The sequence below is a fragment of the Musa acuminata genome, chromosome BXJ2-8 (assembly GCF_036884655.1).
Source record: "Musa acuminata AAA Group cultivar baxijiao chromosome BXJ2-8, Cavendish_Baxijiao_AAA, whole genome shotgun sequence".
NCBI classification, from domain to species: domain Eukaryota; kingdom Viridiplantae; phylum Streptophyta; class Magnoliopsida; order Zingiberales; family Musaceae; genus Musa; species Musa acuminata.
Window position 1 is genome coordinate 13,296,483 of NC_088345.1, and position 135,834 is coordinate 13,432,316.

General features: G+C 42.9%; 5 protein-coding genes and 2 non-coding genes across 15 annotated transcripts; 1 reads left to right on the forward strand and 6 right to left on the reverse strand.

Moving 5' to 3' along the window:
* Window positions 1-18,502: 18,502 nt before the first annotated feature.
* LOC135619265 (non-specific phospholipase C4-like) lies at window positions 18,503-21,430 on the reverse strand. Its single transcript, XM_065121116.1, has 4 exons — window positions 20,676-21,430; window positions 19,268-19,674; window positions 18,966-19,136; window positions 18,503-18,882 (listed from the first exon to the last, which is right to left on the reverse strand). Exons 1-4 carry the CDS (start codon window positions 21,326-21,328, stop codon window positions 18,539-18,541), a joined length of 1,575 nt encoding a protein of 524 aa, XP_064977188.1. The 5' UTR covers window positions 21,329-21,430; the 3' UTR covers window positions 18,503-18,538.
* Window positions 21,431-26,995: 5,565 nt separating this feature from the next.
* LOC135619266 (uncharacterized) lies at window positions 26,996-28,866 on the reverse strand. Its single transcript, XM_065121117.1, has 4 exons — window positions 28,494-28,866; window positions 28,190-28,384; window positions 27,702-27,917; window positions 26,996-27,599 (listed from the first exon to the last, which is right to left on the reverse strand). The coding sequence occupies exons 1-4, from the start codon at window positions 28,746-28,748 to the stop codon at window positions 27,378-27,380; spliced, it is 888 nt and encodes a 295-aa protein (XP_064977189.1). The 5' UTR covers window positions 28,749-28,866; the 3' UTR covers window positions 26,996-27,377.
* An 18,606-nt stretch (window positions 28,867-47,472) lies between these two features.
* On the reverse strand, window positions 47,473-77,986 carry LOC135583667 (uncharacterized). 9 transcript variants are annotated; one of them, XM_065121122.1, is made up of 22 exons: window positions 77,785-77,985; window positions 77,543-77,636; window positions 77,370-77,427; window positions 76,187-76,361; window positions 76,023-76,098; window positions 75,859-75,936; window positions 75,700-75,759; window positions 75,512-75,616; window positions 73,134-73,244; window positions 72,007-72,045; window positions 56,371-56,481; window positions 56,124-56,290; window positions 53,877-54,001; window positions 53,662-53,780; window positions 53,501-53,543; window positions 53,307-53,398; window positions 51,748-51,796; window positions 49,579-49,649; window positions 48,697-48,813; window positions 48,491-48,606; window positions 48,342-48,387; window positions 47,473-47,747 (listed from the first exon to the last, which is right to left on the reverse strand). In XM_065121122.1, the coding sequence occupies exons 4-22, from the start codon at window positions 76,342-76,344 to the stop codon at window positions 47,715-47,717; spliced, it is 1,716 nt and encodes a 571-aa protein (XP_064977194.1). In that variant the 5' UTR covers window positions 76,345-76,361; window positions 77,370-77,427; window positions 77,543-77,636; window positions 77,785-77,985; the 3' UTR covers window positions 47,473-47,714. The 9 variants fall into 9 exon arrangements, with proteins under 9 accessions (XP_064977194.1, XP_064977190.1, XP_064977195.1 ...); XM_065121118.1 differs by having other exon boundaries at window positions 56,368-56,481; window positions 77,785-77,984; XM_065121123.1 differs by having other exon boundaries at window positions 47,473-47,757; window positions 56,368-56,481; window positions 77,785-77,984.
* LOC135621335 (U2 spliceosomal RNA) lies at window positions 51,214-51,414 on the reverse strand. Its single transcript, XR_010490503.1, has one exon. It is a non-coding gene; the product is annotated as a U2 spliceosomal RNA (small nuclear RNA).
* A 2,188-nt stretch (window positions 77,987-80,174) lies between the features above and the next one.
* LOC135619267 (transcription factor MYC2-like) lies at window positions 80,175-82,727 on the reverse strand. The gene has a single exon (XM_065121128.1). The coding sequence runs from the start codon at window positions 82,465-82,467 to the stop codon at window positions 80,341-80,343; it is 2,127 nt and encodes a 708-aa protein (XP_064977200.1). The 5' UTR covers window positions 82,468-82,727; the 3' UTR covers window positions 80,175-80,340.
* A 1,394-nt stretch (window positions 82,728-84,121) lies between these two features.
* On the forward strand, window positions 84,122-84,206 carry TRNAM-CAU (transfer RNA methionine (anticodon CAU)). Its single transcript is given in 2 exon segments — window positions 84,122-84,159; window positions 84,171-84,206. It is a non-coding gene; the product is annotated as a tRNA-Met (tRNA).
* A 24,480-nt stretch (window positions 84,207-108,686) lies between these two features.
* On the reverse strand, window positions 108,687-109,085 carry LOC135620368 (uncharacterized). The gene has a single exon (XM_065123300.1). It carries the CDS (start codon window positions 109,083-109,085, stop codon window positions 108,687-108,689), a length of 399 nt encoding a protein of 132 aa, XP_064979372.1.
* Between the last annotated feature and the right edge of the window lie 26,749 nt (window positions 109,086-135,834).

Sequence of the window (135,834 nt, forward strand, 5' to 3'; positions counted from 1 at the left end):
ATTTCCTTTCTTCCTATCACGAAGAATCTTCATGTCAAATATTTGTTTTACCAATCCCAAGTCTTTCAAGGTAAAAGACTTATCTCTCTTTTAAGCTTTTTAATTTTACTAGCATCATGACCAACAATTAACATATCATCAACATATAGTAAGAAAATAATGAAATCATCATATGAAAATTTCTTTGTAAACATACAATGATCAGATGTGGTTCTTTTATACCCTTGGCTCATTATAAAGGAATCAAATGTTGAATCTCGGATTTTGATGATGAAGTCAATTGTAAATTATTTGATCTAATCTATATGTTGAGAAAAGTGTGTAGAATTAACTACGATAGTAGTGAGACATAAAGCAAGGTTTGTGCCGAAGTCAAGATCAAGATCTCATTGAGAGTTCGAGAGTTTGACGGAAGTCCGGACATTCGTCGGAAGTTCTACCGGAACCAACCGAGAAGTCTAGGAGCTTGCCAAACAAGCTCGTCAGAACTCGCCAAGAAGATCGTCGTAAAGTCCAGGAGCTTGCCAGGAGTCTGTCGGAACATTGCCGAGAGTTCGTCGGATGTTCGCCGGAAGTACGCCGGAAGCTCATCGGAAGAGCAATTGACGCACCGGAACAAGCAACACTGTAATCATGTCTTAGTTAACGTAGTTAGAGCATAAATTAAGTTAGGATTGGGAGGTAATCCCACTAACTTAATTAGGAACCAATTGGGCCCTTAATAGGGCTGAATTGGGCCGAATTGAGCACCCAATTAAACCCTTAAAAATATGGTCAGCGGTGGCACCGCTTGGAAGGCAGTGCCCCTAGATTTCTGGGTGGGGGTATTGCCCAGACTGGGTAGTGGTACCGCCGCTGTTCGACAGTGGTACTACTCAGAGTCAGATCAGCGACGGTAGTACCGCCCAATAACGGCGGTGGTATCGCCAGTACCCCAGATTTCGGGAATGTGACATTTTTTTGCTCCAATTTTGAAGCCATTGGGGCCTATAAAAATCCCACCCTTTTTTGCATGAAAGGGCATGAAAGTGTTGGCTTAATTTTAAAGTCTTGAGTCATAAAAGTGTTGTAAAAGTTAGAGTTCTCCTCCTTCATCTCTTAGCCTTGTAACTATCCAAGAAAGAGGAGTGAGCCTTGTAAGGGTTATCTCCTAAACTTGGGAAAAAAAGAAAACGCTGTAAAGAGGTGTTCGGTCTTCACCTATTGAAGGAAGGCATTTAGTGGATGCCGATGACCTCGTCGGAGGAGGAATTTGAAAGTGGACGTAGGTCACATTGACCGAACCACTCTAAAACTCGGTTTACATTTACTTTAAGCGATCTACTTTTATAACAAACTGCCTCTCCTCCTTACCATGCTTTTACTATACCTACATACGCTTTCAAGTAAATATCTTCCGAGATCGGCTTTAATCGTATGAAGACTTTACGAAACTGACGCTTTTCATTTGTGTAATTTATATTATTACAAATCTCCTTAATTTTCTTTTGCACTTTTAGGAAAACTTTCAAGTTCAAATTCTCTTCAAAATAGATTGAATCAAAACCATTTTCGTCATAATCGGTTTTAATCGAAACAAGTCTTTTGAAATCGCAAAAGTTTTCCACTGCACTAATTCACCCCTCTCTTAGTGCCGCTCTTGATCATAACAATTGGTATTAGAGCAAGGTTCACTCTCATTTGGTTTTAAATCCAAGAGAGATGACATTTACCGGCAACCTAGAGGGTCATTCAATTACACGTCCGCCCATGTTCAATGGGACAGATTACACATATTGGAAGATTAGAATGAGAATCTTCCTAATTTCAATGGATTTTAAATTATAAAATATTATAGAAAATAGATTTCAAAAGTCTTCTCTTCCAATGAACTATTGGAATGAATTGGAGAAAAAGACTTTCGCTTTAAACGCAAAGTTTATGAATGTCTTATTTTGTGCCTTAGATAAAAACGAGTTTAATCGTGTGTCCATTTGTGAAACGATATTTGATATTTAGCACACACTTGAAGTGACTCATGAAGGCAATAGTAGAGTGAAGGAGCCAAAAATCAATCTTTTAGTGCATACTTATGAATTGTTTCGAATGAAACCGAGTGAGACCATTGGAGACATGTACACCCGATTTACGAATATCGTCAATGGTCTAAAAGGACTTGGTAAAAATTTCTCAGATTTTAAGCTTGTTAATAAAATTTTAAGATCCCTTCCAAAGAGTTGGAACCCTAAAGTCACGGCCATTCAAGAGGCCAAAGACCTAAATAATTTTCCTCTCGAAAAACTAATTGGGTTACTAATGACCTATGAGATAACTTGTAAAGCTCATGAAGAGCTTGAGGACACCCTTCCAAAAAATAGGAAGGATATAACACTAAAAACTCAAGAAGACCACTTGAAAGAAAACTCAAGAGATGAGGACCTTGATGAAGACTTGATACTCTTAACAAGGAAATTCAAAAAATTCATTAAAAGGAACAAATTTAAAAAATGATACTAAAAATAAATTTGAACCCAAGAAAGATCAAGTAATATGCTACGAATGCAAGAAGCCAAGACATTACAAGAGCGAATGTCCCATAGTCAAGAAGAGGCAACTAAAGAATAAGGCTCTTAAAACAACATTGGATGACTCAAGTGCATTCGAAGAGGAGGGGCCTATCATTACTGAGCAAGTTGCTCACTATGCACTAATGGCTATTGGAGATGAGGTAACAAGTTCATTAGATGTAAATTTATCTTTCGATTAGCTTTTAAATACATTTCATGAATTATTTGATGAATGTAGAACATTGAGTAAAAAATATAACTCTTTAAAAAAGGAACATGCTTATCTTATTAGTGATTTTGATAGATTAAAACTTGAGCACAATGATAATCTAGCTTCATGTACGAAATGTGATGAATTAAAATTACTTCAAAAAGAAAACTTGCTACTTAAGAAAACCTTAGAAAAGTTTGAGGTTGGTAGCAAATGCTTGAACATGATCCTTGCCAACAATGATCACGTTCATAGAAAAGGCGGAATCGGATTTGTGAGTAGCTCTCACCAAAATCTAACCACCTTTGTTAAAGGCCCTACTTTGCATGTTTCACCCTGAAAGAAATATAACTTTTGTTACAAATTTGGGTATGTAGCTTATCATTGTCCATTTAAGAAATGTAGTCCACACAAATTGATTTGGGTTCCTAAAAGAACCTCAAATGACTCAGTGCAATATGATAAGCTATGTAGATCGATTTTTGAGGCACCCAAGGTCAAATGGATACCTAAAAATCATCCTTTTTTGTATAAATATTTATCATCACGAGCTAGAGGCAAGAGATGATACCTTGATAGTGGATGCTCAAGGCATATGACCAGAGATCCATCTCAATTCTCTAAGCTCACTAGCATAGACGAAGGATATGTCACCTTCGGAGATAACAAGAAGGATAAAATCATTGGCAAAGGAACCATAGGTAACAAATTCATCTTTTCTATTAAAGATGTGTTGTTAGTCGATAGCTTAAAGCATAACCTTTTGAGCATTGGTCAATTGTGTGATAAAGGATACATCATTAAATTTGAATCTAATGCTTGCATTATTGAAAAATCACACAAAAATACATCTATGATTACACTAAAACAAAATAACGTATATACTATTGACATTAATGATCTTTATAATGAAATGTGTTTTTCGGTTTTGAATAACGATGCTTGACTTTGGCATAGGAGATTAGGTCATGCTAGCATGAAACTAATCACTCAAATTTCATCTAAAGAACTTGTAAGAGGAATTTCTCATATCAAGTTCGTTAAAAATAATATGTGTGATGCATGTTAACTAAGAAAACAAATAAAAGATAGCTTCAAACCTAAGAACCAAATAAGCACCTCTAGACCTTTGCAATTGATCCATATGAACTTGTTCGGACCAATTGCTATATCAAGCCTAGGAGGTAGCAAATACGCATTTGTCATCGTGGATGATTATAGTAGACACACATGGACTTATTTTTTGGATACAAAAGTGAATGCTTTAGAGAATTCTCTAAGTTTTGTAAACTTATTCAAAATGAAAATGGTTTTATGATTTCGTCAATTCGAAGTCGGTGGTGAATTTCAAAACCGTGATTTCCAAGAATTTTGTGAATACAACCACAACTTCTTTACTCTAAGAAATCCTCAACAAAATGGAGTAGTAGAAAGAAAGAATAGAAACTTACAAGAAATGACAAGAACCATGTTGAATAAACATAACCTACTCAAATATTTTTGGGCCGAAGCCGTAAACACGATATGCTATGTCATGAATAGAATTCTAGTAAGACCTTTACTCACCATAACTCCTTATGAGTTGTGGAACAATAAAAAAACTCAATGTTTCATATTTTAAAGTTTTTGGGTGTAAGTGTTTTATCTTAAATGAAAAAGATGCTTTAGGAAAATTTGATGCTAAATCTGATGAAGAAAATTTTCTTGGCTATTCTTCTATTTCTTAAGTATTTCGTATCTTTAATAAAAGAATTTTGATTATAGAAGAATCTATTCATGTTGTTTTTAATGAAGTTTCCAAAGTTAAGAAAAATGATTTCAATGATGATGTTAATTTTGATGTTTTGAATTTAAATGAAACTCTTTCTCCATCTAGCAACTTGGATGTATCTACTTCTGAAACAATATTACCCAAGGATTAGAAGTATGTAGATACTCATCCTAAGGAGTTAATCATAGGAGACATTTAAAGGGGTTCAAACTTGTTCCTCTCTTAAGAATTTTTGTGTAAACGTTGCTTTTCTCTCCCAAATTGAACCTAAATGCATTGACAATGCATTGAAAAATGATTCATGGGTCATCGCAATGCAAGATGAGTTAAATCAATTTAAGAGAAATGAGGTGTGGAAGCTTGTCACTAGGCTAAATGACCATTTAGTTATTGGTACTAAATGAGTCTTTAGAAACAAGCAAGATGAATTTGATATCGTGGTTAGAAATAATGCTAGATTAGTGGCCAAAGGTTTCAACCAAGAAGAAGTGATCAATTATGAAGAGATAATCACTCTTGTGGCACGATTAGAAGTCATAAGGATGCTCCTTGCCTATGCTAATAGTAATACTTTTAAGTTATTTCAAATGGATGTTAAAAGTACTTTTCTTAATGGCTTTATTTTCGAAGAAGTTTATGTTGAACAACCTCCCGGATTTGAGAATGATAATTTCCCTAATTATGTGTTTAAATTGACTAAAGCTCTCTATAGATTGAAACAAGCCCCAAGAGCTTGGTATGAGAGACTTAGCTCATTTCTTATTGAAAATAATTTTTTGAAAGGCAAGGTCGATACTACATTGTTTATCAAAAATTTTGAGAATAATTTTTTTATTGTTCAAATTTATGTTGATGATATTATTTTGAATTCCACGAATGAATCTCTATGTGAGTCATTTGCTAAAAGTATGAGTCTTGAATTTGAAATGAGTTAAATGAAAGAATTAATTTTCTTTTTAGGCTTACAAATCAAACAACTAAGTAATAATATTTTTCTTAGTCAAACAAAATATGCTTTAGATTTGCTAAAAAGGTTTAATATGGATAGCTCAAAGGCTATCAACACTCCTATGAGCACCTCCACTAAGTTAGACATTAATGAAAGTGGAGAAAGCTTTGATCAAAAAGCTTATAGGGGTATAATAGAAAGTTTACTATATCTCACCGCAACTAGACCGGATATCATGTTTAGTGTAGGACTTTGTGCTAGGTTTCAATCTAATCCTAAGATATCTCATCTTAAAACAGTTAAGAGAATACTTAGATATCTTAAAGGAACCATAAATCTAAGATTATGGTATCCAAAATCCGAGAACTTTGAGCTAATTGCTTGTGCTGATGCAAATTTTGCAGGATATAGATTAGATAGAAAAAGCATATCCGGAACATGTCAATTTTTAGGACACACTTGTTTCTTGGTCTTCCAAGAAACAAAATTCGGTTGCACTATCTACAACCAAAGCCGAGTTCATTGCAGGTAGTGCATGTTGTGCACAAGTTGTGTGGATTAAAAACAACACTTTAGAAGATTATAAGATTCATCTTAAAAACATTCGCATAAAATGTGATAACATAAGTGTAATATGTTTAATAAAAAATCTCATTCAACACTCTAGAACTAAACATATTGATATTATGCATCACTTTACATGAGATAATGTTAATAATCATGATGTAATCTTAGGGTTTATTGATACGAAACATCAATTAGTCGGTATTTTTACAAAACCTTTAAGTGAAGAACAATTTGATTTTATTAGAAGAGAATTAAGAATGTTAATTTGTCTGAATGCATGAATTTGTCAAATTTTATTTTCGAACTTTCTTGTTTCTTTGGATCACTCACTTAAATCTTCTCCTCTTATGAAGCTGAAAATTGTTTACCTTTGTAAACTTAAAATGTTGTTTACTTTGATGTTGAAATTGTGTTTTGATGCTAAAAATTTCTATGATGATTATGATCTCTATTAAATATTGAGAAGTTTTAATCATACATGATGCAATATCGGATTCTTAATTTTTGAGTGCTACAAGCACTAATGATATTACCTCATACAAGTAGTGATGAAAGGCTACGATGAAACATTTTATAAATGCATGAAGTGTTTATACATATCTTGATGTTTGATTCATGGAAGTCATTGATAAATGAAAGCATGTGTGTGATAATTTTCGTAGGGATTTGATTTCATATGGATATCTCGATCCTTTTCATGAATCTCTTCTCTTTGTCAAAATGAAAGCATGTTTTAACGAAAACTTATTTTTGACTTGATTCAAATCATTTCACAAATTTAGTTCTTAATGGATTCCCTCCTTACATTCTTTCCTCTTCTTCATGCAAAATGTGATGACAAAGAGGGAGAAGTTGTTGGAATCTATCGTTTAAATGTTGATAACATCTAATGATGATAACTTTTGAGTGTGAAACTTGCTTAATTCTTTTTTACCACACTTGCATTGTTGAATTGTTCTCCTTTTTGTTGATGAGAAAGGGGGAGAAATAATACCAAAATGTGGTAAATTGATGACAAATATATGGAATGTATTTCATCATATATACTTGAAATGTTTGCTTGATAAATTTCTTTCATTATGATAAGATATCTAGAGCTTAACTTGCTATTTTGTAATTGATATCTTACCATAGAATAATGAATTGTTATCTTTGTCATATTTCATATTTGAAATATCATACTTGAAAATGGATGTCATACCTTGACATCATTTTGATAAATACTTGGCATTGTATTTTGAAAATGATAGATCATGATAGGAATCATGATGTGCATATTGATAAGTTTCATTAACTTATCTTATCAAATTATTTCTATTAGAAAAAAATCGGCACTAGCGCGCGGGGGGGGGGGGGGGGGGGGTTAATTAGTGCAGCGGTAAAAACGTCGGTTCTAGAAAAATTCTTTTCGTACGATAAAATTGATTTCAGAAAAATAGCTTGAAAGCGTACAAAAGAGCATAGTGGATGTAAAACAAGTAAGTAAGTAAAGTGGTTTGCAGTTAAAGTAAATTGCTCAAGACGATTTAAACTACATCCGCTCCGTCGATTCCTCTTTCGTCGAGGCCACCGGCATCCACTATTGATCTTCTTTCAATAGGCAAAGACCAACCACCTTTTACACCCCTCTTCTCCTTTTCACAAGTTTAGGAGACAACCTTTACAAGCATTCACTCCTCTTAAACAGAATTCTATACTTAAACTAGAGGAGGGGATTTCTCAAGTGATTGCAACAGTGTTTATTCACTTTTAAACTCTCTGTTCTTGTATATATTAACCAGGGATGAGAGGGGTATTTATAGGCCTCAAGTTGAATCAAACTTGGAGCCTAAAAATATCTCATCTCGGGTTTCCTTGGATCGAACGGTACCATCGCCTGTGCTGGGCGGTACCACCGCTAGTGTCAGTCTGACACTGATATTGCACTAGTGGTACCACCGCCTGGGAGGCTGTGCTGGGCGGTACCACCGCTTGACACAATCTCAGAGACTATGCCACGATGGTGCCACCTCTTGGGTCACTATTTGGACCTTTTCATTGGGCCCAATACAGTTTTTACATGGGCCCAACTAGCCCCTAATTGGGTTGGCCCAATTCCAATCCCAATTATGTGCTAACTACGAATTCTAAGACATTTCCTAAGCTAAACAAGTCTGTAAGTCTAGTTTCTTCCAGCGAGCTTCCGACGATCTCTCGGCAATGTTCCAGCGAACTCTTGGCAAGCTCCTAGACTTCACGATGATTTTCTTGCCCGAAGCCTTCTATCGATATGTCGATCGATCCTCCGGCTCAACGTCTATCTTCTGACATGTTCCACCAACCCAACATGATTCTTCCTGCTTTAATTGTCTCATCCTAATCGAAGCATCTTGCGTCACTAAAAACGCAGATCAAATCATAAACACTTATCAATTGGTTTCATCATCAAAATATGATATTCAATAATTTCTTGAATTCAAGAATGTCTTTTCTCAAGTATGACATATAGATAGGGGGAGTTAAGGTTAACTCTGTCATCAATTAATTGTCATCATAAAAAAGGAGGAGATTGTTGAATCTCGGATTTTAATGATGAAGTCAATTATAAATTGTTTAATCTAATCTATATGTTGAGAAAAGTGTGCAGGATTAACTACAATAGCAGTGAGACATAAAGCATGGTTTGTGCCGAAGTCAAGATCGAGATCTCATTGGGAGTTTGAGAGTTCAACGGAAGTCCGGACATTCATCGGAAGTTCTATCGGAACCAATCGAGAAGTCCAGAAGCTTGCCAAAGAAGCTCGTCGGAACTTGCCAAGAAGATCGTCGTAAAGTCTAGGAGCTTGCTAGGAGTCCGCCGGAACATTGCCGAGAGTTCGTCGAATGTTCGCCAAAAGTACGTTGGAAGCTCATTAGAAGAGCAATTGACGCACTAGAACAAGTAATCATGTCTTAGTTATCATAGTTAAAGCATAATTTAAGTTAGAATTAGGAGGTAATCCCACTAACTTAATTAGGGGCCAACAGGGCCCTTAACATGGCTGAATTGGGCCGAATTGAGCACCCAATTCAACCCCTAAAAACATGGCTGGCGGTGGCACCGCTTGGAAGGCAATGCCCCTGGATTTCTAGGCGATGGTACCGCCCCTATTCGACGATGGTATTGCCTAGAGTCAAATCAATGACGGTAGTACCGCCCAATAACGACGATGGTACCGCTAGTACCCCGGATTCCAGGGATGTGACACTTTTTTACTCCAATTTTGAAGCCATTGGGGCCTATAAAAACTCCACCCTTTTCTGCATGAAAGGGCACGAAAGTATCGGCTTAGTCTTGAAAGTCTTGAGTTATACAAATATTGTAAAATTTAGAGTTCTCCTTCTTCATCTCTTAGCCTTGTAACCATCCACGAAAGAGGAGTGAGACTTGTAACGGTTATCTCCTAAACCCGGGAAAAGGAGAAAGTACTATAAAGAGGTGTTCGGTCTTCATCTATTGAAGGAAGGCTTTTAGTGGACGCTGGTGACCTCGTCAGAGGAGGAATCCAAAAGTGGATGTAGGTCACATTGACCAAACCACTCTAAAACTCGGTTTGCATTTACTTTGAGCAATTTACTTTTATAGCAAACTGCCTCTCCTCCTTACTGTGCTTTTACTACGCCTATATATGCTTTCAAGTAAACACCTTCCGAGATCGGCTTTAATCATACGAAGACTTTACGAAACTGACGCTTTTCATTTGTGCAATTTACATTACTACAAATCTCCTTAATCTTCTCTTGCACTTTTACAAAAGCTTTCAAGTTTAAATTCTCTCCGAAATGGATTGAATCGAAACCATTTTCGTTGAAATCGGTTTTAATCGAAACAAGTCTTTTGAAATCGTGAAAGTTTTCTACTGCACTAATTCACCCCCCCCCCCTCTTAGTGCCGCTCTTGATCCTAACATCAAACTTCTTGTATCACTATCTAGGTGCTTGTTTATGTTTTTCTTAAGCTTACACACCATATTTTCTTTTCCCTTGACTTTGAAACCTTCTGGTTGCTCCATGTAAATTTCTTCTTCTAAGTCACCATGAAGAAATATTATTTTCATATCAAGTTGCTCAACTTCTAAATTTAAGCGGGCAGTCAAACCAAGAACAACTTAGATAGAGAACATTTTCACCACATGAGAAAATATTTCTTCAAAGTCAATACATTTCTTTTGACCGAACCCTTTCACAACTAGTCATGCCTTGTATCTTTGTTGTGAACTATTATTTTCAGTCTTTAATTGGTAAACTCATTTGTTCTTGAGTGCTTTCTTCTCTTTATGTAACTTTACCAAGTCATAGGTATAGTTATAAAGCAAGAATCTCATTTCTTCTTGCATGGCTTTAATCCACTCATTCTTATGCTCATGTAGAATAGCTTCTTGGTAAGTTTCTAGCTCTCCTCCATCAGTTAGCATAACATACTCATGTGGAGGATATCTGGTAGATGATTATCGCTCTCTTGTGGATCTTTTTAATGAAATTTCAACTGATGGTGGAGGTTCTTGTTCAGTTGGTTCAACATCATCAATTGTAGGAGCATCATCATTGATATTCTCATCACAATCTTCTTGTTCATCTTCCCCATGATCATCATGAACTACAAGTGAAAGAACTGGACTCAAACTCTAAAGAATATAAACAGAGATTTTTGGCTTCTCAACATTATCACCATCATCAAATAATTAGTCTTTAAGAAACACAACATCTCTGCTTCTAATAATCTTCTTGTTCACTGGATCCCATAATCTATACTCAAACTCTTCATAACCATATCCCAAGAAGATATATGTTTTTGCCTTATTATCAAGCTTTGACCTCTCATATTTGAGAATATGAACAAATGCTTTACACCTAAAGACTCTCAAGTGATTATAAGATATATCTTTTCTTTTTCATACTCTCTCTAGAACATCACCTTTCAGAGAAACTAATGGGAAAAGATTTATCAAATCAACTGTAGTTCTCATGGCCTCTCTCCAAAATGACTTAAATCACTTAGCGTAAGAAAGTATACACCTAATCCTTTCTTTAATAGTTATGTTCATCTTTTCTGCAACACTGTTTTGCTGAGGAGTTTTAGGAATTGTTTTCTCAAGCCTGATACCATGGAACATGTAATAATTCTCAAAAGGACCCATGTACTCACCACAATTATCTGCTCGAATATACTTTAGCTTTCTGTCAATTTCTCTTTCAACACTAATATGAAACTCTTTGAAAACATTGAGTACCTAGTTTTTAGATTTCAAAGCAAAAGCTCAAGCATAAGCTCAAACTTTTCTAGAATGATAAGTAATGAAAGTAACAAAATAAAGAGCACATCCAAGAGTTTTAGTTTGCATAGTATAAATATCAGTATGAATCAAATCAATAACATTTGATCTTCTAGATGATGGATATGTATGAAAGGCAACTCTATGTGTTTTTCCAACTAAACAATGATCACAAGATTTAAGAGATGTATCTTACAACTCTGGTAAAAACTACTTTCTGACAAGAGTTTGAAGTCCCTTCTCATTGATATGACTAAACCTCTTATGCCAAAGATCTATACTTTCACCATTCTAAATTGCATTAATCTCTCATTTATGTAGCTTAGCTTCCAGGACATAAAAAGAGTTAAGCTTTTTTCCTCTCACCACAATTAGAGAACCTCTAGTGAGTTTTCATTTGCTTTCACCAAAATAGTGTGTAAATCCCTCATCGTCAAGTTTGCCTGTAGATATCCAATTAAGATGAATATCTAGAACATGTCTAACATTTTTTAGTATCAGTTTGCTCTAAATACTAGTCTCTAAACAAATATCTCTAATACCCACAATCTTAGATGTATCATTGTTTTCCATTTTGACATTACCAAAATCACCAACAGTGTAAGATATAGAGAAATCATCATGAGAAGTAACATGAAACGAAGCACTAGAATCAATTACCTAGTTACTGTCCCGAGCTGCAAGATTGACACAACTGTCATCACAAATAATAATCATATCAAATTTAACAAAAATTGTATTGGTCTCTTTCTCTTTTTTTTTTTATTCATTCTGTTCTCGCTTTCAAAACCTACACTCTTTCTTCACGTGACCTAGTATGTTACAGTATAAACATTTGATATCTCTTCTAGACTTGGATCTTCCACTATAACCATGTGGATTTCTACTATGACTTCTTCCACTTCTTTTTTATTTTTCAGTAACAAATGCACCAGAAAAAGATTCTCCATGTTCTTCTTTTGGCATCTTCATTAAGAAAATTATCTTTAACTATATCTATAGTTAAGAGTCCAATCTAGCGCGGAGTTACAAATTGTCACCACATACGTTTCCCAACTTTTTGGTAAAAAACTGAGAAATAATAATCCTTGCATCTTATCATATATATTCATTTTCATAGCAATCAGTTTATTTGTAAAACTCCGAAATAGGCTTATATGCTCAACAATATTACCAACATTTTTAACTTCAAATTTACAAGTCTATTTCTCACTATCTTTTTCACAAAGAGATTTTCTAACCTTTGCCAAACAACATCAGCTCTGGTTCCATCAGAAATATACTCATGCAAATTTATATTCATCCATCTTCTAATATAATTTAAGTCAAAACCAACAAAGTTTAGCTACTCGATCTAGCAAAAGCCTAAAAAAAACCTTAACTTTTTCTCTCGTTTTCTCTCTATGTTTCTTCATCGCGTCGTCACGTCTCCATCGTTTCCCCTTTTTTTTTTAAATAAATTAGATTTGGGCTCAAATACCCAAATCATCTCGTCCAAGCCGGCTGGACCCAACACCCCATGATGTCGTTAGTGAGTGAATTTATAGTGAATTTGTAATCTGATTAAACGATGGTTTCTTCTTCTAATTACCGTAAGTTGGCTCTCCATACAAACCGTAAAGGATTTGAAGTCATTATAAGCTGGAGCTCCGATGATTGCCATGAAAATGGAAATTCGAAGGCAACGAGTCACTTTTTGGGATCTCTGGCGACCAGCTTGGTCAAAACAAGAACGGTTAAATGTTGGCACTCGACAACGGGACCTCATCGGAGAAGCAAATTTTAATTGGATCCAAAAGGCCTGCTTACCGCGTAGAAGCGACTCAGATGAGAAACGTGTGTGAAACCATTGCATCATACAGCCTCCCCTACCCCATCCTTGACCTTATCCAAAAAGAAGCTACTGGCTGCTTTTGTTTTGACATGATCGACCATCATACGGAGAGCAGCACCGATGGCCAACCTTTCCCTTCTCCTCCCACACCTAAAACAGACGACATCACCACGATCGGTTAATCTACCATATGAAAGGTCCAAGAGGAGGAGGAGGAGGAGGAGGAGCATAATTTTGTGAGACAATTAATAGGAGGAGGAGCAGCGTGAAGAGGGCTTTGGAACCCACAAGAAAGCATCTCAAAGCCAAAAGCTTCAGCTCTTTGGTAAGGGTCGTGATCATTGGCACAAAGGGACCCAACCTAAACAGAAAACCCAGGAGGTACCGATAAGGATCTGAAATGACGCTCAAACAACGCCCATGAATCATCCTTCTGAAGAGACTCCGGGAAAAAAAAAGAATCTAAGCATATTTCTAAAAATCGAATGGAACCAAAGCAAGAAATTCTTCGTATGAAGCAGATATGAAGTAGGCAAGAAGTCCGAAACGTAAGTTTTATTAAAGTAAAAAAAAACTGACTACAAGACCAGATAAGCTACAGCCCCAAACTAAACCCCTAAGTTATTACAATGCTATGGGAGGCTTCGGCGCTGTCGTCAAAAGGGACCTCGTCTGGCATGTCGACGATCAGGTCTTCGGGGTAGGAGGCGAAGGAGTTTTCCTCGACCTCCAAGTTGGGGTGGCGTACCTTGAAACGAGCCAGGGCAATCCGGTACCCATATTCATAGGTAACCTACCTCGACCGGACCAGATCGAGCTGAAAACCCGAGGACTCTTTGTAGTCCTCGATCAGCTTCCTGTCTTTCCCCGGCCGTTGACTCATCTCGGCGGCCAAGGCATCGGAAGCCCCCTTCACCTCAGCGCGAGCCTCCTCTAGCTTTCGAGCTAGGCCCGCCGCCACATCCCGAGCCAGACGAGCCTCGGTTCGAGTCACCCTTAGGAGTGACCGGAGCTCGTCATTCTGGTCCTTGGTCGCCTTCGCCTCTGATGTGAGGCGCACCGACTCTGCCTCTAGCTTCGAGGCGCACTGCTCGGCCGCCCTCGAGGCAGAGGAGAGGCGTGACACCTCCGCCTCCAAATCGGAAGCTTGCTGCTCGGCCGCAGCGACTGCCTCTGGAGCCGCCCCTGCGCGGACCTCCTCAAGCTACCGACGTAGCTCGGCATTGCAGTCGCTCAAAACGCCGAGGGCCCGGCCCGCATCGCGGACGCGATCCATCAACATTGTGGTATAGTGATGGTTCTGTAAAAGAGAAAAAGTCAAATGCTTACCCACAGTAATGACTTAGCAGACTTTCCCAACAAAACATCGGAGGGCACGGTGTAAAGATCCGGAGCCATGTCGGGATGAAGCCCGTCTCATGCGAAGGAGGCCGCGGCCTCCCCATCAGCCCACACCCGGGTCCCGCGGGTCAAGCCCGCCCACCGGGCGAGCAATGGGTCGAAGGGTTGGCCCGCCCACCCGAGCTTGATAGGGCTCATCCTGCGCTCCCGTAGGGAGGCGACACAGGTCGCGGATAGAGGGTTCCTGAGGCGCCTTCCCTGCCACCTCGTTGCTCGGGCTGGCCCCGCCTCGACTAGGGCCCCGTCGTCGATCGCGGCGGCCCGGTTCGACAACGACCTCCCTAGCCCGAGGTGGAGCCATATCCCCCTTCTGGGGTCCCATCTTCGATTTTTTCCGAGGCCTGCTGGCCTCAAGTTCTACTGGTGCTTCTTTTGTGCCGGCCCCGGGCTCAGCCGTTTGACGCGACGACATGACCGACAAAGAGCACCCCCCGCGCACAGCGACGAGGTTCACCATCTCTGCACGAAAACACCAACATTGGTCAGAACACCAAAAACGATCCTTAGGAAAACCCTAGCATTACCAATTGTGGGCATACCTCGAGGCGCCGGGCTAAGACCCGCCTCGACCAGCCACCACTCGATCATCTCCCGGATAACCCAGGAGGCTGGGAGAATCTCCTTGAGCCGTCGAAGGTCCTTGCGCTCCTCGTCGTTCAGGGATGGAGCGGTGTTGTTAATCACGCGCGCCGCCCACCGAAGCTCAAAGCCCCAGTCCTCCGAACGACAGACAAAAAAGAAACACCCCTTCCATCCCTTATTACTAGAAGGGGCCCTACTAACCCGGAAGCCCGCTCGGGCGGACAAATAGTAGCCCCCGGACCCCTTGGAAAGGCAAAAACAGGAGAGGAAGAGGGACCGGGTCGGGGTAATGCTGGCGTAGTAGCACTCCCCTAGGAACGCCACCAGATAGCGCTAGGAGTTCAATACCATCTGTGACAGGGAAATGCGCCACCACGAAATGCAAGAGGTAATGACGAGATGCAATGGGAGGCATAGCCCGGCCTCGAAGGCATCCAAAGTCAGGGCGAAACCCTTTAGGATAGGGTCGTACGCCCGTTGCCCCGGCTCGGGGGCAGTAAGAATAAACTCCTCTAGGATACCATAATGGCCCCGGAGGTAACCAAGTGATGACTCGTTCACGGTAGAGTCGTGGTCATGCGGCCACATTAAGGCTTCGAGAGCCCTAACCGCTCTCTCGTCGGATGACGAGTTGGGGCTCGACGGTAATATTTTCTCTCCGGCATCATCGGAGGTGGATGGTGAAGAAGACGGGGGCAAGGAAGAAAGGGAAGCCATCCTCAGGAAGGAACAGCAGGATAGCCGATTCAGACGGAGTAACTGGGCGAATGCAAGTAACAAGACGTGCAGGAAGCCAACTACACGCTATTTATAGGCCAAATCCCGCCAAACCGACGACCCTTCCTCTCCTGAAGCACGTTGCGTCAAGCAGACCGAACGTCACTTTGCCATAAATATGGTCTAACGTGGCAGCCAACCAGCGCGCGGTGTGAATGTTGAAGAGCTGATCTTATCGGCCTCGAAAGCCAGCGACTCCCGAAAGTGACGGTCCTTTGGGCTTCCCTAGGAAGTGACCTGGCCTCCCACGCCCACGCATCACTAAGCAATGGGTTGCTAATCAAAACCAAGTTGCTCCTCGGCTACATGTTGACCACTCCTGCGCGGCCTGCCCGCCTGCGCCGTGCTCCTCGGTCGCATGTTGCCCGAGACCACGCCTGCACGGCCTATCCGCCTACGCCGTGCTCCTCGGTTGTATGTTGCTTGAGACCACGCCTGCGCGGCCTGTCCGCCTGCGCCATGCTCCTCGGTCGCATGTTGCCCGAGACCATGCCTGTGCGGCCTATCTACCTACGTCGTGCTCTTCGGCTGAATGTTGTCCGAGACCACGCCTGCGTGGCCTGCCCGCCTGCGCCGTGCTTCTCGGCTGCATGTTGCCCGAAACCACGCCTGCGCGGCCTGTCCACTTACGCCGTGCTCCTCGATTGTATGTTGCCCGAGACCACGCATGTGCGGCCTGTCCGCCTGTGTCGTGCTTCTCGGTTGTATGTTGCCCGAGACCACGCCTGCGTGGCCTGTCCGCCTGCGTCGTGCTCCTCGGCTATATGTTGCCCGAGACCATGCCTATGCGGCCTACCCACCTACACCGTGCTCCTCGGCTGCATGTTGCCCGAGACCACGCCTGCGCGGCCTGCTCGCCTGCGCCGTGCTCCTCGGATGCATGTTGCCCGAGACCACGCCTGCGCGGCCTGCTTGCCTGCGTCGTGCTCATCGGTCGCATGTTGCCCGAGACCACACCTGTGTGGCCTGTCCGCTTGAGCCGGGCTCCTCGGCTCCATGCCACCCGAGACCATTGCCTCTGCGCGACTCGCCCACCTAAGTCGTGCCCCTCGATTACGTGACCACAGCCTCTGCTCGGCCTGACCGACTGAGTTGCGCTCCTCAGCCGCACACTACCCCGGGGACACCATTGCAACCCTCCTTAATTATTAAACTCCACGATCCCCGCACCCCTGGCGACGGACCGGCAAACGCCCGGCAGGGATAGTTTCTCAAAGCCAAAGCCATGCATCGGACTCCCGTTACAGCGACCGACGCATAGCTTCCTTCCGGGGGGGAATATGATGAGGGTAATAATTGCGATAAGACTCACGTGACATCAGCTACACCAGACGACGCATCACGCCTCCGTTGATTTGATGAGGCACCTAGTCAACGTGGACCGGAACGCTTACTAAGGCACATTAACGCCCTATTCAGGTTCCATCCCTCACGCCACGCCATTAGCAACGTCGGACGCTACCAGAAGTACGGTCCTACTCCCCGCGGGCCAGCACATCAGGCAATGGTAATTCTCACTATAAAAACCCTCACGCTCAGAGGGGAAAAGGGAGGGAGAACTTAGCCAAAGAAATCCCCCACGACTATCCACTAACTTGATCGTCGGAGGGGTCGGGTCGAGCTCCCCGACCCGACCTTTGTGCAGGTGCGAAGGCGGAGGTCGTCCACTAAAGGCGCAGGCAGGGGTTCTCTCCCGGTGGAAACGACGACCCCGTCCCGATCGGGCCAACGTAATCAGCCATCTCGACGGTCTCGGGAGATGTCCCAGGGAGATCCCCTATCTTTCGGACCCGAACTAAGCCGCGACGGCCTCGAGGCCACGACTTGAAGTTGTTTACACCAACACCTATGGCCCAAAATGAAAGAAAGGGCGTTACCGTTGACCTTCCTCCGACGCCGGGGGCGACACCTGCGGTGTCGAAGCTTGAGGCGTGGGGCGTTCGATCGGTCCCCTCGGTCCGCCACCGGCGATGGGGCATCCTTCTCCCGCGATCGGTTGGCGACGTGACGCCCTCTCTCCCTTCTACCAATCTCTCCACACTCTCTCCCTTCTATCAATCTCTCCACAAAAGCAGGGCTCTCTCTCTCTCTCTCTCTCTCACTGTCTCCTCTCGAAAAAGAAAGAAAGAAAGTAAGAAAGAAAGAAAGAGCGTTGGTCGTCGCCGTCGCAAAAGAATACGAAGAAAGGCGAGACGGTCGCGTAGGGGATCAAGAAAAGCTTCAGAGTTCCGACGGGCTTTATATTACGCTATTGCCCCCCGGTGTCCTTGTATCGATGCTTTCGAAACAACATATTTGTCCCTGCAAATTTCAAATTAAGTACATATCACAACAAATACATAATTACGCTCCGTTGGTATCCATGGAGAAATCATTGAATTATTGCTACTTTTAAAGTATAAAATTATTGAATGCCTCCTTTTTCTTGCTTTCTTTCACTGATGAGAATAACCAGCGGTTGACAGTAGATCATCACCAAAGGTTATGTCTAGTCGATCCGGATCCACCTGGGAACTTGATTTTAAGTGCACCATAGTGTTCATCAACAAAGAGTTCATTGATACGACGATCCGTCCAGTGAAATCCACTACACTTTGAGATTCAATCTGCTAAGACCGGTTACACAGCAAGCACGACAGCATCTTCTGCAACAAGGATCTCGTGTCTTGCACTGTTGCATCCTTTGCTGGATTCACCACCACGACATGAGTGCCGTCGAACCCGTTGTTCCGGCAATTCTCGCATTCCTCCAAGAAAGTCTTCAGGGCGTTCTGCACGTATTGAGCCCCGTCGGCCACGGTCATGTTCTCCACCAGCTTGTGCGGATAGATGTCCTTGGCGTGATCACCATTAAGGACGGCTCCCAGATGCACCAGCTCCGTCTGGAACTCCGATAATTTCGCAGTCTCGGCAGCTTCCGTCGGTCGAAGCTTCCTAGGCTCCGGCAAGATCTCTTGAATCCATATGTAACTTGAGATACTTGGAAGAGAAAAAAGCATGTCACAACAAGCGGAAGCGAGCTGGTAGCACACGAACCTGGGCAATCTGTTCTCGGGGTTGTCCGGGTGAGGACCGTCTCAAATGTCCCGGCCCATTCGTCTCGCTTGGTCAAGAAATCCTTCAGATTGAAGATCTTCTTCACGGTGGCAGGGATGGAAGAATGCTCGAACTCGGACGTCGGGTGTGGGCCAGACGGGCGGTGAACCACTGCAAGACAACCAAGCAAATATTGCAAAAGCATGGAATGCTCACGGTGGTGGAACGACGGTTTTATATTACAAGCATGGCTTGCTGCAGTCACGTACTAATCGGGTGGCATGTCAATCTTGTTCTCTTACCCGTCCCAGGTTCGATCCACGGCGAGATGAACAGGGTGGGCACACGAACGCCGAGGCGGTCGAACTTGAAGTAGAACGGCTCGGGTCCGACGATGTCATCGGGGCTCGGCACTCGGACCGGGGTGGGGACATGGTCGAAGAAGCCGCCGTGCTCGTCGTAGATGATGACGAACAAGATCTCATTCCACTGAGGGCTCGACCGCAGCGCCTCGTACACCTCCTTCACGAGCTTCTGCCCCTCGGAGACGTCGTGGGAGGGGTGATCGTCGTTCCCCGGCAGGAGTTTCAGGTCGAAGTAGCGCTGCTCGATGACGACGTAGTTGGGCAGCTTCCCTTTCTTGCAGTGTTTCTTGAACTTTAGATCGAAGGGGTGGAAGTCGCCCACATACTTCAACTGCCGAAGGTTCCTGTCGTCATCGACGTCCAATGAATGTCACATGCATGCACGCTCACAGTCGTAGCTGAATCGAACGAGCAATTTACAGGAATGCTAGAGAGGAGGAGATTCATAACAGACTCAGGAATGGTCATCCTGGAGTTGAAGACTGACTGCCTGCCTGCCTTCCCGAGTATACTAGTGAAAGATGAAGCAAGTCATCTAAAACTTGAGATAAGAAGAATATCGGATTTAAATTATTATTATTATTATTTTTAATTTTCCATAAAGGAGAATACTTTTCAATTTTTTACTTCTTGCAAAATTTAGATAAGCTTGTGGTAAAAATGCATAAAAGAAAATGGAAAAATGGATGGATTATTCCGGTTCTATATTTGAAGGAAAAAGAGAATAAATTTAACGTCACAAGTTACCGATAGTCGATGTTTTAAGGGCTCGCTAGTGGGGCATGGCTGAGATGATCATGTTTATCAGTCAATCGGGAGATAAGTATCGCCAATGATGCAAACAAATGCTAAAGAAATGACCTAAACCGCTACGGCGATGCCTAAAACAATGTGCTGCACCGGGGAGACTTTTGGTGAACAATTGGAGAGCAGGCCTAGGAACCGAAGGTAGTAGATGTTGGGTGGCTCATTTGACTTTGTCTTCGCCACGATCTCTGACGACAGAGAGCAGGGAATTGTGGCAACGCTGCCGTCAGAGCCAGATTAGCTCGAGTTTGTTGGGCAACCACGATACTGACACTTCTCATATTGATACATTTTTTAGGAGGAGACGATAACGACGACGGAGTCGGAAAAACAAGACGATGAAGAGGTCGATATAACCAACGTTACATTCGAAGGAAGATTTAATCTTATGCCTTTTTATTTACGGTGATAACATTGATGATGATATCATGCTCTTCATTGTAATCCAACGATGTCATGTCATATATCATCACCCATATATTGCTAATACTGGTTTCCTTTGTCGTTGAAAGAGAGAGAGAGAGAGAGAGAGGCGCACCTGTAGAAGAGAGTGGCCGGCGGATACTGGTAGTAGATGCCGAAGGAGAGGCCGGCCTCATGGAGCGAGTCAAAGATGGTCTTCTGTGGCAGACCGGCCACCAGTTTCTTGGTGTCGTTGCTCGTGAACCCGTGCGACGTCGCCGAGTGAACGAAGAGCCGGTTCGGCTGCGTCGAGGCCGGCATCGAGGCGAACCACCGGTCACAGACGGCGTACTCCCTTACCAGGCTCTCGTAGACCGGCACCGCCTCCGGCTTGAACCCGTTCATCACGATGGACGACATGCCCGGCTTCTCCTTTTCCGCCTGCTGCACGAAGCCGTTCATGGGCGGGGAGTCGATTCCGGGAGGGGTGATGGGGGTGACGCCGGCGGTGAAGGGGACGCCGTAGATCTGCTCGTAGATAGCCTGGATGGAGTGGCCCGGGTCGGGGTCGACGTACACCGATTGGTTGCCGAAGTAGACGAGGGAGGAGTTAGGATCGGAGGCGGAGAGGGGGTTGGAAAGCTCGCGGTCGTTACTGACGCCGTCGATGTCCGGGTTGATGGACTTCATCCAGCCGAGAATGTGGTCGAAGGAGCGGTTCTCCTGGACTAACACCACCACCGTCTTTATCCTGTCCATCTGTGCCGCTGGTGAGATCTCCACAGCCATTTTGCCCGTCTTCTTGTTTCTTCTTCTCTTGAAGTAGAAGAAGAAGAAGAAGAAGGAGAGATGGGTTGGTTGGTGGGATCGAGGGGTTTAGATGGTGATGCCTATATATATATATATAGAGAGAGAGAGAGAGAGAGAGAGAGACCCAGAGATTGCTCGTAGAGAGACAGGAAGGACAGAACGGAGCGGGAGAGAGAGAGAGAGAGAGAGAGGTTTCGTAGACGGAGCGAGAAACATTTTAAAAGCAAAAGAAAGCGACGTAGCAGGCTTAATTTTATACTTATATATAAATGTATGTATATAATAAGTAGGTAAACTGATGGATAAACATTTTGTATTAATTGTTCGGATGGATAAACGTTGGCGAAGTCCGATGACGACCTAACCAACTTCAGCTCAAATCTGATCAGAAACGTAACATTTAAGCTGCAATATTATTCGTCATTTCATGATCAGAAATTTTAATGAAATATATGTTTGTATACAATTACTGGGAGTTGAAAAGTCGTTGTTCGACTTCGTCCTTGCTAATTTTTGAAAACTTCAGAAGTTGAATGATGGTTCCAACGGTGCCTCTAATTAATTCTATGGATCTCCGGCAACAATTAATGCTGGTGTTTCACGAAATCCACCAACCCGGATAAGATAGATAGATAGATAGATAGATAGATAGTAGTATCAGCAACCAGAAAACTTGGAAATATGAATCCAGCAGGAACAATATTGTTGGGAGTAGATGAGAGGTGCCGAGTATGCCCTAATACTAGTCGATTGAGGCCTTGCAGCGACTAGATTCAATCCACATCCACTTGACATCATGTACAAGCCGACATGTTAGTGAAGAAGAAGTGTAATTATTTATTGTTGGTGCCTCTAATTATTGTTGACGCAAGGCTTGTTTAAGACTTGATTCGATTTATATACACAAATCATGAACGTGAGTATTGGCTATTCACCGATCCTGCGAACGAAGCCGGTGCGAGGCTTCACCGGACAAACTTACTGGCTGATGATATTGGTCCTACTCGGTTTGTCTAAGCCCGGCTCGAATACACTTTTTTTTGTCGGATTTGAGACCCAAGTTAGACGCTCAGATTCATTCCGAATCGAGTAGGGTATCTTATCTGTTGTCACTCGAGTATTATTCAATGATGTAGATCGAGTTTTTCTAGAGTTCCGACTTCTATCTCATGAGCTCGAGTTAGAATCGGTTACTTTTTAATTTTGGTTTGGTTTGGTTTGCATTTGAGTCGGGTTCCGGTCCAGATACATGTCTGTCTTCAAAGCAGAGAGAGAGAGAGAGAGAGAGAGAGAGAGGGGAGCTTATGATACGTACCCTTTTAAGCTCGAGGGATACACGTACATTCTCCAACACTATGTTGGACGCGTATATCATGAGCATTTGAAAGCTCACGTTCCATCATCGTAACTTAAAAACTTCAAGAATGCGTCATCTTCTTCCTACGATAATTCTGATACCAGGCTGAGATAAAAACATGTCCTTGAGATCGATCATGCAATTGTGTGGTCGACAAATTTCTTATGGCCCCATGACTATGAGAAGCTACTGGTGACGGCCACAACCACTATGCGGAACGCGCTGCAACACTTGGGGGGATGACACGTGCACATTCACGGTTCACACCGCAGGAATTTTGATCTTATCCTGCAAGTGCATCGTCAAATAGGTTCATAATTATGAGTCCTCAGGTATTAGTGGCACCTTCACAGGTTTTCTGATCACATGGTGTCATGTCCTCAGGTAATTGTGTGTTGATATGATGATCAGTGCCTCAATCCTGCTGTTCTCGACGAGGAAAACAAACATATAGGAGAAGGCTGATGTTACATAATGGTAGGAGGTACCGACAAGGCCTCGAGAGACGAGGCGAAGATACTGTTGGGTCAGCACGAGCTTGGACAATTGGACCTACCCCAAATCACTAATTGAAGGTAGAAAATAAGAGGAAGTGTTTGGCAGAGAAATAGAGAGCTAAAGTAAGATTTTTAAGATTTTTGCTTAACGATCGGTGGCTAAACGTTGTGAGTTTTGATCTAAATTTTATATGAAGAATCCTTGAAATAAGCTCTACAATCCTAACGGTGTTGATCTACATTTTACCCTCTCTGAGGTACTTTCCTATTATACTTACTTTGTGAAACCTAAAATTCTCTTTACGAGGAGATCGATCCTATATGTGATGAAGATATGCTATTCATGAGCCAAGATCTATGATCTTGATGTTATTGTGATCCTCTAGTTATTCTAGAGAAGACTTATTTTAAACTTGTTATCATTACTATTGATAGTGAAAGTTTGAGGTGGACTACGGTCCCTTTAAAAGTGATGTTCTAGAGAGAGTATGGAGAGGAAAAGATATATCTTATAATCACTTAGTCTTTGGGTATAAAGCATTTGTTCATATTCCTAAAGATAAGAGGCCCAAGCTTGATAGTAAAGCAAAAGCATGTATCTTCTTGGGATATAGTCATGAAGAGTTTGGGTACAGATTATGGGATCCAATGAACAAAAAGATTATTAGAAACAGAGATGTTGTGTTCCTTGAAGACCAATTGTTTGATGATGGTGATAATATTAAGAAGTCAGAAACCTCTATTTATATTCCTTGGAGTTTGGGTCCAGTTCCTTCACTTGTAGTTCATGATGATCATGGGGGAGATGAACAAGAAGATTGTGGTGAGAATACCAGTGATGATACACCTACAGTTGATGATGTTGAACCAACTGAACCAGCATCTCCACCACCAGTTGAGATTCTATTGAGAAGATCCCCTAGAGAGCGACAACCATCTACCGGATATCCTCCACGTGAGTATGTTATGCTTACTGACGGGGGAGAGCCAAAAACTTATCAAGAAGCTATTCTACATGAGAATAATAATGAGTGGGTTAAAGCCATGCAAGAAGAGATGAGATCCTTGCTTGAGAACCACACCTATGACTTGGTAAAATTGCCTAAAGAGAAGAAGCTCTCAAGAATAAGTGGGTTTATAAATTGAAGACTGAAAATAATAGCTCATAACAAAGATACAAGGCACGACTAGTTGTGAAATGATTCAGTCAGAAGAAAGGTATTGACTTTGAAGAAATATTTTCTTCAGTTGTGAAAATGTCCTCTATCTGAGTTGTTCTTGGTTTAGCTGCCCGCTTGAATTTAGAAGTTGAGCAACTTGATGTAAAAATAATATTTCTTCATGGTGACTTAGAAGAAAAAATTTACATGGACCAACCAGAAGGTTTCAAAGTCAATGAAAAAGAAAATCTGGTGTGGAAGCTTAAGAAAAGCTTATATGGACTCAAACAGGCACCTAGATAGTGGTATAAGAAGTTTGATTCCTTTATGATGAGCCAAGGGTATGATAGAACCACAACTGATCATTGTGTGTTTATGAAGAAAATTTCAGATGATGATTTTATTATTTTACTGTTATATGTTGATGATTGCTGATTATTGGCCATGATGTTGGAAAAATTGGAAAGCTTAAAAGAAAGCTAAGTAAGTCTTTTGCCATGAAAGACTTGGGATCGGCGAAACAAATACTTGGCATGAAGATTCTTCGTGATAAGAAGAAAAAGAAGATTTGGCTATCTCATGAGACTTACATTTAAAAGGTTCTTAAAAGATTCAACATGAGTAAAGCCAAAGCAGTTTGTTCTCCACTTATAGGTCATTTGAAGCTTAGTTCGAAACAATATCCTACAAGTGAGAAAGAAAAAGAAGAAATGTCCAGAGTGTCTTACTCATCTATAGTAGGCTGTTTGATATATGCTATGGTTTATACTAGGCCAGATATAGCTTATGCAGTTGGAGTTGTCAGTCGATTTCTCTCAAATCCTGGAAAGGAACATTGGACAGTAGTGAAATGGATATTAAGATATCTAAGAGGTACTTCTAGGTTGTGTTTATATTTTGCCAGTGATGAACCTGTGTTAGAAGGTTACATAGATGCAGACATGACAAGTGATACTGATTCCAGGAAGTCTACTTCAGGGTTCTTGATGACATTTGCAGGGGGAGCAGTCTCTTGGCAATCAAAGTTATAGAATTATGTTGCTCTATCAACCATAGAAGCAGAATACATAGCAATTACTGAAGCCTGCAAGGAAGCTTTATGAAGAATTTAACATATCATTCTAGATCCAAGCATATTAATGTGAGATATCACTGGATTCGTGATGTGCTTAAGTTGAAAGAATTACAGTTGGAAAAAGTGCATACCAATGAGAATGTTTCAGATATGTTGACAAAGTCTTTGCCTAAAGAGAAGCTTGAAGCATGTAGGCAAAGAGCGGGCTTGATACAGCCCATCATATGAGCTGGAGGGGGACAATTGAGCCTATTGAGCCCAAATCACTAATTGAAGACAGAAAACAAGAGAAAGGGTTTGGTGTAGCGAGTATCTGTGTAATGAACGTGTGCGACGGCGTGCAGAGAAAAAGAGAGAGAAAGTAAGATTTTTGCTGGACGATCGGTGGCCAAACGTTGTCAGTTTTGGTCCGAATTTTATACGAAGAATCCTTGCAGTAAGCTCTACAACCCTAACGGTGTTGATCTATATTTTACCCTCTCTGAGGTACTTTCCTACTATAACCACTTTGTGAAACATAGAATTCTCTTACGAGGAGATCTTGATGAAGATATGATATTCTTGAGCCAAGATCTATGATCTTGATGTTATTGTGATCCTCTAGTTATTCTAGAGAAGATTTATTATAAACATGTTATCATTACTATTGATAGTGGAAGTTTGAGGTGGACTACGGTCCCGTGGTTTTTGGTTTTTCACATTAAAAGATTCGGTCTTTGATTGATTATTTGCTCTATTATTTATGCGGTACTGGTTGATATTTACATTTAGATAATAAGTTGATATTTTGATGATGAACTCATCTTAATACAAAGAGGGAAAAGAATATTTCGCTTTTAACATATTTTTTTTCCCAACGGACATAACAAGGAAGGCCTCCCACCAACCCTTTGGGTCACCGAGGACAGCGTTCCAAAGTGGTCGAGACATCCGGGTGAGGCTGCTCCAGCTGATCCGTACCTGCACCTTAATGGATCGATCAAGCTCCGGTTGATCGCTGATAATGGACTGCAACCAAGTTGGCCACACCACTTAACAGAGATCTTCCAAAATATACTTTTAATGGACTGCAACCAAGTTGGGCGCACCACTCGGCCGATGGTGTCCACTATCCTCCTCGACATAGGAATAGAAATTAGGTAGAACCTTTTGCCATGTGTTGACGAGGATGGGAATGACGTGTAAAGAAAGAGTGCACGTTTGCCTTGCCTCTGTTATTTGTGTTTTTTTTTCTTCCCTCATTATATTTCGAGGACATATTAGGAAACATCAATCATATGATATTAATAACACACCCAATGGGGTGGTCAGAGAGAGAGAGAAGAGAGATGATGGGACGGAAAAGGCAAATGTGGGACGAAGGCAGCACACGACACGAGGGGGATACATAATAGCCGGGCCTCTCGTGATTCACCCGACAGTTTAGAATCGATCGTCGTGGACCAAAAACATTCCGGCGAAAGCATCATGATGATGATGATGATCGACCTTCTCTCGGTTGCTGTCGTTGCATAAATAAAAGACGATGCCACCACCAACGAACCAACTGCACACACACCAAGAAGCAGACAAGCTCTGCAATTTATTCCACATTCCTATCCTGGACACACACCCATTTCCCCCCTACATCAATGCTCACATTTCCATCCTTCTCCCTCCTAACTAACCATCACAACCATGTACTGCAGCAACGGGAGCCGACTATCCAATCTAAAGCTTCAGCAGTTTACCCTTTTCTTCGATTAGGATGCGATGCAGGTCCATTCTTACTCCGCTTCACCACGAAAAGTTGCAGGTTCTGACATGCATCCTCGTAGCATACCTCTTTCAGAATCTAGTCACCGTGAGCTGCTCACACGAGACTAACTACGTGAATGGATAGCCTTATGCTGTGTATTATTGGTGGTAACTGCTGGTGGTAATACGAGAGATGCATGGCCTACAACTCCATTAGGACGCTTCCAAAGGGAGCCCTGTGGGGAATGCCCTTCCTCCTCTTTGAGCTCCGGTAGCTCGCGACGGCCGGCGGCGGGGTAGAGGGACTGAAGCTCTGCGTCACGTGGCTGGAGCTAGTGTGGGACTCCTCCGAGTCCGATGCCGCCGCCATTTCGTTCTTGTTCGTCGACTTCTTCTCGCCGCGGCCGTTGCGGGTGCCGGCGATCTGAACCAGCATTCCCACAAACGGTTGCTCACAACATCCAGTGACCGAGTCGGAAAGACACGAAAACCAACCGAAATCGACGGAATCGATGAGGAAGCAGACCTTGCAGCCGAGGGAACAGAAGCGGAAAGAGTCGAGGAGTCTGCGCTCGCAGACACTGCAGGTGTTGGTGACGCCCTTGCAGGGCCTCGGCTGGGGACGCTCGTTGAGGAACACCACGCGGGCGCTGTTGATGATGTACGTCTGCACGCCGGTAATGTCCAACACCTTCTGGATCTCGGACACTCTGATCACGTCGTGGTAGGATGACCGACGTATCTGCACCGTCAACCAGAAGCGGTCATCTCACCGGAGGGATCGAAGCCGCCGCCTTTTATCCAACCAGAGGTCGGATCCGTGGGTGGAAGAAGCGTGGAAATCCCCAAAAGGTGCCACCTTTGTGGCGGGAAGGAACAGGGCAGCCGATCCCAACCATCGGAAGGCCGTATACATGGCGGGAGGGAGATGGAACCACTGGAGACGGACTAGAAAAGCTGGCGGTGGCAGGCGAGGCAGCGAAGAAGAGCGGAAGAGGGGGAGAAGAGACGGACCTGGATGGTGCGATGGTCGCAGTGGTAGGCGAGGCAGCGCGAGCAGAGGGCGCCGTTGGTGCAATCGAGACAGTACCTGTTACACTCGCTCTTGGGGGAATCCCCGTGGAGGTTGCAGTGGCCGAAGAACCTCGTCGTCAGCAGCGGCCGCAGCCACCGAGGCCAGCGGCTGTCATCCTCCGGTCCTCCATCTCCCTGTTGACATATCCACCAAAATGAACACCAACAGCCACAATCATTCAATTCTAGCAAAACCAGAGGAGGCAAACAAAAAAAAACAAGCTTTAGAAGAAAGAAACATCACCATGGCTCGTCTGTTCTTGACATTGAGGTCTTGGAAGGGGGGCTCCTGATCGATCGCCAGTATAAACGACAGGAGCTTCCTCTTCTCGGTGTTTCTGCTGGTCTTTCTGATTCCAAAGAAGAGGGTCGTAGAGCAGCAGCATAAATAGAGGCTAAAAGGAGAGGTAGAAAGAAGGCTGGTTAGAAGGCGGCGGCGAGGCCTATTTAGAGAGAGAAGAGAGAGAGAGATGGCGTCCTTATCTGTCGATCCCATCATGTGACACTTTGATTTCCCCAACCCGAAGGAACGCTGTATCACTTGCTTCTGTCCTATGACGATCTGTCCTATTATCCCTCCCTCCCCCTCGAACCACGCCGATTTCTCTCTGTAGTCTTACTTCAACGGACCTTTTGTCTTCTTTCTCCGTAGTTTAGCGGCCATGGATTTAGGTCTAGATTGCTTAAAGCGTATGTTGATCCCACCAATTAATCCAGTGAGACCATGGACGATAGTAGGTAGTCGATTATGACGTCGATCTTTATCAAATAATAATCTACGAGAGAATGAATCCATTATAATCGTAAGCAGATAAAATATAGTCGGGGCATCCAAGAAGAGCCCTATCTCCCCATCCAACCGAGTCGCGCGTCACCATCCCACAAGAGAGCCACGCTTGCCCATTGAAGCCTCCAATCGAGTGGCGCGTGGATGCAACTCCAACTTGACCTACTGCACCAATAAATCAAAGAGAAAAAGAGAAACGAAACCCCACTCATCCACCGACTAACTGCCCGCCTCCCTCTTCGCTTGGACTGCTGTGTGCACCGGTGAAGAAGAAGAAGAAGAAGAAGCTCAATTTGTTGAGAATGCAATAATAATAACTGATTGATTATAGATGGGCAAATTTAGACCCCTGATCAAAGATCTCTCTCTCTCTCTCTCTCTCTCCACTTCACGGAAAACCTCAGCTCAATTACAATAATCACAAGGAGCAGCTCATCTCAGAGAGAGAGAGAGAGAGAGAGAGAGAGAGGTTCCTTTGGCTGGTTGTGTCGTTGAACGCGGAGACAGATATGTGTCTTCTTCGGCGATATCCTGAGACTTTTTCTGGCGAGAAAGATGAAGGAGGAAGTCGGCAAGTGCCCAAACAGGGATTACCACCGGAGGGAGGTGTTAAAACACATTTGCTACAGGTCATGAAGGCGATGTGATTGTCGATGCTCATGAATTTTTAGTTGATAATAAGAAAATGAACAGGTGCCCTGCCTCACCTGATCTCATCGTCGGTCAACCGTCAACCAATCATGAGTTTGAAGAAATAAACGTAAATATTCCTTTTTTTTTTTTTTTGCTTATTCAAAAAACATTCACATCGGCAAAGCTTTGATAGCCATTCCAGCTTCTGTCGAGATATCAATAATAATAATAATAATAATAATAATAATAATAATCATCATCATCATCGATAAGGGTAAAAATGGCGATGTAACACGCCATGACGTCAACCATGCTTGGACAACACATTGCCCGAGGAAGTCAGCATTAACACCTAACTCAGGCTTAGTTCTTCACACCACGCTAACCCCAGGTCAGACGCTATCAGCCTGCCTCCTACAAGCAGCCACATCAGGTAACATCAAAACTCATCTATAAATACCCCAGAGTTCTAAACAAATAGGGGGGAACACAAGCACAACACACTTGGAGGCATCTCTTCCTCCAAAACCCTCTCCACATCGCTAACTTGATCGTCGGAGGGGTCGGGCCAAGCTCCCGGCCTGACCTGTGTGCAAGTCCAAGACAGTGTCGCCTCTTCCCGACGCTGCGGCGGAGCTTTATGCTGACCCGAGCTGCCGACCCGACCCGCCGACCCGAGCCACCGACCCGACCTCCCGACCCGAACCACTCTTCCCGGCGCTGCGGCGGAGCTTTCTCCCGACCCGACCTGCCGACCCGAACCACCATGCTCGGCATTCGGGAGACCCTGAGGGACGGAGCCCGAGATCCCCGACATCCGGACCCCCGAACCGAGTCGCGACGGCCCCGAGGCCACGGCTTAAACAGATGCCCCCCGCATCATTTTGGCGCTAGAGGAAGGGCCCGAATGTCGAGGGATCCTCAGACTAATCCCGACGAACTCCCTACCGAGGGATCGTTCTTAGCAGGGGCGTAGGCCATGCGTCCCTTGCGTGATGGGCCGTTGGCTGACGACCTCCCCGCGACCTCTGAACACTACTGGCGTTCATTCGACAACCCAGATCTGCTTCCGCCCGAGGGCGCTCCAAGCGTCCCCTCGCCGGTGTTATTCGAGGCCTTTCACGACCTCGCTTGTCAAGTCCAAGCTCTGAAGGATATGGTGCAAACCATCATCCCGCTCGTCTCCCAACCGACACCCCCACTTATGACTCAGCCGCTACGGCAACAAGAGCCACCCGCTCAAGCCCACATGACGCTTCTGGAGCCTTCCACTTCTCCTCGGGTCAGACCAACCCCACTCGGGGATCCAGTAAGGACAAACCCGAGCGGCCGCCCGGAGCCCGAGGTATTATCTCCAGAGTCAACGGACTCCCTGCGAGCCCAGCTATGCTTTCTTAGTCAGCGGCTCGACGAACTAGAGAAGGAGTTTCGCAACTCAGAGGGAGAGCTCGGGATGGACACATACTGAGGATCTTCGTTCGCACTAGAGATACGAGATCACGCCGTTCCCCCAAACTTCCAGCTCCCTTCTTTGGACGCATATGACGACTCCACTGACCCGATGGACCATGTCGCCGCTTTCTGTGCCCATTTGGCACTGTACGGAACGTCTGACGCTTTAATGTGCAGGGCGTTTCCCACGACCCTGAGGGGTCCGACCCGTACATGGTACAACGGCCTGAAGATCGGAACGATCACTTCCTTCGGGCAACTCGCCAAGGACTTTGAGCTCCACTTCGCAGCCCATGCCCGGCCGAAGCCCTCCGCGGCACTGCTCCTCGGATTCAAACAAAGAGAGGACGAGCCCCTCTCACATTTCGTGGATCGCTTTGCCACGCAAATCCGGAGCTTACCGGACACTCACCCCTCTCTGTTAGTGCAAGCGTTCATGGTAGGCTTGCGACCTTCCAGATTCTGCTGGTCCCTCGTAGAGCGACCCCCCACCACAGTACCAGATATGCTCCAGCGAGCCAACGGCGGAAGCTTGGGTGACCGCAAGGAAGAGGAGTGACTCTGGGCGACGGGCCCCGTAGCAGCGGTCAAGCACCCGCAGTTGCTATCCAACGTAATCCTCGTGCAAGGAATATAGCCCCTTCCTCAGTCTCTTCCAAGCAAAGGCTCCATGTTTACCTAACCGCCTCTTGGCTCACGGTTAGCTTCGATCTAACCTCCCTCTTTTTTGCATTCGCACGGCTCGGTCGTAGACGACCGAGTCCACCTCAGCGCGGCCTACCCGCCTGAGCAATGTCCCTCGGTCGTAGTCTGCCCGAGTTCACCTCAGAGCGGCCTGCCCGCCTGAGCGGGGTCCCTCGGCCGTAGCCTGCTTGCGCCGAGCTTCTCGGCCATACACTATCGAGTTCACCTCAGCGCGGCCTGCCCGCCTGAGTTGTCTCTCGGCCCGAGCCACTTCCCTCGACCATGCACTGCTCGAGTTCACTTCAGTGCGGCTTGCCCGCTTGAGTTGTCTCTCGGTCCGAGCCACTTCCCTCGGCCATGCATTGCTCGAGTCCACCTCACGCGGTCTGCCCGCCTATGTCGTGCTACTCGATCGCATGACCATCGCGACCACGCCTGCGCGGTCTGTCCGCCTGCATTGTGCTACTCGGCCGCATGACCAACGCGACCACGCCTGCGTGGTCTGTCCACTTGCGTCGTGATCCTCGGTCGCATAATGCCCGAGACCACACTTGCGCAGCCAGCCCTCCTGCGTCGTGCTCTTTGGCCCCATGTTCCTGAGACACACCTACGCGGCCAGCCCGCCTGCGTTGTGCTCCTTGGCTCCATGTTCTCGAGACACGCCTGCACGGTCAACCCGCCTGCGTCGTGCTACTCGGCCGCATGACCAACGCGACCACGCCTGCGCGGTCTGCCCGCCTGCGTCGTGATCCTCGGCCGCATAATGCCCGAGACCACACCTGCGCGGCCAGCCCGCCTGCGTCGTGCTCCTTGGCCCCATGTTCCCGAGACACAACTGCGCGGCCAGCTCGCCTGAATTGCGCTCCTCGGCCGCATAATGCCCGAAACTACACTTGCGCGGTCGGCCCACCTGCGCCATGCTCCTCGGCCGCATAATGCCCGAGGCCACCTCCTTAGCCCCATGTTCCCGAGACACACCTGCGCGGCCAGCCCGCCTGCGTCGTGCTCCTTGGCTCCATGTTCCCGAGACACGCCTGTGCGGCCAAGCCCTCCTGCATCGGGCTCCTCGACCATTCGGCTCCATGTTCCCCGAGACCTCGTCCGCGCGGCCAGCCCGTCTGAAGACAGAAGCTATGCATCGGACTCCTCTTATACAACAACTGACGCATAGCTCCTTTCGGGGGGGGAATATGATAAGGGTAAAAATGGCGATGTAACACGCCATGACGTCAACCATGCCTGGACAACACATTGCCCGAGGAAGTCGGCATTAACACCTAACTCAGGCTTAGTTCTTCACGCCACGCCAACCCCAGGTCAGACGCTATCAGCCTGCCTCTTGCAAGCAGCCACATCAGGTAACATCAAAACTCATCTATAAATACCCTAGAGTTCTAAACGAACAAGGGGAACACAAGCACAATACACTTGGAGGCATCTCTTCCTCCAAAACCCTCTCCACATCGCTAACTTGATCGTCGGAGGGGTCGGGCCGAGCTCCCGGCCTGACCTGTGTGCAGGTCCGAGACGGTGTCGCCTCTTCCTGGTGCTGCGACGGAGCTTTCTGCTGACCCGAGCTGCCGACCCGACCCGCCGACCCGAGCCGCCGACCCGACCTCCCGACCCGAACCACTCTTCCCGGTGCTGCGACGGAGCTTTCTCCCGACCCGACCTCCCGACCCGAACCACCGTGCTCGGCCTTCGGGAGACCCCGAGGGACGGAGCCTGAGATCCCCGACATCCGGACCCCCGAACCGAGCCGCGACGGCCCCGAGGCCACGGCTTAAAGAGATGCCCCCCGCATCGATCATCATCATCATCATCATCATGGAAAAGAGAGAACCCATCACATCACCGCGGAGGACCAAAGCCGACCTCCTCGTGTCATTCTCACGCGTTGTGCCGGTCGCATCACTGGGTGACCGACTCCACCGATCGGCTCGTCATTCCTGGGTTGACGGCAATCAAAAGGTCCGTCGTCCCCCACCGCCACCAGCCACACGCGAAACACCCTTCCTCGACTGCTCCTCCACTCGGATGGTCGGACAGTCGTGCAGCCGGTTATTCCTTCCTGCGGTGAGCTAATCTTCTTCCGCCTGGAACCATAGGAATTAAGGAAAAGGAAAAAGGGGGCGTTGGAAATTGGGTGATTCTGGTCCAACTTCAGGCTGCCGCAACTCGAGTCAATATTCCGTCTTGACTCCTGCAAATAAAAGAAGACCTATGGACTTGACTTCCTTGATGGTCTCGAGGAATCAAGAAACAAATGCAGGTCGGCAGAAAGGATGTGTGGGAGAGATGCAGCAGGTCGATCGGATTTCTTTTACCACAAGAATCAAATTCGAAGAACATGGAGGATTCAGAAATTAATCCTCGGGATTAAAGGAATGCCCCCATTATTTTCTAGATGGTTCTATTTTTTACTTTGAAATTATATTATCTCATATTTTGATTGTTCCGACTCGGATCACACAGCCAACCTTAGATTTCGTCCACATCCGTTGCAAGCTTGGTGTGAGAAGATAATTGGATATGATAAGGGAGTGGTTCAAATAGTTAAAAGTGGTGGGTCTTCTCCTGTGCATAGTAGGCCCAATACTTCAATAACAGTCGAGAATGTGTGTGTGTTAATTGGTATGAGCAATTATACGAAATTATCAAATGTGAGTCCGACATTGATGAGGGTAATAATGGCGACATGATGCGCCACGATGTCAGCCACGCCTGGACAACACTCTGCCCGAGGAAGAGGACAATAATGCCGACTCGATGTGCACGGACGTCACCCGCTCTCAGACAACGACTTCATCGTTGCCTGTCCTTGCACGCTTGGCCGAGGCAGAGAAGGAGGACGACGACCGAGGCTCGCCCATACCCTGCGGCAGTTCGGTTCTCCACGCAACGCCAACGACAATGTCAAACGCCATCAGAGGTACGATCCTGCTCCTACGGGCAGGCACATCAGGTAACACTAAACTTACCTATAAATACCCCCGAGTTCTAAACGAAAAAGGGGGAGCACTTCTTCATACAAAAATCCCCTCTGCATCCACTAACTTGATCGTCGGAGGGGTCGGGCTGAGCTTCCGACCCAACCTGTGTGCAGGTGCAAGAACGGGGTCGCCTCTTCCCGGTGCTGCGGTAAAAGCTTTCCTCTCGACGCGACATCCCGACCGGACCACCGTAATCGGCCACTGAGAGATCTTGAGGGATGCTGCGCGAGATCCCCGTCATTCGGACCCCCAACCAAACCGCGTCGGCCCCGAGGCCACAACATAAAGTTGTTTACACTAACAGATTAGCGCTAGAAGGAGGGCCCGTTCGAATGTAGAGCGATCAGCAGATCCACTCTGACGAACCCGCGGCTGTTGGATTGCCCACGATCAGCACCCCGGGAGAACATCCCCCGCGTGATGAATCCCGAGACGAACGTCCCGCCGCAACGTCGGAACGCTACTGGCAGTTGTTCAACGACCCGGGTTTATCGCCACCTGAACGTGCCCCTGCCGGCCCGTCGCCAGTATCCCTCGAGGCCTTTCACGACCTTGCTCATCAAGTTCGAGCTTTGACGGGCGTGGTGCAACATATCATCCCGCTCGTCTCCCAACCGATGCCCCCGCATATGACCCGGCCTTTGCAATAGCAGGGGATCCCCACCTGGACTCATGCACCACTTTCCGAGCTCCCCACTTCGCCTCAGAACCGAATAGCCCAGCCCGGGAACCGAGAGGCGGAAGATACGGCGAGTCGCCCAGAGCCTGAGGCGCCATCTGTGGACTCGACGAACGCCCTGCGAGCCCAGTTGCGCCTTGTTAGTCAACGACTCGACGAAGTACAGCAGGAGGTTCGCAGGTCAAAGGGAGAGCTCGGGGCGGACAGACACCAAGGGTCCTCATTCGCGCCCGAAATACAAGATCAAGTGATCCCACCGCACTTCCGGCTCCCTTCGTTGGACGCCTATGACGGCGCCACTGACCCAGCGGACCACGTGGCCGCTTTTCGCGCTCAGATGGCGCTATATGGGACTTCTGACGCCTTGATGTGCAGGGCATTTCCAATGACTTTGAGGGGGCCAGCCCGCGCATGGTACAGCAGCCTGAAGACCGGGACCATCACCTCCTTCGATCAGCTCGCCAGAGACTTCGAGCTCAACTTCCTGGCCTACGCCCGACCAAAGTCGTCCGTGGCGCTGCTCCTCGGACTCAACCAACGGGAGGACGAGCCCCTCTCCCATTTTGTGAACCGCTTTACGATGCAAATTCGGGGGCTGTCGGATGCTCACCCCTCTCTGTTAATGCAGGCATTCATGATAGGTCTGCGGCCTTCCAGGTTCTTTTGGTCTCTTGTGGAGCGACCCCCCACTGCGGTACTCGAGATGCTTCAACGAGCAAGCCAGTTCGTCGCCGCAGAGACATGGATGGCCGGGAGGCGCGAAGAGCACAAGAGGGTCAAGTCGGAGCCGCCCCGGCAGCAGCAATCCGCCGCATCACGGCGTAGGTTGGACAAATCCGACCCGCCGACACCGAGGCCCCCTCTCCCCGCCTTGAGCTCGTCCCAAACAGAAATATTTCTCCACATAAGGGAGAAGGGACTACTCAAAGATCCCCACCCGATGAGGAGTCCGCGAGAACTTGCAGGCCGGTCGAAGTACTGCTGCTTCCACCGGCAGCATGGGCATGACACTGAACAATGTTGTGAGTTGAAAAGGCAGATCGAGGAGCTTATTTGTAGAGGGCATCTCAGCCAGTACCTTCGGCCGGATAAGGAACTTTCGCCGTGCCCGGAGGGTCCCATCGAGCGACACATCGACATGATAACTGGTGGCCCCGCATCTAGCGGGGATTCCATAACCGGAAGAAAGGCGTACGCCCGAGCCGCCCTGGTCGAAGCTCCCAGGCACGGGCCCGAGCCCGAGGTCACTTTCCCGGCCGGAGCATCCGAACAATCCGAGCACGACGATGCGCTCGTGATATCGGCCAGGATCGCCAATGCGCAAGTAAGAATGATCATGGTCGATACCAGGAGCTCGGCTGACATACTCTACTTCGACGCCTTCCAAAAGCTCGGCTTGTCCAGAGACAACATGAAGCCGTTGTGCTCGGCGCTCACCGGATTCACCGATGACTCGATCTCACCGCTGGGGGCAATCACTTTGCCCTTGACCCTGGGAGCCCCGCCGAGGTCAAAGACAGTGATGACCACCTTCTTAGTGGTTGACCTCCCCACGACATACAACGCTATTCTCGGCTGGCCGACCCTCAACAAAGTCAGAGTCGTCGTCTCAACTTACTACCAAACTGTAAAGTTCCCGACCCACGCCGGGATCGAAGAAGTCACGGGAAGCCCTCGAGAATCCAGGCGCTGCTACCTGACCGCCGTCTCGTTGCACAAGAAAGCAAGGATCGAACCACCACTGGAGGATCCTCGGGAGACGAAGAAACCAACCCCCCATCCCGAGCCGAGGGGATCCACTGTCGAGTTGCTGCTACTAGAAGGTCGGCCAGATCAGACGGTCAAAATCGGGTCAGAGCTACCCGAGCAGGAACAAAAGCAGCTCGTCGGCTTCCTACATGAAAATGCCGACGTCTTCGCTTGGTCACCATCCGACATGACGGGCGTCGACCTGGAGGTCGCACAACATCACCTCAATATTTCACCCGACGCTCGCCCGGTGAAGCAAAAACCCAGACGACAGGCCCATGATCGGCAGCTCGCCATACGAGAAGTAGTGGATCGACTTTTAGCGGCATGCTTAATAGAAGAAGTCAGATACCCACGATGGCTATCCAATGTAGTCCTCGTCAAGAAACCCAATGAAAGCTGGAGGATGTGCGTTGATTACACTAGTCTCAACAATGCATGCCCAAAAGATTGTTACCCCCTCCCAAAGGTCGACCAGCTGGTCGACGCAATGGCCGGACACGCCCGCCTCTCATTTATGGACGCCTTCTCGGGATACAACCAGATCAGAATGGCGCCCGAAGACCAAGAACATACAACCTTTCTCACTGACCAAGGGGTATACTTTTATAAGGTCATGCCTTTCGGATTGAAAAACGCTGGGCTACGTACCAGAGAACAGTGAACAAGATGTTCGCCCACCAGATTGGGTGAAACATGGAAGTTTACGTAGACGACATGATTGTAAAAAGCCAATAGGCTGGAGCTCACCTTGCCGGTCTGGCCGAGACATTCGCCACGCTGCGCAAGTTCGGCATGCGACTCAACCCCGCGAAGTGTGCCTTCGGCGTCACCTCAGGAAAGTTCCTCGGGTTTATCATACACGAAAGAGGAATCGACGCCGACCCGGAGAAGGTCCAGGCAGTCATCAATATGCAGTCACCTCGGACAATCAAGGACCTGCAACGCCTTAACGGGAGACTCGTCGCCATGTCTCGTTTCCTTGCCCAATCGGGTGATCGCTGCCTCCCCTTCTTCAGGGCCCTGAAGAACCTGAAGAATTTTCAATGGACGACTGAATGCGAGGAAGCCTTCAAACAAATGAAGCAACACTTGGCCAGCCTCCCCCGACTTGCCTCAGTCTCTCCTGGGGAGAAGCTAGGCCTCTACCTGGCTGCCTCCCAGCACACAGTCAGTTCCATTCTGGTCAACGAAAACTCCGGCGAACAGCTTTCGGTCTACTATGTCAGCCACGTCCTGAACGGGCCCGAGGAACGATACCCACCGATTGAGAAACTGACACTCGCGCTCGTTCTGTCATCCCGGAAGCTACGCCCCTACTTCCAGGCTCATCTGGTGGGTCATAACCGACCAACCACTTCGACAGATCTTGTCTAAATTTGATGTTGTAGGACGTCTTCTCAAATGGGCGATGGAGCTCGGCGAGCATGACGTACAATACGTGCCCAGGACCGCTATCAAAGCCCAGTCCATGGCCGACTTCATCGCAGAATTAACCCAGATCTAGGACGTGGATCTCGAGCAACCTCCCGAAGCATGGGTCATGCACGTCGATGGATCGGCCAACTCAAAAGGCGCCGGCGCAGGGCTGGTGCTGCTAGCTCTCGACGGGCGGTCAATCGAGCGTTCCCTCCGCTTCGGGTTCCAAGCCACTAACAACGAGGCGGAATACAAAGCGCTCTTAGCAGGACTCAGGTTGGCCCTCGAGATGCAGGTGGTCACCATACGCGTCCTCACCGACTCGCAGCTGGTAGCCGAGCAACTCAGCGGGGGATACGAGGCTCGGGACCCGATCATGGTGAAGTACCTGGCACAGGTAAAGAACCTGACCGCCAAGTTCCCTTATTTTACATTATCTAAAGTCCCAAGGGGAGAGAACGAGCGAGCCGACGCGCTAGCAAAGCTGGAGTCAAAGGCAGCCCCCGAAGCCTGGCCTGAGGTCGAGGAGCTCCCTGCCCGTGCCATCGAAATCGCAGTTGTGGCCTCGGGCGACGCGCCAATCACATGGGTACAAGAGTTGCTACGCTTCAAGCGGGAAGGGACCCTTCCTCCCGACGAGGCTACGGCTCGGAGCCTGCGTCATACGCATGCGTGGTACTCCGAGGTGAGTGGACGGCTCTATAAGCAGTCCTTCACATACCCCCTCCTACGGTGCTTGGAGCCCGACGAAGCTCGGACGGTTCTGGCTGAGGTCCACGAGGGAGTCTGCGCAGAACACATCGGCGGGCGAACCCTGGCACACAAAATACTTCGCCAAGGTTACTACTGGCCGACCATGTGTTGGGACGCGAAGGCTTATGTACAGCGGTGCAGTTCGTGCCAAGAACACGCCCGCAAGCCCCGGTAGCCCGCGGTCCCGCTCACCCCCATCGATTGCGTGTGGCCATTCGCGCAGTGGGGTTTGGACCTGCTCGGACCTTTCCCGCAAGCCTCGAGACAGCGAAAGTATATCGTTGTGGGTGTGGATTATTTCACAAAGTGGGTCGAGGCCGAACCACTAGCGACGATCACGGAGCGACAAATGGAAAAGTTCGTGTAGAGGAACCTGGTGACTCGGTTTGGCTTGCCCAAAACCATCATTACAGACAATGGGCCTCAGTTCGCCAGTAGAAGGTTCCGGGAATTCTGTGCAAGCCACGGAATCCAGCTGAGGTTCAGCTCGGTGGCTTACCCTCAAACGAACGGGTTAGCAGAGGTAACCAATCGGTCAATTCTAGACGGGCTCAAAAGAAGAGTGACTGCAGCCCAATTGGCTTGGATGGACAAACACCCGAGCGTCTTGTGTGCTAGTCATAGGTGCCCAGCAAGCCAATCACGTGAGTGATGGCACGTGTGACTTGATACAGAATCTTTTTACTTATTATATTTTGGCGTATATCACTTTATAACTATTGCATAAATGCATATATATATATTATGATGTCCTTGGATTTGTGCAATGGGAATCGGATCGTGATGAGATCACGATAATTAGATCGATTCACCTTTAAACACATATCCTAAATAATCCCGGTCATAGGTTACTCGAGAGGGACATCATGATAACCGGATAGACTGGTGTGTTGTATACCCGTCCATATGATGGATGCAGCTGGTCTCATAGTTGCTCGTGTAGGGACACTAGGGATACAGTACAGGTGCTCATTGGAGAATGAGTTCACTGATTGATCCGCTTACGGAATGCTAGATGGTTGATGATGCCTTATTGTCAGACTACGATTCCGTAGTCTTAGTGGTGTATCTGGTCCTTAGACTTGAGACACAAAGGATGTCCTGTATGAGTGCTCCACTCTTTGATACCAGACTTGTAGGTTTGACTATCCCAGATCTAGTACAGCTGGTCATTGGGAGTGGTAGTCGACCTTACGAGGGCTATTTAGTGTCGATAGAGGATCATCCACTCTCGGCGTCATGAGAGGAATATCTCATGTGTTCTTGCTCAGACAAATCCCTGGCCAGGGTCATTCGGGTTGAGAGAGAAAGAGTTCTCCGGGAGAATCCGATTAGAGCGAGACTCGAGAAGAAACCGTATGGGTCTGACAACACCATGCTCGATATACGGTCTCTGGGATATTAGATGGATGAGGGATTATATGTACACGGTAATTGAGGACAGACAGGTCCAATGGATTGGATTCCCTTGTATCGTCTGGGGACTACGGCGTAGTGGCCTAGTACTTCCGTAGTCGATGAGTCAAGTGAATTATTACAGAGATAATAATTCACTGAGTTAGAAGGAGTTCTGACAGGTATGACTCACGGCCAACTCGATATTGGGCCTAGAGGGTCACACACATATGGTAGGGATTGCGATGAGTAGAGATTCGGATATGAGATATCCGACGGAGCCCTTGTCTTATTGGATGCAGATCCAATACCCACTAGGGGAGGACCCATTAGGGTTTGACAGGGGACCTCTATAAATAGGAGGGATTCAGAGCCTCATAGGCTAGAGCCTTTGCTTGCCTTTCCTATTCTCCTATTCCTCTCCACCTCAGAGCATGCTTGGAGTCTTGAGGAGCGTCGTCGCAACCCTGCTGTGTGGATCACCGCTAGAGAGGAGGACGCTTGACCTCCTTCACCCTCTCCTAAGGATCTGCAAGGAAACAAGGATATACGATCTCCCTAGGTAACACAACCTACTTTATACGTAGTTTTAAGTTTCACGGATTTTGCGCACCAATCTTCGTACGACGACGAACATCTCTTTGGGAATCGGGGATTTTGTTTTCTTGTTCTTCCGCTGCGCATGTGATGTCGCCCCCAAGATTTCCCAACATTGTGGTCATTATGCACCACCCCCAAAACCGCGACGGGAGAGTCCCCCTACAGCCTTGCGTTCGGGACCGAAGCTATCCTACCACCCGAGGTAGCTATTCCCACCCTTCGGACAAGAAGCTATGACGAAGGAACCACAAACGAAGGGCTTCGAGCCGGCCTTGACATGCTCGAAGAACGGCATGCCGACGCACACTTGAAGGCCCTCTCTTATAAGAGAGCCGTCGCGAAGGTGTACAACCGGAAGGTACGACCCCGGCCAATTAAGTTAAACGACCTGGTCCTTCGCAAAACCGAAGTTAGCGACCCGACCCGAGAAAGGGGGAAGTTGGCCCCTAAATAGGAAGGACCTTATCGGGTCGTCGAGGTAATCCGACCGGGTACATACCGGCTCGCGACAATGGACGGTTCTTCTTTGCCGAGAACATGGAACGTCTAGAACCTTAAGAAGTTTTTCGTCTAAAACAGAAGCTTGGCAACACACGAGAGAAGAAAAAATTTCTTTTATTTGAAGAAAAACGAGGATTACAAGACTCGACCCCAACTTACAAGACCAACTAGCACCTTAGAAGAAAAAACAAAAACAAAAATACAGGACCCTCTTATTACTATGGGACGTCCAGACGATCGTCAAAGGGGACGTCCTCGGGCATGTCTACCTCCAGATCCTCGGGGTGGGGAGTGAAGGGATCCTCCTCTACCTCGAGGCCGGGGTGACGAGCGCGGAAACGGGATGTGGCGATTCGGTATCCGTATTCAAAGGACACCCGCCCCGTCCGCGTTAGCCCGAGTTCGAACCCCTCGGACTTCTTATACGCCTCAAGGAGCTCCTTATCCTTGATGGGTCGGAGACGGGCCTCCTCCGCCAGCGCTTCCGAGGCCGCCCTCATTTCAGCCTTCGCCTCCTCCAGCTTCTTGCTGAGAGCGCTCGCCTCCGTCTTCGACAGACGGAGCTCGGTCCGCTCCACCCTTATTATTTTCTGGAGCTCCTCGTTTGATTTCCTGGAGGCCTCGAGCTTTGACCTGAGGCGAGCCGCCTCTGCCTCCGAGTCCGTCGCGCGCTTCTCGACGACCGCCACAGCCTCCAGGCCGGCCCCGGCTCGGGCCTCCTCGATCTGGCGGTGGAGCTCGGCGTTGCGGCTGATAAGGCCCCCGATGACCCGGCCGGCGTCACACACCCTGTCCATCAGGGCCATCGCGTAATGAAGGCCCTGCAAAAGGAAAGACGGGTCAGGAAGGTCAGCGTCAGACAAACGACCCCAAACGGGAAGAGAGGAGAAGTACTTACCCAGGTCAAAGATTGGGCAGACTTGCTGAGCAGAGCCTCCGAGGGCAAGGTATACAAATCCCGAGCCATGTCGGGATGAAGCGCGCCTCAGAGGAATGATGCGGAGGAGTCCCCTCTGGCCCACACTTTGTCCCCCCGGGACAGGCCTCCCCAGCGGGCAACCAAGGGGTCGCTGGCCTCCCTGATCGGGATTTCGCCCACCAGCCGTGTTAGGAACGACTCCTCGTCCCCGGCTGGCAGTTGGCACAGGTCACGTACGGAGGGAGGGCGCGAACCCTTCCCAGTCGCCCGCTGACTAGGCCCGGCCTCGCCCCGACGGGGGCCCGCCTCAGCCCCCTTTGAAGGCACCGCCTTCGCCTTCTTCCGAGGGCGCCCGGCCTCGACCTCCAGCGGGGCGTCCTTCGTGCCGGGCTGCAGGTCGGCTGACAGTGCTGGGGGAGGAGCTTGCAACGCCTTGCCCCCCAAAAGCGATCGGAGGTTCACCATTTCTACAAGAGACAAGAAAAATATTAGTACCAGGAATGAGCCGCGCAAATACCCGAACCAAACGTTACTAACGTACCCAGAGGCATCGGACTGATACCCGCCTCAACCAGCCACTGCTTTGTCATGTTTCCGGAGGGTCTGGGACATGGGGAGAATCTCTTTGAGCCTCCCCAAATCTTGGCGCTCTACTTCACCCAAGCATGGGGTGGTGTTGTCGATCGCCCTCGTGGACCACCGAACCCCGAAACCCCCTTTCCACCCTTTATTATTAGAAGCCCCCTCCCCCCCCCCCCCCCCCCCCCCCCCCCCGACTCGAAAGCCCGTCCGGGCAGATAGGAAGTAACCCCCCGAACCCTTGGAGAGGTGATAACAGGAGAAAAAGAGGTTGAGGGTGGGGGTGATATTGGCATAGTGGCATTCCCTCAGGAATGCCACTAGGTAGCGCCAGGAGTTTGGCGCCACCTGAGACGGAGAAATCCGCCAGAAAGATATACAAGACACGATGAGGGGATGAAGGGGAAAGCGCAGACCCGCCTCCAGGGCGTCTAAGGTCAACGCGAAACCCTTCGGGATCGGGTCATACGCCCGCTGTCCCGGTTCAGGGGCACTAAGGATGTGGTCATCCGGGATACTATAGCGCTGCCGGAGTCCCCCCAGCAAAGACCCACTCACGGTGGAGTCATTGTCGTGCGGCCACATCAAGGCCTCCAGGGCCCGCGCCGCTTCCCCATCAAAGGATTCCATGGGGGACGTCGGAGGACGTCCCCCCCAACTACGTGGGAAAGGGAAGAAGGAGAGGAAGAAGAGGGTGACATCTTAACTGACCTCAACTGGAAGGTGCTACAGGGAAAGGGAAGACGACGCAGGAGACGAGGAAGAAGACTGGAAAGGGGACGGCAAGACCTGAAGAGGGAGACTCAGCAGCGAAAGATAAAAGCGAAGCCGGGCGTTCGCTATTTAAAGGAGATATCCCGCCAGAACCAGCGCCCCTTCGCCTCCCGAGAATGGGCGGCAGCCCACCCGCGCACGTGCGTAACCGTCACGTCACGTCAGAAATGCCAAAAGATGCCCCGCCTTAATGAAAGCCTGACGTGGCAACCCCGCTGAAGCGGCAATGCCTTGACGCCTCGATCTCGATGCCCGAAAGCGTGCGGCGAAAGCAACCAGCTCCCCCTCAGAAAAGAAGTCAAATACGGTAGTTTTCGACCCCCGTTGCTGCTAAGTTGGCAAGGAGGGAAAATAGCATAAGCAGCTTCTCGGGCCAGCCCGCCTGCGTCGTGCTCCTCGACCATGTTGCCCAAGACCACGCCTGCGCGGCCAGCCCGCCTGCGTCGTGCTCCTCGGCCGCATGTTGCCCGAGACCACACCTGCGCGGCCAGCCCGCCTGCGTCGTGCTCCTCGACCGCATGTTGCCCGAGACCACACATGCGCGGCCAGCCCGCCTGCATCGTGCTTCTTGGCTCCATGCCCCCCCGAGACCACACCTACGCGGCCAGACCGCCTGCGTCGTGCTCCTCGGCTCCATGCCCCCCGAGACCACACCTGCGCGGCCAGCCCGCCTGCGTCGTGCTCCTCGGCCGCATGTTGCTCGAGACCACACTTGCGTGGCCAGCTCGCCTGCGTCGTGCTCCTCGGCTCCATGCCCCCCGAGACCACACCTGCACGGCCAAACCGCCTGCGTCGTGCACCTCGGCTCCATGCCCCCCAAGACCACACCTGCGCGGCCAGCTCGCCTGCGTCGTGCTCCTCGGCTCCATGCCCCCCGAGACCACACCTGCGCGGCCAGACCGCTTGCGTCGTGCTCCTCGGCTCCATGCCCCCCGAGACCACACCTGCGCGGCCAGCTCGCTTGCGTCGTACTCCTCGGGCGCATGTTGCCCGAGACCACACCTGCGTGGCCAGACCGCCTGCGTCGTGCTCCTCGGCTCCATGCCCCCCGAGACCACACCTGCGCGGCCAGCCCGCCTGCGTCGTGCTCCTCGGTCGCAAGTTGCCCGAGACCACACCTACGCGGCCAGCCCACCTGCGTCGTGCTCCTTGGCCGCATGTTACCCGAGACCACACTTGTGTGGCCAGCCCGCCTGCGTCGTGCTCCTCGGCTCCATGCCCCCCGAGACCACACCTGCATGGCCAGACCGCCTGCGTCGTGCACCTCGGCTCCATGCCCCCCAAGACCACACCTACGCGGCCAGCCCGCCTACGTCGTGCTCCTCGGCTCCATGCCCCCCGAGACCACACCTCCGCGACCAGACCGCTTGCGTCGTGCTCCTCGGCTCCATGCCCCCCGAGACCACACCTGCGCGGTCAGCCCGCCTGCGTCGTGCTCCTCGGCCGCATGTTGCCCGAGACCACACCTGCGCGGCCAAACCGCCTGCGTCGTGCTCCTTGGCTCCATGCCCCCCGAGACCACACCTGCGCGGCCAGACCGCCTGCGTCGTGCTCCTCGGCTCCATGCCCCCCGAGACCACCTCATCGGCGCGTCCCACGCGCCCGAGGCATGCTCCTCGGTCTCATGTCGCTCGAAGGCCACCTCGGCGCGACCTGCCTGCCCGAGACGTGCTTGGCCTCATGTCGCCTGAGACTACCACGATACCGGAGGCTGAAGCCATGCCTCGGACTGCCCCCTTTTTTTACAACAACCGACGCATAGCTCCCTTCGGGGGGGGAATATGATGAGGGTAATAATGGCGACATGACGCGCCACAACGTCAGCCACGCTTGGACGACACTCTGCCCGAGGAAGAGGGCAATAATGCCGACTCGATGTGCGCCGACGTCACCCGCTCTTAGACAACGACTTCATCGTTGTATGATTCTGCACGCTTGGCCGAGGCAGAGGAGGACGACGACCGAGGCTCGCCCATACCCTGCGGCAATTCGGTTCTCCACGCAACGCCAACGACAATGTCAGACGCCATTAGAGGTACGATCCTGCTCCTGTGGGCAGACACATCAGGTAACACTAAACTTACCTATAAATACCCCCGAGTTCTAAACGAAAAAGAGGGAGCACTTCTTCATACAAAAATCTCCTCCGCATCCACTAACTTGATCGTCGGAGGGGTCGGGCCGAGCTTCCGACCTGACCTGTGTGCAGGTGCAAGAACAGGGTCGCCTCTTCCCGGTGCTGCGGCAAAAGTTTTCCTCCCGACGCGACATCCTGACCGGACCGTCGTAATCGACCACTGAGAGATCTCGAGGGACGCTGCGCGAGATCCCCGTCATTCGAACCCTCAACCGAGCCGCGTTGGCCCGAGGCCACGACATAAAGTTGTTTACACTAACATACATGAAGAATCATCACAACCGTCAAGCATCTCAATTAACATCGTTGCACATCGTGCCGACCATGTGAGATACATGACTAATGTGTCGACCTAATGAGACGTTAAAATAATATCGAATTGGTACTGACGTAACATTTAGATCTCCACTTGTCATCTAACTCCTGTTGTGTTTTCACATGCAAAAAAAAAAAAAGAAAAAAAAAGAAGAAAGTAGTAGAACATAATCTCCTTAATGAAAATTTTAAATTTAGCCACATGAAGGATGAAGGATCCTTTGTTTGCTTGTTAGATGCTTTATGATCGGCTTAGGTCTCGGGTCTGTCTGTCGAGCAAAGCTGTTCTGGCTGGAGGGAGGAATGACATAATGGCGTGCGATGAGGCCTTCTCTTACTTAGTGTGACATGTCAACCCTCCTCTTTGCCTCGGAACCCCTTCTTTTGGATGCTTGCTTTGGAAAACGAAAGAGAGAAAAGGCGGAGCACTTTTGCTCTGGGAAGGATAATACCAAATCCTTCATCTCTCTTTCCTCGGAATCTGATTCCATTGCGGTTCCATCAGATTCGGTAATCCGTTCGTTTGTACCCATCGACAACTGCAATTCCAATCAGGGGAACAGATGATCTCTCTCTCTCTCTCTCTTTCGGTAATCCGTTCGTTTGTACCCATCGACAACTGCAATTCCAATCAGGGGAACAGATGATCTCTCTCTCTCTCTCTCTCTCTCTCTCTCTCTCTCTCTTCTTTTACTACAATATACATATTGCATCCAACTTTCTCTCCCATACTTACTACCTCATTGCGATATCAAGATTCATGTTCATTCACAGGAAAAGCAAAACATACAAAAAAAAAAAAAAACACATGTTCAACCATGATTCTTAGTTAGAGAGAAATATCTCAAGTAACAGAACTATAATCAAAAGAATAACTTTAATTTGCTTAAGAACACAACAGATCCATGAAAAAACCATCCTCTCACCGTAATCCTTGCTTGAATTTATGACAACACATGGCAGAAAACTATACACAACCCACATTATTGAAACTCAAAAACAAAAAACACTTTAAAAATAGAGAAAAAAAGAAAAGTTGACCGTACACTTACTTGCCTCTAAACGTTCAAACAAAAAAAAAATTGTACCATATCATCTAGGCCTTGACTTTTCTTTTAGCATCAACAGCCTGCAATAAACTGATTCAAGATCAGCAGGACAGTTGCATGAAAAACAAACGTACCTCAAAAAAATAACAACAACAACAACAACAATGGAGAAAAGAATGATCAATCCTAAAATAGGATATGCCCAAAGTACACACCTCCTAGATTAAAAAAAAAAAAAATTGTAGGAATGCATTGCCAGTTTACTTGGTAGTATGTAGGAATATCACATTTACTTTTCTGGAAATAGTTAACTCATAGTATTCTTTTAACATATTATACTTTTCTGGATTTGTAAGAGATGTGAGAAACGCACCAGTTTAGTTACATTGAAACAGCACACAGATTGGTCATTTAAAATAGTTACTCAAATTAGCACTTAATTGTCAACATGTGCAACTTCAACAGCAATAATAGCACAAACCCTATGCTAGATAAGATATATTGTTCTCAAAGTATATTTTTCATGAAAACTTTTTAGTGAGTTTGCAGTACTATTACATACAAAATTTCAAGCTAAGTGGAACAAAAGAAAGTCTAACTCAACAACATTTACCAGTAGCTGTAATGCATGAAGGAGCATTTACACTAAGAATCTCATCGGCATTAGTATCTACCTTAGACTGGAAGCATCTCATGGTCAACACAATCATATCACGTATCCTGCACAGTAAGTCATATGAAAGAGCAAGCGAAACTAAATATTGTCCACTGAGCATGACAGGAGAAGACAAATTTGAAAACAAGAGCAGCTTGCTTGACTGACCTAACATCATTCTCCAAGTTATATGGCTGACTAGTCCCATCAGTTCTAAGTGGTAGATTAGTTCCATCTGAACAGGTCAACACAAACTGGGTTGTGTACCCAAGTGGAACTTTGATCTGTGAAGTCAATCATGGCAAAGTCACAAAATAGCACTTATGGAAAGGTCTAATAACAGCCAGGCTTACTGCCTGCTACAAAATACTTACTTTTAGCTCGGGTGAATATTTTTCTTCCATTACCACTCTGTCTGTATGTTTGATCATAATCAGATAGGTGGAACGTTTCACGATCAGAACCGCTTGTTCCCAGTCGATAGAATCATTCTATTCAGTAACCATTTACCGGTGACATGTTAGATAAAAGATCCAATATTATCTTGATGCATTTGCATTACAAGGATGTAATGCTCATCTGACTAGGATCCTACGGTCAGGAAGTAGACAACAAATCTGTGACAATTATATCCTCAAGTTACTGTTTACAGAACATTCAGTTTTAGTCAGAAACAAGGATTTAATACTAGTCCATCAAGAATACTGGTTCATTGTTAGACTGGTATAGCATGGTATTATACCTTGGTATACCAATGTAAAAAATTATAAATATGTTCCACAAATCAGGCATTATTTGGCAGGTCTTACTGATCAGTACCAATCAGAATGTTCGTCATGGTTCAGTACTCGAATCCTTGTTCATTGTATACAACCCTCATCTCATGGGAGACATCAAGTGTGATAAATCTGGTCAATATATAAGCATGGACCACTTCATTAGTTAGCAAATGCATTTCTTCTAAATATCTCCTACTGTGGATCATGCAGCGAGTCCAAAATGGTGCCACCTGTCTATACGAGTTCATCCTTTTCTGGATAAAGATTTGTGTCATCCATGGCATGCAGATATAGTATGTTCTTGAGAAACATAACATTTGGAAATGACAGCTAACACTAAAATAACACCAAAATGTACATAACATTTGGAATGTTGAGGAAATTTAAAATCATACATTGAATCTAAATGAAGATGCATAATGCTAGAAAACCATGAGAAAATAGTTTTAAATAAATCAGAGTTGAAATGCCACATACCCATAATTTGACATCAAATATTGCTCTGCCTGCAGAAATATAGGCATCGATCTCATGCTGCATCTCTGGGTCTGTGGAGAATAAATCCGATTTTGATGCCCATATTAACATCAAAAAGTAAATGCTTAAGCAAATTGCAATATGAAAATTAAAAGCCACTTTTAAGTTCAAAACCAGCCCAAACTTCGACAGAAATACAAAGGTAGTATGAATAATGGAAATAAATGGCAGCAGAAGATGAAGGAATTAACATATCCGAATCATAATTGCAAGGTTAACAAATAATTAGTTGGTATTTTGCAGCAGTTGGATTTTCCTCTTCTTTCACAAGTTCATGAATAAAGATGGGAAACACTTCACACTAACTTTGATACACATGCATAGAGAAAGTTATTCACAAGTTATTCATACAACTTGTTTCACAATAAGGAAATTATTTCATCAAATTTTACCATAAAAAAAATTGACAAACAACCTAATACCAGCCTCTTATAGCCCCAAAATGGCAACATTCAAAAACCAAATAACCCTGTTAGAACTGGATATTAGCTCAGGTAGAATCTCTAGAACAAGCCAATAATTGATTAATTGGAACCCGTTTAGTTTTCTAGCATACGGTTTGATTGACGCATACCCATGGCATACTCTTAGCTCCTGATATTGTTATTTCTTAATTATATTTAAAGGTTGATACAATTAGTTATAACTTCATATTTCTGTCTTGCTGAAAATATGCAGAGCACTTTGATGAGATTAATTCATTTGTCTCCATCACTTTCATCATAAATTAAACATCTCTGACACATAATCTTTGAACTTTCCAACACAAAAGTTTTTTCAATTGAAATGATATGATTGATGATTGCAATCTAAGCCAGATGAGTTTTATCAATTTAAACAAGTTCTACAGAACTCATGGCCCAGCTCATTAAAACTTGCTGAGTTCGCAGATGAGTTGGTTTTCAAACAAAATAGTCAGGTTTAAGTTAACTCCATATTACCCAAGCCAATCAAGAATTTTTTTCAATGTTACAAGGGAACCAGCCTCAGCCTACCAACATAGCAAACTTGTTCCCAACTTGATGATCACACACAAAATGTAAACTTCTGCGGGTTTTAAGTTTGAAGGTTTCCATTTTTCCTTTTCGTATATACTGAAAGATACTCTATTCCAATCTAAGCTCAAAGCAAAAAGGTAAGGAGCATAGTCAAAAACGATCTCCCTGTCTGCTTATGCGGAAAGATGCTTCCTTACAAATAAACATAAAATAATTGGTAATTGAATTAAAAAATTGTAATTTTTAGCATAACTACACAAAGAACTAGAATATAACTATTCAAAAGAACAGAAAGTATACATATAACATCAACACCTCGCATGATCCTACTTAAACTAACAAAAGGTAGATTCAATAAATTGACAGAATATGATTTAAAGTATTGTTTTAATTGTGTAATGAGTTAACATAATCAAAGTGCTTTAATAGCTACAAAGCAAATTAGTCATAAATAATGAAGCATAAAAAATATTATTATGAAAGAACATCACGATCAAACATAGAAATGGAATGCCATAAATTAAATATGTCAACTTATGTGAGTCTGATAAGCTGTGAAGATTCTTTTTTTTCTCCTGAGGGGTGCACCGAGCCCTTGCAATAGTGCAATGTAAGGGAAACACACAAGGGCCCCAGTAGCAAGCTACTGTAGTGTAGTGGGCCCTCCCCCACAAGAAATTAATTTAATATGATAGTAGGGCGATGGCCCATGTATTGGATATTAAACTGATAAGAATAGATACTACACTTGTTCTTAGCCAAAAGGACAATAAGGGAATATGAAGATTCTTGAATATAATCTACTACAAATGGAATGTCATAAATTACATGTGTCAACTTATCAGACTCTGATGAGCTACAAAGATTCTTGAATATGATCTATTAAATTAAATGTAATAAAGAAAATAAAAAATACTGAACCCTTTTTGAGGTTATATCTGTGGTTACAGTTATATATTTTATAACTAGAGTTCTCTGCCAAATAAATAATTACTGAATCTTGCAATATCCAATCCTATGATAGAAGAGAGCAAGAGTCATAGGAGAATTTGGATTCTCAATGTCCAGATCATTAACAGGATAGTACTGTTCAAGTGCAACATCTACTCACCACATGTTATTTTGCTATGATTATTGGCAAACTGCCGCACAAGATGACCCTGAAGGAAACAGATGAATCACAATATAATTAACACTTGATACACATAACAATAATATTAAAGTGAACTAAATTAATAAGAATCCATTAGAAGAAAGAATACAGATCACTGAGAATAAAAATAAAATCACAAACCACCACAAATATATTTAGCAAGATAAGAAACATAATTTGGTCACAATGAAATGCTAATCTTTAAAACCAAGCTACATCATGATGAGGTATATAGCTGAGCAAAAGATTGAATTATGATCAAGACGAGCCAGACTTTAGCGCGCACGTGCTCACACACACACATATATATATACATATATATACATATATATATATATGTATATATATATAAAGATGATCTGGAACTGAGTTCAAGATAAGCAAAAATGCTTGATAAGCAGAACTTTAACATGTAAAGCTTGGCTTTGCCTCCCTAACCAAAATGCCCTTTCATGCACAATCTCTCTCTTTGCTATGCAAATATAAATACAGAAGCATTATACCATAGACGCAACACAATCATCCAAAATAGATGTCACTAAAGCAATATGAGAACTAAGCTAGAAAAATAACCATGATTGGATAGAACACCAAAAATCCAACAAATAAAGTCTAACTTAATTAATATGAACTCTCCAGAATGATCTGTATCAACTATCTATAAAACAATTAATTGTTTTAGAAATTCCTTGCAAATGCTTCTAATCTTCCTAAATGGAAAGTTCTAATTTTCATGCATGTAAATTTGTTTGATCAGCTAGGAGCATAATTTAATTTAAGTCAAATGGTTAATCGTCCAGGTAGAGGGAATAAATGTACAGTGGAGCACTAAGGTATATGACACTCGGTTCTACTATTATCTAATGCATGGGAAAGAACGCATATAACTCATTAATTTTAGCCTCCAGGTAATATAAAGCCATAGATCACTTTGAATAGATTGGATAACCAATATAGTTCCATTTGTTGGATCTCAGGTTAAATATTGTGTCCATGGAACCTTCTGCATCAAGCATGATCGTCCTCCCTTGCTATTAGAAATGCTTCCTATTGACAGATTTATGATAAAACAATATGTGAGAAATGCTGAATGAAATTGTGAAAAAAAAAAACATGTAGGATATAGAACATCATATATCTAATACTGATAGTTAGTCCACATTTAACTACCTATTCATATCCAAACATTTCTTTTCTAGGTTACATTTTTCAGAGGCACTAAGTCTGATCTTCAAATGATATTTTTACAGGCTGCTACAGTTGTGAAAATGTTGATGGATATCAGAGAAAAGCAACCACTTTGCACATGCTCTGCTCACAAGTAAAAAACACACAATAAATAGACAGCAAATTTGACAGATTAAACTCAACAGATAGTTATACCATCATCCATGTAACAAGAATACATTGCTAAAAGTAAACTGACATGCTTAAGTTTTGGAGATAACAAATAATGAAAGTCATGGAATTGCTGAAGTGTAGTGATTTATAGCAGGAGTATAGTACAGGCAAGACACCTGACGGCCACTGTCATCAATGGGAGTGCAGTCTACAGCAAGAAAAGTGCCAATATCATCAGCAGTTACCACATATTCTGGAACAGTAGCTCCTGTGGTGATAGATAACAAAGGCAATTATAGATAAACTGAAGCAATATCAAAAATTTTATCATCACTTCATCTAATACAAAAAAAGTCACATTGAACATTACCTTCAATATACTGCCTAGTGCCATTATCAAGTTCACGAATCCACTGGAAAGACAGTTCAGTATAAATCTTATTGAAGATTAATCACAACTGAATGCAAAAACAACAAATGGGCTTGATATCCTATTCAAGAAGAGGAAGAAATAGATCAGAAGTCAAATACCTGAAAGGTGCAAAGAGTAGTACCATTTGTCGGATATCCACAGGCTTGTAACTTACATCCTGGTTGAGCCTCACCATATATCTGAAACCCTTCTATACTTGGCAAGTCAAATTCACCTGCTAACCACAGGTAATATAAAATCACAGTTATCATCAGTTGAGAAGAAAGTCTGCTTTGCACTTCAGTATTCATTGATTCATTCAGCCTTTCACTACCTTCTGAAATAAAGGATCCACGATTTGTCACCATATGCAATTGGGCATCAGTATCTGGTAATCTAATTGTCTCCTCATGAGCATAACCTTCAAAGGAATTTGGAGCACCAGTACCACCAACCTCCCTGCATAATGACTCATAAGTTTGTACAAGAAAGTCTGCAGCCTTGGGGAATCAATTAGATAGGCTTCTCATAGAAATAACAAATGACATATCTATAGAATCTCCAAGTAGCAACAGAGAAGGGACAGATAAACGACAACAGTCTCATGTAACCATCATTTGGAATTTAGATCTCACATGGTGAATTCTTGATACCAATTGGCATAAAAGAGGCATTTTCTCATCTGAGGAACATTTTTTCTCTTTTAACTACTTCTATTTAAGTTATCTATGTTAATCTCCCCTTGAACCTTGTATTGGAATAGACATATCCCTCCATAGCCACACTACAATGTCTTCTTTTCAATGTATCCTAACCAACAATTGATTTTATATCATCTTTTCATAACTTGGGTATGCTGGCAGCCAACTATAACTTACCTTAACAAGCTCCTCAACATTCCTCCCATCAAACATTCATAGACTGTCATCCAGAATTTAGTCTTGACCAATGTAGTGCTGACAGTCTTACATTATATCAGATATCAGAATGGATATCCTTCATTGTCCTCCAATACAGTGATTTAAAAAGCGCTAGACGTCAAAAGGCGCCAAGGTCCAAAAACGCTCGAGGCGCTAGGCGCTCGCTCGAGCGAAGCGAGGCGCTAAAATATAAAAATATATAATATAATTAATAAATATAATTATTTAAAATTTTAAATAAAAATATGCTATTAAATTAAGAAAATATATTAACAGTAGTGAAAATTAATCATTTCAAATAAACTTAATATTAACAGCATATTGTATACTGAGCCTGCTGACTGAGAAACGAGGAAGCAGCGGCGAGCGGCGAGTAATGGTAGTGGCAGCAGTAGCGGTAGCGGGAAAGGGAGTGGGAGCGACGAGCGGCGGGAGGCGCGAGCAGCGACAGAGGCAGCGTTTGCGAGCAGCGACAGCGGCGAGTGGCGACAACGACAGCGGCGAGCAGTGAGATCGGGATCGGGATCGGGATTAGGGGTGGTAGCGGGTTAGGGTTGGGTAAGGGTTATATCGGTTTAGTTGGTTCGATTGAACCAACTAACCAACCGAACCAGACCTAAAATCCTGGTTCGGTCGCCTTGGTTTACCCAGGCGCTCGCCCAAAGCACCCAGCGCCTAGGCTCGGGCGAGCCCCCAGGCGGCGCCTGTTTGAAGCGCGCCGCCTGGGAGATTAGCGAGGCGCTCGGGCCTCGCCTCGCCTCGCCCGAGCGCCTTTTTTAATCACTGCTCCAATACTTCTCATATTTTCAGGAAATGAATAAAGTAAACAACCAAAGAACATTGGAAACATGCTTTTGTTGGCCCCATATTAGGGAAACTTAAAACGTGCATAACGATGTAATAACAATACGTTCAGAGCACACCACACAAGAGGTCAGCATATTAGAAATCCGAATTCATATACCCTACTAGGCTGTGAGTTAGATACAGTAACAAAAACCATTAAATAACTAATGGACTCACATGCAGTGTGACAAAAATACCATTAGAAAACCATAGCTAACCTTGAGTTCTTCCTATGTGAATGAGCTTATTTTAGCCTCTTCCAAAGTGAAAGGTTTCTACTTGTAAATTTCAGGACTGAGTCTTACCATGAAGACCAAATTAAAATATTCAGTTTTTATTATGATTGACAGAGTCAAACCAAGCAAACCAATAATATATCAATCTGCTGGATCAAATACAACCATTGATGCTAAGAATAGGTATGAAATGGTACAGAAGGATAAGTGCTGCATGGTTTATGACAAGAGGTATCTCAGCCTTCAAAATAGTCCAATAAAGGGAGTATAAGCATATTAAACTTGCATTCCTCTTTCAAAGCCAACATGTTAATGTGTGGATCATCTCTACTTGCTTCTATCAGAGTAACGTTATGAGAAAAATGAATGTATATGATAATTAATTAGAACCTAAAATTGGGTCACTGTCTACGCATACTTCTTAGTTCTTACTGGTCCTTAATTTTGCCTTAAAAATTTCCTAGGGTAAAAACATAACTGATGAATCTTGCCAGAAATTTGTCCAGCTATTAATAACTTCATTAAGAAAAAGAACTCAGAGGCACAGTAGGCACCCTTGAAGAAAGATCTTGTACTAACATATGAATATCAGATGGTAAATCCCTTAGCTTCTCATTAACAATATTTGCATCCTTTATATCCATTCTTTCATACTCTTGGGTAGCTCTCAACTGATTAGAAGCAGATTTGCTATGCAGATTCATAGGATATTGATCAGATGGGCGAAGCTCAGGTATCATTGGTTCCTACAAGTAGAATATCACAAATCAGCTTCACAATCTACGAGATGCTAATAAAACTGAGTACTCCAGGCAGATTATACCACATAAGCATGAGGCAATTGTTTTCTTGAAGAACTTGGATGTTGAAGCTTCTTATCAACCACCAGGTTATCAGGTTGATTTCCTAAGAGATGGTTCATATCACCAAAATTACCCTGCAAAAAACCATATGTAAATCAATTGATGGATCTAGAGTAAACAAATAGAACTGGTACTCGTGAGGAAATTCAGCAAGGAAATTATACTTAATCCACTAATTACATAAAAAGGGAATATTTACTTATATGTTGCATGCAGGATGCAATGTGCTGCATGATTGACACATAGCGGGTATTGGCACTGGACATAGGGATGTGCAGTCATGCCTATATACCGTAGTTATCAGAATTCAGAAGCATTATAATCATCAACCCAGCCAACCATTGGCTAACTAGGTCATTTGTTAGGACCAATGGGTCAATCTATATCAATTGGACCATAGGTTTAATAATGTAATAATTATAAATAATATAATATATGTAAAAAGATAACCTTTCTTCTTTCTTTTCCTTTTTCACTACCATCTTTTTTCTCTTCTTGTTCTCCTCCATTTTTTTCTTTTCTTTTCTTTCTTTTTACTTTTTTTCTGTCATCATGTAGCATGTCATTTTCCTCTAATTTTTTTTCTTCTTCTTCTCCTCTTCTCCTTGTTCCTCATCCTTCCCTTCCCCTTAACTCCTCTCCTTAATTTTTTGCCTCTGTCATCCCTTCTGGCTGCAATTCTCAATCTTCTTTGGTGACAAAGGGTCTGAGCATGTGCCCGAGACAGTGGATCTTGGTAATGGTGGGTGTCGGCAACACGGGCCTACGCAGACCGACAATGACTCAAATAGATGGCAAGGTTACTGTGTTACACAACAAAGCAAAATGACCATTGGGAAGAGAATAAGGAGAGAAGCCTTAGGTGAGGCCATGGGCCTTCTCGACAGGCCTGTAGCAAGTGGTTCAGCAAACATGACAGCATTGCATGGCAACATGAAGAAACAGCAACAGGAGGCTTGGGCAAAGATCAGGGGAGGCCATGTGCCTGTGCAAGTGGCTCAGCAAATGGGAAGACGATGCACGGCAACAAGCGATGACAAGTTGGCAGCAACTGGTGGGTTGAGCACAGGTCGGATGAGGTTGCAGACCACCTCGGCAAGGCAGTGGCAAGTGGTTCAGCAAGCATGAATGAAGGATGTGGCTACAAGGGGGTTTAGCAACAGCAGTAAGCCCAAAACATGATAGATATATAAATTCCAACAATATAAGATCTATGCGTCCATACCAGCTATTCAAATGCCAATTGGGTTTTTTATCTGAGATGCAAAGGCTAAAATTTCCAACAAAAAAAGAAAAGAAAAAATAACTATCCTCACAGAAGGAAGAAGCCAGTAAATGAGGTTTCCTTAGTTACCAAAGCACAAGAATCTCCACTCAATCAATCATACATTAGTAATAACAAAGATAGCACTATTCAGAAACTTAAACCCAAGTTGATCTAGAAGTAAATTTTGTTTCCTATGTCAACAGAAATTTGAAACCTGTGTAGCACAAATCTGGCTATCAACTTAAACCTGAGTCTAGCTCGAGTTTAATATACTAAATATAATAAGTCCAGATTGTCTTAGTTTACTCTAAAGATTATGTCAACAGTGGAAGTCCTTGTGAAACATTATAATGGGGCCTTGCTTTCAAATAACAATTATAAGTGTGAGATAGTTAAACTAGACACATGCTGAAACTTTGGATTCAGCTATTACAAACAAGGCATACCTAGACAACATACTACAGCATTACAAATAAACAAAATTTTGGGATTTTTTTTAATACCATAGTTACCAATCAATCCGAGCTGAGCCCATTTGTATTCCAGATTGATACAGTTCACATCTTCTAGTGCCTCTTTGTATAAGTGTTACATTGTCAAACTTGGGTTTACAATGTATCCTACCAAAGAGAACAGAAGAATCTAAAGCTTGATGTTTGCTTACCTTAAATGTAAGCAAACATTTTATCTAGATACAGCTACATAACTGAATATATTGTGTGTTTAAAGTTATTGTTAGGCTTGTTCAATGACTGTCCCAAACAAGCATTTTATCTATCTTCTGTATTATCAGCAAAGGTCACACACTATATTTTTAGCATTACAAATCAGTGATTTAAAAAGCGCTAGGCGCTTAAAGGCGCTAAGGTCCAAAAACGCCCGAGGCGCTAGGCGCTCGCCCGAGCGAAGCGAGATGCTAAAATATAAAAATATAAAAATATAATTAATAAATATAATTATTTAAATAAAAATATGTTATTAAATTAAGAAAATTGGGTATAAAATCATAATAAATAAATAAATCATAATAGTATATATTTTATTTTTAAATAAAAATATTATTAAATAAATAAAAATTAATAGTATTAAAATAAAAATAATATATTAGTAATCTAATAAATAAAAAAACTATTATTAGTATACAATTAGCAGTATATTGTTAATATACTGTCGACAGTATAGTGAGAAGAGTGTGAGAAGACCGAGGCTGCTGAGGCAACGGCAACAGTAGCAAGCGACAGCCGTAGTTGGAGCGGGAGCAGGAGCGGCGAGCGACGGGGACAGCGGGAGTGGGAGCTGGAGCGGGGGCTGCGAGCGGCAGCGGGAGCGGCAACAATAGCGGCGAGCGACGAGCAGCGATTGTGGTAGCGGCGAGCAGTCGGCGAGCAACGATTGTGGCAGCGGCGAGTAGCGATAGTAGCGGCGAGCAGCGACAGCGGAGAAAAAATCTCGACGGTAAAATCGCGAGTGTTAGGGTTAGGGAAGTCGGGGAAATCGCGAAGGGGAGCATGATATTGGTGATTTAGTTGGTTCGATTGAACTAACTAAAGCACCGGAGACCAACCAGACCTAAAAATCTAGTTCGGTCGCCTGGTTTAACCCAGGCGCTCGCCCGAAGCGCCCGACGCCTGGGCTCGGGCGAGAGCCTAGGCGGCGCCTCTTTGAAGTGAGGCACCTAGACATGAAGCGAGGCGCTCGGGCCTCGCCTCGCCTCGCCCGAGCGCCTAAGCGATCGCCCGAGCGCCTATTGAAATCACTGTTACAAATGCTGTTGAATCTCGGATTTTTATGATGAAGTCAATTGTCATTTGTTATCTAATCTATATGTTAAGATAAGTGTGCAGGATTAACTACGATGAAAATAAGATATGCAACAGGAGTTGCGCCGGAGTCAAGATAATGATCACGTTGGGAGTTCGAGAGTTTGACGGAAGTTCGGACAGTCGTCGGAGGTTCTGCGGGAACAAATCCGAGAAGTCCATGAGCTTGCCAAAGAAGCTCGTCGGAACTTGCCAAGTGGATCGTCGCAAGTCCAGGAGTTTTCCGGAAGTCCGCAGGAGCATCACCGAGGGTTCATCGAATGATCGACGGAAGTTCGCCGGAAGAAGCGATTGACGCACCGGAGCAAGTTGCAGTAAATATCTTAGGAAAAATCATAGTTAGCACAATGATTAAGTTGGAAATGGGAGGTGATCCCATTAACTTAATCTTGGGGCAATTGGGCCCCTAAAAAATCCAAATTGGGCCGAATGGATCGACCCATTCGGACCCTGATTTCTGCCATGCGATTGAACCGGCCAAGCCAGGAGGTGGCACCGCCTGGGCTAAGTCTCCGAGCGAGACTGGGCGGTACAACCGCCCCAGCCAGGAGGTGGCACCGCCTGGGATCAGTCTTCGAGCGAGACTGGGCAGTGCAACCTCCCCTGACAGAGGTGGCACCGCCTGGGCTCGGTCTCCGAGCTCTGGCTGAGCGGTGCAACCGCCTCAGTCAGGAGGTGGCACCGCTTGAGCTCGGTCTTCGAGCTCTGGCAGGAGGTGCAACCGCCCCTGACAGGAGGTGGCACCGCCCAGAGGCTCAGTCTTCGAGCTCTGCCAGGCGGTGCAACCGCTCCAGTCAGGAGGTGCAACCGCCAGATCCCGGAATTCCGGGAATTGACAGTTTTGAGCTCCAAATTCAAACTGGGTTGGGGCCTATAAATACCCCACCCATTCAGCACTGAAAGAGCACTGAATATACACCGAAATCCTGATCTTGTTCTGTGATTTTTAGAGCTCAAAATTGTTGTAAAGACCAAAAGTTCTTCTCTCTCTTTTCTTCCAAGTTCTGAGCTTTAAAGAGATGAGAGAAAATTCTGTAAGGGTTGTCTCCTAAGCCCGTCAAAAGGAGTGAAACTGTAAAAGGGTGGTTGGCCTTCGCCTTTTGAAGGAAGGCCTCTAGTTGATGTCGGTGACCTCGTCGGTGGAGGAAGCCAAAAGTGGAGTAGGTCAAGATTGACCGAACCACTCTAAATCTCGGTTTGCATTTACTTTGAGCATATTATCTTTACTGCAAACCTCCTCTAAAGCTTACTGCTTTCTGCACATATACGATCGGGTTTCAAGCTTTGCACTTTCCGAATCGGCGTTTAGACATAAAACAGTTTCATCGTACGATCATCATATTTCTGTTTGCGTTTACGTTTTGATTTCTATCATAACTGCAAACTGCTTTTATATCCTTGCTTAAACTGCATCTCGCTTAATCAAGTGATTTACGAATCAGCATTTAGACGTAAATCAGTATTTTCGTACGAATATCATATTTCAGTTTACGCCTACTATCTGATTAGAATCATAACTGCAAACTGCATTTGTATCTTTGCTGCATCTCGGTTAAACAAAAGTTAAAGTGATTTACGAATCTATTTACCACATGATCCTATTTGGTTAAAGTGAAATTGGATCTCGGTTGTCTAGTCCTTGAACATGATCCTTGCAAACAAGGGTCACGTTCCCAAAAGAAGTGGAATCGGATTTGTGAGAAGTCCTCACCAAAATCCAACCATCTTCATAAAAGGCCCTATCTTACATGTTCGACACCAAGACAAATGCAACTTTTGTTGCAAACTTGGACACAAAACGCATTATTATCCATTCAAGAAAATTAGTCCAAACAAATTAATTTGAGTTCCTAAAGGAACTATGATAAATTCTATGCAACATGATAAACAATGTAGATCTATTTTTGAGGCACCCAAAAGCAAATGGATACCTAAAGATCATCCTTTCTTGTATAAACATAAAACATCTTAAGCTGGGAGCAAGAAATAATATCCTGCTCTTTAGATTCTTGATATTCATGACCCGAGATCCAAAAAGAACTCGCGTTGCTCTCTAGCCTAAATAACAGAAGAGGATTAGAAGGTTAAAATTACAAATGTGATATAGATACAATCCTATTTGATCTCTCAGAATTGGAAACCCATGATTCTCACTTCACATATCCTCTAGATTTTCAAACTCATTGATTTCATCCGTTCGTTACTTTCAAATCCAACTATATCATGAACTTACTAAGTTTGTCATAAACTTACAAGGCTTACCAACCTGAACAATCTGTCACAAACATGTACACGACATTTAGAGTATGCATGTCACAAGATCTATCTTGATCATGCAAAATTTCTTATCTTACAATGAAAATTCTTACGTAATTACATAAGTAAAGTTGATTGCTCTGAATGAAAATTCTTCTCAAGTCAAAAATATTCAAATCAGATCACACTGCTGTCAGAACAAGTGCTCACCGCTTGCAGGCGATGGCACCGCCCCAACTGGAGGTAGCACCTCCGGCTGTCACGTGTTGCAAGCGGTTGCACCGCCCCAGCCAGCGGTGCAACCGCCCGCAATTCTACCTCTTTTTAACCCGAGCTAGGGCCGGCGGTGGAACCGACCCCAACTCACTCCCTTCCCCTCTTTACTCTTCCAAAGCTTCGCCACCTCCATTTCACCCCTCATAGCATCCCAAATACTCCTCATTTTGAAGCAAAAGATCAACAATCTCTCCTTCTATTGAAGATCTCACTAAGGTATTCTCTAAGAACCCCTAAAATTCTGTTTTTGATTCATTTACTCTTGCTCATTATTATCCTCTTAAATAGCAGTAGTTATGGGGTCTAGAAGATCCTCAAGGGACAAAGGGAAGAGGAGATTAGTGGAAGATTTTAATCTTACCATTTTCGATTTAAAATATCATGCTGAAAAGTTTTCCTCTTTCGAACTTAGGAGTAAGGGAAACCATGTAGATTTAAATGAACTAAGAGACTTAAAGACAATCCAATGGTTTGCAAACCTAGATCTACTCCCTATTTTACAAATTAGTGAACCCATCTATCCAAGACTTGTTAGATTATTTTACAACAATATACAAGTAGATGAAGAAGAAAGAATGTCTACCTATCTCCTAGGACAACACATCTCCATTACGGATAAATTCGTTTACAACATGATAGGTATTCCCATAAAAAATAGAGGACTTTACTTTAGAGGATCATGGGATGATGAAACTGTTGGGACAACGTATGTTGAAGCCTTATGAACAATTTTCGCTAATCCCAACTTAGCATTTGTTCCTAAAAGTTGTGAACATCTACTGCCACTAAACACTAAGGTACTTCATCATATCCTAACTAGCATCATTCTCCCTAAACAATACCATCATGATAAAGTAAGCCAATTAGAATTAGGAACTATGTATTGGATCATGAAAGGACATGACATCTGTCTTGGTTATCTTATCTAGCAAAACATATTAGAACTATCTAAGAAAGACATGATGCTTCCATATTGTCACGACCTTAGCTGGTTTTGCCTAAGGCGTGCGGCACCCTCGCGCGTCCGTCCGCAAAGGTCAGCCTCCCTGAAGCCTCCCATTGTCCCTTAGGACCAACAAAAGAGAGAACGGGTTAAAGAGAACGCCTCAATCGGGATCCACAAGCAAACATGTCCGAAAAATACTTCATAGACAATGCAAATTACAAACAGACTTTACAAGCTCTGAATAGTGGCACAACAAAGGGTAAAATGGTCCATTATACACCGAAAAGCTCTCGCACGTGTCCACATGACACAACCTTTATTTACAAGCCTAAAGAGGCCACCAACCCAACTAACATGGGACTATTTAGCCTTCGACCGCCCCTCTACTTGCTGTACAAGGTATGAACATGCCAAGAGACAACGGACAGACATAAGCATTACATCCAACATCTTGTTTAGAAGTTTGTCCGTTACATTCTCCCCCACTTATCCCTTCGACGTCCTCGTCGAAGCCTTTGTGAACACTGCAACTCTTCGCCTTTGCTGAGTCTTCAATCTTCCACTCCAGCTGCAATGCGCCTCCTGGCTCCCAGCTGCTCTCCGCTGCTGTTTTTGAGTAGTCGAACCTTTAATCCGCCATGCTGCTTCAACTCACCAATGACTCTGACTCTGGTGTGGGGTTGGCTGAGTTGTGTTGATCCTTGTTGATTCCTGCGGATCCGCCAAATGAAGGAAAATACCATCCTTACTGCGCTAGTCTCTTAAAAATTCCTCATGCTGCTTGAACTGGGTGGATGCTTGTTGGAGCTTTAACGAGCATCGTCTCGCAAACTTCTGAAGCTTTGGGTCCTTCCTCCACAAAATCTGCTCATTGACTCTTCTTTTAGTTAGTTGTCACATCCAAGTAGATTCGTATCACTTCCGCTTTCGATTGGCATTTCGTTAGGAAATGAAGCGGACAAACTACTCTCAGTAGCACTGATCACCGTTGGTGAGGATTTGACAACTATTGTCTTCCATTGTCTTCGAAGGGTCTTTGAACTTATGCAGAGCTCCTCTGCTGGATAGATAAGAGAACTGGGGTACTCGGTTTCACCCATTCTCTTAAGAATTGAGAAGGCAAAGGTTACTTGACTTCGCCCGCCTCCTCGAGGTTGTACTTCATGCATCAAGCTGGTTACTGGCCTTCGCCTGCTCTTTGCTCACACTTCTGAAGCACTTGAAGTGTTTGCACTCCTTGCGTTGAGTTAGCTACTGTGATTCACCTTCTCAATGCCATTGAACTTCTGGAATGCAGGAAGTTTTCACCCCAACTTGGAGTAATTCTCTGATAGATGAGGTCGCCTCTGGGATTGTACCGTCTTCTCCATCAACCCTGCCGCCTACTCCACTGAGTAGCAAAGGTACAGCACCGCGTACTGCCTGTTTCGTTCCTTGGTCGTGCACTCTTGCATGACCCGAAGTCCTTCACTTACGGCTATCTTGATGAGAAACTTGTTGACACCGGTCTTACGAAGTTTCTTGGCCTCTGCCCTTCAGCCTTGTCTCGGTACTTGGAGATTGCCTCTGTATGCTCCACCTCCTCGGCCCCTTTCACGACCAAGTGCTCTCCCTCCGTGAGAGCAAGGGATCAATGACTTGCACGGAAGTCCCGCCTCTGCGGTACCATGGCGCTGCCATGCCCATGGCCCTACTATCCGTCGCCTCGCCTCTGTATCCCTTTTCTTCACAATCAGTAGAGATGTCTCCGTGGCACTCCTCTGAGTCCACCTCCATTCTAACTGATGCTTGATTTTGGGTAGTTAAGTCCCTCTGGACTCGTCGTCGCTTCCTCGCCCCTTTCGACCCCCTGCTTCAACACCTCTGTGTTCTCCAAGCAGTCCGTTTGGTCGATGGAAAGACAGACTGCAACTCCTATGCATGGCCTCTGCCATCACGTTATAGAGTTTGCACCGATTCTGTTCTCCTTAGCTTCCTTGGTAGCAACGTTCGCTTACTCGACCTTGTCCTCTGACTTGTCGGGCTCCCTTAAGCGAATATGAGCTTTGGAGCAGTCCAACTCTCCAGTTGCTTCGATCATACCTCTGCATGATCCAGTCCCTCCCATGGAACTCACTGGTACTTGCATTCGAACTTTTCCCTTGGTGGAACCCAGCCCCCATATGCTGATGACCAAGGTTTTCATCCGATGCAAAATTCGGTGCACGCCCGGAAGACCCGCCTCTGCAGTACCATGGCCTTCACTCCTTGAATCCATAGCCCTTCCTGCCGTCGTGTTGTTCACCAAAGCGGAGCTCCCAGTAGCTCCCGATCATACCTCCATATGATCTCACCCCTCACGGGACTCATTGTGTGTATCGCATTGCCACGAACTGTTCCACCACGATCCGCTGCACCATGTCGCCTCCTGGTGACATCTCCATTGCATTCTGATCCTTGTGGAATAAACTTGAATTGTGAACCCTCCATGTGTGGCCTCTGCCAATACATCGCAGGGTCCCTTCCACCTTCGATTTTGTTCTCTCCTCTGGCAATCGACCTTCATCCACCCACTCCCGGGTCACACTTAGATGAAGCACCGCTCTAGGACAGTCCGTCGCCTAGTAGCTCTCGAAGTCCACCGACTTCACTGTAATCTGTGCACCATTGTCTGGATCCTAGGCCTCTGCCCCTACCAGCACAATCTCCGCTGCGCACTGCTTCCTTCATAGCAACTCAAATGGCAACACTGTGGCATATTCTTCAAGAGTATCCGCCTCTGCGTCCTCTCGCCCCGTGCTAAGGCCTTCTGAACCCAACTTTGCCTCCGCAAATTGAGTCGCCTTAGTTTCTCCATCAAATGCTTCTTCGAGATAAGGTGCATGTGCCCCGAAGCTCCCTTCGTCTTTGGCACCATGCAAGATGAGTCCGCTCCGTCAGAATGAAGGACCCATGGAACAACATGATCCTACTCTTGCCTCTGCAAGAGTTCATGTCCTTGACCTCTGTCTAAGAAAAGCACTGTGCCTCTGCTCCATGTTTCAACTTCTATGCTGGCTCCCTTCATGCGGCTTGGGTACTTCGCCAAGTTACACCCAAGTTGCTCCGCTCCTCGTTTTTTGCATTTAGTCGATGGTGGCTCTCGCACCCACCATTTCACGGGTCAGCCCTCCCTTGAGTCCGATCTCCACATCGACTCCAAGTGTACCTTCATAAGTTGCTTTAGGTCGCTCCCCCACTTGATCTCACAATGCATCCACCAATGCATTCTCTCAAGCGAGATCATGCGACGACTCCTCGCCGCTTGCTCGGTCCATCGAGCTTCGTGGAGTTGTTGTTTGTTGAGGTACTCCTCCTCAACATGTGAGGTCCATCTCACATGATTCTCCCTCTGGAGAGCCGGGACTTATCCCTCCTGGATAACTACCCCGTTGGAGCAACATCTCTCTTCATTTCGGAGACCACCATCCCCTTTGACTACTCCGATCTGCTGAACAAACTGTGCATTGTTCTGCCTCCTGCAAACGCACTTGCTAGATTGCGACTCCACGTCCATACAGCCCCCGCTGCACCCCTCAAGGCCTAGCAACATGCTGAACTCATTGCACACTTCAGCCTCCTACGGACGTATCCTTCACATGACGAAGAGAAAGTTTCAATGCTCCATGGCGCCGAGTCTCGGTCGCCTTGGGATGGCCACGAACATTCCATCGTCCGCATACAAGCCCATGCATGAGTACCAAATTCTTCGAGTTAGCAATTCCCCTCACCTCTGTGAGCTTTGCATAACTCTTTTGGTCGTTGAGCAACTCATTCCACCTTGGATGGTCTCATTCTTGCCAAGCGCCTCACTTGCCTAGAGCACCATCAAGTATAGTTGTCAACGTTGAGCCGTAGCTCAAACTCAGCCATCCCAACCTTTGTGCGCTCCAAATTCTACCAAGCTTGCCTGTTCTCGTGGTGCCTCTTGCGCGAAGGGTTGGCCATTCCTCTGAATGCCAATCTCAGATGCTCACTCCTCTGAGCGACTCTTTTCCCTACATCTCCATGCCCGTTTTCCCTCAAACGGTCGCGCGTGTGCTGACTGCCCTCAACGCAGCCCCGCTAGGTCCCCCACGTTTGCATGTCAAGAGTTTCTATGAGTGCTTGTCCCGCTCTGATACCATAATGTCATGACCTTAGCTGGTTTTGCCTAAGGCGTGCGGCACCCTCGCGTGTCCGTCCGCAAAGGTCAGCCTCCCCGAAGCCTCCCATTGTCCCTTAGGACCAACAAAAGAGAGAACGGGTTAAAGAGAACGCCTCAATCGGGATCCACAAGCAAACATGTCCGAAAAACACTTCATAGACAATGCAAATTACAAACAGACTTTACAAGCTCTGAATAGTGGCACAACAAAGGGTAAAATGGTCCATTACAGACCGAAAAGCTCTCGCACGTGTCCACATGACACAACCTTTATTTACAAGCCTAAAGAGGCCACCAACCCAACTAACATGGGACTATTTAGCCTTCGGCCGCCCCTCTACTTGCTGTACAAGGCATGAACATGCCAAGAGACAACGGACAGACATAAGCATTACATCCAACATCTTGTTTAGAAGTTTGTCCGTTACAATATGGTGGTATAATCACTAGAATACTGAAAGCCTACGATATTCCAATACCACCGGAAGAAGAAGTAATAAAAGTAGATAGGTTTAGCATAATAAACAAAAATCTACTTCACCGATTAAGATGCGTTTATAGAAACGGTAACTGGGTTAGAATGCCTAGAAGAACCGATCCCCCTCAACCTGAACCAGAACCAGAAACACCAGTCTTTAGGGGTACTCAATCTCCTCCAATCTGTCCCTTTGAGGAAACACATTCATTTGAGCAAGCTACTACATCACCTGTGGAAGATATTGGGATTCGGATGGACCGATTTAAACAAAAATAAGAACGGCTTGAACATCGACAAGATCAAATCCTATCTGAGCTGCAACAAATTCATCGACAATTTGACTCTTTATTTAGGCACTTTAATTTTCCACCCCCTGAATGAGCTTGTATGTGAACACAATCACCTATTGTTATTGTAAACTCTTTATGTTACTCATCACAATGCCCTGTGCCTTGATCTTTGATATGGTTACCTGATGTATTTGTTTGTGAGCAGAGTTACGAACATCACTCGTTGTTTAATCTCGTTACTCACTGTCGGATTTTACATTGAAATTAAATGTTTTGGTTTCCATGATAAATATGATTTGAGAAAATGATATACCAATGCAGTTGATGCGTCATATTGCCATGATATTAGACATCACTTTATACGAAATCATGTTACTAATCATAATGTAATCATAGAGTTCATTGATACTAAACATCAACTAGCTGATATTTTTACAAAACCTCTAAATGAAAAACAATTTGATTTCATAAGAAGAGAATTAGGAATGTTAATGTGTCCGAATACATAAACTAGTTAAAATTATCTTTCGGACTTCATTGAATGATCAAATCACTTGATTGTCATTACATGCCTAAATAACATGTTGAAAATTATATGCATGTTTTGTCTTTATGATTGTATTTGAAAATCAATAGCATAGTCTTGTCCGAATGCATGAAAGTGTTAATTTCATTTTCGGATTCGCTTAACAATTGGTATCCTAACAATCGGATTTTCTCATACACTTATGAAAAATATTTTTCTGAAATGGATTTGATGAAATGATTCCTGCTTATAAATTTCATCTTGAAATATGGATGATAGTGTTTTTACTTACAAAGACTTATTTCACATACATATCTTGATCCTTGTAAAAATGAAGCATGATTTAATCTCTCATCGATTTTAACTTCACTCAAAGTAAAATCACAAATAGCCTTCCTCTTTCATGCAAAAAGATTATAACAAATAAAAAGGAAGAAGTATTCAAAGCAATCTATGTATCATGCTTTCCTTTATATGCTTGGAAAATAACATGTAAAGGCATGAACAACTATAGCACTTATGCTCAAAATTCGCTTATTGTTCTCCTGCTATCACAATTACCATGCTTTTTGTTGATGACAAAGGGGGAGAAATATATGAGTATTAATATCATGCTTGCATCACCAAGAGATATATGAATTGATGCTATGATTGCTATAATTTGCATTATGCCTTGTTTGTATCATGTAATGATATCAAAATCTTACTTCGTAGTTTTACATATTGATATCTTACAATATGATGAATTGCTACTATTACCTTCATTCAAACCTGTTATGTAAAATTTGAAAATGAATGTCAAGCCTTGACATCATCTTCAGAGAGAAACATCATGATGGGAATCATGATGGGAGTATTGATAAGTTTAAATGATTTTAACTTATCAATATGTCTCTTGAATTCAAAGGTTTTGAATTCAAGAATGACTTATCTCAAGTATGGCATATAGACAGGGGGAGTTAAAGTTAACTCCATTATCAATTGATTGTCATCATCAAAAAGGGGGAGATTGTTGAATCTCGGATTTTGATGATGAAGTCAATTGTCATTTGTTATCTAATCTATATGTTGAGATAAGTGTGCAGGATTAACTACGATGAAAATAAGATATGCAACAGGAGTTACGCCGGAGTCAAGACAATGATCACGTTGGGAGTTCGAGAGTTCGACGAAAGTTCGGACAGTCGTCGGAGGTTCTGCGGGAACAAATCCGAGAAGTCCATGAGCTTGCCAAAGAAGCTCGTCGGAACTCGCCAAGTGGATCGTCGCAAGTCCAGGAGTTTTCCGGAAGTCCGCAGGAGCATCACCGAGGGTTCATCGGATGATCGACGGAAGTTCGCTGGAAGCCCACCGGAAGAAGCGATTGACGCACCGGAGCAAGTTGCAGTAAATATCTTAGGAAAAATCATAGTTAGCACAATGATTAAGTTGGAAATGGGAGGTGATCTCATTAACTTAATCTTGGAGCAATTGGGCCCCTGAAAAACCCTAATTGGGTCGAATGGATCGACCCATTCGGACCCTGATTTCTACCAGGCGGTTGAACCGCCCAAGCCAGGAGGTGGCACCGCCTAGGCTAAGTCTCCAAGCGAGACTGGGCGGTGCAACCGCCCCAGCCAGGAGGTGGCACCGCCTGGGCTCAGTCTCCGAGCGAGACTGGGCGGTGCAACCTCCCCTGACAGAGGTGGCACCGCCTGGGCTCGGTCTTCGAGCTCTGGCTGAGCGGTGCAACCGCCTTAGTCAGGAGGTGGCACCGCCTGAGCTTGGTCTTCGAGCTCTGGCAGGAGGTGCAACCGCTCCAGTCAGGAGGTGCAACCACTAGATCCCGGAATTCCGGGAATTGACAGTTTTGAGCTCCAAATTCAAACTGGGTTGGGACCTATAAATACCCCACCCATTCAGCACTGAAAGAGCACTGAATATACACCGAAATCCTGATCTTGTTCTGTGATTTTTAGAGCTCAAAATTTTTGTAAAGGCCAAATTCTGTAAAGAGATGAGAGAAAATTCTGTAAGGGTTGTCTCCTAAACCCGTCAAAAGGAGTGAAACTGTAAAAGGATGATTGGCCTTCGCCTATTGAAGGAAGGCCTCTAGTTGACGTCGGTAACCTCGTCGGTGGAGGAAGCCAAAAGTGGAGTAGGTCAAGATTGACCGAACCACTCTAAATCTCGGTTTGCATTTACTTTTAGCATCAGCATATTATCTTTACTGCAAACCTCCTCTAAAGCTTACTGCCTTCTGCACATATATGATCGGGTTTCAAGCTTTGCACTTTCCGAATCGGCGTTTAGACGTAAAACAGTTTCATCGTACGATCATCATATTTCTGTTTGCGTTTACGTTTTGATTTCTATCATAACTGCAAACTGCCTTTATATCCTTGCTTAAACTGCATCTCGCTTAATCAAGTGATTTACGAATCAGCATTTAGACGTAAATCAGTGTTTTCGTACGAATATTATATTTCAGTTTGCGCCTACTATCTGATTAGAATCATAACTGCAAACTGCATTTGTATCTTTGCTGCATCTCGCTTAAACAAAAGTTAAAGTGATTTACGAATCGGCTTTCTTACCAAAATCACTTTTAACGAACGAACGTAGTTTTTATTTTTCATAGAATGTTTTCCGCTGCACTAATTCACCCCCCCCCCCCCCCTCTTAGTGCTCTTGATCCTACCAAATCCAAGCATAGTTCACAAATATGATGAATCAATCGAAACATCAAGAATAACATGGATTACAAATCTTCACCTTGCATCTCGGGTACCAAATAAAGACCAAAAGGTTCATATTTCAAATGCTGTCTAATAGAAGAATCCTTGTGTTTGCATTTAATGTTTAGGTTCTCCATGCCTGCATGCACACATGCATGTAAAATTTGAAGTTTTGTGCCCACAAGAAGTTTTGGTCCGTTTTAAACAAAAATGATAAGCTTTGGCAAAAAATGTTGACAATTTTAGTCGGTCTAAACTGATTGATTTAATACTAAAAGATCATTTTCAAGATCTTACTCCATACCATTTCTTTTACCAATTTTGCTTTATGGGTGACAAATTGACTGTAAAACATTTTTAGCATTTTAAGTGGGACATAAGCTAACAAAAGTGATATACAATATAACAAATTCCTGTACATCATTGCCAAAGTTTAATGCTTCCTAATTGTAGGTAATAGAGTGCATATTGCCTATGTTCTTTTGTTGTTTGGACATTGACATCAAGTAATCATGCATACTACATTACTACCATTTATATTTCTGGGCTATCAGCCGTCACAATTTTTTGCACTTGCACAAATTGTGATGTATAGGAGCACTGTTTATCAAAATGGGCAGCAAGCTTAAAAAGGCAACTAGGGAGACAAATTTGATCATAAATGCAAAGAACAAATCAAATTTGCATGTAATAACTTCTAGTTTGCTACTAATACAGAAGATTGAAAACATAACCCACGTGAGTTGAACTTGGATGAAACAATTAGTCCACCATAACGGTGTAAGCAGAGAAGAATTCATATTGACAATATTAATATAACCAAGATCATAACCAAGAAGCTGGCAGAAACTGACTTACATAAGATCTAATCTTCCATTGCATATGCTGGTATAATTGCTGAAACAACAAAAACCATCAGTTACACTCAGATAGCTAGTTACATGATTGCTAATTGTACTCAGCATATATGACACAAATGTCACCATAAAACTAGGAAAAGAGTCTAAGCAGCCAACAAGTGAATCAGTTATTAACTCCAGTATTGGTCAAGTACTAGCCTCATGCCAAATAGCAGTACCAAATTAGAAATGCAAAAGAATGGAGAAAAGAAGTCATTCTGATATAGGGTCAGTAAGGCCAAGTTAGTTCGCATGCAAATGCACGGAAAAGACAAAGAAAGTCACAAGTTAAATTTCTTGCGCCCTGGTGCAGCTCTTACATGTAATCAGCATTAAACAGTACTAAATCATTCCAGGCAAAGGGCCTGCACGTGAGCAACACATACCACTCAATCCATCAACAAAACCAACTTGACAGATTTCAGACTGGAAACAAAGACATCGGTTTATGACTGACCAAAGCACGATATCCTGGAACATCTTTAACTAATGATACAGCTCTATCAAACTCAATGAACATCACTAAAAATGTAAAGTATTAACAAGCACAAGCAATGAGAGATTTTAAACAGGTGAAACAGAAAATCTGCTTAAATATACAAGTGATCCTACTTTGATCAGCAGAAGCACAATTTAAGTTCAACATGCCTTAAACATGAAAGGCCCAGGATGGTGTACCCAAACATTGCATGATAATCCTTAATTTTACAACCGAAACAAATATCAACCTAGTTGTTATCAAACTGGATAAGAAAACGGTTATCACCTTCACCGGTGAATTCAGAAGGCAGTATACGCTAATGTTGAAATAGAGAGTACAGCAAGCTCAAATTTCATCTATACCAGCAAAGCCGAAAATATAGAATATAAAATACTGAAGCTGCGAACAGAACATCTACAATTACAAGTCTTAAGAGTACAATAATTTGGGATTCCCTGCACTCTATGTAGACTGAGAAAGGAAAGGTGGTAGCAACAACCATCAAACTGTACCGATTATGCATCCTCAGATAGCAAGAGTAACTAATAACGAAATTGATCAACCACAAGAGCTCTATGTCAAAAGGAGATGTGAAGAACTGCTACCTTTACACAAGAGGAGATTGTAGAAGAAGTGATTGAAGGGGGTCGTATGTCATATTCAGCTAATAGACTTAGCAATGACGAAGTTAGTACATACATCTCATCCTCTACAACCTGAACAAATTGGCAAGAAAACCATATTACAAAGTATACTATGGAGTGCATTTGTTCAAAATTTTTTTAACAAAGCCTAACAAGAGATGAAATTCAAAAGTAGCTGCAAATCATATTGTAAGTACCAGAAAGTCAATATTTTTTTAACAAAGCCTAACAAGAGATGAAAGTCAAAAAGTAGTTGCAATTCATATTGTAAGTACCAGAAAGCAAATAAACTGACTACATGGTTTTGTAAGGTACTGTAGACAAGGTGTTGATCTCCTAAGATGACGCATCACAATTACCCCAGTGCACGACAGGCCGTATAGAATGTACCCGGAAAAAAATAAAGAATCAAGAGTGCTGAGGTTCAAATTTTGATTGTGGTCAGCTCGCATGTTAAACTAAAAAAAAAGGTTTTTAGATAATATATAACCAAATTATTATCAAATTATTGGTCCCTAAGGATCTGTTAGTGTTCACTTCACTTCATAAATGTGGAAAATAATAATATACCAATATAGTTGGCACTAAGGTTAGACTACCTAAATCCCTTTCCTTATGTTCCTTCTCTCTCAGAATTACAAGCTGTATAGCACCTAACAACCAAGTGGATCTAATGTTGGAAAGCAAACTAGCCTAGCCAACATCGTCTTCTTTGGGTCAGTGAACAAAGTGGAATGTCCTAACTATGTGATGATCCAAGCCCAAATGTGAGACATCCTACTTTCATATATCCTAACCTGGAGCCAAACACGCCTAAATATTGGATGTAGCTAAGCTAATTAATAACCATAGTTCACCTGTTTCAGAATTGTAAAACTAGTCAAACAGAACACAAGCCTTAATGGACAACATATGTGAGCTAGTTCATTCATTTTCTGTTTGAGTCCTAAAAACAGTCTAACTGGTCTAAATTGGCAATAAGTTAATGAATCCCAATAATGTTTGCTGATAGAAATATACTTTGGCAGCTACTTGTACCATTAATCTTCTTTCTTTCCCGTCTCCAATTGATTTTAGAATCCATTTTACTCATGACAGCACATAGGCACAGCTTTTAATTGAGTTGCTGAGTAGATATGGAACAATTAGCAGGTCTTTGTCCCAACCAAAACATGCCAAATTTTGGCTTAGCTAAATAAAATGGTCAGCTTTTGCATAGGTGTTCAAAATTTTATTGCTATGTAAACATCTGGTTTCTAACATGACAGTAGATAGTGGAAGTGTTATGAGATTTCAGAGCATTATCCACCAAGCATAATCCCTCTGCAAAGTCCCAGAGGGACATTATTCTTGGACATACTCCAAGGGCAATAATACAATAAGATTCCATTCCGAACAGCAGTAGACACGAATGGAATGTCTTCTTCATTTATAAAATCAGCCCAAAAGTGTATAATTAAGCATAGAAATATTGCACAATGAAAAATACTTAAAAAAGACTAGTTGCAAGATGTGCTTTTATCAAAAGGAAGATAAACTTTGAAAAGCAAAATCTACTCAAAGTAGAAAAAGGCCCTTGTTACTTAAACTTGATGCAGCAATAATAATAGAGCTTTCAAAGACACGTGTACAACAAAAAGCTGAGTCATCTATAAACCTCTACAAACAATCTTCTTCTCTGTTCTCTGATTATCACCATGAGATCTATACAAATCGAAAACCTTCAATTCTTTCAGATATGGCGATTGTGATCGTTTATAAACTACTGCTAGTGGTTGAAGCAAAAAAAACATCAATCTCACATGACAAAAAATTTAAGTTGATTCGGTGCCACCTCCTAATACTTGGTACAGAATTTCCCATCTTTGTTACTTTAGTACCTAATTCATCTGAGAACATGTAAATCTAGAAGAGAGACTAAAAATTCATGCTATGTTTTACCAATTTCACTTCATCTTCTAATATCTCATAGCAAAGTTTCTACTTCATATTTCAAGTGCCTACTTAAAAAACAGTTTGATCAAAGTAATCGGTTTTCAAATGCTTTTGGATTGTCAAACTCAAAGGTTTAGTCACCAGTTAATCTTATAAATGCATGAATGTTAATAACCAGGTACTTTTAAGTGGCTTTCTGCACATATACATTTAAAACATCTTCTCCAACATTAAGCACCAAGTTATAACACATCATTCATATAGCAGTAGCTGATCATAGAACTATGGCATACCATGACAGATACTAAATGCACATAAGATGCCACAAGATAGAAGAACTGAAACATCTGGAAATCATGTTCAACTTCATTTAGAAATACGAGGGAAGTAGATCGAAAGCAAACCTTAAGATTATTGGCCAATCTTAAGTTTTCTTCAAAATAGCTTCTCTTTTTAGTCAATTCTTTCAAGGCACTAGCTATTGCATCATCCTGCTTCTCATCAAGTGCCTATTGCGCGAAAGAATACTTCACAATTTTCAAACAGGAAAATAATTTATAAATTAATGTATATACTCTCAGCGCTTACGTACTATCCGCAATTCACAAAGCTTCCTCTCCAAAATATGCTTCTCATTAAGTAACTGAAGTTCCTAAAAGCCAAAAAGGACCATTTTTATGTAATTAAATTAAGAAGTGCAGCAAAATGATGGTCTAATGAGCATGCATTTAAACTGTTACTATCTTCATACTTTAATGCTAGCGTCAGTGATTTGCTTACGGAGAAGAAGGATCTCTTCTTCCTGAATGTGGGATCTATAGTAAAGTTCCTGAAAATTTTTTGTTATATAAAAATCAGATACATGTGTTGTTTATCAAAGAACATAACCTGCAACAGCTTCCAGGTAGATCTTACCATGATTTCTGGATCCAATATGCGGTTGTTGACTTTGGCTCTTTTGCTGGAACCAGAATCAATTTGAAATTCATGCCTACAGGCAAAAAATATGTTGTATAATAAACGAATTAAAAACATGTTTCTGAACAAAGATCTTGATTAAAAACTCCTTGATTTAGGACCTCATTAAAGAATCAGATGTCCGAGCCGAAAGGCCAACATCACCATTTTCAAGCACATAGCCTGTGTTAGGTGGCCTTGCATCAGCTGCCATAAGTTCACTTGAGAACTGATGATCATTGTTGACTGCATCTGCTTGGGCATAAAATGGAATATGCATATTTCTTGTACTATTGCCTGGCAAACAGTTACTTCCTATCAGCCAGATCATCAAGTATTAGAAAGTTTAAATCCTCGGAGGTGAACAATTAATTAAAATATTAGACACCAACAGAGTAAACAGAGATTTGAATAGAAATGTTACTGTATGTGAAATTGTAGTTATGACCGAAACATATTTTGAGATGGAAACTTTTTCTTCAGAATATTTGTGCTTGCTAAATGGTTATTGATTCTTGTGGCATAGAATAGATTGTTTTTTTCCTTTTCCTTTCAAAAGTATAGGAAAATTTTAGAGGGTTGCTTCTAGTTATGTAAGCTTGAACCGCAACCATTAAGTAGACTTTTCTAGCATTCCAAGAGCCAAGGCAAAGCCCACTCTTGTAATTTTGGTAAATCTGCATGGAGTCTTCTTGGTTTCAGATTGCACTGGGAAAAAGCCTGAACAATGACGTTGATGGCAGCAGGTCATATACATTGGAACCATATCAGTAATAATGTGTTCTTATTCTGGAGTAAAAATGCATGCCAGGTAAAACCTGAAATGTATTATATCATGCTAGAACCTCTCTTTGTGTGTGCCATGATGATTGTGGTCATTAGGTTCTGATGGAAGGAAGTAAGTTCAGCATTTATAACCCATTTCTGAATCCAAGATCAAACTAGTAACTACAAATCAGTCAAGTATCCATTATTTTTTCCATCCAATAAGCAATAAAGGTTGAGCTAATAATATTGAGGATATTTTTCTATGACTCACTGACAAAAAAATGCACACACTAACAATTAAATGACCACTGTATCTGCTGACATCAAATATTATATTACATTTTTCATAGCACAGCAATGATTGAAAGGCGTAAGAAAACCAGCCAGTCAGATAAGCAAGCACGTACAAGTAGTAAGATCGAGAAGAATATATTCGTAATAAAGAAAATGAAACAAACTTAATGTGCACAAGTTCTTTAAAGCATCCCAATTGGTACAGAGAAAGAAGAAAAAAACATTAAAGATTCAGTGTTCTACCGGACCAATGCTTATCGGTTGCCTGATCGCACAAATTGAGCTGCTTGACAGCCCATTCCTGCAGCCAAGAAACGTCAGAAGACCTTCAGATTAGTTAGAGTAACGGTCAACGTAAAATCTTTCTGGCTGCCACCGCGTTGAAGTTTACTAAAGAAACCCCGATCGCAGCACACCTCTAGAATCAAGAACCGAGCTTTCCTCCCGGCCAGAACCGCACGGCCCCGGCGCTCGCTCGATCTTTAAACCGTTCCGACACGAATCCTAACCCTATAGCGAACGAGGTCAGCCAATTGTTTAAATGCCTCATGAATTTACAGGAAACAAGGCGCAACGCGAACCCGAATCATCCAACAGAAAGAAACAAAAGAACCCTAGAAAGGATCCACGGAGTCGCAAGACGATAAAGAAAAAGCACCTGTTTGATGAGATCCCGAAAGGCTCAGAGTACCGGAGACGGAATGAGTTGGGCGATGGGCAGAAGAAAAGAGAGAGAGAGAGAGAGAGACAGAGAGAAGAGAGAGAGAGAGAGAGAGGTGGAGGAGGATTGGGAGGAGGAAAGAGGTAAAAGCAGGGGGGGACGGGATGCGGTCGGTGTTTCGGTGCGTCAAAGTCGTTGGGGTCTGCTGTGGTGCGGAAAAATAATCCTTTAAATAATATTTTGGAGAATTCCACGTTGTCGCTCCGACCCGTCCATGACACAACCGTGGAAGGCATGCCGACTTTATGCTCCCGTCCGGTCCCTATTTGAGATAATTTACGTGATTGATCTGAGAAACTAACGAAGTCGATGGCATTGTGAACTCTATTGATCATCATCACGAAATGTTGCATTTTCCTTGGACAATCTTAAGCTATCGACAATTTATTTTAATTTTTATTTTTGATGAGGCCCGATAGTAATGTGTGAAAAATATGTCCAAACAAAAAATAAACTAAAGCTTAAAAATATACCTTTTATCCATATATATTTTTATGGATGAATTTAAAAAAAAATCTTTGATTTTCATTATTTTTCATTGGACACTACAGTTTTAAAAAATTATTATAAAATGCTCTTAGTAAGATGAAAAAAAAATATTTTATCATCATTTTGCATTGCCTCCATCATTGTCATCATGTCCTTCTTTATGTGAGGGTCATGGGTGACAAGCCCTACGAGGCAAAGAGGGAGAGGCGATGGTTACTACATTCGACGAGAATGAGACTTTTGTCATTGGTCACTTTTGCACACCATTGCACTTCTGCCATGGGTGATGAGCAACTGTTCAAAGAGAAGCAAGGGCGATCAATAACCAATAAACAAGGGTTGGGTAGAAGTAGTGATTGATTGGGGTGAAATGATTATTAAAAAAAATACCGTAGGAAAATTTTTTAAAGTTAGAACATTATATAAAAAAAATTATTTTTGAATGAATTTATCATATTTTTATTTCGATATTTCATAAAACGATAATTGAATTATGACCATCATAAAAAAAATAATTTCATGATTTGAAAGTCCATTTATATTAGAATTTGATATTCTTTCGACTTCAATATTCAAAATTACAAAATTCTGTTTGCACAAAAATAGTGAGTAAATAATAAAAAAATATTAATAAATAAAAATATTTAAAAATAATAAGGAAAAAGTTAAAGAGAAAGCAGCATCAACTTGGACGAGCAATTTCCCTGTAAAACAACAAAAGAAACAAAGATTATCTTCGCAATTTGACATCCGACGACAAAGGGACTGTAAAATAATATTCAGATATGATCTCGCATGTGGTCAATTTTCAGATCGAAATCATACGTTGTTGCAACGAGAGGAGGAAAAGAACTTCACGTACGTTATACACGCATACAAAGACGCGAGTTCACATACATTAAAGAATCAATCCCAAAAAGCTCCTTCAAGGCGTTACGGACCAAACCCGTACGAGTCAAGGACGTTGTCACATCGGTGGCTTCTACAGCTGTCGCGGATTTTGGATACGGTGGCCGTACCCAAACGAAGCCAAAACTTGAACGCATCCCACCAATCATGTACGTCTCCCTCTATGCCATCCTCGCCGTGCCCTCACAAACCCATCTAATGTCCCTATCCCGCTTTGCCATCCTCGCGGTGCCCCCACAAAACCCATCTCGACGTGGGTCCCGTGTGACCCGGCGCTCATCTCCGATTGTCCAGACCCGCATTCGGATAAGGCGGTGGTGCCGCCCCCGTCACGAGACGACGGTCGAGATGTGAGAGTTCAAGAGCACAATTTGGAAGCACGCTTGCGGAAAACCCTCGCCAGATCCAAAATCGCGCCGCACATTAGAGCGTTTGTTTTCGTTTCCGGCCCGGCGCTTCCCTAGTGTCGTAGAAACCCTAATCCCATTTGAAGATGCGACGCTATGAGCGGCCCTTGGTCCCGAGATGGAGGAGTTGTTTCCGGTGGAGCGGCTCTTCTGCCAGGGTGTCTCCCGCACATACGAACATGCCATCGCCTTCCCTGCCGATGCCGATGCCGATGCCGACGCCGTCGACGTCACCGGCCGCCTATCTCACTGCCTTGCTCTCGCCAGATCGGCAGGATCCTTGCGCCTGCATTCGGCGACGGTGAATATTTTCCCAACCCGCACTGGGCCGGCCTATGGGTCTTCTCGATCTCGATTTTTAGCTCAGCTTATGGATGGCAGCCCAAGGCTGATTTCATCAGGCCCACTATCTAGCCCTGTCTTGTTATGCGCGGTGGTAAGCCTTCTTCAAATTTTGTCTCTTTGGCTAATTAATAAGGAAGAAAGAAGAAAGAAGTCAGAGATACTTATGAGAGCAGCAGCAGCAGAAAACGGACCGCATTCTTAGCAATACGACATCTTCGAACCTCCCTGCCAGATGAAGGTACAACATCTAAATATAACGTTACATCAATAAGCGCAATACACAATACAGCATGATCCAAACTTGTCTCCTACGTACAACCAATCATATCCACGTGATCACGGGCTATCTACGGACTGGTGCCTCGGCAGCCAATCGGGAATAGAGAGCAGCATTAAGCTGCTCCTGCGTGTACACTCGGCTCGGCGACATCTTCACCGTCGCCTGCTGGATCATGAGGTCCTTCACCACGGACACGCTCGCGTAGTGTACTTCCACACCAAGCTCTTGCAGTGCTGTCATCAGCCTTGCAGCTGGATGATTCCTTCTTTCACACTGTAATCTTACCATTGCCTCCATTCCCAGTATCTTCACTTCCATCTCCACCCCATGGCACCGGCTCCCGCCGTTCACCATCTGTTCGTGTTGGGCGGTTGGCGATGGCCGCGCACGGCCGGAATCCCGCTGCTTCTCGAGGGCCTCCACCTGTGCTTGTAGCTCCTCCCCGTCGGCTTCCACTGCTTGGAGCTTTGACCGCAGTTCTTCGATGTACGACACGGCGTCGGCGAGGAGGGAAGCTTTGTCCATCTTCGACACGTTTGGGACTACCGCACGGAGAGCGTAGAACCTCTGGTTGAGCTTCTCGCGCCGCTGCCGCTCGGCTTCCACGTGGTTGAGAGGTTCCTCGCGGCCGTTGGCAGGTTTCCGGCCACGCTTCCTCGGCCGCTTCTCCGGCTCCACCACCTGGCTGCTCTCCACCTCCCGCACCGAGGCCACGAGGTCTGACTGATCAGAATCGGCGGCGTCGAGGATCCCGCCCCCGCCACCGCGACCGCCACCGGAAGAATTCCGTTGACAGTTGGGGAGTGGTCTTACCGGAGTCGATGAGAAGGAGAGCATCCCCTCATCGTTGTTGTTGCTCGCTCTGGACGTCGCCCCCGTGGATCTCGTGTTCTTCTTGTCGTCCACCGTGGCGGCAGCGGCGGCTGGGTGGTGGGAGAAGAGGCTGCCGGCGGCAGGGGCTGGCGAGGAATTCCTCTTGCCACCGGCGAAATTTAGGATATTTCCAGACTCCCGCTCGAACGAGTGGGGGCCCACGGAGTCGTTCGAGGCGAATTCGGAGGAGTTGAGATCTTTGGAGAAGAAAGATTGGTTCCGCGGTTTACTGCCGCCGCTCCGATGCTGCTGCTGGTGGTTTTGGGATTTTTGAGTCTGGAACGAAGAGCTAGGGTTTTCGATAAGGTTACTGGAGGTAGCTTTGTTCCCGAATTGGATCTGGGGTTTCGTGACGGACATATCGGCGGTGGTCGAGAGGAACGAGACGGAGTCTTTGATTTCGACCGCGGACGGATCTGTGAGCGAGAGCACGGATGGATCGGTCTCGCCCCGATCGGCAGCGGGAGTCCCCACCGCAGATTGCAGCGCGAGAGAGGATGGTGCGGCGGCGGCTGCCGAGGAGGAGGTGGGTGCATCCGGGGAGTCGAAGTTGAAGAGGACGCGGATCTTGCCCATGATCTCGGGGTTTTCGAAGATGACATCGGTGGAACCGAGCTCGAGGACGCCGGAGCCGACCGGGACGCACACCATGGTTTGGATGCCAAGCAGCTGCGCCTGGTGCGCCCGCTGGCAGGGCGCCGCGGCAAGTCGGGAGTCGCCTGCGACCCAGGAGGGCGCGCCGGCGTAGAGAGCCTGACCGGCAAGACCGGCGCCGTTCACGAAGGAATGGGTCATAGAGACGAGGAAGAACCATTCGGTGTCGGTGACCTCGTCTTCGACGGCCTCGTCCATCCCCGACGATCCGCCGCAGGAGATGAGCGAGTGGAGCTCCCGTAGGACGCGCTTCCGGTACTCCTGTTCCTCGGGGGAGGCGGCGGCCGTGGGCCGCTGCTTCCGCTTGTCCTCCTCGCGGCCCTTATAGTAGCCGTCCCCCCAGACCAGGTAGGAGGCCCCTGTGGCGGCGTCCACCGACGACTGCCAGAAGATGCCGTACGTCCAGCTCTCTCGCGCCCCCTCGATCAGCGTCTGCAACCGTTGCTGGAGCGTCTCCTGGCTGAGGTACGCGGGCGTGGTTGGAGTTTGCGGCGACGCCGCCGGCGGGGCAGGACCACGGACGGCCCTCACGGGATCCAAGGAGGAAGCGGCTGTGGAGGGCGGCGGAGGGGTGGGAGGAGGAGCCCAGGAGAAGCCCTGGAGGTCGGTGGAGGCCATGAAGGCCTCCATCACGGAGGCGTTGTCGTCGGACCAGAGGTTCATCCGCTTCCTGCTCGATCACCGGCGTGGCCGGACTCCTGCGCACGAACTGGATCCCTGGATTCCGGTAAATCCGGGTGAGTCCAGGCTCGGGGGGAGCAGCGATGGGCGGCTTCTAAAAACCTGGAAGCTAGGAGAGGGGCCGTGGACACCGGAAAGAGGGCGCGGCGCAAACAGCGCGGAAGAAACGAGCAGGCAAACGAAGGAAAGAGAGATCGGCGCACGCAAAAGGCGTGGCCCGTTTCGCTTTCAAGGAAAGCGTACTCTGCTGCTTCCGGCTTGTTTCCTTCCGGTAAATATGGCATGGCACAGTCACCGAACCATACCTTCTGTTCCTAATTAGATCGGACGAATTTATGGGAAAATCCCAAACTCCCATTTAATTTTTAAATAGAATTTTAGTATTTCTGATACAAAGAGATCGAAATCTTGTTAAAAACATAATAATTGATGTATAGATTATTTTCAATGTTTCTCACCATAAATCAATAGAAATATCTATTTTTAAATAGACATTGATAAACTGATTTGCTTTGGATTTCGAGTCAATTATAATATTTTTTGTGTGTAGATTTATAATATTTTTACGGAGGCATCAAGAGAGATATAAACAATTTCAAACCGAGAAATTAATAGATCTGTCCAAAGCAAGAGGGGAGTATATTTTAGTTGTCCTATCAGGGGGTCATTTTGGAAATATAAGAGAACTGAGAGGACTGCTGAGGGGGAATATATATATATATATATATATATCGCTGGGTCGCTAATTCAGTAAATCACGGGTCTGCAGCGGCCGGGCAGGAGGCCGAGGACGAATGGCGGAGTCGCAATGAGTGCCAAACGGAGCTCGTAAATGGAATGACAGATGGAGAAAGGGGCGGTAAATATAGGCAAATGTGAACAGATGTAGAGGATGGGTTGAAGCGGCGGCGCCATCGTAGAGGGGTTATTTTATTGCTGCAGTGGGTAGGTGGAAGCGACACGTTGTCGTCGCTGGTTCGATGAGGAAAACGACGCTGTGGTATGGTTTGCTGTTGTGGTCACGCGGGGAGGAAGGAAGCCACTTTCCTTTCCTTCTTTTTTTTTTTTTTATTTATTTTATTCCTTTTTATTATCATTCTAATTTCCTCACGTGGTGGATGAGGGAAGGAATAAATAATCAATCGACGCAACAGGAAGGAAAGTGGCTTACACGAAAGAAAACGTAGGCGATATGCACTTACTTATCTCTGACCGACGTGTATTTATGCTTTTCATAGATGCAGACGATTTGATTGACAAATCACTTTTAGTAGGTGCGCATGAGGCCCCACTTCTTTGTCCTTTTTATTCATTTATTATTTTTTCTCTTAAAATTAGTTGCATGTGGTTGTCTTGACGCATCAGCCGTCGGCAAATGGCGCCGGGCCCATTCTTTCTTCGTCTACTACCGACAGAATCTGCATGAATCAAACAAAATTGTGGGGGCAAACCGCAAGAACGCAGAGAGAGAGAGAGAGAGAGCATGCATCGTTGTTCCCACGGGAATCAGAAACACAAGGCGTCCGACATATGTGCGCCAGCGAGGCGTTAAATGGCAAAAGTCACGACTCACGTGTAATTCACTACGGGTATTAATCTACATTATAGATTATTTCTTTTAATCTAAAAATATAACGGGGTGGTGGCGCAGTTGGTTAGCGCGTAGGTCTCATAGCTTCCGAGTTATCCTGAGGTCGAGAGTTCGAGCCTCTCTCACCCCAATAAAAGTGTTTTTCACCTTTTTGTTTCTGGTCCTGGGAAAAAAATTCATCCTCGAGCCTCTCTCAGCCATTTCGTCGTGGGATGAAGTCTGAATTCATGCTGCTCGTCGCTAGTGTCAGATAAATCTATGTTTTCTAAATTGGTAAAGAAGTATGAAAAGTGTTTTTTGGAGATTTTTCTTCTCCTACATGCCTCCAACTAGCTTTTAATCAGCGGTTGGAAAGAGCATAATTATTATTTTTTTAAATATACTTGTAGTTTTTATAAATTGTAAAATAATCAAAATATCTCTTCTAAATAAATATTTATTTACTTAAAATAATAATTTTATTTGTCGAATCATTTGTCTTTTTTATAATCGATCAATTAGAAAGAGTTTTATTATTATGGAATTGGAATTATCTTTTTATAATCTGAACGTTAGAATTTCCAACGAAAAGAAATTGAGCATAATTTTTTTCGTTTCGGAGATGAATTTGTTGTCACATGAGTGATAGGTCGCATAGCATCGAGATGAAGATTAAAACGGAGTAAATCAAAACAATGAAAGTGCTTCATCAATTAGCATGGGTGGAACAATATACAAACAAATGCGCCGTGGGTGGGTCAACAAAAGAGTGACCTCACGGGATTCTTGGATTTCCTACCTAGGACGTCTCCTGAACGGTGTCTAGGGTGAATCTCCGCTTCTTCCACCATTATTATTTTCTATCTAAAAACTAAAACAAATTAAGCTCAAGATTGATTCTTTATGTCAATATTATCTCTAATAGAAAACTTAATATATTGAAAGCTTTAGACATACCATCTTACATTCCATCCAAAAGTATCGAAAGGAATCTTGCAAGTTCCTAGTATAATATTATTGGGTCCATCTTATTGGTAAGCTTGGACCGAATGATTTGAACATTCAACCTAAATCTGAATTATTTAAAAATAAAAAAAGGACAAACAAATGGAAGGAACGAACTCCGGAAACAATGGCAACGTAGAAAAAAAAAAAAAAAAAAAGGGGGGAGGGGGGGGGACAGAAAAAGAGGAAAGAGAAAAAGCCAGGTTTTAAGATACGATCAAACGGTTTGACATCAGGTTTTTTTTATGTAAAAAATTTGGTATCTCACTTTATTATTGATTCATTGTTGTACTGTTTATATTACTCTGGTTAATATTTACTTTTAGTAATAAGTTAGTATTTTGATAGAAAACACATTTTGATATACAAAAAGGGAAAATAATTATTTTGTTATAATAGTTTTTGTCAATAAGTGGTATCACAGCATCAGATTGTTTGGTGATAGTTTTTCTTATGTGATTGAAATGAAAGAGTCAGATGGTATAATTAAATTAAACTTATCAAATTATTCCACTTGAAGGTGTATGATGAAGATAAGGAATGAAAGATTCAACATAAAAAAGCTATTGTCTATTTTAGAAGATGGATTGATGTAAGTTTGCATCAACATATTTTTAATGAAATTAGAGCTGAAGTTGTTTGGCAAGGTTAGAAAATCTTTTTACGAAAAAGATAGTGGGAAATAGAATTTCTCTCCTTAGAAAACTTGTTAATTTAAAATATAAAAATGGTGGTAATATTGTTGAGCACATAAGCCTATTATAGAGTCTTGCAAATAAGTTTATTGTTGAAATATAGATGATGAGATGCAATAATTATTACTTCTAATGATCTTTTCTTTGCTATTTTGGCTAGAGAGCTTTATGAGTTATTTTGGATCTCTGGTCATAAACCTTAAGTATCCAAAAATAAGATATCATCTCTTGCTCCTAGCTTGTGATGGTATACGTTTCTACAAAAGAGGATAATTTTTAGATACCCATTTGACCTTGGGTGTTTCAAAAATCGATCTACATAGTTTATCATTTTGCATCGAGTCATTTGAGGTTCTTTTAGGAACCTAAATCAATTTATGTGGACTATATTTCTTGAAAGGACATTTGTACGCAACATGTCCAGGTTTGCAATAAAAGTTGCATTTGGTGTAAGGTGATACATGTAAGGTAGAACCTTTAATAAATGTGGTTGGATTTTGATGAGAGTTACTCACAAATATGATTTCGCTTTTCCTATGAACGTAACCCTTGTTGGCAAGGATCATGTTCAAGGACTTGCTACCAACCTCAAACTTCTCTAAGGTTTTCTTAAGTAGCACATTTTCCTTTTGTAGTATTTCTAGTTCATGGTATTTTGTGTAGGAAGCTAAGCTACTTTCATGCTTAATCTTTACTCTATCAAAGTTGCTAATAAGAGAAGTATGTTCCTTTTTTAAAAACTTATATTTTTTACTCAAAATTCTACATTCATCAAATAATTCATGAAAAGCATTTAATAGTGCATAGTGAGCAACTTGCTCGGTGTGGTGGGCTCCTCTTCTTTGGATGCACTTGAGTCGTCCCATATTGCTTTGAGAGCCTTCTTTTTTGGTTGCCTCCTCTTTGCTTGGGGACATTCACTCTTGAAGTGTCTCGACTTCTTATGTATATCACTTGTTCTTTCTTTAGTTCAAATTTATTTTTAGTATCATTTTTGAATTTATTTTTTTTATAATTTTTTTGAATTTTCTTGTTAATAGTGCAAGTCTTCATTAAAGTCCTCATCACTTGAGTTTTCTTTCAAATGGTCTTCTTGTGTTCTTAGTGCTATATCCTTCGTGTTCTTTGGAAGGGTGTCCTCAAGCTCTTCATGAGCTTTTCATGTCATTTCATAGGTCATTAGTGACCCAATTAGTTCTTTAAGAGAAAAATTATTTAGATCTTTGGCCTCTTGAGTAACCGTTACTTTAGGGTCCAACTCTTTGGAAGAGATCTTAAAACTTTATTAACGAGTTCAAAATATGAGAAACCTTTACCAAGTCCTTTTAGACCATTGACGACATCCGTAAATTGGGTGTACATGTCTCCAATGGTCTTACTCGGTTTCATTCGAAATAACTCATAAGAATGAACTAAAAAATTAAATTTTGACTCCTTCACTCTACTAGTACCTTCATGAGTCACTTCGAGTGTGTGTCAAACATCAAAAGTCGTTTCACAAATCGATACTCGATTAAACTCGTTTTTATCTAATGCACAAAATAAGGCATTCATACCATTGGCATTTAAAGTGAAAGTCTTCTTCTCCAACTCATTCCAATCGTTCATTGGAAGAGAAGACTTTTGAAAACCGTTTTCGACAACGTTCCAAAGCTCAAAATCCATTGAAATTAAGAAGAACCTCATTCTAGTCTTCCAATATGTGTAATCTGTACCATTGAATATGGGCGAACGTGTAATTGAATGACCCTCTAGATTGCCAGCAAATACCATCTCTCTTTGGTTTAAAACCAAATGAGAGTGAAACTTACTTTGATACCAATTGTTAGGATTAAAAGCGAGGGGGGGGGGGGGTGAATTAGTGCAGCGGAAAACTTTCACTATTTTAAAAAAACTTATTTCTATTAAAACCGATTCTAACGAGAATGGTTTTAATTCAATCTGTTTCAGAAAGAATTTGAACTTGAAACCTTTCGTGAAAGTGCAAGAGAAGACTAAGGTGATTTGCAGTAATGTAAATTGCACAAATGAAAAGTGTCGGTTTCGTAAAGTCTTCGTATGATTAAAGCTGATCTCGGATGATATTTACGTGAAAACGTATGTAGACGTAGTTAAAACACAGTAAGGAGGAGAGGTAGTTTGCTATAAAAGAAAGTTACTCAAAGTAAATGTAAATCGAGTTTTAGAGTGGTTCGGTCAACATGACCTATATCCACTTTCGGCTTCCTCCTCCGACGAGGTCACTAGCGTCCACTAGAGGCCTTCCTTCAATAGGCGAAGGCCAACCACCTTTTACAACTTTTCTCCTTTTGTCGGGTTTAGGAGACAACCCTTATAAGTCTCACTCCTCTTTCTTAGATGGTTACAAGGCTAAGAGATGAAAGAGGAAAACTTTAACTTTTACAACACTTTAAGGCTCAAGAACTCAAGATTATGCCAATAGGTTTCGTGCCCTTTCATGCAGGAAAGGGTGGGATCTTTATAGGCCCCACTAGCTTTAAAAATGGAGCCTAAAAGTGTCTAATCCCAGATTTTCAGGGTCCTAACTGCTAGTCATAGGTGCCCAGCAAGCCAATCACGTGAGTGATGGCACGTGTGACTTGATACAGAATCTTTTTGCTTATTATATTTTGGCGTATATCACTTTATAACTATTGCATAAATGCATATATATATTGTGATGTCCTTGGATTTGTGCAATGGGAATCGGATCGTGATGAGATCACGATAATGAGATCGATTCACCTTTAAACACATATCCTAAATAATCCCGGTCATAGGTTACTCGAGAGGGACATCGTGATAACCGAATAGACTGGTGTGCTGTATACCCGTCCATATGATGGATGCAGCTGGTCTCATAGCTGCTCATGTAGGGACACTAGGGATACAGTACAAGTGCTCATTGGAGAATGAGTTCACTGATTGATCCGCTTACGGAATGCTGGATGGTTGATGATGCCTTATTGTCAGACAGCGTTTCCGTAGTCCTAGTGGTGTATCTGGTCCTTAGACTTGAGACACCAAGGATGTCCTGTATGAGTGCTCCACTCTTTGATACCAGACTTATAGGTTTGGCTGTCCTAGATCTAGTACAGCTGGTCATTGGGAGTGGTAGTCGACCTTACGAGGGCTATTGAGTGTCGACAAAGGATCATCCACTCTCGGCGTCATGAGAGGAATATCCCATGTGTTCTTTCTCAAACAAATCCCTGGCCAGGGTCATTCGGGTTGAGAGAGAAAGAGTTCTCCGGGAGAATCCGATTAGAGCGAGACTTGAGTAGAAATCGTATGGGTCTGACAGCACCATGCTCGATATACGGTCTCTGGGATATTAGATGGATGAGGGACTATAGGTACATGGTAACTAAGGACAGACAGGTCCAATGGATTGGATTCCCTTGTATCGTCTGGGGACTACGGCGTAGTGGCCTAGTACGTCCGTAGTCGATGAGTCGAGTGAATTATTACAGAGATAATAATTCACTGAGTTAGAAGGAGTTCTGACAGGTATGACTCACGGCCAGCTCGATATTGGGCCTAGAGGGTCACACACATATGGTAGGCATTGCGATGAGTAGAGGTTCGGATATGAGATATCGGACGGAGCCCTTATCTTATTGGATGCAGATCCAATACCCACTAGGGAAGGACCCATTAGGGTTTGACACGAGATCTCTATAAATAGGAGGGATTCACAGCCTCATAGGCTAGAGTCTTTGCTTGCCCTTCCTATTCTCCTCTCCCTCTCCACCTCAGAGTAGGCCTGGAGTTTTGAGGAGCGTCGTCGCAACCCTACTGTGTGGATCACCGCTAGAGAGGAGGACGCTTGACCTCCTTCACCCTCTCCTAAGGATCTGCAAGGAAACAGGGATATACGATCTTCCTAGGTAACACAATCTCTATACGCAGTTTTGTGTTTTGCGGATTTTTTGGGCACCAATCTTCGCACGACGACGAACATCTTTTTGGGAATCGGGGATTTTTGTTTTCTTGTTCTTCCGCTGCGCATATGATGTCGCCCCCCATGATTTCCCAATAGTGGTATCAGAGCCAGGTTGTTCGTGCGAATGATTGGTGTTGAACTGCGTGTGTTGTGTTTAGGAAGAATATTGACGTCAAAATCGTTGACGCAAAAGCGAGGAAGGACAGCAACAGTTGCTGCCCTCGATCTGCATGCCTGCAGCCACCTGCAACGGCAGCCGCAACCGCAGCCAGGCAGCACAGCGCCGGCGCATCCGCAAGCGCTGTGCCTGCAGCAGCCGGCCGGCGGTCTGCCTGTAGAAGGCTTGCTGTTGGCGGGGCTGGCAGCCCACGGGCAAAGGCGCCTACCGCCGCTGCTCCCGCGGGCGAAACCCCCCCCACAAGGGCGGCCGCCCGGCGGTACAGCACCGTCTGCGGAGGCAGCGGCGCCCGAAGGGGGCACCCACCCGTAGCGGCATCACCGCCAGCGGGTGTGCCGCCTGCAGGCGAGGGCAGTGCCCTCGCCCCGCCGCACAGGCCGCCGCCGGCAGGGTGGCGGCGACGGCAGCAGTGAAAAGGGGAAAGGGTATTAGGGTTTTCAGGGCAAAAGATAGTTTTGCCCCTCGGAATTTGAGAAATTTCAGTTTCTGTCTTTTGTCCAAATTATGAAAATACCCTTAGGAATTGAGAAATTCCCTATATGTCCCTAATTTCAGAAAAATATTAATTAATTAAAAGGTTTAGTTGATTATTATTTTTTATTATTATCTAGTAGTCCTACATGATGATGATTATTTATACATGTGATGTATGATGTGTGGACGGATGATCATGGACCGTGTGATGTGTGTACTTGTGATTATTATTATTGAGGTCTGCGAACCTCCATTATATTTCTCGTTTATTGTCGGGCCTGCGTGCCTATGATTAAGTTGTAATCACATGAGGAGGCGCAGCGGGAGCGTGGATGCGATAGCGGGACCCACGAGACGGACGATCGTGATGCATGGAGATGCATCAAGATGTCAACGAAACCGACGAGGACGAGATGGATGATCACAGGGCATGGAGATGCACCATTGCACACATAGATCTTGATGTGAGTGATTAGGCCTACTGGCTCGGGCCTAATCATATTAGGTTGTGGTCCATGATCATCTGGTGTGATTGCTTATACACATACTAGATATGTATATATATTTGCATGCGATGTAGATATATATTAAATATGTATATGTGTGACATGTCATATTAGGAGACCAAATTATAGAAACATCTCTCGATAATATTAAGTCGGTAAACGTGAGGCAATTATATTGATCCACGTGGCCTTCCATCGTTATGAGTAGGAACCGATTCCCGGTGTAGGTTGAGTTGGTCGAGTCCCTTGAGACTCACCTATATCGTGATTCGCTATCTTGCTTACGACATAGAGATGTCACCGGTGACCTGAGGGCATGGTATGCTTGGTCGAGTCCCTCAAGGGTATATCATCAAATCAGACTCATCTTGTAACGAAGGTGTTGACTTAACCGAGCATCATGGTTGGTCGAGTCCCTCGAGGCCATGGTGATTCGGAGGCCGAACAGGATGGGAATCACAAGGAGTTGTGATCGGCAAGAGTTGCCTACCTTTTAGGCTTAGTGTGATTGGTCGAGTCCCTCGAGGTTACACTAAGACGCTGATTGGATCCTGATCCCCACTAGAAGTCTGCCGGAGACTTCCGTTTTACGTGTTGAGGGTGTCGCGTGACTCGTTAGTAAAATAGTGGGAGCATATTAAGATAGAAGTCCATATCTTGATAGTTTATTTCTTGCAAAATCTGCATGTTATTCATTTCTGCTACATCTTTATTTTCAGAAAATGTCGCTTTCAAATCCCTTACGTGGCATACTTGATGTCAACCGCCTCACTGGTCCAAATTATACGGATTGGCTCCGTAACTTGAGAATTGTTCTCACAGCGGAGAAAATCGTGTACGTCCTTGATAAAGTGATGCCTACGCCCGAAGAAGGGGCAAGCGAGGATGAGATCGCTCGCTACGTGAAGTACATTGATGACTCCACTCTTGCTCAGTGCTATATGTTGGGCTCTATGACTCCAGAGTTACAGAGACAACATGAAAAGATGGATGCCAGATCCATTCTCCTACATGTCCGCAAATTGTTTGAGGAACAGGGAAGGACTCAACGATATGAGATATCCAAGAGCCTTTTCCGCGCTAGGATGACTGAGGGGACACCGGTTCAGAACCATGTCCTAAAGATGATTGAGTGGATAGAGAAACTCACAGGTCTAGGAATGGTCCTAGAGGATAACTTGTGTGTGGACATTGTGCTTTAGTCCCTACCAGATTCCTTTTCACAGTTCATAATGAATTTTAATATGAACAAGCTTGAGGTGACTCTCCCAGAGCTCCTCAATATGTTGAGGGAGGTAGAGAGTACTATTAAGAAAGAGAAGCCAGTTCTCTACACTGGTGAGACCAGAAAGAAAAGGAAAGCAGAAAGGTCCCTTAAGAAGGGAAAGGGCAAGGGCAAACAAGGTAAAGCAAAGGTTGCTAAGAAAGACCCAGCAAAGGACAAAGGCCAGTGCTTCCAGTGTGGTAAAGATGGGCATTGGAAGAGAAACTGCAAAGAGTACCTTGCAGAAAGAGCGAAACAAAAGCTTGATGAAGCTTCAGGTACATTCATGATCAGTCTCCATTTGTCAGACTCTTATGATAACACGTGGGTATTGGATACCGGTAGTGCTTATCATATATGCAATTCGTTGCAGGTTCTGGCAAGGCCTAGGAGACTAAAGAGAGGCGAGATGGACCTCAAGATGGGTAATGGAGCAAAAGTTACTGTATTAGCTGTTGGCGAGGTCGCCCTACATCTGCCTAGTGGAGCTTTTATTGCATTAGATGCATGTTATTTTGTTCCTTCTATTATCAAAAACATTATCTCCATTTCATGTTTAACAGTTAGTGGATATAAATTTATTTTTGAGAACAATGGTTGTTCGATATTATTAGATGATAAGATCATCACGAAAGGAACATTGCATAATGGTTTATTTATGTTAGACACCACTCCACATATCATGAATGTAAATGTGTCCAAAAGGAAACGAGATGAGTTGAATAGTGCATACCTGTGGCATTGTAGGCTAGATCACATCCATGAAAGAAGGATTCAAAAGTTGCTAAATGATGGATATCTAGATCCATTCGACTATGTGTCTTATGCAACTTGTGAGCCTTGCATTCGTGGAAAACTGACCAAATCTCCATTTAGTAGAACTGGAGAGAGAGCCAATGAGTTGTTGGAACTCATACATAGTGATGTATGTGGACCCATGTCAACTCATGCCATTGGAGGTTACTCCTACTTCATTACATTTACTGATGATTTCTCAAGGTATGGATATGTGTACTTAATGAAGTACAAGTCCGAGGCCTTTGAGAAATTCAGAGAGTATAAGAATGAGGTGGAGAACCAGATTGGAAAGAGTATCAAAACTCTTCGATCAGATCGAGGAGGTGAATACTTAAGTACAGAGTTTACTCAGTTCCTCAAGAACCATGGGATATTATCCCAATGGACACCTCCTTATACACCTCAGCTCAATGGTGTCTCTGAAAGGAGAAATCGTACATGATTAGATATGGTACGGTCCATGATGAGTTTCGCTGACCTACCCATCTCATTCTGGGGATATGCCCTAGAAACCGCAGCTTACCTTCTGAACAGAGTTCCAACTAAGTCGGTAGTGTCTACACCATATGAGATATGGAAAGGGAAGAAGCCTGATCTTAAGGTTGTTAAGATTTGGGGCTGCCCTGCCCATGTTAGAAGATACAACCCCGATAAGTTAGAATCAAGGACAGAGCGATGCAAATTTGTCGGATACCCCAAGGAAACTTGTGGGTATTATTTCTATCATCTCGAGGACCAAAAGGTCTTTGTAGCTAAGAGAGCAGTGTTCCTTGAGAAGGAACACATTCTTGACGGAGACAGTGGGAGAATGATAGAATTGAGCGAGGTTGGAGAACCAAGCTCAAGCACCACTCTACAGCCCGAGTCTGTTCAGATACCTAATACACAAGTATCAACTTTACGCAGGTCTGATAGAGTATCCCATCCTCCTGAGAGATATGTGGGACATATTAGAGCAGAGGATGTAGAGGATATTGATCCTTAGACCTACGAGGAGGCTATTATGAGTATAGACTCCGGGAAATGGCAAGAAGCCATGAATTCTGAGATGGATTCTATGTACTCCAATAAGGTTTGGAACCTAGTTGATGCGCCCGAAGGTATTGTACCCATCGGTTGCAAGTGGATCTTTAAGAAAAAGATCGGAGTAGATGGAAAGGTAGAGACCTATAAAGCAAGGCTAGTGGCTAAGGGGTATCGTCAAAGACAAGGTGTTGACTACAACGAAACTTTCTCACCCGTAGCAATGCTAAAATCCATCAGAATTCTATTGGCTATTGCAGCACACTATGATTATGAGATCTGGTAGATGGATGTGAAAACCGCATTCCTCAACGGGAACCTCGAGGAGGAGGTGTATATGATGCAACATGAGGGATTCGTGTCCAAGAACTGCCCAGATAAGGTGTGTAGGTTGCTTAGATCCATTTATGGACTAAAGCAAGCTTCCCGAAGTTGGAACATAAGATTTGATGAGGCAATAAGATCTTATGACTTCGTTAAGAACGAAGATGAGCCTTGTGTATACAGAAAGGTAAGTAGGAGCGCTATCACCTTTTTGGTGTTATATGTGGATGACATCCTCATCATTGGGAATGACATAGGAATGCTATCCATAGTAAAGGCTTGGTTATCTAAACACTTCTCCATGAAGGACTTAGGGGAAGCATCCTATATTTTGGGGATTAGAATCTATAGAGATAGATCCAAGAGGATGCTTGGCTTGTCCCAGTCCAGGTACATAGAAACTATTGTCAAAAGATTTGGCATGAAAAATTCCAAGAGAAGTCTCATACCTATGAGACATGGGATATCGCTTTCTACGAGTATGTCCCCAAAGACTCCAGAAGAAAGGGCGAACATGGATATGATACCTTATGCCTCAGCAATAGGGTCTATCATGTATGCCATGCTATGTACTAGGCCTGATATAGCGCATGCTCTGAGTGTCACGAGCAGGTATCAGGCGGATCCAGGCTTGGAGCACTGGAAAGCAGTAAAGTGTATCCTTAAGTACTTGAGAAGGACTAAGGATCTTTTACTAGTATATGAAGGTAATAGCCTTAAGGTTGAAGGCTACACTGACTCAAGTTTTCAGTCTGATGTCGATGATAGCAAGTCAAATTCAGGGTATGTGTACACCTTGAATGGAGGAGCAGTGTGCTGGAAGAGTTCCAAGCAAGATACCACTGCTGACTTGACCATAGAGGCGGAGTACATTGCTGCATCAAATGCAGCAAAGGAGGGAGTCTGGTTGAAGAAGTTCATCACAGATTTGGGAGTCGTGCCGGGTAGCAAGGAGCCGATCTCCCTATATTGTGACAACAACGGGGCAATTGCTCAAGCGAAGGAACCTAGGTCTCATCAGAAATCTAAGCATGTTCTGAGGAGGTTCCACCTTATCAGAGAGATCGTGACCCGAGGAGATGTAGTAGTGGAAAGAGTTTCATCCGAAGATAACATTGTAGATCCACTAACAAAGCCGATGTCTCAGATTGTCTTTGAGCGTCACAGGAGTCTGATGGGGATCAGACACATAGGTGATTGGCTTTAGGTCAAGTGGGAGATTGCTAGTCATAGGTGCCCAGCAAGCCAATCACGTGAGTGATGACACGTGTGACTTGATACAGAATCTTTTTGCTTATTATATTTTGGCGTATATCACTTTATAACTATTGCATAAATGCATATATATATATTGTGATGTCCTTGGATTTGTGCAATGGGAATCGGATCGTGATGAGATCACGATAATGAGATCGATTCACCTTTAAACACATATCCTAAATAATCCCGATCATAGGTTACTCGAGAGGGACATCGTGATAACCGGATAGACTGGTGTGCTGTATACCCGTCCATATGATGGATGCAGCTGGTCTCATAGCTGCTCGTGTAGGGACACTAGGGATACAGTACAGGTGCTCATTGGAGAATGAGTTCACTGATTGATCCGCTTACAGAATGCTGGATGGTTGATGATGCCTTATTGTCAGACAACGATTCCGTAGTCCTAGTGGTGTATCTGATCCTTAGACTTGAGACACCAAGGATGTCCTGTATGAGTGCTCCACTCTTTGATACCAGACTTATAGGTTTGGCTGTCCCAGATCTAGTACAGCTGGTCATTGGGAGTGGTAGTCGACCTTACGAGGGCTATTGAGTGTCGATAGAGGATCATCCACTCTCGGCGTCATGAGAGGAATATCCCATGTGTTCTTGCTCAGACAAATCCCTGGCCAGGGTCATTCGGGTTGAGAGAGAAAGAGTTCTCCGGGAGAATCCGATTAGAGCGAGACTTGAGTAGAAACTGTATGGGTCTGACAGCATCATGCTCGATATACGGTCTCTGGGATATTAGATGGATGGGGGACTATAGGTACATGGTAACTGAGGACAGACAGGTCCAATAGATTGGATTCCCCTGTATCGTCTGGGGACTACGGCGTAGTGGCCTAGTACGTCTGTAGTCGATGAGTCGAGTGAATTATTATAGAGATAATAATTCACTGAGTTAGAAGGAGTTCTGACAGGTATGACTCACGACCAGCTCGATATTGGGCCTAGAGGGTCACACACATATGGTAGGCATTGCGATGAGTAGAGGTTCGTATATGAGATATCCGACGTAGCCCTTGTCTTATTGGATGCAGATCCAATACCCACTAGGGAAGGACCCATTAGGGTTTGACACGGGATCTCTATAAATAGGAGGGATTCACAGCCTCATAGGCTAGAGTCTTTGCTTGCCCTTCCTATTCTCCTCTCCCTCTTCACCTCAGAGTAGGCCTGGAGTTTTGAGGAGCGTCGTCGCAACCCTGCTGTGTGGATCACCGCTAGAGAGGAGGACGCTTGACCTCCTTCGCCCTCTCCTAAGGATCTGCAAGGAAACAAGGATATACGATCTCCCTAGGTAACACAATCTCTATACGCAGTTTTGTGTTTTGCGGATTTTTGTGCACCAATCTTCGCACGACGACGAACATCTTTTTGGGAATCGGGGATTTTTGTTTTCTTGTTCTTCCGCTGCGCATATGATGTCGCCCCCCATGATTTCCCTACACTAACGGTACCACCATCATTACTGGGCAGTACTACTACTTGACATCTAACACTAGGTGATACTACTGCTCAGTCTGGGTGGTACCACCGCCTCATAAAGCTCTAAGACCGAGCTTTGGCGGTACCACCGCTTGACAGGGGCGGTACCACCGTTGATAGCAATAACTGTCAACGGTACTACCGCTTGACAGGGGCAGTACCACCACCCAGAATTCCTAGGAGATCGAGTCTCCCAGGCGGTGCCACCGTCGGCCAGGAATTCAGGGGCTGAATGGGCTGCTCCATTCGGCCCAATTCAGTCATGACAAGGGCCCAGTTGGCCCATAATTAAGTTAGTGGGATTATCTCCCAATCCTAACTTAATTTATACTCTAACTATAATAATTAAGACATGTTTACTGCTTTTCTTGTTCCGGTGCATCAATTGCTCTCCCGGCGAGCTTTCAACGTATTTCAAGCGAACATCCGACGAACTCTCGACAATGCTCCAATGGACTCTCGGCAAGCTCCTGGACTTTGCGATAATCTTCTTGGCGAGTTCTGATGAGCTTCTATGGCAAGCTCCTTGACTTCTCGGTTGGTTCCCGCAGAACTTCCGACGAATGTCCAAACTTCCGACGAACTCTCGAACTCCCAACATGATCTCGATCTTGACTCTATCACAACACCTGCTTTATGTCTTACTACCATCGTAGTTAATCATGTATACTTTTCTCAATATATAGATTAGATCAAATAAATTACAATTGACTTCATCAACAAAATCTAAGATTCAACAAATTTACATCATTTTAGAATATGCAAACTAGCAAGTTTGCTTTTCTTTGTGATATGCAAGCTAGTGTGATTTACTTCTTCTTGAATTATGCAAGCGAGCAAATTTTGGTTCTCTTTTGAGATATGCACACTAGCAATTCTTTCTCCCCCTTAGCCATTGGCAAAAAGAATGGAAGAATACAATATTGAAGTTCATTTCCCTTTACATCAATTTTCATATCATGATAAAGATAAATAATAAAGATAAATTTACATCAATATTTCAATCAGTAAAAATAAAAAATCAAGTCATGAATACCAAAAGACCATATATCATTTTTTAGATTTTTTTTTTTTGTAAATAGAAGGAATGATAGGAAACAATCTTGATTTAAAAAGAAAACTCAAGTCATAAAAATCAAGAAATCAAGATCATGATCCGAAAAATGTATAAGAAGAAATTATACATTTAAAATATTTAACATTCAAGTTAGTACTTTTGTTTGCTTAAATTTAATATTCAAGCTTGTAATTTTCTTACTCCCCTTTGGTCATTGTAAGAAAGAGGAAGAGGGGAATAAGTCTCATCTTTAGTGAATAGCAAAAAGAATCGTAGGAGAACAAAATACAAAAAAAATTTATTCATAATAAATCTCAATTAATAAATATCAAGTGAAAAAATCAAGATTCGTTTAGATGAATCTCTTCTTTAGTGAAAAGGAATATAGAAGAATAAAAGATCTTATTCATATATAAAAAAATTTAAGTTGTCGAGATCATGATTCATATAAAAAATATATCACAAGTTATAATTCTTAGAATTCATAAGAAAAATCATGATTCATAAAAAAATCCTCTTAAATAATACGAGAACACGTAATAGAAAATCTTGGTTTATAAAATATTTCAAGTTATAATTCCGAGGAATCACAATAACGATATAGGTAAAAACTCATTCAAATTTAAATAATCAAAATCATCAAAAATACTTTTAAGAGATTCAAAATGACATAAATAGATTTATTAATCTCTTAGGATTTCTTGTTGAAAAATTTAATATTTTTTTAGGGATAGAGTCATTTTTAAGAAAAATAATGCATTCCGTGATTGATTTCATATATATGCATGCCATTGTTTTCTAAGCCAAAACCATGCATTATCGTTTAAACTTGAAAAGCAAGATTTATCATAAAAATCATCAAGATCAAAAGTGTAACACATAATTCTAAAACATAAGATTTCAAATCATCATTACTTCAAATCATCATGCATAATATAAAATCATTAAGCATGATACGAAACCTTTTTAATATTTTCATTACCTCATTACATCAAGCATGATTCATTAAACATAAGATATTTTCAATCAAAATTATTTTGTTTGTTGTAGTAATGCATTTTTCTTTTTAAAGGAATCTAACTTTTCATGCTTTGTGCTAGGAATTAACATGTAATTGTAATGTTCAAATTTTTAATTTTTTTAAATCACTAGAAAAAGAAGCATGATTTTTTTTATATTTTTTTATTTCTTACTAACTAATTTAAAAATAACTCATAAAAAGCATCAAGTTATTTCATAGTAATGTAAAGAGGTTTTGGGTGAGTCATTTACCTTATCATCGAGAGCCACCAAGGCATAATTCATCACTTTGTCTTTGTTAGTTTGCTTCTCGTCTTCAGAGGTACTTGATTTGTCCGAAGTCACATTGAGTGTCTTCTTCTTCTTTGACAACCTCTTCTTTTTTAAGTTTTGATTCTTATTTTATAAACTTTTTAAACTTTATTGTTAAGAGATTAAGTTCATCATCACTTGAGCTTTCGCTTGAGTGGTCTTTTTTTATTCTAAGTACAAAATCCTTCCTGTTTTTTGGAAAGTTATTCTCAAGTTCATCATATGCCACATAAGTCATTTCATAGGTCATCAAAGACTCGATAAGTTCTTCAAGTGAAAAACTTGTTTAAGTCTTTTGCCTCTTGTATTGTAGTTAGTTTTGAATCCCAATTTTTAGAAAGAGATTATAAAACTTTACTAACAAGTTCAAGATTTGAAAAATATTTGCCAAGAGCTTTTAAACTATTGATAATATTCGTAAAACAAGTGTACATATCAACAATAGTTTCATTTGGCTTCATACGAAATAATTCAAAATCATGTATCAAAAGATTAATTTTTGAATCTTTAACTCTACTAGTGCATTCGTATATGATTTTAAGAGTGCGCCAAATGTCATGCACAGTTTTGCAAATAGAAACACGATTAAATTCATTTTTATCTAAGGAGTAAAATAAAGCATTCATAGCTTTTGCATTTAAAGAAAAAATTTTCTTCTCCAAAGTATTCCATTCATTTATTATATTAAAAGACTTTCGAAAACTATTTTAAATGATATTCAATAAATCAAGATTAAAGTAAGAAAACTCTCATCCAAGTTTTTCAACAAGTGTAGTTCGTCCCATTGAACACAGGGGGATGAATGATAGAGTGACCCTCTTAAAAGCCGAAAAGAGTCATTTCTCTTAGGTGTTAAACCAAACGAGAAAAAAACATAGCTTTGATACTAACTGTTAGGATCGAGTCGGCACTAAGGGGGAGGGGTGGGGTGAATTAGTGCGTATGTAAAAATTATATCGAGTCGAAAATCTTCGTACAATAAAACTGTTAGGAATGAGTCAGCATTGAATTAGTGCAGTAGTAAAAATTATGTCGGTTCGAAAATCTTTGTATGTTAAAACCGATTCCGACGAAAACCATTTCATAAAGATCTTAACTTGAAACACATTCATAAATGTATTGGAAGTAGTAAGCAAGTAAAGTTTTCAGTAAAGATAAATTACTCAAATAGAAATGCAAACCGAGTTTTATAGTGGTTCAGTCGTCGTGACCTACATCCACTCCACCAATTCCTCTTCCGTCGAAGCCACTGACATCCACTATCGATCTTCCTTTCATAGGCGAAGATCAACCTCCTTCTTACACCCCTCTTCTCCTTTTCACAAGTTTAGGATATAACCTTTACAAGCACTCACTCCTCTCTCAAACTATTCTAACACTTAGACTAGAAGAGGAGGATTCTCATAAGAGATTACAACAGCGTTTTTTCCTTTTTAAATTCTCTATGCTTTTATAAGTTAACCAAGGATGAGAGGGGTATTTATAGGCTTCAAGTTGATTCAAATTTGGAGCCTAAAAAGATCTCATCCTAGGTTTCCTAGGTACTAGCGATACCACCGTCGTTCCTGGGCAGTACTACCGCCGCAGGATCTACCATTAAGCGGTACCACTGTTTGACAGGGGCGGTACCATCGTTGGCAGCATTCACTGTCGGCGGTACCACCACCCAGAATTCCTGGGGTGTTGCTCCCCAGGCGGAGCCACCACCGGCCAAGCTTTCAGCACCCTGGTTGGGCCTTGAATCCGGCCCAAACCAGCCCAAGTTTGAGCCCAGTTGGCCCCTAACAGAGTTAATGGGATTACCTCCCAATCCTAACTCTAATTATGTACTAACTATAATTCCTAAGATATATTTTAAGCAAGATAAGTCCGATTTCTTTCGGCGAGCTTCTGACGATCTTCCGGTGAACTTCCGACGATCTCTCGGCAATGTTTCGGTGGACTCCTGGCAAGCTCCTAGACTTCATGATGATCTTCTTGGTGAATTCCGATGAGCTTCTTTGGCAAGCTCCTGGACTTCTCAGTTGGTTATGGCAGAACTTCCGACGAACGTCCGAATTTCCGACGAACTCTCGAACTCCCAACGAAATCGCGTTCTTGATTCCAGAACTTCATTTTGTTTTATGCCTTGCTATCGTAGTTAATCCTGCACATATAAAAACACACTTCGATCTAGACAATTATTACTAAGTATGAATTATGTCGTCCGGCATGTCATTGGTCCATCAACACTTCGTTTGATTCTTTGGTGCATCGTCCTCTCTTGCGACCTATTGCCCAATCGGCCAGTTGACCTCCGCAACTCTGATATCCTTGGTGCAACATATGCTCTTCTTGGCCCAATATCCGAATCCATGGCCCGAAGCCTTCTGTCGATACGTCGACCGATCCTCCGGCCCGACGTCCAATCTTCTAACTTGTTTTCCTCTGGCCCAACATGATTCTTCATGCTTTAACTGTCTCTCCCTAATCGAAGTATCCTACGTCACTAAAAGCGCAGATCAAATCATAAACACTTATCAGTTGGTTTCATCATCAAAATTCGAGATTCAACAAAAACCGTATTAAGGAGTGTTTAACTTTGAAAATGTTCAGCTAAAGTAATAAGTAAAGCAGTTTGCAATAAAGGTAAAAAGCAAAATATAAATACAAACTGATTTATAGTGGTTCGGTCGTCGTAACCTATATCTACTCTCGATTACTCTTTACTCGAGGCCACCGGCTTCCACTACCGATCTTCCTTCAATGGGCGAAGATCAACTATTTTTTTACAACTTTTTTTCCTCTTTTTGATAGGCTTAGGAGAGAACCTTTACAACCTCTCTTTCTTAGACCTCACTTCTCTTTTTAGAAGAATACTAGGAAGAAGGGACTCTAAATCCTAAGAAAGATTACACAATTTTACTCAAGTATACTTTCCCCTTTCAACTCAATTTCTTGCTATTACATGTAGGAATAACTTGGGTATTTATAGACTCCAAATGACTTCAAAAATAGAGCTAAAAAAGGTCTCATCCCGAGTTTCCTGGGTCCTAGCGGTACCACCACCTAACCTAGCGATTCTACTTCATAACATGGAGTTTGTGTCTTGGAGACTGAGCCTCTAACGGTGCCACCAGCTGACCCAACTTTTGGGTCACTGAATTGGCCTTTCTCTTGGCCCAAAATGATCCCAATTCGGGCCTAGTTTGCCCCTAATTGAGTTAACATGGTTACATCCGAAACCAACTCAATTCACCCTCTAAACTACTTTGATCTAGAAAAGTTATTACAAGCAAGAATATTAAGTTGTCCGGCATGTCATTGGTTCATCCGGCGCTTCGTCCGAACCTTTCGTGCATCGTTCGAACTTATGGTGTATTGCCCAATTGACATATTGACCTCTACAATACCCGATCTCCTTGGCACAATGTTCGATCCTTCGGCTTGATGCTCGAACTCGCGGCACAAAGCCTTTTGCCGACACATCGACCGTTCCTCCGGCCTGACTTCCAATCTTCTGACATGTTCAATTCTGGCCCAACTTCTTATCTTCCTGCTTTAATCAATTTGCCTCTCCTGATCGAAGCTAGTCTTACGTCACTCAAAATGTAGATTAGATCATAACATTATCAATTAATTTCATCATCAAAATATGAGATTTAACAAAAACTTCTTAACAAAATAGTGTGGTAGAAAGGATGGGCAGAACCATTAAAGAAAGGATTAGGTGTATGTTTTCCCTTGCCAAGTTACCTAAGTCATTTTGGGGGAAGGCTATGAGAACTATAGTTGACTTGATAAACCTTTATCCATCAGTTCATTTGAAAGGTGATATTCCAGAGAGAGTGTGTAAAGGGAAAGATGTATTGTATGATCACTTGAAAGTCTTTGGGTGCAAGACATTTGTTCATATTCCTAAAGATGAGAGGTCTAAGCTTGATAATAAATTTTGCATGCATTTTCTTAGGGTATGGTCATGAAGAATTTGTGTATAGATTTTGGGATCCAGTGAACAAGAAGATTATTAAAAGTATAGATGTTGTGTTTCTTGAATACTAATTGTGTGATGATGGTGACAATGCTGAGAAGCCAAAATCTCTATTTATATCCCTTGGAGTTTGAGCCTAGTTCCTCCACCTATAGTTCATAATAATCATGGGGAAGATGAACAAGAAGATTGTGGTGAGAATATCAGTGATGATACTCCTACAATTGATGATGTTGAGCCAATTAAACAATTTGAGTAAGTACCTTCACCACCGGTTGAGATTCTATTAAAAAGATCCATAAGAGAGTGATATCCATCTATAAGATAATGAGGGGGGGGGGTTGTGGGGGGGCGATGAATTAGTGCTTTCGATAAAAATGTTAGTTTTAGAAAATCTTCATTCAATGAAAATGATAATGAAAGCGTGGTTGACTTAGAGAAAGTGAACTAAGCAATTAACTCATAATGTAATAGCAATGAAATGCAAAAAGTAAGTGCAAACCATATTTATAGTGATTCAATCGTCATGACCTACGTCCACTCCCTATTCCTCCTTCGTTAAGGCCACCGATATCCACAAACGGTCTTTCTTCAATGGATGAAGACCAACTATCATTTTACAACTTTTTCTCCCTTTCACGAGTTTAGGTGACAACCTTTAGAAGCCACTTACCCCTCTTTTAAACTGAAATCAATACTTAGAGCTAGAGAAGGGGAAATCTCATAAGATTGTAATAGTGTTTTTTTTTTATTTTTGTTCTCAGTTGATGTGTTAATCGAGCAGGGATGAGTGAGGTATTTATAGGCTCCAAATGGATTCAAATTTGGAGCCAAAACAGTCTCGTCCCGAGTTTTTGGGGTACTGACAATACTACCGCCATTATTGGGTAGTACCACTGCCATTGCTGGGCAATACCACTGCTTGTTAGTTTGACACTGGGCGGTACCACCACCTAGTATGACACTAACACTAGGCGGTACCACCGCCTAACATAGTCTAGGAGACTGTGTTTAGGCAGTACCACCACCCGTTTAGGTGTTACCACTACCAGTCTGGGTGGTATTGTAGGGAAATATATGGGTGACATCACATGTATAGCGGAAGAATAGAAAAAACAAAAACCTCAAATTTTTCAAAAAGGTGTTCATCATAGTGTGAAAATTGATGCATAAAACAAGCGAAACTTCAAACCACACATGAGATTGTTGTGTTACCCAGGGAGATTGTATATCCTTGAATCCCTGCAGATCTGTAAGAGAGGATGAAGGAGGCTAAGCGTTCTCCTCTCTAGCGATGATCCACACAGCATGACTGCGACGATGCTCCTCAAATCGCTACCTAAATCTTCACACTTGCTATCCGAGGAGAAAAATGAGAGAGGAGAATAAGAGGTGGCAACCAAGAAACCTCTAGCCTATGAGTGTTTTGTTCCCTCCTATTTATAGAGACCATCTGTCAACTTAACCCTAATGAATCCTGCCTTATTAGGTATTGGATCTTCATCCAACTACCCAAGCTACTTAGATTAGTGAATCTCTATCCAATAATCTCTCATTGGCTCTTATTAGATCTCATTCGTAGGATCCAATTGCATAACTGAAAACGTAGATTAGATAACAAACTCATCAATTGATTTCATCATCAAAATATGAGATTCAATAATCTCCCCATATTTGATGATGACAATCAATTGATGACAGAGTTTAAACTAAATTCCTCCTATCAATATGTCTTATTGATTGAAACTTGGAATTCAGAAAATCATACAATGTTTTAAAACATAAAAGTACATCCTACCATGCATGATTCAACTCATCATCATATCTTCTTCTCCTTTGTCACCAACAAAAAGGAAAAGTGCATCTAGTAAAGTTTTGAGATATGCAAGTTTTACAACATACAAGCTAACAATAATTTTGAGATGTGCAAGTTAATAATTTTTTACTTCTTGAGATGGGCAAGATAACACTTTTGCTTCTCTTGAGATTGCAAACTAGCAATTCTTGCTTCTTTTTTTAGATAAGTTTGCAAGTTTTGCCTCTTAATATGTGTAAGCTAGCACTTTTCTCACTTTTTTTATGATGTACAAGCTAGAAATTTTTACAAGTTTACAAGTTTTTGCTTCTTCTTGAATTGTGAAAGCTAGAAAATCTTTCTCCCCCTTTATCATAGTCAAAAAGAAAGAAGAAGAGAGAAATAATATAATGGTGCAATTCATTTCTCTTTACATCAATTATCAAATCATCACATGAAATATATTTGGTGATGAGGTATACAATTCATAAATACAAAGGAATTATACATAATAAAAATCATGTCATGAAAGATATGAATACAAAAAAATATGATTCATTTTGATATATCTTCTCTCAAATAATAAAAAAGAAATATTAGGAGATCAGGAAAAAGATCTTCAAAAGAAATTTGAAGTCATGAATTCTGAGAAATCAAGAGAAAATTCATGATTTATTTGATAAATATTCTCTTTAATAAAATACAAAAATTATTCAAAAATAAAAAAAAAAAGCAATCTTGATTCATATAAAGAAAATCTCAAGTTATGATTCCAAGAATTCAAGATCATGATATAGATAAAACTCATTCAAATTCAAATCATAAAATCATCAAAATTACTTTCTTAATTCAAGAGATAACATAAAATAGATTCATCACTAAGAATCACTTATTGAAAAATTAAAAAGCTTTAGAGATATTTTCAAGAAAAATGCATTCTCCCCTTTTTGTTTCAATTTAAGTGATTTGATTTCATACAATCAAAATATGCATCATAGTTTAAAACTAAAAGAGCAAATTTCACCATAGAAATAATGAAGATCAATAAATAATAAATAACAAAAATCATCATTACTTCAAATCATCGTGCATAATTAAATCATCAAGCATGATTTAAGCATAAAGCATTTTTAAAATTATTTTATTTCGACTAGAGAGCTTTGTGAAATGTGTTGGATCTCCGGTCATAAGCCTTCAGCATTCATAATAAATAAATCATAATTTACTCCTAGTTTTCAATTTTAGAGATGTCTACAAGAAGAGTCGGTTTGTTCCGGGTTCCCATTTAGCTTTGGGTCGCTCATGATTAGATTTATCTATTTTGATTTTTGACATAAGGTCATTTATGGTTCCTTTAGAAACCTAAACTAATTTATGCAAACTAAACTTCTTGAATGAACATTTATATGCAAAGTGTCCACACTTACAATAAAAATTACATTTATTTTCATAAGAAACATGTAATGTAGGCCCTTTAACAAATAAAGTCAGTTTTTGTTGAGTGTTTCTACTCACAAAATCGATTCCTACTTTTCTATGTACATGACCCTTATTGGTAAGAATTATGTTTAATGATTTACTACCAATTTTAAATTTTTCTAGTGATTGTTTTAGTAATACATTTTCATTTTTAACTAAGTCTAACTCTTTACATTTAGTGTAATGAGTTAACATGTAATTATCATGCTTATTTTTTAATTTTTTAAATTCACTAGTAATAGAAGCATGCTCCTTTTTTAACAACTTATATTTTTTACTAACTAGTTTATATTCATCAAATAAATTATGGAAAGCATCAAGCAATTCATTGTAAGATAAATGAGATTCGATTGAATCATTTACCTTATCGTTGAAAGCCATTAAGGCATAGTTCGCCACCTCACCTTTGATGGTTTGCTCCTCATCTTCGGATGTACTCGATTCATCCTATATCACCTTGAAAGCTTTCTTCTTCTTTGGCAGCTTCTTGGATTTATAGCAAATTGTTGTGTCATTTTTAAGTTCATTTTTAGAATGTCTTCTATTGTTCGAAGTGTCAAATCCTTCATGTTCTTTGGAAGGTAGTCCTCATGTTGATCTTGTTCAAGACAAGTCATTTCATAGGTTATTAAAGACCTTCTTCAAGTGAAAAATTATTTAGGTCATTCGCTTCTGCCGTTACTTTTGGATCCTAAATTTTTGGAAGATATCTTAGAATTTTATTTATAAGTTCAAGGTTAGAAAAAATTTTACCAAGTATTTTTAAACTATTGATGACATCCGTAAAATGGGTGTACATATCAATAATAGTTGCGCTTAGCTTCGTACGAAATAATTCAAAATCATACATCAAAAGATTAATTTTAGAATCTTTAACTCTACTTATGCTTTCATGTGTAATTTCAAGAGTGTGTCAAATCTCATATACAGTTTCGTAAATAGAAACCTGATTAAATTTATTTTTGTCTAAGGCATAAAACAAAACGTTCATCGCTTTGGCATTCAAAGAAAAAGTTTTCTTCTCCAAATCATTCTATTTGTTCATTGGATTAGAAAACTTTCAAAAATTATTTTTAATGATATTCCATAAATTAAAATCTAATGAAAACAAAAAAACTCTCATTCGAGTTTTCCAATACGTATAGTCCGTCCCATTGAACATAGGAGGATGAATGATAGAGAGTCCCTCTTGAAAGCTGAAAAAAGTTATCTTTCTTAGGTATTAAACCAAACAGAGAAAATTTGTCTCTGATACCAATTGTTAGGATCGTGAATGGACACTAAGTGGGGGGGGGATAAATTAGTGCTTATATAAAATTATGTTAATTTGGAAATTCTTGTTCGATGAAAATTGATATCGGAAAGATGTTAACTTAAAAACACTTTCGTAAGCGTAGTGAAAGTAAGAAATCAGTTTACAATAAATGCAAACTAGATTTATAGTGGTTCGATTGTCATGACCTACATTCACTCTCGATTCATCTTCACGCGAGGCCATCGGCATCTACTTTCAACGAGCAAAGACCAACTACCATTTTACACCCTTTTTTCTTCTTTTCACAAGTTTAGAAGATAACATATACAACCACTTATCTCTCTCCTAAACTTCACCCAGGACTTCAGATATTCCTCTCAATGCATAAGATATTCTAATGCTAGCTGTTGCTGATCTGAATAAGATCATGGTTAGATTGATGCACCTACTGAATCATTTTCCATCAAACACCTGCATGTATTAAGATGGTAGGTAAGCTAACCAAGTTGACTTGGCCATGGAAGTTAATCTTGCACAATACATTATGCCGGCCTATTAGAAGCAGACATATTAATTTCATCATATATCATGTAGTTTTGCTTTATATATTATCATCACTATCAAGTTTGAATTCAAAATTTGATTCTGCTTCAGCCACTTTAAGATCATAATGACAACAGCAGCTACAGTGAACGCACAAGCAGCAAACTGGAAAGCCCTCCATCTGAATGAACAGCAGTTGCACCATGAAAGCCTTCTCCATCCACATCATGAAGTTAAGTAGGTTTCAGGTCCTGAAACATGGACTCCCACCTGGTCTCCTCTCCGCTGCTCCCTCGGTAGCTGTCCTCTTTTCTGTCCTTACTCTCCTTATAGGCCATGGCTTGTGGTGCCATATAAAGCGTCACCCTCCCTTGCTTGATACGCGACATCCTCTTGTTCCTCTTCAACATATCACTCTTCGGCCCTCCTCCATCGAAGAAGGACGACCTCGGGACGACGACGATGGGCGAAGCGTCATGATTGATGAACGACCGGAAGTACCTCGCGATGCAATTCTTGGTCTTGGTGACAGCGACGAGAAGCAAAGAGACGGGGCGCGACGACGACTTTGTCTTACCCCTTTTGGCTAGCTTAAGCATCTCGAGCCTGTGCTTAGCAATGGAGATGCCCATGCTCTGAAGGAACTCGTGGTCGAAGTGCGCAACATCGTCCTCCTCGAGCTCGTTGCTCGCTAGGAGCAGCGAGTACTCGCAGACGAGGTCGGGGATCGAGGTTGGTTTGAAGAAGCCAGGAGTACCAGTCCATGGCGTCGTCGTTGGTGTCTCGAGTACTTGAGGGGGGATGAGGCGGAGTGGTTATATGGATTGAGGGAGGAACAGTAAGGGGGAGGCTCTGCAAGCCAAGGGTTTAGACGTTCAATGAAGTTGGTGGGCTCATTGGATTTATATTGCTTGGTTGGATGGTTGTGTTGGTAGAAATGAAGGCAAGTTGGTGGGAGGAAGCAAGGTGTGTTCTCATAAAAGCATTCTTAGAACTTATGTGAGACCATGGAGACATGGAGTCTATATCACTTCACCAAACCATTACAAAATATATCCCTTTCATCATAACTCAATAAAATATTGGAGTTTAGTTAGAGGATCAGTTACCTATCTACAACTTTTGAATGCATGAATTCCCTATACTCGTGTATTATCTTATAATCCTAAAAGTGTATACCTTTTTATACTACACATTTTGTGGAAAGGTGACAATATATTGAAGAAAAGCTTCTTGGATTATGTTACAAGAGATAAAAGATAGAAAGAATTATTGAAGAAGCTATATTGCATTCACATATTCTCTTTGTATTTATACAGGTTGAGACAAAGGATTTTCCTCAATAGAATAGAGGGATTTTCTCATACAGTTAGGAAAATTTTATCTGCTATCATGCCCCCCATAAAATGATGCTCCTATCAAAGATATCAATCTTGGATTGATGCAATGCAAAAAGTTTACGAGCGAGAGGCTTCATGAGTGAGTCGGCTAATTGATCAGTCATATGGACATGAGAAACATGAAATTGACAGCGGACAAATTGATCTCGCATAAAGTAGAAGTCGATAGCAATATGTTTCATACGAGAGTGGAACACCGGATTAGCGCATAGATAGGTAGCTCCGACATTATCATAATATATTGTAGGAGTGGAATTGATGTTGAGTTCCTTGAACAGATTTGTGACCCAATTAAGTTCTGCAGTGGCAGTGGCGATGACACAGTATTCAGCTTTAGTTGTAAACCATGCAATTATCTTTTGTTTCTTAGAATAAAAACTAATTGGATTAGTACCAAGGAAGAAATATACCCCGATATGGGTGTTCTATCATCAAAGTTGCCTACTCAATCGACATAGGTAAAGGCATGAAGATGAAGTGGAGAGTGTTTACGAAGAAAGAGACCATGATTAAGGGTCCCTTTAAGATATCACAGGATTCGTTTGACCATAGACTAATGCATAATAGACGGCCTCTATATAAACTATGATAATTTGTTGACTGCAAAAGAGATGTTTGGATGGGTGAGAGCTAAGTACTGTAACGAGTCAACAACTTGTCGATAATGAGTGGGTTCCGTAGTAGGACTTCCATCAGATATTTTGAGAGAGCCACTAGCAAAGAAAGGAGTTAGAATCGTATTTACATTCTGCATGTTTATCTTTGATAATAAATCTTGAATGTACTTTCTTTGTGATAGAAAGAGACATGAAGATGTGAATATAACTTCTACGCCCAGAAAATAGTTCAAGGGTCCTAGATCTTTAAGTGAGAATCGATCTGCCAATTGTTTGATGAATGCTTGGATGTCTCTGGGATTGTTGCCTGTGACAATAATGTCATCCACATATACTAGAATATATATTGCCTTGATCTGAATATCTTATGTGTTCTTATTCAGATCAGCAATAGCTAGCATTAGAAATTGGTGTGTCTAATCCTTCGATGCATCGTCCCCTTTGATGTATTGCTCAATCGATATGTTGACTCTGTAACTTTCGATCTCCTTGGCATAATGTTCGATCTCCGATGCTCGAACTCATGACACGAAGTCCTTCTGCCGGCATATCGACCAATCCTCCGGCCCAACGTCTAATCTCCTAACATGTTCAACTCGGACCCAACGATTGATTCCTCCTTCGTCAATCAATTTGCCTCTCATTAATCGAAGCTAGTCTTGCATCACTAAAAATACAGATTAAATCACAAATTCATCAATTGATTTTATCATCAAAATCCGAGATTCAACAATAGGTGCCCTACAAGCTAATCATGTGAGTAATGACACATGTGACATGACACAATCTTTTTTGCTTATTATTATTATAATTTTTTTTAAATTTATATTATTTAATGTATATATATATTGTGATGTTCATAGATATGTGCAATAAGAATCGGATCGTGATAAGATCACGATAATGAGACCGATTCACCTTTAAACATAAATCATTAATAATCCTGGCTATATATTACTCAAGAGGGACATCACGATTATCGGAAAGACTAGTGTGTTATTTACCTATCTAAATAATGGAGGCAGCTGGTCTCATAGCTGCTCGTGTGGGGACACTAGGGCTATAATGCAGGTGCTCATTGGAGAATGAGTTCACTAATTGATCCACTCATGGAATGCTAGATGGTTGATGATACTCCATTGTCAGATAGCGATTTCATCATCTCAGTTGTGTACTTGGTCCTTAGACTTGAGAGACTAAGGATGTCCTGTATAAGTACTCCACTCTTTGATATTAGACTTAAAGTTTGGAAGTTTCGGATCTAGTACAACCAATTATCGAGAGTGGCAGCCAACCTTACGAGAGTTATTGAGTGTCGATAGAGGATCATCCGCTCTCAGTATCATGAAAGGAATATCTCATGTGTTCTTGCTCAGATAAATCCTTTGCCAAGGTCATTCGGATTGAGAGAGAGAGTTTTTTGGGAGAATCTGATTAGAGCGAGACTCGAGGAGAAATCGTATAGGCCTGACTACACCATGCCCGGTATACAGTATCTAAGATATTAAATGGATGAGGAACTATAGGTACATTGTAACTAAGAATGGATAGGTTCAAATGATTGGATTCCCATGTATCGTCTAGGGACTGCAGCGTAGTGGCATAATACATATATAGTCAATGAATCGAGTGAATTATTGTGGAGGCAATAATTCACTAAGCTAGAGGAGTTCTGATAAGTATGACTCACGGCTAGCTCGATATTGGGCCTAGAGGGTTATACACATATAATAGGTGTTGCGACAAGTAGAGATTCGGATATGAGATATCCGTCGGAGCCCCTATCTTATTGGATATCTAATAAACTCATAAATTATTAAATCCTATGGATGAGATCCAATAAGAATCAATAAGAGATTATTGGATAGAAATCAGCTAATCTAATACTTGGGTAGTTAGATGGAGATCCAATTCTAGTCATAGGTGCTATGTAAGCCAATAATGTGAGTGATGGCACATATGACATGACTCGTAATTTTTTTGCTTATTATTTTTATGATATTTTTTTACTTTATATTGCTTGTTCTTAAATATATTATAATATCCATATATTTGTGCATTGTGAATTAGATCGTGATGAGATCATGATAATGAGATCGATTCACCTTTAAACACAGACCCTAAATAATCCTTGTCATAGGTTACTCGAGAGGGATTTCGAGATAACTAGATAAACTAGTGTGTTATTTATCCATCAATATGATGGAGGTGACTGGTCTCATAGCTGCTCGTGTGAGGACCCTAGGATTACAATGCAAGTAGTTATTAGAGAATGAGTTCACTAATTGATCTGCTGATGAAATGCTGGATGGTTGATGATACTTTATTGTCAGACAATGATTTTGTCATCCTAGTGGTGTACTTAGTTTTTAGACTTGAGATACTAAGGATGTCCTATATGAGTACTCTACTCTTTGATACCATAGTAATATGTTTAGAAGTTTCATAACTAGTACAATTGATTATCGGGAGTGACATCCAACCTTACGAGGGTTATTGAGTGTCGATAAAGGATCATCTACTCTCGTATCATGAGAAGAATATCTCATGTGTTCTTGCTCAGACAAATCCTTACATAAGGTCATTCGAATTGAGATTGAAAGAGTTCTCTATGGAGAATCTAATTAGAGCGAGACTCGAGGAGAAATCATATGGGCCTAACAACACTATGCCCAATATACGGTCTCTGTGATATTATATGGATGAGGGACTATAGCTACATGGTAACTGAGGATAGATATGTCCAAAGGATTGGATTCTCATGTATCGTTTAGGGACTGCGACATAGTGACATAGTATGTCCAAAGTTGATGAGTCGAGTAAATTATTATGAAGATAATAATTCACTGGGCTAGAAGGAGTTCTGACAAGTAAGATTCATAGCCAGCTTGATATTAGGCCTAAAGGGTCACACACATATGATAGGTGTTGCAACGAGTAGAGGTTCAGATATGAAATATCCATCAGAGGCCTTATCTTAATAGATATGCAATAAGCCCCTAAATTATTGGATCATATGGATAAGATCCAATAAGAGATTATTGAATAGAGATCCACTAATCTAAGAGGCTTGGATAGTTGGATGGAGATCTAGTACCTAATAGGGTAGGATCTAATATGGTTAAGTTGATAGGAGACATCTATAAATATAAGAGAACCAAGGGGTCATAAGTTAGGCTTCTTGGTTACCAACTCCTATTCTTCTCTCCCCTTCTCCTTCTTAGTTAGCAAGTGTAGAGATTTGGATAATGATTCGAGGAGCATTTTTGTTGCCCTTGTCATGTGGATCACCGTTAGAGAAGAGGATGCTTGACCCCTTCATCCTATCCTACATATCTGTAGGATTTTAGGGATATACGATTTTCCTAGGTAACATAACTATCTCATACGTGCTTTTTAGTTTCGTAGGCTTTACGTACCAATCTTCGCACGACGATGAACACCTTTTTGAGAAATTTGATATTTTTATTTTCTGTTCTTCTACTATGCATATGATGTCGCCCCTAGATTTTCCTATATCCAGTACCCAATAGGGCAGGATCTATTAGGGTTAAGTTGATCAAGTACCTTTATAAATTGGAGAGAACCAAAGGGTCATAAGCTAGGTTTATAGGTTGTCACCTCATATTCTCCTCTCCCCATCTTCTCCTTAGATAGCAAGTATGGAAATTTAGGCAGCGAGTTGAGGAGTGTCTTCGTAATTCCTACTATATGGATCATTACAAAAGGGAGGATGCTTAACCTCCTTCATCCTCTCCCATAGATCTATAGGAATTTAGGGATATACATCTCCCTAAGTAACACAACTATCTCATATGTGGGTTTCAATTTCATGGGTTTTTGTGCACCAATCTTCACATAATGACGAACACTTTTTTGAAAAATTTATGATTTTATTTATATTCTTCCATTATGCATATGATATGATAAGCACTACTGGTATCCAATACCCATGTATTATCATAAGATTCTAAAAAATGGAGACTAATCATGAATACATCTTAAGCTTCTCCAAGCTTCTGTTTCGCCCTCTTTACAAGATACTTTTTATAGTTTCTCTTCTAGTGCCTATCTTTGCCGCAGTAGAAGCACTGACCTTTGTCTTTTGTGTTGAATCTCATATTTTGATAATGAAACAATTGATAATGTTATGATCTAATCTGTGTTTTGAGTGATGTAGGACTAGCTTTGATCAAGAGAGGCAAATTGATTAAAGTAGGAAGAATAAGAAGTTGGGTCAGAATTAAACATATCATAAGATTGGATGTTAGACCGGAGAAATGGTCTACGTGTCGGCATAAGGCTTCATGTCATGAGTTTGGACATTGGGCCGAAGGATTGGACATTGCGCCAAGGAGATCGGAAGTTACGGGTGTCAACATGCCGATATGGCAATACGCCAAAGGAGAGTATGATGCATCAAAGGATCGGACGAAGCACCGAAAGAACCAATGGCATGCCGTACAACAGATGGTTTGTGCTTTATAATGATTTATCTAGATCGAGTTAGTTTAAGTCGTAATTGAGTTGGTTTCGGGTGTAACCATTCCAACACAATTAAGGGCCTATTAGGCCTAAGTTGGGTCTGTTTTGAGCCAAGTGGAAGGCTCATTCTATCACCCAAGGTTAGATGGAACCACCAATGAGTTGGAAAAGTCAAGAACACATTTTTCTATGCTGTCAGGTGGTAGTACTGCTAGACTGGGCGGTGGTACCACCCAATGTTAGTATGTCAAGCGGTGGAATCACCAGAATGGGCGGTGGTACCACCCAGTGTCAAACCGACAGGCGGTGGTGCCGCTCGTACCCTGAAAACTCGGGGATTTAAATTTTGGCTCCAAGTTTTGAAGTCATTTAGGGTCTATAAATACTTCATAAATTCTTACTTGGAATATACATGAAAAGAGGCAAAAACTCTATGATTCCAAGGTAGTAAAACTCTTTTAAGTATAGAGTTCCTCCTCCAAAGGCTTAGTGATAGTTGTAAATGAGGTGTGTGAGGGAACACTTATAAAAGAGGGGTGTAAAGATTTTTTCTTGAACCTGTGAAAAGGAGAAAGAGTATAAGGGTAGTTGAACTTCGTTCATTGGAAAAAAGATCGATAGTGGAACTCGATGGCCTTGAGTGAAAAGGAATCGGGAGTGGACGTAGGTTACGACTACTAAACCACTATAAATCGGTTTGAATTTCTATTTTGCTATTTACCTTTATTACAAACTACTTTACTTCCTCATTACTTTAGCTGCACACTTTTACGATCCTAACGGTTGGTATCAGAGCCATGTTTTTATCATTTGGTTTAACACCCAAGATAAATAACTTTTTTTGACTTTCAAAAGGGTCACTTTATCATTTGTCCTTCTGTTATCATTTTCATTCAAGTATTATTATGTGAGATTAGACTATATTATTTATTTATTTTTACAAAGGGTATATCGGATGAAATCCTTAATCTTTTATAAGTTAGTTGATGCATCATAATTAAATTAATATTTAAATATATAAAATATATCGAATTAGATTCTGGATCTTTATTTTTTTAAAAAAATCTAATATTTCGAGTGTATTAGAAAAGAGATCATATTGAACACCATATCAATCTAAAATACTAGATCGAATTGTCATATCAAGTCATTCGGTAAAGTCTAAGGTGTTAGATCATATATTTAATTAAAATATTTTAAATATAAAAATAATTTTAAATATATATAATAATAATAAATATTAAAAATAATGATTAAAAATAAATAATTTCATAGAATAAAAAATAAAACATCAATCGTATAGGATATGATAAAAATGATAATAGCAACCAACATTATCAACATAAACTTTCATCTAGTGTAAATAACACATGACGATATTAAAAATTAACTAATTCCATTGATTCAACTCAAAATAATTTGTTTGAATATACAAAAGAAATAATTCACCCAAAGTAAGCATTTTTTGATATATTTCTATACCCACGTTCTTCATCAAAGTGTCAGATAAATCTATGTTTTTTTTATTGGTAAAGAAGAATGAGAAGTTTTTTTTTTTAGGGGAGGTTTATTTAGGGATTTTTCTTCTCCTACATACCTCCAAGAAAGAGCAACATTATTTTTTTTTTTAATAATAAATTTATAGTTTTTATAAATTATAAAATAATCAAAATATCTCTTCTAAATAAATTATTATTTATAATCGGTCAACTAGAAGGAGTTTTATTTTTATTATTATTATTATTATTATTATTATTATTATTATTATTATTATCTTTTTTATAATCGGTCATTAGAATCTTCAACAAAGAGAAATTGAGCATAATTTTGTAAAGAAATACCCCTTAGTTATAATGAGTTTTTTTCTTACAGAGATGAATTTATTGTTATATGAGTGATAGGTCGCACAGCATCGAGATGGAGATTAAAACAGAGTAAATCAAAACAATGAAGGTGCTTCATCAATTAGCATGGGTGGAACAATATACAAACAAATGGGTCAACGAAAGGGTGACCTCACGGGGTTCTTGGATTTCCTAGGACGTCTCCTGAACGATGACCAGGGTGGATCTCTGCTCCCTCCACCATTATTATTCTCGATCCAAAGCTGCAGCAAATTAAGCTCAACATTGATTCTTCATGCCATTATTATCTCTGACAGAAAGCTTAATGTCTTGAACATGTCAACATGTCTGCCCCTGCTCCATTCCAGAGCAATCGGTGGCGCGGATGAGTTCATGTTGACGGTGCACACAAGAGGCCTTGGTACTGTCGAGACAGTACAAGTTTTCTTGTCGTTGCCATGTTCGTCACAGTCTATAAAAAACAATTCCCTAAACAGTTGTGCAGACAACCTGCAGGACGTCTCCTGTAACGGTTATTATTAAATATCTTATTTAATAATAACGTAATCGTTTTTATTAAGATTCATAATTCATTATCATGAATTTCTTCATTTATTATGGTTTAAATGATTTCAGTTTCTTATTCTTTATGCAAGAAACCGTTATTATTAAATTAAATATTTAATATCATTAAGTTCTTCATTATGGTCCAAACGTTACAAATTTGAATTAATTCTTGAACGTTATGAGTTGGTGATGATAAATGTTCTTGATGGGAGAACATCTATATATACATGAGGATTTTGGTCCCTTGGTTCAATCATCTCTTTGAAGCGAAAGGTTTTCCTATACCATCTAAAGCGAGAGTTCTGAACCGAGAAGAACCAAAGTTCAAGAAGAAACCTCTGCAGAAATTCTTGGCGACAATGGCTGGAGGTACGCTATTTCGTTTCCGCATTAGTTTTATTGTGTTTCTATTACAATGATTTAGAAACACAAGTTGGCTTCATCAAAATTTCTTACATTTGGTATCAGAGCCGAATGACCTCTGCCTTGATATGAAAAAAGTTTTCATTTTTATGTCATGAAAATGATTTGATTTTGATTTCTTCTTGGAAACTTGTTGATATATTTTGTTGAAAATCATGAGGAAATATCATTTTCAACATTTTTAGTCAGTAAAATGCTCATATTATGTATGCATATTTAGTTATATTAAATTATGTATATGAGCAAATTTTTTATATTTAAAATGTCTAGTGATCCATATAATCTTAATTAATTAAGAATTAGCCACAACATCCTTAATTAATTAAAATTATATATAAAGTTAAAATAAGGATCACATAAGTAATTAGACATCGGATTGTGACTGATTATATTTTATATAATAATTATTATCCCACAGGATCTTTTATTATATTTAATATAATTAATCAGGATAAAATATCAAATTATTTTCATAATTTACCCACAGGAATTATGAATTGGAATATAATTTGATAGTTTTATCATAAAGTTCATTTGAATCTATTTGAATTAAGAATTTAGCCCACAGGCAATTTTTATGTCATGAGATTCATATTTTTGGCATGTTTCACATTGGTAAAACATGTATTTTAGTTTATTAAGCTTCAAATTTTGACATAAGCATGTTTGATTTTATGCAGTTTCTCAAACTGTTAATTTCTCTGATATTCGATGTGATATTCCCGAACTTAGTGGTGATAACTATAAGATATGGAAGGAGAGGGTTCTCCTCCATTTAGGGTGGATGGATATTGATTATGCTATTAGAAAAGACGAACCACCTATAGTCACTGATACCAGCACTCTAACTGAGATCGCGTTATATGAGCGATGGGAGCGATCCAATCGGCTCAGCGTGATGTTTATCAAAACTAAGATAACTGCTGGCATACGTGGTTCTGTTGACCAGCATGAAAATGTCTGAGACTTGCTAAAGGCTATCGATGAACAATTCATCACTTCGGATAAGGCACTAGCAAGCACCCTTATAATGAAATTTTCATCCCTCAGACTCACCAACATAAAGGGTGTGCGTGAGCACATAATGCAAATGCGAGATATTACGGCTCAACTTAAGAAACTTGAGGTTAATATGTCAGAATCCTTCCTGGTGCACTATATTCTGAACACCCTTCCACCTCAATATAGCCCTTTTAAAATTTCATACAATACACATAAGGACAAATGGTCAATTAATGAATTAATGACCATGTGTGTTCAAGAAGAAGAGAGGCTAGTAATGGAATTGGGTGAGAGTGCATTGATGGTAACCACTCGAGGGAAGAACAAAACTGACAAACATCAAGCCAATCAAAAAGCTTATCAGCAGGGAAAAGGTAAAATACCACCCCAAGCTGATATCAAGAAAGAAGCAAGGTGTTTCTTTTGTAAAAGAAAGGGACACATGAAGAAGGAATGTACGAAATTCCAACAATGGCTTGAAAAGAAAGGTAAACCAACCTCATATGTATGTTATGAATCTAATATGGTCAATGTTAATATTAACACCTGGTGGATTGACTCTGGATCAACAATCCATATTGCAAACTCTTTGCAGGGTATGCAAAATCTAAGGAAGCCAGTGGGAAGTGAGCAAAGCATCTTATCAGGAAATAAGATGGGCTCACGTGTGGAAGCAATTGGAACATGCATTTTAACTTTAAGTAGTGGTTTTGTTTTAAAATTGGAAAGAACCTTTTATGTACCAAGTTTCTCACGAAACTTAATTTCTGTTTCCAGACTCGTACCATTTGGATATTCCTTTAATTTTAAAGACACATCATTTCGTTTATTATATAAATTTGATTGTGTTGGGAATGGTATTTTGTTTGACGGTCTTTACCGTATTTTATTACAAAATGATAATACTCAAGGTTCAATGCATGTTCACGCTGGCATTAAGAGGTGTAATATTAATGAGGACTCCTCTATATTATGGCATCGGAGATTATGACATATCTCCATAGAGAGAATTAAAAGATTAGTTAAAGATGGGGTACTTAGTACTCTTGATTTTACTAATTTTAAGACTTGTGTGGACTGTATTAAAGGAAAACAGACCAATAAATCCAAAATGGGTGCTAATAGGAGTTCAGACTTATTAGAAATAATTCATACTGATATATGTTGTCCAGACATGGACATACATGGTCAGAAATACTTCATCTCCTTTATAGATAATTACTCACGATATATGTATATATATTTGCTTCATAATAAAAATGAAGCATTGGATGCCTTCAAAGTCTTTAAGGCTGAAGTTGAGAACCAATGTGGTAAGCAAATTAAAATTGTGAGATCAGATAGGGGTGGAGAATATTATGGTAGATATACTGAAAATGGACAAGCACCTGGTCCTTTTGCTAAGTTTCTTCAAGAACATGGGATTATTGCCCAATACACTATGCCTGGTTCTCCAGACTAGAATGGTGTTGCAGAAAGAAGAAACCGAACATTATTGGACATGGTGCAGAGTATGCTTAGCAACTCCAATCTTCCTAAGTTCTTGTGGACTGAAGCATTAAAAACGACTGTGTATATATTAAACCGAGTTCCAACCAAGGCTGTCCAAAAGACACCATTTGAACTATGGAAAGGTTGGAAACCAAGTTTGCGACATATGCGCATTTGGGGATGTCCGTCTGAAGTCAGGATATATAATCCACAAGAGAAGAAACTGAACCCAAGGACTGTTAGTGGGTATTTCATTGGATATGCCAAAAAGTCCAAAGGTTACAGGTTCTATTGTCCATCTCACACAACTAGGATTGTGGAATCAAGAAACGCTAAATTTCTTGAGGATGATGTGATTAGTGGGAGCGATCATTTCAGGAACATAGTTTCTGCACATGATCATATAGAATCTCAACCTTCCACATCAACTGATAGATTGGTTATAGTTCATAGCACTCCTCAAGTACAAACTAGTGCTGAACAACCAATCATTGAAATTTCACAAGTTGTTGATAGTATTCTAATAGATCAAGCAGTTCAGGAATTACAACAAGCTCCTGAACAACTAGTTGAAGCACAAGTTCCTCAAGGAACCATTGGTACAACATTAAGAAGATCTACTAGAAATAAAAGATCAGCAATTCCTAGTGATTATGTTGTATATCTACAAGAATCTGATTATAATATTGGAGCCAAAAATGATCCTGAAACATTTTCACAAGCCATGAGTTGCAAAAAGTCAAATTTGTGGCATGATGCTATGAAAGAAGAGATGAATTCCATGATGAGCAATGGAGTTTGGGATCTTGTAGAGTTGCCTAATGAAGCAAAGGCCATTGGTTGCAAATGGGTCTTTAAAACTAAGAAAGATTCGTTAGGCAACATTGAGAGATACAAGGCAAGACTTGTTGCAAAGGGATTTACTCAAAAAGAGGGAATCGATTATACGGAGACATTTTCTCCTGTATCTAAGAAAGATTCTCTGCGTATTATTTTAGCATTAGTTGCTCATTTTGACCTTGAGTTGTAACAAATGGATGTGAAAACAGCATTTCTTAATGGAGATCTAGAGGAAGAGGTTTATATGAAACAACCTGAAGGTTTCTCCTCTAGTGTTGGTGAGCACTTGGTTTGCAAGCTTAGGAAGTCTATATACGGCTTAAAACAAGCCTCCCGCCAATGGTATTTTAAATTTCATGAAGTGATTTCTTCATTCGGATTTGTTGAAAATCTCATGGATCAATGCATATACCAGAAGGTTAGTGGGAGTAAAATATGTTTCCTTGTTTTATACGTAGATGATATTTTGCTTGCAACCAATGATAAGGATTTGCTGCATGAAGTGAAACAATTTCTTTCTAAAAATTTTGACATGAAGGATATGGGTGAAGCATCTTATGTCATTGGCATTAAGATCTATAGAGATAGACCTCGAGGCATTTTAGGTCTATCACAAGAAACCTATATTGATAAACTTTTAGAAAAATTTCGGATGAAGGATTGTTCACCAAGTGTTGCTCCCATTGTGAAAGGTGATAGGTTCAATTTGAACCAATGCCCAAAGAACAATTTTGAAAGGGAATCAATGAAAAACATCCCATATGCTTCTGTCGTAGGAAGCCTTATGTATGCTCAGGTCTGTACTAGACCTGATATTGCATTTATTGTGGGGATGCTAGGTCGATATCAGAGTAATCCAAGTATGGACCACTAGAGAGCTGCAAAGAAAGTGATGAGGTATCTACAAGGAACCAAAGATTACATGCTTATGTATAGATATACAGACAATCTGGATGTGATTGGTTACTCAGATTCAGACTTCGCCGGTTGTGTTGATTCTCGTAAATCAACATCAGGATATATTTTTATGATGGCCGGTGGAGCTATTTCTTGGAGAAGCGCTAAGCAGACCTTGACTGCTACTTCTACCATGGAAGCTGAGTTTGTCTCCTGCTTTGAGGCTACTTCACATGGTGTATGGCTTAAGAGTTTCATTTCTGGGCTTAGAATCATGGATTCTATTTCTAGGCCATTAAGAATTTTCTGTGACAATTCAGCTGCTGTCTTTATGGCTAAAAACAATAAAAGTGGAAGTCAAAGTAAACACATCGACATTAAGTATTTAGCCATAAGAGAACGTGCAAAAGAAAAGAAAGTGGTCATTGAGCACATTAGCACTGAATTGATGATTGCTGATCCTTTGACTAAAGGCATGTCACCTCTGAAATTCAAGGATCATGTAGAGAAAATGGGACTTGGTTCCACTTTGTAATAATATTAAAACTCTTATATATTATGATATTTTCTCATTCATGTGCACATTATTTTGAGAAAATATATTATTGTTGGACCAAGAATAAACATAAGGTTTATTCATAAAGTAATATTACCACATTAAGATTAAGAAACTAAATACATCGTGATACATGGATGATAATACTCGCTCTTAGAGGATTTATCGCTATGATTCATGTATTTATTTCTTAAGAAAGTTGTTCGAGAAAGATTAATTCAAATTATTAAGATAAACGTATAGACCAAGTGGGAGAATGTAACGGTTATTATTAAATATCTTATTTAATAATAACGTAACCGTTCTTATTAAGATTCATAATTCATTATCATGAATTTCTTCATTTATTATGGTTTAAATGATTTCAGTTTCTTATTCTTTATGCAAGAAACCGTTATTATTAAATTAAATATTTAATATCATTAAGTTCTTCATTATGGTCCAAACGTTACAAATTTGAATTAATTCTTGAACGTTATGAGTTGGTGATGATAAATATTCTTGATGGGAGAACATCTATATATACATGAGGATTTTGGTCCCTTGGTTCAATCATCTCTTTGAAGCGAAAGGCTTTCCTACACCATCTAAAGCGAGAGTTCTGAACCGAGAAGAACCAAAGTTCAAGAAGAAACCTCTGTAGAAATTCTTGGCGACAATGGCTGGAGGTACGCTATTTCGTTTCCGCATTAGTTTTATTGTGTTTCTATTACAATGATTTAGAAACACAAGTTGGCTTCATCAAAATTTCTTACATCTCCTCCTTCAAACATGGTTCCTGCTATTTATCATGCAACCTGAATTCATCTCCCAATCCATCATACGCCTACCTTTCTCCTTCGTGGATTTGAGTCCCATCTATTCTCTTCCACGCCGCCACCCGAGTCGCCGTCGATCCCCATAGCTGTTGACCAGCCAGCCTTTCCTCGTTCCATTTCTCTCTCTCTCTCTCTCTCTCATATATATATATATATAGAGAGAGAGAGAGAGAGAAATGTTTCTCCGGATAGATCCGATAAGATACGGCGGTCTCTCTCTCTCTCTCTCTCTCGTATATATATATATATATATATATATAGAGAGAGAGAGAGAGAGAGAGAGAGAGAATTGTTTCTCAGGATAGATCCGATAAGATGCGGCGGCTCCACTATCTTGATTGTCCGGTGGCAGTGATACGTAGGATTTTAAATGTCATGCTAATGGATAGCGAAGTATGTATCCGGTGAACATTTGGATCGATCAACCTCATAATATGAATCCAAAGCTCTTTGAGATACGTTCTATCTTACTTGAGATCCGTGCGTGCTTATCTCATGATATCAATACAAAGCTCTTTGTCGTACGTTTCATCTCACTTTGAGAGACGTGCTTACCTCATGATATGAATCCAAAGCTTTTTGCCATGCGTTCCATCTTACTTTGAGATTCGTGCTCACCTCATGATATGAATCCAAAGCTCTTTGTCATGTGTCCCATCTCACTTTGAGATGCATGCTCACCGCATGATATGAATACAAAGCTCTTTGTCATGCATTTCATCTCACTTTGAGATCTGTGCTCACCTCATGATATGAATCCAAAGCTCTTTATCATACATTCTACCTCACTTTGAGATATGTGCTCACCTCGTGATATGAATCCAAATGCACAGCATCTTAACTGTGTGCCATATGTTCCATCTCACTTATCTGCCATATTTTAGATCGGCACCTTCACCTGTTACCAACTTTATGTGCCGAATCCGTCTCTTCCATAATTAGTTCTCCAAACCAATCCAATATGACTATTCAATGCTGGAACAAACGTGGTGGCCACAGCATGTAAAGATCACACATAATTTATATCCCATGCCAAGTATTAGGAAGTTATTAGAGATCCAGGGAAGCCACTGGCTACCGTTTGGAAAGTATCTCCTGATAGGGGTAAAAACAAATAGGACATGAAACACTGGATTTGACGTGACACCGCCCGACGTCAGCCACCCCTGGACGGCACACTGCCCCAAGGGACGAGCATTAACACCAACGTAACGTGCACCCTCGCTCACGGTACCCCGACGACCTCATCATCTGACCCCGCACGACCGGACGAGGCAGGGCAGGGCGTCGACCAAGGCTCGCCATACCCTGCGGCGACTCGCCCTTCCACGCAAGGCCCACGACGACAACGGGCGCGATCAGGTGCACCACCCTGCCGCGACAGGATGGCGCATCAGGTAACATCGAACTCACCTATAAATACCCTTGGGGCTCCAAGCGGAGGAGGTAAGCAGACAAACACACGATTTCACCCCAAAACTCCCCTCTTCATCACCGACTTGATCGTTGGAGGGGTCGGGTCGAACCACCGACCTGACCTATGTGCAGGTACTCGACCGGAGCCGACCCAACACGGTGACACGAAGGATTCTAGCCCGATTCCTTGTAATCAACCGCCGCAAGTTCCCGAGAGGAACATCGCCCGATCCTGACCGTTCGGACCCCGGAACCAGCCGTGCCGACCCCAGGGCCACGGCTAAAAAAGTTACTGACCGTAACAGATTGACGCTAGAAGGAGGGCCTCCGAATGTCAAGCGATCAGCGAATCCACTTGGGTGAACCCTCAACCGTCGGGCTCCCCACCCTGGGGGAACATCCCCCGCACGATGAAAATCGTGACGAGTGCCCCGCAGCGGCGTTAGAACGTTACTGGCAATTATTTAATGACCTAGGCTTGTCACCACCCAACGGCGCGCCCACTGGCCTGCCACCGGTGCCCCCCGAGGCCTTCCACGATCTCGCTCATCAAGTCCGAGCCCTGACGAACATGGTGCAGACCATCATCCCGATCGTCTCCCAACGGGCCCCTCCGCATATGGCTCGGCTTTCGCAGCAACAGGAAACCCTTGTCCACCCTCACGTACCCCTTCCCGAGCTCCCTGGTACGCCTCGGAACCCGATAACTCGGCCCGGGAGTCGGGAGGCGGAAGACACGGCCAGCCGCCCCGAGCGCGGGGCTCCATCTGCCAACTCTACGAACGCCCTACGAGCTCAGTTGCGCCTCGTCAGTCAAAGGCTCGACGAAGTACAACAGGAAGTCCACAAGTCGAAAGAAGAGCTCGGGGTAGACGGACAACAAGGATCCCACTTCACCCCTGAGATCCAAGATCATGCGATCCCGTCCCACTTCCGCCTCCCCTCGCTAGACGTATATGACGGCGCCGCGGACCCAGCGGACCACGTGGCCACTTTCCGCGCTCAGATGGCGCTGAATGGGACTTCCGATGCATTGATGTGCAGAGCGTTCCCAACAACCCTGCGGGGTCCGGCCCGCTCGTGGTACAGCAGTCTGAAGGCCGGGACCGTCGCCTCCTTCGACCAACTCGCCAAGGAGTTCGAGCTTAACTTCTTGGCTTTCGCCTGACCAAAGCCGTCCGTGGCATTGCTCCTCGGGCTCAGCCAGGAGGAGGAGGAACCCCTCTCCCATTTTGTGAACCGCTTTACGACGCAAATCCACGGATTGTCGGATGCTCACCCCTCTCTCTTGATGCAGGCATTCATGACAGGCTTGCGGCCCTCCAGGTTCTTCTGGTCGCTCGTAGAGCGACCCCCCGCTGCGATCCTAGAAATGCTCCAGCGCGCCAGTCAATTCATCGTCGCGGAAACTTGGATGGTTGGGAAGCGGGAGGACCACAAAAAGGTCAAGTCGGAGCCACCCCGATAGCAACAGCCCGCCGCCTCCCGACGAAGGTTGGACAGACCCGACCCAAGGTCTCCTCTTCCCGCCTTGAATTCATCCCGAACTAAAATATTCCTGCACGAGAAGGGGAAGGGGCTACTCAAGGACCCTCACCCGATGAGGAGCTCGCGAGAGCTCGCAGACCGATCGAAGTATTGTCGATTCCATCGGCAGCACGGGCACGACACTGAGCAGTGCCGCGAGCTGAAGAGGCAAATCGAGGAGCTCATCCTCAGAGGTCACCTCGGCTAGTATCTCCGACCGAACAAAGAGCAGTCACCTCGCCCGGAGGGCCCCGTCGAGCGACACATCGATGTGATAGCCGGGGGTCCCGCATCTGGGGGAGGCTCCACGTCGGGCAGAAAGGCGTATGCCCGGGCCGCTCCCAACGAAGCCTCGGGACACGAGCTCGAGCCCGAGATTACCTTCCCAACCGGAGCTGCCGAGTGACCCGACCACGACGACGCCCTGGTAATATCGGCCAGGGTAGCCAACGCGCAGGTAAGAAGGATCATGGTCGACACGGGAAGCTCGCCCGATATACTCTACTTCGACGCCTTCCAGAAGCTAAGCTTGGCCAGGGAGAGCCTGAGCCCGATGTGCTCAGTGCTCACCGGGTTCACGGGAGATTCAATATCGCCCCTGGGGGCTATTACTCTACCCTTGACTCTGGGGACCCCACCGAGGTCGAAGACGGTGATGACCACTTTCCTGGTCGTCGACCTTCTCACCGCTTACAACGTCATACTCGGTCGGCCGACCCTCAACAAGGCCAGAGCCGTCGTCTCAACCTACTACCAAACCATGAAGTTCCCGACTCGTGATGGAGTCGGAGAAGTTACGGGAAGCCCCCGAGAGTCCAGGCGGTGCTACCTGACCACCGTTTCTTTGCACAAGAGGGCCAGGACCAAGCCACCACTAGAAGATCCACGGGAAGCAAAAAAACCGGCTCCTCATCCCGAGCCGAGTGGATCCACCATTGACATTCCCCTGAGAGAAGCTCGGCCAGACCAGACAGTCAAGATCGGATCAGAACTGCCCGAGCGGGAACAGGAACAGCTCGTTGGTCTCCTATGGGAAAACGCCAACGTCTTCGCCTGGTCCCCATCGGACATGACGGGCGTTGACCCGGAGGTCGCAGAGCATCATCTCAACATCCCACCTGACGCTCGCCCCGTGAAGTAAAAACCCAGGCGCCAGGCCCTTGACCGACAACGCGCCATACAAGAGGAGGTGGGCCGACTCTTAGCGACGGGCTTCATAGAAGAAGCCAAATATCCACAATGGCTATCCAATGCAGTCCTCGTGAAAAAACACAATGGAAGCTGGAGGATGTGCATTGACTACACCAGTCTGAACGATGCGTGCCCTAAAGACTGCTACCCCCTCCCAAAAATCGACCAGCTGGTCGATGCCACAGCCGGGCACGCACGCCTCTCCTTTATGGACGCCTATTCGGGATACAACCAAATCAGGATGGCGCCCGAAGACAGAGAACATACGGCTTTTCTCACTGACCAGGGGGTATACTTCTACAAAGTCATGTCATTCGGGCTGAAGAATGCTGGGGCCACATACCAAAGAACAGTGAACAAGATATTCGCCCATCAGATCAGGAGGAACATGGAAGTCTACGTGGACGATATGATTGTGAAAAGCCAAGGGGCCGGAACGCACCTTGCCGACCTGGCCGAAGCGTTCTCCACACTGCGCAAGTTCGGTATGCGTCTCAACCCCACAAAATGCACCTTCGGCGTCACCTCCGGCAAATTCCTTGGGTTCATCGTACACGAAAGAGGAATTGACGCCAATCCAGAGAAGATTCAGGCGATAATCAACATGCAGTCCCCCCGGACAATCAAAGACCTGCAGCGACTTAACGGAAGGCTTATTGCTCTGTCTCGCTTCCTCGCTCGATCGGGCGATCGCTGCCTCCCATTCTTCAAGGCGCTCAAAAACCCGAAGAACTTCCAATGGACGTCAAAATGCGAGGAGGCTTTCAAGCAAGTAAAGCAGCACCTGGCCAGCCTCCCCCGGCTCGCCTCTGTTTCTCCCGGCGAGAAGTTGGGTCTCTACTTGGCGGCCTCTCCACACGCGGTCAGCTCTGTCCTGATCAAGGAAAGCTCCGGCCAACAACTCCCGGTCTACTACGTCAGCCACGTCCTGGGTGGACCCAAGGAGCGTTACCCGCCGATAGAAAAACTCGCGCTCGCCCTGGTGCTCTCGGCTCGGAAGTTGCACCCCTACTTCCAGGCATACACGGTGGAGGTCATCACCGACCAACCTCTTCGGCAGGTCTTAACCAAATTTGATGTTGCAGGACGACTCCTCAAATGGGCAGTGGAGCTCGGCGAACACGATATAAGATACGTGCCCAGAACCGTCATCAAGGCTCAGGCAGTGGCCAACTTCATCGCGGAGTTAACTCAGATGGAGGACAAAGACCTCGAACAAACCCCCGAAGCTTGGACCCTACACGTGGACGGCTCAGCCAACTCGAGGGGTGCCGGCGCGGGACTGGTCCTCCTCGCCCCTGACGGACGCTCATTCAAGCGTTCCCTCTACTTCGGGTTCAAAGCCACCAACAACGAGGCAGAGTACGAGGCACTCCTAGCAGGACTGAAGTTGGCCCTCGAGATGCAGGTGGCCGCAATACACGTCCTCACCGACTCGCAGCTCGTGGCCGAGCCGCTCAGTGGAGGATACGAAGCTCGGGACGCAACCATGGCGAAATACCTGGCGCAAGTAAGGGACCTAACCGCCAAGTTCCCTTACTTTACGTTGTCTAATATTCCGAGGGAGGAAAACGAGCGAGCCAACGCACTAGCCAAGCTGGCGTCGAAGCCGACCTCCGAAGCGTGGCCAGAGGTTGAGGAACTTTCTGCTCGCGCCCTTGAAGTGGCGGCCACGGCCCCAGGCAGTGCGCCGACTGTTAGGATCGAGAGCACTAAGAGGGGGGGGTGAATTAGTGCAGCGGAAATCGTTCAGCGATTAAAAATGAAAGCTGCGTTCATTCGATAAAAATGATTTCAATGTAAAAGCTGATTCTAAGATTACTTAAGATTGAGCACAGTTTACGTCTAAATACAGTTTACGTCTAAACACAGTTTGCGTCTAAATGCAGTTTGCGTCTAAACGCAATTTTACGTCTAAATGCAGTTTTACGTCTAAACGCAATTTTACGTCTAAACGTAGGTTGCGTAGTTTACATCTAAACGCAGTTTTACGTCTAAACGCAGTTTGCATCTAAACGCAGTTCTACGTCTAAACACAGTTTGCGTAGTTTACGTCTAAACGCAGTTTTGGAAAGATCTGAACTTAGAAACTCGTTTGTAAAAGCACAGAAAACAGTTTGCAGTTATAAATGGAATCAGAACGTAAACGTAAACTGCAATGTAAAGTTTGTACGAAAACACCGATTTACGTCTGAATGCAGATTCGGAAAGATCAGAACTTAGAGACTTGTTCGTAAAAGCGCAGAGGGCAGTAGCTATGTAGGAGGTTTGCAGTAATGATAAAGTGCTCAAAGTAAAAGCAAACCAGAGATTTAGAGTGGTTCGATCAGTCTTGACCTACTCCACTTTTGGCTTCCTCCACCGATGAGGTCACCGACGTCAACTAGAGGCCTTCCTTCAATAGGCGAAGGTCAACTGCCCTTTTACAGTTTCACTCCTTTTGACGGGCTCAAGAGACAACCCTTACAGAACTTTTCTCTCCTCTCTTTACAACTCAAAACTTGAAGAACAGAGGGAGGAGAACTTTAGGCCTTAACCACAATTTTGAGCTCTAAGAATCACAGAAAAGATCAAGATTTCGGTGTCTATCTGTCTTCTTTCTGTGCTGAATGGGTGGGGTATTTATAGGCCCCAACCCAGTTCAAATTTGGAGCTCAAAACGATCAAATCCCAGAATTCCGGGATCAGGCGGTTGCACCTCCTGACTGGAGAGGTTGCACCGCCAGGCAGAGCTCGGAGACTGAGCCCAGGCGGTTGCACCTCTCTGTCAGGGGCGGTTGCACCGCCTGAGTCTGGCTCAGAGATTGAGCCCCAGGCGGTGCCACCTCCTGACTGAGGCGGTTGCACCTCTCCTGCCAGAGCTCGAAGACCGAGCTCAGGCGGTGCTACCTCTGTCAGGAGAGGTTGCACCGCCCAGTCTCGCTCGGAGACTGAGCCCAAGCGGTGCCACCTCCTCTCCTGGGCGGTGCCACCTCCAACCCTAGTGGTGCCACCTCTTTCACTATTTCAGCTCACTTGGTTTGGCTCTAAACTTGGCCCAAACCAGTCCGAACTTGAGCCTAATTGGCCCCTACTTGGGTTATAGGATTAACACATAATCCTAACCTTAATTAACATGCTAACTATGAATTTAAATATATTTTCTAAGCTATTACAAAGTCCGCAAGTCAAGACTTCTTCTGGCGAGCTTCCGGCAAACTTCCGGCGGTCTACCGATGAACTCTCGGAAACTATTCTGCGGACTCCCGGCAAGCTCCTAGACTTCACGATTTGATCTTAGCGAGTTCCAATGAGCTTCTTCGGCAAGCTCCGATCTTTCTCGGCGAGCTCCGGTAGCATTCCCGACGAACCTTCGGACTTTCGTCGAACTCTTGAACTCGCAACAAATCCTTCGCGCTTGACTCCGACACTTTGTTTCGCTTTATGTCTTCATCGTTATCATAGTTAATCCTGCACAATTAAAATAAAACTTCGATTGAGACAATTAATCCTAAGCAATTTAACCAAGTTGTCCGGCATGTCATTGGTCCCTCGACGCTTCGTCTGATTCTTCGGCGCATCGTCCTCTCCTACAGCCTATTGCCCAATCAGCCAGTTGACTCCGCAACTCCGATATCCTTGGCACAATACCCACTCTTCTTGGCCCGATGCCCGAGTCCACGACCCGAAGCCTTCTGTCGATACGTTGACCGATCCACCGGCCCGACGTCCAATCTTCTGACATGTTCCTCCGGCACAACATGGTGTTCCTGCTTTAATTGTCTCATCCTGATCGAAGCACCCTGCGTCACTCAAAACGCAGATTAAATCATAAACATATATCAAGTAGTTTCATCATCAAAATATGAGATTCAACAATCTTCCCCTTTTTGATGATGACAACTACTTGATGACGGAGTTAACCTTAACTCCCGGAGTTTAAACAAACTCCCCCTATCAATATGCCATATTGATAGAAACTCTTAGATTCAAAAATCTAAGCAACATGTCATCATAAACGGAGTTAACCTTAACTCCTAGAGTTTAAACAAACTCCCCCTATCAATATGCCATATTGATAGAAACTCTTGGATTCAAAAATCCAAGCAACATGTCATCATAAACTTATGCATAACATGTGATGTCATCAACATACTTCTCCCCCTTTGTCATCAACAAAAAGGAGAAGTACCACAATCAAGTGTTTGTGATGTAAGTTTAACTCATTGCATGAAAAACATAATATCAAGTTTTATCATCATGCAGTTTGCTATCATCAAATGGTAAGATATCAATATGTAAATTGCGATTCAAGTTCTTGATATCTTAACATGATATGACATTCATAGCACCTATTCATATGAATGCTGCTTTTGATATCTCATCATAATATGGCATTCATAACATCTATTTATATTTTTCAAATATGACACTCATAGTATCAATTTATATATTCCCCTTTTGTCATCAACAACAAGGAGAACGATATAAGCAAATTTTAAATATATGTGCGATGCCATAAGTTGGTTCATGTCATTTTCCAACAGTGAGTGATAGGATACTAATTATGCAAACATCTCGAGGAAAACATGACATGGAGATAGCTTTTATCGCTTCTTCCTTTTTATTTGTTATCTTTTTACATGAAGGAGGAAAGCCATATGTGAAGTTCAAATCGATAAGATATTAAAGCACACTTCATTTTTGCAAGGATTAAGATATTTAAGTGAGTCAAATCCTTGTATTTAAAAATATCTTCCTTTTATAAGAGGGAATCATCAAATATGTTTCTCGAAAAATATTTTTCACATGATAAGTGCATTTGCTAGATGATTCTATATGTCAAAAATCAATGATGTGAATTAAACTAGATATGACATATGCTTGTTAAGTTCGGAAGAGGATAATGTATCAAGAAAATCCAATTGTTAGGATCAAGAAAATCCGAAAATGAAATTTGACACTTTCACACATTCGGACAGAGTTTTACTAGAGATATTCAATTATAATCATGAAGATAAGGCATGCTCATCATCATGGTAGTATGATAGCAAGTTTACCATATATAGGCTAGCAAAAAATTTCTACATTTTAAGGCCCGCAAGCTAGCAATTTTGAGATGTTCAAGAAAGCAACTTTTGCTTCTTGAAATACAAGTTTTGCTAGATGTGCAAGTTAACTTTTTGCTTCTTGAGATATGCAAGACAACATTCTTTGGTGATGTTCAATATAGCTAAGTTCTATATCATGCAAGCTAGTGAATTTTATAACATTTTAGAACATGCATAATCACCAAAGCATCATAAATTTTAATGATGTGCAAAATTACAAATTTTGCATAATTGCATTTGTGTGTCTTGAGATTTGTAAGATAGCACTTCTTGGTGATGTTCAAGATAGCAATTTCTTCTCTTTTGAGAAGTGTAATTTTTGCTTTCTTTTTGAATTGTGCAAGCTAGCTATCTCCCCTTTTGTCATTGTCAAAAAGAAGGGAAAAACCCTTTACATCAATTTTTAAATTATGACAAAGGTTAGTATCAATCTCATTTGTGCATCATTAAAACATGCACATTTTCAAAACATATAAACTCATTATTATATGCATGATTCCAAATCATCATTCATATTATTTCAATCGTTGTTTCAATCACCACTTATAGCTTATCATGCACAATATATAAAATCATCTATCATGATACAATCATTTATTTTCAAAATATTTATCACTATTTTAATGTATGATAATGAAGTATTCATGATATCGAACATTAAATCAATATTTTTTAAGTATTTATCACTTCATTTTAATCATGATTCCAAACATTTATCATTTAAGGCATTCATGATACACATCATAAAAAAAAAAACATATGCATCATTCCAAATCATAAATATTTTAGATCATCATGGTATTAATTTGTCACATTGCATCCTACCATGCATGATCGAAGCTTCTCATTTGCATACATCAAAATAAATTCATGAATATCTCATGCATTCATATCATCACTTGAGGAATATTGAAAAAGAAATAATTGGGTGATGAGATAAATATTTCATAAATACAAATAATTACATAAAAATCATATCAAGGAATACAAGTCACAATCATTCAAGAGAAAAATCAAGATCATGATTTTAATAAAACTCATTTCAAATTTTGAATCATCAAAATCATTTTTATGGCTCACAAAATTTATAACATAAATAGATTCATGATTTCATTGATAATATATTTTTCCCTTTTTTAAGTGTTTCATTTTAAATGGTCGATTTCATGTTAGCATGCCTTTTCATTTATGAAAATATGCATCAATTTTTTAAAGCCACTGTTATTATCATGAAAATCGATAATCCATAAATATCAAGAATCATCATAATTTCAAATATATACTCATTAATCAAAACTTCAAATTGAACATGATTTCATATACTCAAAATCGAGAAATGACAATGGAAATCAACATGATACACATTATTACTTTTCAACCACATATAACATGATTTCATAAGGTATTTTTAATCAAAATCATTTTGTTTATCATAAACATGCAATTTTCATGATTATTTTCAAAATTACTAGAATGATAAGCATGATTCCTAATTGTTTGTATTTTCATTATAAAATTATTAAACATGTAATTTTCAAGAAAATTAAATAAAAAAAGAAAAATGCTTTATGAAAAGCATCATGTAATTTCAAAGTAAATTAAAGGTATTTTGATTACCTCAGCGTCGAAAGGCGTAAAGGCGTAGTTTGCCACCTCGCCTTTGTTGACTTTCTCCTCGTCTTCGGAGGAGCTTGATTCATTCCAATTTTTGTTCTTCTTCTTGCATTCAAAGCAAGTAGTTCCGTTCTTTTTACTTTTTAATTTTTGTTTCATTTGTAGTTTAAGTTCACCATCACTTGAGCTTATGCTCGAGTGGTCTTCAAATGTTCTATGTCCCAAATCCTTCCTGTTCTTTGGAAGGTGGTTCTCAAGTTCTTCATGTGCATTGCACGTCATTTCATATGTGATCAATGAACCAATTAGTTCTTCAAGTGGAAATTGGTTCAAGTTTTTCGATTCTTGAATAGCAGTTACTTTTGAATCCCAAGTTTTAGAAAGTAAGCGCAAAACTTTGTTAACGAGTTCAAAATCCGAAAAGCTTTTACCAAGTGATTTTAAACCATTGGCGACATCCGTAAAATGGGTGTACATGTCAACAACGGTTTCGCTTGGTTTCATATGAAAAAGCTCAAAATCATGCAGTAAAATATTAACTTTCGAGTCTTTGACTCTACTAGTTCCCTCGTGCGTGATTTCAAGAGTGCGCTAAATATCGAAAACCGTTTCGCACAAAGAAACCCGATTGAACTCATTTTTGTCCAAAGCGCAAAATAAGGCATTCATAGCCTTTGCGTTTAAAGAAAAATACTTCTTCTCTAAATCCGACCATTCGTTCATCGGTTTAGAGGGAAGTTGAAAACCGTTTTCAACGATATTCCATAAATCCAGATTTAGAGAAATCAAGAAAACTCTCATTCGAGTTTTCCAATAAGTGTAGTCCAATCCGTTAAAGAACGGTGGACGAAAGACCGAAAAGCCCTCTTGAAGAGCCATTTCTCTCGGGTGTAAATCTGAAATGAGAAATACCCCGCTCTGATACTAATTGTTAGGATCGAGAGCACTAAGAGGGGGGGGGGTGAATTAGTGCAGCGGAAATCTTTCAACGATTAAAAACGAAAGCTGCGTTCGTTCGATAAAAATGATTTCGATGTAAAAGCCGATTCTAAGATTACTTAAGATTGAGCACAGTTTACGTCTAAATACAGTTTGTCTAAACACAGTTTGCGTCTAAATGCAGTTTGCGTCTAAACGCAGTTTTACGTCTAAATGCAGTTTTACGTCTAAACGCAATTTTACGTCTAAACGCAGGTTGCGTAGTTTACGTCTAAACGCAGTTTTACGTCTAAACGCAGTTTGCGTCTAAACACAGTTCTACGTCTAAACGCAGTTCTACGTCTAAACACAGTTTGCGCAGTTTACGTCTAAACACAGTTTTACGTCTAAACACAGTTTTACGTCTAAACGCAGTTTTGGAAAGATCTGAACTTAGAAACTCGTTTGTAAAAGCACAGAAGACAGTTTGCAGTTATAAATGGAATCAGAACGTAAACGTAAACTGCAATGTAAAGTTTGTACGAAAACATCGATTTACGTCTGAATGTGCAGGTACTCGACCGGAGCCGACCCAACACGGCGACACGAAGGATTCCAGCCCGATTCCTCGTAATCAACCGCCGCGAGTTCCCGAGAGGAACATCGCCCGATCCTGACCGTTCGG

Coding starts and splice junctions, on each gene's coding strand:
- LOC135583667 (XM_065121118.1), bottom strand. CDS start 76,344: ATGCATATTCCATTTTATGCCCAAGCAGATGCAGTCAACAATGATCAT. Junction 56,482..72,006: donor AATGGAAGATTAGATCTTAT/GTAAGTCAGTTT, acceptor GGTTTTTTGCAG/GGTAATTTTGGTGATATGAA. Junction 47,748..48,341: donor TGAGATGCTTCCAGTCTAAG/GTAGATACTAAT, acceptor AGTTTATTGCAG/GCTGTTGATGCTAAAAGAAA.
- LOC135619265 (XM_065121116.1), bottom strand. CDS start 21,328: ATGGCTGTGGAGATCTCACCAGCGGCACAGATGGACAGGATAAAGACG. Junction 19,675..20,675: donor CCGGCCACTCTCTTCTACAG/GTGCGCCTCTCT, acceptor CGATGACGACAG/GAACCTTCGGCAGTTGAAGT. Junction 19,137..19,267: donor GTGGATCGAACCTGGGACGG/GTAAGAGAACAA, acceptor GTTGTCTTGCAG/TGGTTCACCGCCCGTCTGGC.
- LOC135619266 (XM_065121117.1), bottom strand. CDS start 28,748: ATGATGGGATCGACAGATAAGGACGCCATCTCTCTCTCTCTTCTCTCT. Junction 28,385..28,493: donor TCAAGAACAGACGAGCCATG/GTGATGTTTCTT, acceptor ATATGTCAACAG/GGAGATGGAGGACCGGAGGA. Junction 27,600..27,701: donor TCTGTTCCCTCGGCTGCAAG/GTCTGCTTCCTC, acceptor ATGCTGGTTCAG/ATCGCCGGCACCCGCAACGG.
- LOC135620368 (XM_065123300.1), bottom strand. CDS start 109,085: ATGGGCATCTCCATTGCTAAGCACAGGCTCGAGATGCTTAAGCTAGCC.
- LOC135619267 (XM_065121128.1), bottom strand. CDS start 82,467: ATGAACCTCTGGTCCGACGACAACGCCTCCGTGATGGAGGCCTTCATG.